The sequence below is a fragment of the Pimephales promelas genome, chromosome 3, assembly GCF_988280905.1.
Source record: "Pimephales promelas chromosome 3, fPimPro1.hap1.1, whole genome shotgun sequence".
NCBI lineage: Eukaryota > Metazoa > Chordata > Actinopteri > Cypriniformes > Leuciscidae > Pimephales > Pimephales promelas.
In genome coordinates, this window is record NC_142771.1 from 251227 (window position 1) to 392028 (window position 140802).

Here is a 140802-nt window from a genome sequence, read left to right on the forward strand (position 1 = left end):
GAGGAAGAAGAAGAACAAAAAACGAAAGAAAAACGCGAATACTCCGGCCGCCTCCGTGATGCTGCTCTTTTAGAGGGAGTGTGTGTCCCTCCTCCTGAAAACACCTGCTCACACACACACACACACACACACGCTCACATGCTGCTGTCAGGACACACACGCTGCATCTGTGTGACTGCGCCAAACACACACACACACGCACGCGCGCACGCGCGCACCCGATCAGAGAACAGAGAACAGAGAACAGATCTGCGCCCACTCTCTCTCTCTCTCTCTCTCTCTCTCTCTCTCTCTCTCTCTCTCTCTCTCTCTCTCTCTCTCTGTCACACACACACACACACACGATCAGAGAACAGAGAACAGATCTGTCGCGCGCGCCCACTCTCTCTCTCTCTCTCACAGACACAAGACATAGGCCTACTCTCTCTCTCTCTCTCTCTCTCTCTCTCTCTCTCACACACACACACACACACACACACACACACACTCAATCACACACACAAACTCTCTCTCGCATACATCAGTATTCACTGAGAGACAGCAGTGGTGAGCTACTAGTGTGTGACTCCCTCTGCTGGCAGACCTGTGTAACACACACACACACACACACACACACACGCTGCATGCTAATGGATACTGCTGTCCATTTTTCATGATTATGAGAGTAATTTAAATTAATTTGATTTGATAATAAACTCTAGTTTGAAATATCAAGCCGAATCAGGATGTTTTGGTCACTGAAGCGATGAAATCCAAATCCTCACAGATTTAAGTTCCCGCGCCGTTCTTACGTTAAAAAGAAAAGAAAAACATGGTGTGTGACAGCTCGTTATTTCAGTGTCACCATGACTGACGCTGGTTTTAAAAGTGAAGTTAATAAAGATAATGAGTGTTAACCAACTCCAGGGACTCGTTTCATCATCGTCTCCGCATCCCGGATAGCTCAGAAGAACTCCATATCCAGACTTTAACTCTCTCTTTTCCAGCACAGGTGCTCCTTTGTGCTTAAAGAACATTAAAGAAAAATAGTCCGACACCGTGGTACAACGAGCACACACACACACACACACACACACACACACACACACACACACACACACACACACACACCCACACACACACACACACACACACACACACACACACTCAGACCCTGAAGAGAACAGCCAGATAAATGAGGACCTAAACTAGAGGTATTTCGTATTTCATGGAAGGAGAGCTCGACCGCTTACAGAGAGGCCTTAAAACGGCTAGATCTGCTTATTTATCAACCCTGTTAGAAGAAAATAAACAAAACCTGAGGTATTTATTTGAAGCAGTTGACAACTTAACTTGACATCTAACACATTTAAAGAGAATATCGTGAAATAGTCATGTGTCATCTATATCAACAACCTCTTATAATCGTATTAACCTTCAGAAAGCACTGTAATCTGAACAGGCAAGCATATGTGTGATCTGGCATGGCGGCCAGTTCGGATAAAAGCCATCGCGCGTGTAACAAACCTCACTCCTCTGATCTCAGTCTTCAGCCTCAAAAACTTTCAAAACATCCGCTACTAGCTCTAGCATCCCTAGCATGGTCTCGCGCATTGCGTTTACACTATTTTCACTCCAGAAATGACGGTTACCTGCTGTAATGGCGAATGCATCGGTGGGGTGTCTATCTTTGAGTGCAGTGAGCAGAACGAGATACGAGATCAGCGTTTGAAGACCAGATCCAAGGAATAGACCAGGAATCTCCACGACTGGGCACTGATGTAAATAATACTTATGATGATTAAACTCCTTTGGGGTCAAACAAGCACTTTGTAACAATGCAATAATTTAATATATTATTATATTTAATATAATATTATTTGTTATGTATTTAATAAAACAGATTTAGATTAAAATGGTTTTCTTATTGAGAGTTGACATTCAATGACTATGGACTGCCAGCGCCCCCTTGTGGAATAACCGAGTAATAGAAATATGCTGGAAATAAGTGTGTTCGTTTTTGTTATGAATCTGTTGTGTGTGGTTTCATAAAGTGGTGTTATTTAATCATGTGCAGGCATCTAAAAGTAACTTTCTATGTTAATCAAATTGATATCGAGCATTATTTTAATAGGCTTTCATTGGGTTTATGTTTTATAATTAGTTGATATTGGCACGTATGCTAAGAAAAGTGCTTTGCCATTCTATTTATTTCTATTCTCGCTGGCGATGTGAGGGTCTGATCCCGAGTCTGACTAAAGTTAGATTACAAAAGTGAATAATAGGACTTCTGGATATGTTCTAATGCCTTTCTTACTATTGAAATATCTTGATAAATAATTATTTTATGAATGTAAAGTATTGTCACGGACGGAAGAGGAGTCAGACATGTGGTAAGTGAAATAGTGTTTATTTACAGATTGCAGATCCAGACAGAGACGATACTCAGCTTAGCTGAAGCATAACCAGAGTCTGATGGATGGATGGATGGATGATGGATGGATGATGGATGATGGATGGATGGATGGGTGGATGATGGATGGATGGATGGATGATGGATGGATGGATGATGGATGGATGATGGATGGATGGATGATGGATGGATGATGGATGGATGGATGGGTGGATGATGGATGGATGGATGGATGATGGATGGATGGATGATGGATGGATGATGGATGGATGGATGGATGGATGGATGGATGATGGATGGATGGATGGATGGGTGGATGATGGATGGATGGATGGATGATGGATGGATGATGGATGGATGGATGATGGATGGAGAGATGGATGATGATGGATGGATGGATGATGATGGATGGATGGATGGATGATGGAGAGATGGATGGATGGATGGAGAGATGGATGATGATGGATGGATGGATGATGATGGATGGATGGATGGATGATGGAGAGATGGATGGATGGATGGATGGGTGGATGATGGATGGATGGGTGGGTGGGTGGATGGATGGATGCTGACTGACCTTGAAGGGGTGATTGAGTTAGACTCTAGCTGGATAGTGAAGTGATGCTGTGGAGACGGGTCGTCAGAGAGGATGAGGAGCTCCGTCAGGTGATGTTTCTTCATCCATGCCGAGAGAGATGTCCGCCAAACAGCTTGAGATTCGTGAGCTACTGTGGGATCATCTGTGAATACATGGATTTATTAGTCTCATAAGTGTCAGGCTTCTGTCACATCGGTCTGGATTATATTTCTGTTGGTGGCAGAACTCTGATTCCTGGTTAGTCCTGTGTTTGTGTTAGTCTGGTTTATAGTGAGCTGTGCATGTGCTCTCTGGTCAATAGTCTTTACCTGAGAATTGATTATTCCTCTCCACCTGTTGTTCGTAACGCCCTTGTTTCGTCTCCCTGTGTTTGCAGTGCTGGTTCGTTATCTCTGTGGTTTTGGTTTGTGGTTTGTTTCATAAATGTTGCTCTCCGTTTTACCCATTGGCCTCAAGGTTTGTAGATGAACGCATGATAAAGATCTATTAGTCAAAAACGGTGGTTTTGCCAAAAATAAACAAACAATGACTGTCTTCAACACACATCACAGTGTGGATGCATGAAAAGTCCCTGTTTGAATATCTGACCTCTATTTATTGTTCCTTGTTCATGGATTGAAAAGAATTACAGGTCTGGAAGAGGAACATGAAGCAGTTGCTGTTCACCAACCTTCTCTACTTTCACCTACAAACATCAGCATTTACTCAGGGTTCAAGAGGGTGTAACAGCCGACCAATGACTAGATATATTACATTCTTATAGAATGAAAAGTTTGTTTTCTTCTTAAACAAAGAAAGACGGACCCTTTCTAGGCTGTTGTCCAAGAAACACACTCACACACACATGGAGTGTACATTAAAACAGATGTGTGTGGAGAATCAGGACTTCTCTCCACCCCAACCCCTGTACCCTCATAGACCGAAGAGGAAGAAGAAGACAGAAGTCAGGCTGATTAGATCTGTCTGTTCACTCGGCGGCTATACTTGCAGCTGTTTCAGGCTTCATTTCATAAATTAAAATATCATTATGATTATGCATAATAGGGAAATCCTGACATCTGCTTATCTTCCATCGGCACAGATCTCCAATGCAGCTCTACCAGTCGTTCCAGCCGTGACCGAACCATTGATGGACCCCACTGACTAACTGACCACTGACTGTCCTTATTCGTGTTCATCAGAGGACAGAAATTCATAGAGATTTGGAACAACTCGGGGGCGAGTAAATGATGGCCGAAGCTTGATCTTTGTCTGAACTGTCCGTGGCGAGCGGGACGAGGCCGAGGCCCACGAGAGGAGGACGGCGTGAGTGATGATGAGCGACGCACCGGTCTCGGATCTCTCACGGAGAAGCTAAATTATTTATTTTTCCATCGGCATCATCTCGTGAGCTTCAGTGAGGTGGATTTTGAAGTTTCTCATCCACACTGAGAGCATTATTAAACGAAAACACCATTTTCAAATGCATCCGATTAATGTGGACGTAGCCTAAAGCACAGCACACAACATCGTGCTTAAATCTCTCAATCGTGGATTAAGGCTGATGACAGCTGAAGGAAAAGCGCAAACAAAGACTCATTCATTGGAATCTGATGTAAAGGAGATATGCAAATGATTGGATTGTCAAGCATGAATGCAAACGCTGTAAACCTGAACTCATTTCTGCTGAATCCTGCGGTCTGATTCTTCCTCTTCACTAGACCTGAACTCTGGATATTTACACCATACAGAGCAAATGACAAAGAGACAGCCATCAATCATAGAGTTTCTATCAGCACTGGTCCAACACACCTCCACCAACCTGAGCTTTAGAGTCATCATTACACCAACATCTGTACACCACTCAATCATGGATGACTTAAATATCTTATTATCATATATTGGACACATTATTACACCATAGTTCAGCCCCAAAGTCTCCTTCTGCTTCAGCAAGACAAGCTTCAATAAAGGTTCTCTTTTCTTACCTGGATCTTTGCTGGTTTTCAGTGTTGATCTTTAGCAAATTGCATGGAAACCAATGGAGTTTAATTTGATCCCCAACACCATCATATTCACCCATATCTGTGCAGCCACCGCACAACACAAATCTCTGAGAAACAGGCCCAACACTTCACAAGCGATTCAACTCTGAACACTTATGAACAAACGCTCTTAATGTCCAAATCTGGTCTTTAATAGAGTTCTCAAAACAGTAGCACAAAAAACAGCATTTATAAATCATTGGGAATTAATCAAACTAACAATATTAATAATGTTTAGTTCATTAGAAAAAGATTTCCCATAATGCTTAGAGGTAGGCTAATCCCGCTTGAGATGTGTGCTGGCTACGGTTTACAGGCCACCATACACACTTAGCAAACACAGAACGTTCCCCTAACGTTCCCGAATGGTCCCATGAGGTTATTTTTTTGGGAACCAAACAAGAACGTTCCATGTTGGTTATTTTTAGGTTCCATTTTTATAACGTAACCAAAAACTAACGTTCCCAGAACCTAAATTTGTTTGCTGGGTCTGTTGGCTGTAGATAATGTACTAATTGTTGGTGATTTTAATATACATGTAGATAACGAAGAAGATGCATTAGCATTTAAAGACATTACAAACTCAATTGGAGTTAGACAACACGTGACAGGTTTACACGTTTAACTCATAAGAGACCCATAAGAGAGCCGCCGGAGCCACGGAGCGCAGCTGGAACTAAACTCCATGTATTTCGCGTGTAGGCCCTCAGTCCTCGTAGTTGGAGCAGATGAAGTTGAGCGCGCGAGCTGGAGGAAGGCTAACCCAGCGCTGGTCTCCTGCCGTCCGCATGGCTCCGACTCTCCGCTCGCGGCTGCAGTCTCGCGGCCCGGTGCCGTCGCCCGCCGCCCAGTTCTGGTAGCACACCGCCTCGCCCCGCAGCCACAGCCACATGTTCATGGCGCAGAAGTGATGCAGACCCAACCACACGGCCGGCGTGGAGGCGTTCCTGGCCACGGTCCGCACGCGCCGCTCCATCCGCTCGCTGGTGACCGACACCAGATCCACGTGCCTCCGTCGGCAGTACGTCATGGCTTCAGCCCAGCTCAGGTTCTGCTTGATGAGGGTGAACTGATCTAGAAGAGCATTGACACACAAGTTCAACTCTAGATCATTCCTACATTCCTTCTGATGTTCATTCATGTTTATCTGGTGCTGTAACTAAAGAGGCAGTAAAGTGACCAAACTGACAGAATGTGAACGCTTCGTTTCATATCAAAACTCTCAGAGCTGATTGTGATTACTGGATGTTTAGTAATATTCGAAAATTATTGAGCTTTGAGAATCAACGGCACGATTTCTAACCAAGCCCAAATGATGGCGTTCTCTTATCTGACTTATCGGACTCGCCTTCATAATGACAGACGAACGGGAACAGCGAGTCGCAAGGCCAGTCCTCCCACTGTCCCCTTCTCTGTCCACTGACCACCATCACTGTGGCGTCTTCAGGCGCTCCGTTGGGTTCATCAGATGCCCAGTTTCTGAACGACGAGGGACTCTCATCGGACCATTCCCAAGCGTCTCTGAACAGGCCGATCCAGACTGAACTGGCCCCGCTGGCGTTCACGAGCTGCTGGATCTGCTGATTCTCCTTCTGGTTCCTCACGCTGGCCAGGTCCGAGTGGTTCGCTCTACAGAAGCTCTGAGCGGATCTCCAGCTCCTCGTCTGCAGCACAGGCACGAAGCCCTCACTAGTGTCTGCAGGCCAAGAGAAAACCCTCATTAGTGCTCCGGGTCAAACGTGACCCGCCTTTTAAATCTCTTGTTATGGTACGTTCACACCGGACGCGAATAGCACGTCAGGCGCGAATGATTTCAATGTTAAGTCAACGCAAAGACGCGTTACGCGCGTAAAAATTCCTGCGTGGAGCCCGCCGTGGAAGACGCGAATACGCCTCGTTGGCGCGAATTGAGCGTCTGGCACGTTAAGCGCGAATGATTAACGCTAGAGATCCACTTGTCCGACACGACAGTCACGAGTTGTCGCGACGCCTCCCCACATTTGTACTTTGATGGGCGTTCCTCAAGTTTACCGCTATGGGCGTGGTTTTGAGCCAGCGGCCAGTCTAGAACAGAGGACCTGCGAGAGACTTCCCCCCGTCTCCATATGCTCTACTTCTATTGGATAGTCGCGGCGCGTTCAACGGAATTCATTTGCATAAAGATGGGCATCGGCCAGCTTTTTGACGCGCAGCATTTTTCCAAATGAAGCGCCGCCTTCCTGGGATGCTTTTGCGGGCGCGTTAAACTCGCGTGACGTCACCCATGGGAATAAAGCGGAGCACGGCGCGACAGAAGTGCCGCACGGACAAGTGGATCCGCACCGTTAGTTAGTGCCATTTGTGGATTCACGCGTTTGACGTGAATTCGCATCTGCCGCACCGAGTTGAAAAATCTGAACTTTGGCGTGAATTCGCGCCGCGTTAACCAATCAGGAGCCTAACTGCTATATCTGGATGCTTCAATAAATTATTTTGTAATATGACTAAATGCCTGTGTGGGTCTAATGCACAACAAAGCAAATATTTTATCACTTAAAACATTATTTCTATATACGGGACATGTTCATTTTGTATTGAATGTTATTCATTTCAAATCTAGATTATATGAAATAGTATTATGATGTAAAGACAATCAACATATGTGCATAAATTCGTGTCTGGACGTGAGAGAGAGAAAAAAAAAATCACAGGACAGGTTAATAACTTTTGAAGGCTGGCTCTATTTATCATCAAAAGAAAAATAAATGACAGCTAGATTAGATGGATGAGGGCGAGGGTGATCCTCGCTCCGATGCGGGACAACAGGTCATCAAACTGGGCGCGTGACAGGCGGAAGTACCGCTGACAGCGGCCGTCATCCAGCGCAGCTCCTGGAGCGAGCAAACGGTGAAACTCGCCAAACGGTTCGGCTCTGAAGGGTCCGGTGGACACAAATATACGGCGACGATGATCCCCACGCCGCTGTTCTGCTCTCCAGAGTAAATACAGAGCGGTAACTCTCTTGATGAATGCTCGCTCGACATAAAAACAATGGCCGCCAACGGATTTCGATTCTGACGCGCGTAAATTTCGCTTCAAACTTTTGTTTTTATGAGCGTCAGTTTCACTCTCGACACGCGAATTAACACAAAGTGGTCAAGCGTCAAACTAGACGCGTCAGGCGCGAATTTGACGCGCGGTGTGAACGTAGCATTAGGCTTTATCATCATCCAACATTGGGTTTGATCTTTTTCTTTCAATTAGCACAGATGTTGGATCTGACTGATCCTCGGCCTCATCATTAGGAGAATAAGCAGATTGAACTCTTTTCATTTAAAAAAGCTTAGCTCAATGAGTCCTTAGTCAGATCAGCAAAGAAACACCAAACCTGTGCTAATCGCAAGAGAACAAGAAAACAGAGTATCGAATCCAATATTGGGTGAAAGTTTGGTGAGAATGGTTTGAGAGACTCTCACCGCTGTAGCAGATGAAGGACCGCTGCGCTGTGCAGTCGTCGATACGCCACCGCCCGTCCCGGTCCATGTAGGCGCAGTCCAGGCTTGCGTTGGTCTGGTTTGCCGCCCAGTTGCGGTACAGTGAGGGGTGTAGTGTGTAGTAGCTGGGGTCGCCCAGAGCCCATCTCCACTCCCCGCCGCCGGTCTTCAGCAGCCCGATCCAGAAGCGTCGATCTGTGATCTTCAGTAGATTGCTCAGGTCTGCGCTGTCGCTAACGCTGGCCAGATCGCGGTAGTTCTGCCGGCAGTATCGCTGCGCTTCGCTGCAGTTCACGGACCTCTGCACAAACTCATACTGACGCGGAGACGCCGAGCGGAAGACGGTTGCGAACGGCAAGAGCTCACTCAGACCACCACACGTTCAATACATCAGAGTGACTGATGTATTGAAAGTATTTTATATATTACACCCAACAACCCAGATAGCAGACTGACATTGAATCAACGTGGAAATATGACATCGAAACAACGTTGATCTGACATTGTTTTGCTCATCGAATTAACGTTGAACCAACGTCAGACGCATCATTCTTTCAAAACTAACGGAAAATCAACTTGAAATCAACGCGTTGTTTCAACGTTATGAAAGCAAACCAATTTTCGATTTTCATTTAGCTTTGAAGAATGCCGCGTCTGACGTTGGTTCAACGTTAATTCGATGAGCAAAATCAGCGTTGTTACAATGTCATGAGAGACGTCGTTTCCACGTTGATTCAATGTCAGTTTGCTGTCTGGGAATCATGAAGAATAAAACGAGTCAGTTTACACAAAAATCTGAAGCTCCACTATTGCTTTCAATTTAATCAGAATCAGCATTCTAGAGTTATTTCTGTACTGGTTTTAATGATATCTCACTGTATTTTTGATCAAATAAATGTAAGTTTGGTGAGCAGAAGACTCTCAGAAACCGCAGTGTGTGAATAAAGAAGCACACAAGCACACAAACACACACACACACACACACACACACACACACGTGTACCTGAGAGCAGAAGCGTGATCAATGCAGAGTCCATTCCTGAAGAGTGTGTGTCTGATCACTCTCTCTCTCTTTAATGCTCTCTCTCACTCCACCCATCACACACCGTCCAATCACACACGAGACAGGCTTCATTCATCTGTGTTGGCCTCAGAGGCCGTGATGACCAACTTCATGACTGGAAGCAATGAATAAATGTGTTTGTGATTGCCGGCCACGTCTCTGATTCATCTCCACTGATCACAGCCATCATCTTTACTAATGCAGATCAATAGGGTTAGGGCTACAGGGTTTTAAGCACAAAAATGGTTGAAAGCGTATACAGATACAGATCCAGCCTCAGATGCAGTTATCACATTTAGGCCTATTAATGCGGTTTAGGAAAAGGTTTTGTCTTTTGACACGTGGTGAATTTGCCAAATTTGGTGAAAATCAGTCTAGGTTAAAAAAGTTAAAAAATCTTTTGAAAGAAAATCAAAATGGCTGACAGGAAGTTGAGATGATTTGGCGCTCATCAGACACGGTTTACCTGTAATCATGTACAGCGCTTCCCACAGAACCGCCATGAAGACGAACAGAGCCTGACATCTTCTTCTTTTGGTTTTATGGAAGGTTGCAAACCAACTTTAAAGGTGCACACCGCCACCTACTGTGATGGAGTGGGAAAACAATTAACTAAATTCTCCCTAACCCTAACCCACTGATCTTGCATTTATTAGGTTGGTTATAAGTTGGTTATAGTGAATTCCTGGCATCCTACAGCTTTATTATAAGACATTACATTTCTTCAAACATGTTCTACTGACTCCTATTGAACATACTTCACATACACCTGTGTTATGCTTCCCTGTAATGTGTAAAGTATGATTTAGAGTGTCTTGTTCTTAAATGTGTGAAAATAACTTGTTCTCCTCTGCTCAAGTTGTGAATTATATTGCCTCTGTTTATGTTTTTAGGACCTACTTTTCTAAAATAAGATGTTTTCCCTTTGCTACTAAATGACATGTTTATATTTGGTTCTTTGTAACGATTCTTTGGTTATTCTGTCTGCTTCTTCATCACCTTAAATTCCCACATAAATCTAATTATTATTATTCCCACCTGTCTGTCGTAAACTGTATAACCTGATCAGCCTACTGCAGTTCTAGTTAAAACACACTAGAGTGACTAGAGTCACACTAGGCACTTTTTGAGTGAAATCCTTTTTGTCCATCAAAAGTGGCTTTCACTTTTAATTAAGCAAGAGCATCTGCCCATCCTCTGTTCACCGATGCCGACAGTGACGCATTTCAGCCGGCTTTTTATTTCTCATCTCCATAAATATATCTAGAAGTAAAGCCAATGCAAGGGCTAGAAATCAACGAATTCTTTGCTAATACTTCCTCTTCCTCATCATCATCATCATCATCATCATCATGGAGAGCCTCGTCGTCTTTCTCCTTTCACAAGCGCGTGCTCGCCCGTGGCGGCTGTCGTTGCTATGCTACAATGAACATGCGCGCCTGTACAAACGAGCGCGCCTCGTCGTTATTATATACGCCATAGTTTTCCACATTATTCCCTCGTCTGCACATAAGCCCGTGTGAGGGAAGAAGCCCAGTAACTCTACAAGTACACCCCCATAGAATACACGACTCAGTGCTGTTTGCTCTGTCGTTTCTATCGTTGAGGTTGCTCAATATGACCTCTAGATGTCAGTAAAGCTACACTGAAGTCCCGCTGCTCACGGACACTGAGGACTGGTTTTACATTATCAAATGAATCTATTTATTTCTAGACTTAGAATAAGTGATTCATACAGTTTTCTAACTTCTTCCACTCTGAAATGAAAGAAAGGACACATCAGTTCACAGTAAGCAGGCTCTTAAACAGCAATACTGCGACTCTAACCACCAAACCCAACATAATAAGCCAGTTCAGAGACTCTCCAACTGAGTAAATCCAACAGTAAGAGAGTAGACAAACATACAGCAACAGGGAAACTTCAACTTGTGTTTAAAATGCTGCGTTTACAGTGACTGATTTCTGAAGCTTAGGTCTTTATTCTGAAGAGCATAGATCTCCATAATAAAAGGCTAGATGTCTCGTCCGCGCTGCTGGCCAATGAAGGTCGACGTCCGCACGGGCGGCCATCTTGCCACAGTCAGCTCGCTCACTCGTAACCTCGTGTTTTAATGGTGCATGTACTTTTTAAATAACCATAACATGCTCAATTTTCTACCGATTTTCAAACGGTTTGGTTTGTTATAAACGCCAGAGATGTAGTTATGACCCTGCATACTTATGAATAATCATTCAGAATAACAACCACGTTAATAATGTTTGTAAGAAACTAAACCGTTTGTAAATCCGTCCAGACTTCAGCGCGGTAGGCTAATTGTATTTGTGTTGGTGCTGATCACTCATCTTACCTCAGGAACACAGAGAACGCTTGCCTGTGCCAAGATGGTGATGACGATAGAGAACACATCTAGCCTTTATGGGTATCAAGTATTTCTATACTAAGCATTTATATTACATCAACACTTTTGTGGATTATTTCAACAAACAAATTATACATACAAACAAAAATACATGCAATTGCTTTTGATTAGCATTATTTTATTTTATTATATTTATTTCTCACTGTAACTTTCTTCTTGGCATGGTACATATATAGTTTTTATCTGTATATGATTTTACTTGTGTTTTGATGTTGTCTTGGTACAAATGATATGGTTTACTCTTTTTAGGGAGGAGTGTGTCACCTTTTGGGAGTCTTGCATGAATGAATGTCTTGTTTTGGCTTATATATTTAGCTGTATAGTACTACTGCATAGCATTTTTTTGTTTGTTTTTCTTGTGTATTTGTTTTTTTGTTTTTGGCTTTTGCTATTTGTTATGTTAAATTCCAGCTGCTGTAAGGTCAGTTTTTTATTTGAATCTAGAATCGAGGACCCCCTCGAAAACGAGATGGCTCATCTCAAGGGGCTATTCCTCTTTAATAAAAATGTCAAATAATTAATAAATAAGGTTATGACTCTAAAGTAGATTTTCAGGTACTGTAGGCCACAGAAATTATATTCACTATCACTGCAGAGTCTTCACTGTATAAATGTAGATTCCCACTCAGAAAATGAAGAGAGCACAAAGTACAGAGTAATAAAACCAAGGAAACATCATTTTAAAGAAAACATGACAATTTTTTAATGTGTTTTTATCCATGCTTGTTTTTTTTTTTATTCACGCGTATTATATTTTGATCCGTGACCACGTTGTTTGTTATTCTGATAATTTTGCATATTTTTTGTGCAATATATTTCTACATGTTTATATTGAATTTTTGATTAAATTTATCCATGGCCACAATACATTTGGCGGGATATTGATCCTATAAATATCTACGCACATTTCGTCAGAAAAAGCAGTGGTATCGTCAAAGGATCAACATGAATATCCTTCAACAAGAAATGATTAATTGTCTTTCGCAGTCAAGTGAACTGGAGATGTAACAGCAGCATGTCCTGCCATGACGAGGCAGTAGGGGGCAGCACACCACCCTTATCACCTCAAATGATGCATGATAATGGCCCACTCTTCCAAGGAGTTCACTAAATATCTAAGGATAAAACACGTGAGAAAATATTATAGTAGGGGTGCAGCGGATCACACGACTCCTGGTTTGGTGCATCTGTTTGGTCTTTTCAACAGAATTATGACTTATTGAATATCAGCTGCAGTAAAACAGACTCCGCTTCACACACTATTTGTAAGCAGGTCTTCGCCCTCTCAGCTGTGTGGGAAAACTGCAATGGCTTCTGGGAGAAGATGAGAGAAGCCTTGGAGCCGGATCTCCCCTCAGGAACAGGAGCAACTGCATCTGATCCGGTCATCTTCATCCCAGTTTTATATATAGTATTTGTATAGTAGGATTATGCGAATGCTATTATATAAAAGGCCTTGCTGTTTGATAATCATTTGAAACTGATCAAACTGGCAGCTCCAGTAGTAATCTAACCCTAACCCTAACTCTGTCATGGAAACTACAAATATTAATTAACAATTCAAAATGAATTTATGGCATTTTAGTGCCACATAAAAAAAAAAAAAAAATCGTAAATACATAAAAACCATAACCTTAGTTTTACTCCTATTCACTCTCATACTGTATTACAGAATATTTCCAAATAAAGAAAACTAATAAGGATCATTTAGAGTGGAAAGGAGGATACGAGTAAGAAAAATATAGAAGAATATAAAGTAATAATGAAATTCGCAAAACCTGGAAAGACGGTAAAACCAATTAAATTGACCAAAGCTCTAAAAAAAAGCTTTAGGAGACATTAAAAAGGGATGGAAATGTAGCTAATCATCACGTGTAAAGACGAAAACAACAAAAAGGCTCTGAGTATTAATTCAAGAAACTTTAGCTGATAATTTACTCGCCCCCATGTCATCCAAGATGTCCATGTCTTTCCTTCTTCAGTCGAAAAGAAATTAAGGTTTTTGATGAAAACATTCCAGGATTTTCTCCATATAATGGACTTCAATGGGGTCCAAACGGTTTATTATTATTATTATTATTATTATTATGTAACAATCTGCCTTTTAACTCTCTTTGTTTTTCACAGATACATTACTATAAACGCACAAGGGGATCTCATGTCAGCAATAATCAGAAAAATCATACACTTCAATCGTAACACAGTCCCAATATTTTCTTTATCAAATAACAATGCTCAAGCTCAAATGCATGGAAGTTTTTTTAACACACACCGAACCAAAACAAATCTCAGACGGCGCTGAAGATCATAAAAAATAACAATAACACACACACACACACACACACACACACACACACACACACACACACACACACACACACATCAATCCATTCATTTGTTCTCTGTCCCAGTCCATACACTTTATCCAAAACAAAAGCCCAGTTTGGCTCAAGATCTCGCTACAGTCTTACCAACCAAATATACAGTCAGTTCGCGAGAAATAATCCTCTGTTGGCTCCGTGACGAAAAACATAATCCACAAACAAAGTGAAAACTAGAGCCGTGACTCTCTGGTGTTTCACTCGAACAAAATGAAAAGTAAAGTCAGATCTCAGCAGCTCTGTAGATCGTCGGACAATAACTCACACAGTTATGAAACTTGTCCTCTTGCTGGAAACGCGCACCAGTAACAGTCCAGGACCAGGTGGTTTTTGTCCCATTAAATCCATCACTTGACGAATCGGTTGGAATCTCTCAGCCCATAAGGAAACTTTACTCTTTAACGCTGCAGCAAACAACACTGGCACGCCATTTCCCAAACACACCATCACCACCATTAAAACACTTTAGGTGCGACTGGTCCCGTATTAATCAAGGGCGTCCGAAATCTTAAAGGGATATCCCCCAATATTAGCAAACACAGTATATTATTAGTACAGGAATACGATTATACGAACCATATACATGACATTCATCATACATGAACATTATCCATAACCCATGTAATACGTTCTATGACCGCATCAGTTAATATCTCAAAGGACCCTTTACATTAATGTGATAATGTTACAATTATTAGCCTATAATCCTTGTAGTAAACTAAGTACAGAATTAGAAAAGGTAATTGGATCAGGAAATCATAAATTATTTTGGTGTGGAGATTTTAATGTGGATAAATTAGCTAAGCAAGCTGTAAAACTCACATACATATTAAAATTACTTTGAGTAAAAAAGAGGTTAAAGGTAAAATTAAAGAATTTATTAACAACAAATGGCAAGAAGTATGGAACAGTGTAACAAGGGAAGACATATATGATCAAGTACATAAAGATAAAGTATGATCAAATACATAAAGATCAAGATAAAATATTTAGTGCTAATATAACATTTGTAAAAGCAATAGAAATAGGCTGGAGAATTTGAGATAATTGAGTTGAAGTTATTATTATTATATTAAATTAATTAATGTATTTACATGTCAATTTCCACATGCTTGTTAGTGCTCCACACTCCAGTCCAGTTGGTGGCGGTAATGCACCGAAAGTTGGATTCCCGCCTGTGTGTTTGATTGATCGAGTCTGCCCGCTGGTTCTGTGTGTGTGCTCGACTCGTCGTGTCTGTCGTGAAGATGGCGGCGCTCGGTGTGTGTCGGGGGATTCTGAAGGAGATCCGGATCGCGAAGGGTTCCGGTTATAAACACACTCTCATTTATAAATATGTGCTGGAGCAGTTCAGGAGGAACCAGGTAACAGAACCGACACCGGCTGCTCGATATAACAGTGTGTGTGTGTGCGTCACTGCATGAACCTGAAGGGATCCATCTACAGACTCACTGAATTCGATGTGAATGTTGATCAGATCCAGAAGAGCTGTTCTTTTACGCATTATTGGTCTAAGTCCGTCTACAAATATATGTACAATTTTATACAATATATATATATATATACATACATATAATATTTTACAATTAAAATGAAAATTATATTTCTATATATTATTTTTTATTATGAAAAACAAAATTATAATTTCATTACATCATTGTAATTGTAATATATTAACATAAAATTTGAAGTATTGTAAATATGTATTTTATAAAAATATAATTAATAATATATTTTAAAATTATTATATATACTTAATTTAATGTTTATTTATATTTATAATATCAATATATATTAAGTAAATGTTTTTGAAAAATTGCAAAATTGATAGTACATAAATTAGTTATATTTAAATCTAAGTATAATATTAATTTTATTTAAGTAACGTAGACTCACTGTATTCCTGACATCACAGTATTCCGGACACAATAAACACTTCACGGCCATTGCATTTATATATATATATATATAATCCGTGTCATCTTTGACACACTTTAGGCCCCTTAGTGCCAATTGGGCATGGTTTAAATGCCACGGCCTACCTGAGCATTGTTTCTGACCATGTCCATCCCTTTATGTCCACCATGTCCCCATCCTCTGATGGCTACTTCCAGCAGGATAATGCACCACGTCACAAAGATTGAATCATTTCAAATTGGTTTCTTGAACATGTCAATGAGTTGACTGTACAAAAATGGCCGCCACAGTCACCAGATCTCAACCCAATAGAGCATCTTTGGGATGTGGTGGAACGGGAGATTCATCCCACAAATCTCCATCAACTGCAAGATGCTATCCTATCAATATGGGCCAACATTTCTAAAGAATGCTTTCAGCACCTTGTTGAATCAACGCCACGTAGAATTAAGAAAGGGGGTGAAACACAGTATTAGTGTGTGTTCCTAATAATCCTTTAGGTGTGTGTGTGTGTGCTCAGTGCAGTGTAGTGGTGTTGGGTCAGTGTTAGCGGTGTGTATTAATGAGGGAAACATGACCTTCAGCTCATGAAGCTGCTTTTTCCACATTAAGATCCTGCAGAATGTGATCTGTGTGTGTGTGTGTGTTTCAGGTGACCGGAGCGCAGCTGTGTCGAGCGCAGATGGAGGCTCTGCATGCGGCGCAGTCGTACCTGTGTCTGCTGAGCTCCACGCGTCTGCATCTGCGTCTGCACCTGCGCTACCACTCGCCCCGCGCAGACGTGCGCATCGACCAGGCCGCCGGTCTCGTAGGGCTCCGCCTCCCCAAGCAGCCCGGGGGGAAGGGCTGGGAGACCTGAGGACACGTGTGTGTGTGTGTGTGTGTGAGCGCCTTCATCTCGTTCCTCTTCTAATAAACAGACTCTCTTTACAATCATTAACGCTCGTGTCTCTGTCTCAGTGGATACACACACACACACACTCTTCACAATAAAGATGAGAGTTTCTCAGAGAAGATAGGGTTGAGTATCAATTCCAATAAGGTAAAAAACAACAACCTTGGATATCAATACCATTTAGTCTTATTACAAAACATTTAATTGTAGCTGAATCTCATGAACAGAAATCTACAAGTTAAAGGATTAGTTCACTTTTGAAAAAACTTTTGCTGATAATTTCCTCACCCCCGTGTCATCCAAGATGTCCATGTCTTTCTTTCTTCAGTCGAAAAGAAATGAAGGTTTTAGATGAAAACATTCCAGGATTTTCTCCATATAATGGACTTCAATGGGGTCCAAACGGTTCAAGGTCCAAAAGACAGTTTCAGTGCAAACTGTTCAAAGGGCTTTAAACGACACCAGACAATGAATAAGGGTCTTATCAAGCGAAACGATCACTCATTTTAGTCATTTAATAAATAAATAAATACATAACAAAGTTTAAGTTTTATAAGCTCAAACGCTCGCCTTGCTCTGTTCTGTAACGCACTCCTGTTCGAACTCGTTCGTCAAAATGAACAAATCTTTTTCCGAGTCATTTGGTTCATTCAGAAACGAACGAATTGATTCGGAATCTTTAGAAATCATTCTAATATCCTGATTTTATGCTAAAAAAAACATCAATTATTTTCAATGTTGAAAACAATCGTGTACCATTTTCACCCCAAAATTCTCTGATGAATAGAAAGTTCAAAAGAACAGCAATTATTTAAAATATAATCTTTTTTAACATTATAAATGTCTTTACTGTAACTTTTGATCAATTTAACTCATCCTTGATGAATAAAAGTATTTTCTAATTTCTTTCCCCCAGAAATAAAAAATAAATTCCTACTGACCCCAAACTTTTGAATGGTAGTGATTAATGTTACAAAAGCTTTCCATTTCAGATCAATTCTGTTCTTTTGAACTTTCTATTCATCAAAGAATCCTGAAATCAAGATGTAAAAAACTGTTTTCAACATGGATAATAATCATAAATGTTCATAAATGTGTGTAGGATCATGTGACACTGAAGACTGGAGTAATGATGCTGTAAATTCAGCTTTGATCACAGGAATAAATTACACTTCACTATATATATATATTCACATAGAAAACCGCTGTTTTAAATTGTAATTTCACAATATTACTGTTTGTTTTTTTGTTTTTGTATTTTTTATCAAATAAAGCAGCCTTGGTGAGCAGAAGAGACTTCTTTTAAAAACATAAAAAATCTTACTGATCTAAAACTTTTGACCGGTTGTGTATATACTTGGATGTCATCAGCATAACGATGATAAGATACTTTAAATCTCCTAATGATCTTGGCGAGAGGAAGCATTTACAGAGCGAACAACAGCGGGCCGAGCACAGAGCCTTGAGGCACACCACGGGACAAACACACGGAGCCTTACACCACGGGACAGGGTTAGTGAGGACTAGGGTTAGTAAGGGTTAGTGAGGACTAGGGTTAGTAAGGGTTAGTGAGGGTTAGTAAGGGTTAGTGAGGGTTAGTAAGGGTTAGTGAGGACTAGGGTTAGTAAGGGTTAGTAAGAATCGCACAGAACATCACCAACATACGCAGACATCAAAACATCCTTCGAAACCATGAGGAGGGCAGTTTCAGTTGAATGGTTTTACGAAGATCAGACTGAAATTTATCACGGATATTATGAGCCTCAAACACATTATTAAACTGCACTGCCACAACCTTTTCTAGGATTTTAGAGATAAAGGCAGTTTTGAAATCGGCCTATAGTGTTGAAGGGCACCTATTATGCCCCTTTTTACAAGATGTAATATTGGTCTCTGGTGTCCCTAGAATGTATTTGTGAAGTTTCAGCTCAAAACACCCCACAGTTATTTTATTATAACCATTTGAAAATGTCATTTTGGGGCCTGCTTAAAAATGAGCTGTTTCGGGGGTATACGGCTTTAAATGCAAATGAGCTGCATATCCCCTCCCTGCCTTTGGATGAGGGCGTAACTTGATACCTATGGCAGTCGGTACTGAGACAGTGAGCGACTCATTCAGCCGTATGTTTGAATCGGAATATATAAATAGTACGAAGAGACTCCGGCAGAATAAACATAAATGAGAATGGACCAGTACTTATGGACCACATTTATGTTTCCAAGAGACATTCCCGGCTGTCGTCATTGAAACAATGGAGGATGATGTGTACAGATCACCGATCACAGTACAGCCACACTGTCAATCAACCCCCTTTCTCACTTTCTACGTCACAAAGAGCTGAATCTCAGAACAGCTCGTTCTGAGGCAGTGCTTATGATTTATTGAGATTGTAAAAAAACCACTGGGTGGATTATTATCATTCTAGGGTGGTTTTGCTCACACACTGCCAACACACATTTATGTTCAAACACCATGTAAAAGTGAATTTTCCATAATAGGTGCCCTTTAAACGAGGCTGAACGACAGTACTTGTGGATCTGGCCCAGCCTAAGAGATGGATAAGAGTTTAACTAAACTATATAGAGTGAACAAGCTTTATTGGAAACCTCTGGGTGAACTGACAGAATAACCCTCTGCAGTACATGGACGCTCTCTCTCTCTCTCTCTCTCTCTGTCTCTCTCTCTGTGTCTCTCTGTCTCTCTCTCTCTCTCTCTCTCTCTGTGTCTTGATTGATTGAATGTGGCGTGTGTTTTGTCCCCGGGCGTTAAACTCCGTCCTCCATCTCGTCTCGTGTGTCTGAGTCACTGCGCTCCCCGCCGTACAACTATAATAATCATCTGTTTTCAGCTGAAAGCAGAGATGCAGCAGGAGGAGGAAGAGGAGGAGGAGGAGGAGACGCACACAGAGAGAGAGAGAGAGAGAGAGAGAGACACTAACACACACCTGTCGGAGCCCCTGCGTTCAGCATGTTCAGCATGATCAGAAACTGGCTGTTCGGAGCCACTGAAGAGAGCGAGTATAAACTCCTCAGCACTGAGAGCAAGGTAACACACACACACACACACACACACACACACACTATACTGTAATTACACTCATGTCTGAATAATAGTTAATATCCTCACATCACTTTCTGCAGCTTTACAAACTGAACATGTGTGTGTGTGTGTGTGTGTGTGTGTGAGAGAGAGTGTGTTTAATAAGTTTCCTTGTGTTCCCCAGATGCTGGTCAATATAATATCCTTGTGATATTCTAATATTATATCCATGAACTAATGATAATAATCATGTATTGAAATCATTGTGTTGTTTGGTAATAATACATTTTAAACTATTTTAATTGTAAACATGATTGTGTGTGGACGGGAAGGAGACGTTTACATGTTTAATGTGATCGTTTACACGCGTGTGCTCGTGTCACATCATGACGAATCTCAGAGCTGAAATGTCACACAGTCATGAGATCCGAGTCCTTAAAATGCTTTTAATTACAGCTGACGCACACACACACACACACACACACACACACAGGGCTGAGTGCGAGACCTGCGACACACGGTCAAATATGAATAATTAAACACACATCAGCTAATATTAGCTAAGCAGCATTAATTACAGTCCAACTGACACCCAGACAGACCATAATTACAGCGTCACTGTTGCTATGGATTCCATATTATGGGCTGTTTCCGTGTGCGTGATTGTAGTGTGTGTGTGTGTGTGTGTGTGGCTGAAGGCATTTCTTGTGCTGGAACTGAACACATGAAAACTGACTCACCGCTCACAGTCTGTCTGTGTCTCTCGCTCTCGCTCTCTCTCTCTCTCTCTCTCTGTCTGTGTGCGTGTCTATCTGTCTCTCTCTCTCTGTCTGTCTGTCTCTCTATCTGTCCGTCATCAGGATGGTGTGAGTTACGAGGTGCGCCGCTACGACGCGTGCAAGTACGTGTGCTTGAGTCTGGAGGGGCGGAGCCTGGATCAGGTGTCAGGTGAGCTGCAGCGGAGGCTCCTCGCCTACATGAGCGGCGGCAACGCACAAGGTGAGCCAATCAGAGCCCTGCAAACAGACCCTCAGCCAATGGAGCGTCAGCATTCTGTGGAAGCTTGTTTCAGTCACAGATTTTTTTAATTAAAAAGCTAATTGCGACTTTCTATCTCAAAATTCCCGGCCGGCCCGAGGGATGGCGAGGAGATGCAGGTCGTACCGTGTTGCGTTCTGAAACTCTGATTAATGATTGGAGAGGGCGTTAAATAAGAGCATTGTGTTCAACACTTATCTACCAACCCCGAGAGAAAATGAAAATGAAATGTGATGTGTATATGCTAATGGGCCCGGAGGAGTGTGTGTCGTGCTGTTGGAGTTTCTACAGGTGTGTTTCTACCTCTGTGGCGCAGGTGAGGTCATGAACACGCCGGTCCCCGTCATCTTCACCGTCTTCCCTCGTGAGGACGGCTCGTTGAACCGCCGCCTGGTGGCCGCTCTGCGTATCCCATCCAGCTTCCAGACCAGCCCGCCAACCCCGACGGACACGACCCTGCGGATGGAGGACCGGCCCGGGATGACCGTATACGTCCTGTGCGCATACACACACACACCAGGGTCGCGAGACCGTTTTCACGCAGCGACGCTACAGCTAAAGGCCGTTCACACCAATAACGATAACGATATAGTTCTAAAATCGTTCTACATATTAAAGAATAGCAGAGTTCACACCACAGCTATACCGATGAGGAACGATATCGTTGGGATCACTTTCAGAACGATGTTTTTCCAGCTATTGAACGATAAAACACTGACAGCCAATCAGAATCCACTCGAATTTAAAGGGCTCGGACATTTAAATTGCTTCCTTTGAAGTTGCAAAGGCGTCGTATATATAAAAAATATATATAAAGGTGTTGACGAGGCTTTGTTTTTATTCCACTTTAAATGCACCGTTAGATTAGATCGATTACACTAGCTAGATTCGCGGTTTAGATGCGCTCGAAACGTTGCATGCTAAGAACATCTGCTGGTAGAAGACGTGTAAATGCAACAGACTGATATTGATTCATTCGAAAGTAAGTCTTCAAAATCAGTTATGATATACAGTAGTTTTAGATAATATACTTGTTATATTATAGTGTGATCGCGAATATAGTTATCTCTATAGTTATCGTTCTTGGTGTGAACGTCAATATAGTTACTATCATTATAGTTATCGTTATAGTTATCGTTATTGTTATCGTTCTTGGTGTGAACGTGAATATAGTTACTACCATTATAGTTATCGTTATAGTTATCGTTCCTGGTGTGAACGTGAATATAGTTACTATCATTATAGTTATCGTTATAGTTATCGTTATAGTTATCGTTCTTGGTGTGAACGTGAATATAGTTATCGTTATAGTTATCGTCCGCTGGTGTGAACACTAATATAGTTATCGTTATAGTTATCGTCCGCTGGTGTGGACGCTAATATAGTTATCGTTATAGTTATCGTTCGCTGGTGTGGACACTAATATAGTTATCGTTATAGTTATCGTCCGCTGGTGTGGACACTAATATAGTTATCGTTATAGTTATCGTCCGCTGTGTGGACACTAATATAGTTATCGTTATAGTTATCGTCCGCTGGTGTGGACGCTAATATAGTTATCGTTATAGTTATCGTCCGCTGGTGTGAACACTAATATAGTTATCGTTATATCTATCGTCCGCTGGTGTGAACACTAATATAGTTATCGTTATAGTTATCGTCCGCTGGTGTGAACACTAATATAGTTATCGTTATAGTTATCGTCCGCTGGTGTGAACACTAATATAGTTATCGTTATAGATATCGTCCGCTGGTGTGAACACTAATATAGTTATCGTTATAGTTATCGTCCGCTGGTGTGAACACTAATATAGTTATCGTTATAGATATCGTCCGCTGGTGTGAACACTAATATAGTTATCGTTATAGTTATCGTCCGCTGGTGTGGACGCTAATATAGTTATCGTTATAGTTATCGTCCGCTGGTGTGGACACTAATATAGTTATCGTTATAGTTATCGTCCGCTGGTGTGGACACTAATATAGTTATCGTTATAGTTATCGTCCGCTGTGTGGACACTAATATAGTTATCGTTATAGTTATCGTCCGCTGGTGTGGACGCTAATATAGTTATCGTTATAGTTATCGTCCGCTGGTGTGAACACTAATATAGTTATCGTTATATCTATCGTCCGCTGGTGTGAACACTAATATAGTTATCGTTATAGTTATCGTCCGCTGGTGTGAACACTAATATAGTTATCGTTATAGTTATCGTCCGCTGGTGTGAACACTAATATAGTTATCGTTATAGATATCGTCCGCTGGTGTGAACACTAATATAGTTATCGTTATAGTTATCGTCCGCTGGTGTGAACACTAATATAGTTATCGTTATAGATATCGCCCGCTGGTGTGAACACTAATATAGTTATCGTTATAGATATCGTCCGCTGGTGTGAACACTAATATAGTTATCGTTATAGTTATCGTCCGCTGGTGTGAACACTAATATAGTTATCGTTATAGTTATCGTCCGCTGGTGTGAACGCTACTATAGTTATCGTTATAGTTATCGTTATAGTTATCGTCCGCTGGTGTGAACACTAATATAGTTATCGTTATAGTTATCGTCCGCTGGTGTGGACACTAATATAGTTATCGTTATAGTTATCGTCCGCTAGTGTGAACACTAATATAGTTATCGTTATAGTTATCGTCCGCTGGTGTGAACACTAATATAGTTATCGTTATAGTTATCGTCCGCTGGTGTGAACACTAATATAGTTATCGTTATAGTTATCGTCCGCTGGTGTGAACACTAATATAGTTATCGTTATAGTTATCGTCCGCTGGTGTGAACACTAATATAGTTATCATTATAGCTATCGTTCTTGGTGTGAACGTGAATATAGTTATCGTTATAGATATCGTTCTTGGTGTGAACGTGAATATAGTTATCGTTATAGTTATTGTTCCTGGTGTGAACATGACAATAGTTATCGTTATAGTTATCGTTCTTGGTGTGAACGTGAATATAGTTATCGTTATAGTTATTGTTCTTGGTGTGAACGTGAATATAGTTATCATTATAGTTATCGTTCTTGGTGTGAACGTGAATATAGTTATTGTTATAGTTATCGTTCTTGGTGTGAACGTGAATATAGTTATTGTTATAGTTATCGTTCTTGGTGTGAACGTGAATATAGTTATTGTTATAGTTATCGTTCTTGGTGTGAACGTGAATATAGTTATTGTTATAGTTATTGTTCCTGGTGTGAATGTCAATATAGTTATAATTATAGTTATTGTTATAGTTATCGTTCTTGGTGTGAACGTGAATATAGTTATTGTTATAGTTATCGTTCTTGGTGTGAACGTGAATATAGTTATTGTTATAGTTATCGTTCTTGGTGTGAACGTGAATATAGTTATTGTTATAGTTATCGTTCTTGGTGTGAACGTGAATATAGTTATCATTATAGTTATCGTTCTTGGTGTGAACGTGAATATAGTTATTGTTATAGTTATCGTTCTTGGTGTGAACGTGAATATAGTTATTGTTATAGTTATCGTTCTTGGTGTGAACGTGAATATAGTTATTGTTATAGTTATCGTTCTTGGTGTGAACGTGAATATAGTTATTGTTATAGTTATTGTTCCTGGTGTGAATGTCAATATAGTTATAATTATAGTTATTGTTATAGTTATCGTTCTTGGTGTGAATGTGAATATAGTTATCATTATAGTTATCGTTCCTGGTGTGAACGTGAATATAGTTATTGTTATAGTTAGGCCATCCTTAAAAATATTTTGGTTTGAAGTAACAGCAATTTTTTTTAAAAAAAGGGTCGGTAGGTAGGTCTATATTTTTTTTTTCCAGGATTCAGTGTAAAAAAAAAAGTAAATTTTTTTTTTACTTTTTTAAAAAAAAAAAATTTTTTTTTTTTAATTGCATACTGTGACGTCACTGACTGGGTCTTCAAACTGTGCATCCACCACTAGGTGTTATTGCAACCTACAACCGGTTACGTTTTTAGGCCAGTCACAAAATGAATAAATATCTACTGTATTTGTTATGCAGCAGTGTGCAGGCTTTTTTTTCCCCAAATACATGAGATATAAGCAAAAACAAGTACAAACACATGGTGAAACAAAGAATACAATTAAACAAAGATACAAATTAGCCTATATACACAGTGCTTTAATTTCAGAAAGGTCTAAAATTAGCTACTTTTCAGTTAAGTGTGTTGCGCTGTCTGAAAAGAAATTTAATTTAGTAAATCAAATGTAAAATGACACTGCATGGTTTATCATAGTTAGATTAATGCTTATTAAAGTTTAAGTTAATAATTCAAGAGCTGCGAGTGATTTTTCTCTGCCTTTTGTTGTGTTTGATTCCCATTACTGGCTCAATCGTCACATGTTTATTAGACTACTGCCCCTTTAAGACCGAGTGCGGATCTAACAGGTGACTGATGCACCACCATATCCTCCCAACTATTCACATCCATTTAAGACATAAACTGTGTTTAAATGAATCTCAGAGCAGGTCATTTTAGATTTTATGTAACGTTATATTTGATAGTTTAGCTGCGCACATGAAGCCCAAAATGAGGCTATAGCCTACTTTTCTTGTCCCGTTGCAGTGCATTTCGGAGCACGCATCACCTTGTAAACAGCGTCTCTTGCGCAGACTTTTGTGCTTTTAATAGCTCTTTTAATGATTGAACCCGTACGCAGTTTAGCAACAGTACAGACTGCATTTTACAACAATTACCGATCGTGCTGATTCTGACGGTACGTTTGGGTTTTAGGAAGAAATGACAGCGCAACGCTGTGAAGGGAAGGAAGCAGTCACTCATTAAGCAGGGCTGTCGTGTTGTGCGCGCTGTGGCTCCGGGTGAGAGATCGCTCTCTCTCTTCTGGACTGGGAATAGCAAAATTGCATCAGACAAATTGTTTAATATTATTATTATATATAGAAATGGTTGATATTCAGCCCATTTAATACCGGGTTTAACAAGCGGGAACACTGAATGAAACGAAGCGAACGTATAAGCCTTATAGACAGTGTGACACGGGTAAACCAATCGTGTAAACATAATCAGATGACTATGACGCCACGGGTTTTTATTTAAAAGAAAGAACATAGCCTACGTTTGTAGACATAAGCAACTTTCACAATACTAACTAAAATATCATTTTATGGAATTTGAATTAGTCGTTTGAAGAGTAAAAAAAAAAAAAAAATCGGTCGGTCTGAACGCAAGTTACAACCGGCAAGTCGGTCGGACTAAAAGGGAAAAAAAAATAAAAAATTGGGTCGGCCCTAAATTGACAGGGTCGGTCGGGTTACGGCAAACAAGAATATTTTTAAGGGTGGCCTTATCGTTCTTGGTGTGAACGTGAATATAGTTATCGTTATAGTTCTTGTTCCTGGTGTGAATGTCAATATAGTTATAATTATAGTTATCGTTATAGTTATCGTTCCTGCTGTACACGGGCCTTAACCGCGCCTCTGTCTCCCCCTATAGGCAGTTCGGGGGGTTCGCAGGAGAGAGCGAGTTCCGCGCGGAGGCGTCGCGTCTGACGGTCACGCTGGGAGACTCCGCCCCCTTCCAGCGCAAGCAGTACCTGTGCTGCATCTACGACCCGCCAATCAAACCCTACGGGCGGAGGAACGAGGTCTGGTTCCTGCAGGACGAGCCTTGAGGAACTCTTCATCTCCACAGCGCTCTATACAGTGCAGATCGTCTCAGTAATAAACAGAATCAATGATGCAATCAAATATGAGATAATTCTGTTGTTAAGCAGCTCTACAGAAGACAATATTGTTGTTATTCAGTTCCATGTTGATTCAGTTCAGTTCTATAAAACTATGTCGTGATGCAAAGTTCATCAATTCAGTTTCAGCACTTTGACTCAGTTGATTCAGTTCAGTGACTACTTGGTCTTTGTTATATTATTTAAATGTATTATTTTAATATGTGTCCATCCATCTATCTGTCTATCTGTCCTACTCTCTGTCTATAAACCATCAAACTTCAAGGCTTTTTAACTTTTTCCAAAACACACCCACCCACACACACACACACACAGATTGGACTCCCACTGAATGTCTAAGTTTACATCAGCTGAATCTCAACACACACACACACACATACAGGTGTCACTGCTACTCTGACTTGAGGCACTTAAAGGGTTAGTTCACCCAAAAATGAAAATTAAGTCATTAATTACTCACCCCCATGCTGTACCAACCCCGTAAGACCTTCGTTCATCTTCGGAACACAAATAAAGATATTTTTGATTGAATCTGAGAGCTGGATCACTCTTCCATAGACAGCCTGAGGGACTGCCTCTTGACGGCCCAGAAAGTCATTAAAAGAAAATGTTTAAATATTCCATGTGCCTATAGTGGCTCAACTATAACTTTATCAAGCGACGAGAATACTTTTTGTGCGAAAAAAAAAACGTAAATAACGACTTTATTCGACTTTCCATTACTTCCTTATGGGCGCATGCGCGAGAACTGAGACGAGACCGTTCTTCTTCGACTACTTTTTGTTACCGGCTGCTCACCGCTTAGGAGTTTTACCGCCCCCTACCGTATAAGATGACGTACTGATATAGCCGGAGGCGCAAAACGTTCTGTTTACAAGCAGTACGTCATCTTATACGGTAGGGGGCGGTAAAACTCCTAAGCGGTGAGCAGCCAGTAACAAAAAGTAGTCGAAGAAGAACGGTCTCGTCTCAGTTCTCGCGCATGCGCCCATAAGGAAGTATCGGAAAGTCGAATAAAGTCGTTATTTACGTTTTTTTTCGCACAAAAAGTAGTCTCGTCGCTTGATAAAGTTATAGTTGAGCCACTGTAGGCACATGGAATATTTAAACCTTTTCTTTTAATGACTTTCTGGGCCGTCAAGAGGCAGTCCCTCAGGCTGTCTATGGAAAAGTGATCCAGCTCTCAGATTCAATCAAAAATATCTTTATTTGTGTTCCGAAGATGAACGAAGGTCTTACGGGGTTGGTACAGCATGGGGGTGAGTAATTAATGACTTAATTTTCATTTTTGGGTGAACTAACCCTTTAAATAACAACTTAAATTGAAAGAAACTATACAGACATTAAACACATGTACTACATTTATAGCCGATATTAAACACCACTGGTTCAGTATGATGACGTCACTTACATGATCAGCGGCACTATGGACAGACTTTATCTTACAACCACTGACGAGTTCAGTGGCGGATCTAGAAAATTTTACATGGGGGGGCAAAGGGGGGGCAAGAGGTCTTGGCAGGGTGGCAGGGGTAGACGGTACATGGCAATCCCTATAGACCATTTCACAAGATGTAAACAACACGGGTCCAGAAGCACTTCCTGTTTCAGTTTTTTAACACTATAAGAGCTGGGATAAAATACAACCAACAGAACATGTAAAACTGAATCAAAAAGTTAAACAAACATCTTTAATATGTTTTCTTTACATGTGAAATAAAGAAAACAGCAGGAAGTGTTTCTGGACCAGTGTTGTTTACATCTAGCAAAATGGTCTATATGTGAAATCTCTGGTTATCCTTTTACATTACACTTTAGGGCCATGAAGCTAATAACAAATATAAAATCAGAATTAGGCCCTCAAAAATACGATTCATCTTGGAAAATAATAATAATAATAATAAACAGAGCAATTCCAAGAGGGTCCTCTCACCATCGGTGCTCGGGCCCTAAAGATTTTTCATATGCACACACCAGTTATGTTTAGACTACTTAATCCTATATTTCCCCAGTTATAACCTGGTTTCATTGAGTGATATCTGAGAGGAATTGGATAGCTCAGGGGTCAGGTACCTTTTTTGATCAAAGAGCCATTATTTACATTTTTATTTATGGTTAATGCATTTTTCCAAAAGAGCCTCAGTAAAATAAATATATAATAACATTATTTAAGACATGTTTTTTTAAAATGAAATTTCAACAGTATTAGGCTAATTATTAGGTCCATAGACAACTAAAAACAAATATTTAGCAAACAAAGTTTCAGGTGAGTTATCAACTTATCAACAGTACTTACAGTTTCAGAGTAGCTACTTACATCTACTGTGTTTACATGAATACTCGACTTTTTGATATGTATTCATTTGGCCATTTAGGCGCGCAACCGAAAAGCGAATCAAATGATCGATCTCCTAACTGGCGATGTGTGTTGTAACGTAACGGCGGCGTAATGCCGACCATCAGTAAACGTTATGGATACAAACAATATTTAATATATTTTATTAAGCTGTTCTTGTCTTTACTCAAATCGAAATTAGATAATCAAAGGGAAGAGTTCTCTTAACTATCACGAGGGAGCGATTTGACCAATGATTTTGGCTAACGTAAGACTCGCTGTTTTTGCTGATGCTGAATCGTCTTTAGCATACAATACATTCATTACAAATCTAAGTTAAACGCGTACGTGTTTTAACTACACCTGGGCAAACTCACTTCACCTTCAGAGACTCTGGGGCAGCTGTAGTCTCTCCAGTCGGGTTGCAGGGCCACTCCACCGCCCCACAGCAGTGTGTTAGTGTGTGTCTGTGTGTGTGTGAGTGTGTGTGTGTGTGTGTGTGTGTGCGAACGCCGCTCTGCTGCACGTTGAATCAGGGGGAGGGGCTAATAATAATATATTAAAAATTAAATTGTTCACTTTTGGTAAATGTATTTATTTCACTATTTTGAGAAGCGTATGGAATGGCAGGTAATTTTTTTAAAGCTTTTGCTGATAATTTACTCACCCCCATGTCATCCAAGATATCCATGTCTTTCTTTCTTCAGTCAAAAAGCTCAAATGCTCAAATACTCCTTTAACTGTTATGATGCATCACTTGGAAAAAAAAGTTGAGTCTCTGATCCAAAACCCACGATAGATGGCGCTAATTCCAGCCGCCAATAAAGAAGAAGAAGAAGAAGTGTCGAGTCTTCTGAGGCGAGGAGAGCAGTTCACGGTATTATTCATCTTTACACAACATCACACACACTTTATACAGTTTGATTAAGCGACAGACTCATTTCTGTGTTGTTTTCATCGATCACAGCGATACTTGTGCGTCTTTTCTGGCGTCTTCCTCCTGAAATACACATTTAGTGCAGCAGCAGCGAGTCTGAGGAGAATATGTGGAGTTCATTCAGACCTGAGCGCGCGCGCGCGCGTGTGTGTGTGTGTGTGTGTTCATTTGTGTGATTATTTCGATGTTTGGAGTGAGTGTTACTGAACGTCAAGAGTTAAAGTTTGAGATCTGTGAGAGGAATTGATGTTGCTGCCGTTTTATGTTAACAAATCAAATGTTTATATAGCCTACTGCAACAGATACACTAAAATGACACGCTAAAAACTTCACATTGAGTTTATAATGAGTTTTTAGGATAATTGTCCATCTTAAAATAACATTAGTGCAATGAATCTAGTTACTCCAAAATCAAAATATATTTTAGATATTGACATTTTGCTGCTGTAGTTAGATGAGGTAGTTAATTAAGATGAATATCTTTAGTGTTTTTATTTTATTTCCTTGTCATGTTAGAAGCAACGGTATTTTTTAGTAACGCTTTATTTTATCTTTAACAAATCCAATGTGTTTTTACTTCACATTGTTAAAATATTTTGGAACAGATACAGCTTCACATTCACATTGCGCTGCTTCTCACAGCATGACAAGGATAAAACACACACACACACACACACACATATAATATCATTCATCTTAATTAACCACCTCATCTAAATAACTACAGCAGCATAATGTCAATCTCTAAAATATATTTAGATTTTGTAGTAACTACATTTATTGCACTAACATTATTAGATTTAAAAATCATTATATAAGCCTACAGTATTTTCTTTCAGTAGAGCAGTTTTACAGGCTTTTATATCCTGACTCAAATAATGTGTTTCTAACAGCAAACACTCAGAATAAAGTGAGATGATCTGCTGATGATCCTGAATGTCTTGTTGAATGAGTGTTGATAGTCTGAGGATCATCAATATTAACAGATCTGCTGAAAACACTCTTTATTTCATGACAATAGTTCCTGTTTTCACCTCATTTATTATGCTGATGTAAAATTTGAGATTTTTGTGTCATTTATTTTTGTGTCCATGCTTTCAACTGTTTCTTTTTTCTTTTCCTGACCATTGTATTCATTTTGGAAGACAATATTCTTTTTTATTTCTAGATATCTGCCTAAATTGTTATGGAAAAAGCAGGATAGTGTTCTGGTTGGCCTTAAAATAAGTTATACATTTGCATCAGTAACTTTATTTCAGACAGACTTTATTTTATACTAAATATCACATCTAAGCATAAATGCTTAGATGTGATATTTAGTATAAAAACAAAATTCAGGAACTGATAATATTTTTTGTTTTGTCAGATCAGCTCCTCCCACAGCAATTCATCATCACTGAAGCTCCTCCCACAATAATTCATCATCAGTAAAGCTCCTCCCACAGCAATTTATCATCAGGGAAGCTCCTCCCACTGTAATTCTCTAATAAATGCTGTAAATTCTCATCAGCTACAAGTGAAGACGAACATGAAAGCATCAGGAAGAGCTGAAATCTGCAAAGACTGAGTTTATTAAAAAGGACAGTGAGAACATGAGTGATCCAGAACCCTGCAGAATGAAACACACTGAAGATCCTGAAGAACAAAGAGGTTGGTGTTTATTCTTCATTCATTCATGATGCTGGACAACATTCATGTTAGAAACATTAAAGCACTTTTAGATAAACAGTTAGCCTAAACTAGGACTGGGCGATATGGCCAAAAATAGTATCACGATAATTGTTTTATTTCAGTCGATATCGATAATTATCACGATAAGCGTCTACTCTTTATTGTCAGAACATATCATGACAAACACTTCCCCACTCACTACCGTCGCCAGCATCGCTGACTCATGCCATTTTTTAATTAGGTTGAGGTGGTATATCTGATGTATTCCGTCCCTATCTGATCGAAGAATCTCATAGTTGAGATCCCCGATTCGCCATGTGACCACAAACGGTCCTTGCCACTTGGCGAGTAATTTAGAGCTGGATGTGGGAAGCAATTCAAGCACTTTGTCTCCCGGTGCAAATTTGCGTAGTCTAGCCCCCCTGTTGTACAGCCGACTTTGTCGGTCCTGCGCCTGTAACAAATTCTCCGTAGAGAGCCGCCCCAAAGTGTGGAGTTTTGCTCTCAGGTCCAGGACGTATTGAATTTCATTTTTACTGTTCGAAGGTCCATCCTCCCAAGCTTCCCTAAGCAGGTCCAGCACCCCGCGGATCCTTCCATCCCGGGTTTTGGCACCAGTGTGATGGAGAACAAGTTCGTTTTGTAAAGGTGATGGAAGGAGACACAGGGTCGGCGAATACTGGGACTCGTGCACTTTCACTTACGAAGCTCTTTTACGGCGCGATCAGAGACAAAAATAAACAGTAGTCAGCAATACTCTTCCCACTGGATACAGCTTTCGGACGTCACTCTTAGAAATCTCCACTTCTCAGTGCACGAGCTCCAAGTCTCTCTCTCAAACTGTTGTCAGCACGGCCTGCTTATATGCGTTCTCCTCACGCCAATTACTGAAATCTCAGACAGGTGTTCGTCATTTGAACTTGACCGTCCCCGCTCTCCCGCTACAGACTCCGCTGAGCCACGCCCCCCTCGCCACAGTCCTTAAACCAGGTACTGGTAGCTTTGGCATTGTGTGCAGGTGCCAAGTCCTGTTGGAAAGTGAAATTCGCATCTCCATAAAGTTGGTCAGCAGCAGGAAGCATGAAGTGCTCTAAAACTTTCTGGTAGACGGCTGCGTTGACCTTCGACCTCAGAAAACACAGTGGACGACACCAGCAGATGACATGGCCAGACCATCACTGACTGTGGAGACTACACTGGAGCGTGGATTCTGTGCCGCTCCTCTTCCTCCAGACTCGGACCTTGATTTGCAAAGGTAATGCAGAATTTACTTTCATCAGAGAACATGACTCTGGCCCACTCGGCAGCGGTCCAGTCCTTCTGTCTTCAGCCCAGGCGAGGCGCTTCTGCCGCTGTGTCTTGTTCAAGAGTGTCTGGACACGAGGAGTGCGAGAGCTGAAGCCCATGTCTTGCACACGTCTATAGCCGCTTTCCGAGCGGAGGGACTTTTGCAGTTCCTAGAACCTAACGTTCCTATAACCCTTTTTTTCTCGTGTTTCGACCGGACTAAATTGGGGATTTTTTAGTTCCTCAGACCGAAGTTCCTATAACTCTTTCAGTACCTGGTCTAGAGCGAGGACTTTTTTTAGTTCCCTTTCCCTAGGTCTACGTCGATTGGTTCAACTTATATAAGTCATGCCCACTGTCAACACGGAACTTGTAGCGCGCTGTGTGTTTTTTCAAAACATTACAACGAGGATTAAGACAAACATAACTCATTCAACCAGCTGATTGCTAATGCTAGCTAAACTTACCCGTCGTTTTGTTTGCCTCCTGCGCTCTGCTCTTTTCTCTTCTTCCATCACATTACTTAATATCATATTACGCTGGAGCCTTCGTCTTCTGTGTTTCTCTGTACAGAACAAGCATAATCTATTATAATCTGATAAATTGAGGTCCCGGCAAGGCAGAACAGGAACCAGGAACACGTCTAGGAACGCTACGTCTAGTGATGACGCTATAAAGACCGTCGCCGTGCTTGCGTCCTACCAGTTCCTATGGCCACTTGGCCAGTGCGAACGCAAGCAGCAAAACTGAGTTTAGGGGAGAGTAGTTCTTAGAACTGTTTAGAAGTGGACAGTTCCTATAACTAAGTTCCTGTAACTACTTGGTCGGAAAGCAGATAATGTGTGGTGGTTCTTGAAGCACTGACTCCAGCTCAGTCCACTCTTTGTGAATCTCCCCCACATTTTTGAATGGGATTTGTTTCAGTCCTCTCCAGGGTGCGGTTATCCCTATTGCTTGTACACCTTTTTCTACCACATCTTTTCCTTCCCATCGCCTTTCGCTAATGTTAATGTTACCATTAGGTAATTGTGTCGTTGATCAAATAAAATTGTAGTTCTCACTACAGAAACAAGAGGGATATCTGCCTATAATGTTCAATAACTTTTTCCCTTTCATTTCAGAGCTGATGCAAGTAAAAGAGGAGACTGAAGAAGTGATGCAAGTAAAGAAGGAAAGAGAAGAACTGATGCAAGTAAAGGAGGAAAGAGAAGAACTGATTCAAGTAAAGGAGGAGAGAGAAGAACTGAGTGAAATAAAGGAGGAGAGAGAAGAACTGATTCAAGTAAAGGAGGAGAGAGAAGAACTGAGAGAAGTGGAAAATGTTAAACCTGGGAAAAAAACGTGGAGTCGCTCAAAGACTAAAAAGACATCTTTAAAGAAAAGAGACAATAATTCTGCATCCTGCACTCAGTGTGGAAAGAGTTTTGTATATAAACAAAGTCTTGTGATTCACATGAGAATCCACACCGGAGAGAAGCCGTTCTCATGTGATCACTGCGGGAAGAGCTTTGCATACAAACAAAGTCTTCAGCTTCACACGAGTGTCCATACCGGAGAGAAGCCGTACGCGTGCCATCAGTGTGAGAAGAGTTTCTTGCGACCATCTCACCTTAAAAAACACATGAGAGTTCACACTGGAGAGAAGCCGTTCGCTTGTGATCAGTGCGGGAAAAGGTTTCCATACAGAGAAAGTCTTATTGTTCACATGAAGAGACACAATGGAGAGAAGCTGTTCCTGTGTAATTGCTGTAAAAAGAGATTCTCAAGCAAACAACAACTAGAGGTTCACTTTAGAGTTCACACTGGAGAGAAACCGTTCAAATGCCCTCAGTGTGGGAAGAGTTTCACACACAGAGAAAATCTTAAAGCTCACATGAGGATCCACACTGGAGAAAGACCGTTCATGTGTGATCAATGTGGGAAGAGTTTCACACAATTGGGACAACTTAAAGGGCACAAGAATGTCCACACCAGAGAGAGGCCTTACACATGTGATCAGTGTGGGAAAACGTTTCAGTGGGCGTTAGCGAAGGAGAAGCCGCATTCATGTTCTGAGTGTGAAAAGAGTATTTCACAGCTGGAATATTTACATGGACATGAGAAAACTCACACTGGTGTGAGAGATCATGTGTGCTATGAGTGTGGGAAGGCTTTTATTTCATTGGCCTTTTTAAAACTGCACCAGAGGATCCACACTGGAGAAAAACCTTACAAGTGTTCACACTGTGATGAGAGATTCAGTCAGTCATCACATCTGAAAACACATGAGAGGATCCACACTGGAGAGAAACCCTACAAGTGTTCACACTGCGACAAGAGATTCAATCAGTCACAACATCTGAAAACACACGAGCGGGTCCACACTGGAGAGAAGCCGTACACATGTGACGAGTGTGGGTCGAGTTTCGCTATTAAACGCAACCTGGATCAACACAATAAGATCCACACTGGAGAAAAAACATATGAGTGTTCACACTGCGACAAGAGATTTAATCTGTCATCAACTCTGAAAACACATGAGATGATCCACACTGGAGAGAAGCCTTATGAGTGTTCACACTGCGACAAGAGATTCAGTCGATCAACAAATCTGAAAACACATGAGAGGATCCACACTGGAGAGAAGCCGCACACTTAAACACAGTCTGAGATCACGGCAAGTAGTTTATCTTCATGTGCTGAGCAACAAAGTAGTTTCCTTACAAGCCACTGTGAGCGTCAGGACATTTTCTTGTTTTGATTGGTGTCTGCTTGGAAAGATTTTCATTAGTATAAAGGCCTGTTCACACCGGGACGAATTTCACGCGTGTTATTCGCCGATGTTTAACGCCTTGTGACTAAACAAAGGGCGCCAATGTGAGTCTGCACACCGACGCGTAAAAGCGTCATTTTTTTAACCCCTTAGCTGTCACCCCCCTTTTTTTTTGAGAATGGGGGTTAAAATGCACTATTCAAGCTTAAATGGTTGTAATTTAAGAATGCTTTGGAATATACCCAAGTTTGGTCTTGTTTTAAAGGAAACACTCAGCAGAATATTGCTGAAGCGAAAAAACTTCAAAAAATTAAAGTATGAAAAAGTTATGGAAGTTTAAATTTGAAGTAAATCAAATATACTGTGCTATATATTTTTATTTTATATAAAATACATATTTTACTCTAAAATTTCTGTAAAATCAAAGCCATAAATCTTATCAAGTTATGTTCCAAATTTGAAGTTGATATCACAAAAATTGAAGTTCACATGGGATTTTGTTTAGGCGTAGTACCAAAAATAGCCACCGGGTGCCATTGAATTCCAATGAATTTAGTTGTATACATTCTGCCTTAACAAATTAATACATTTCTGTCCAAATATCAATTCTGTCACAAAATTTGAAACCTTGAGACTCTGACCTTTCTGACAATATCAGTTTTGTCAAGATTAGAAAAGGTTTTGATCATAAATTATGAAATATAATGACACCCATAAGGGGAGGAGCCTGATAAAATAAGTACTGTTTCTATCGTAACGCAACATTCAATTATAAAACAGTTTTCACACAATGAATAAAAGAAAGCTGTTATGGAGTGGTATTGCATGGCAAATGGACGCCATCTAATATCAGGGAATGAATTTGCATGTTCACTCGACTCATCGTCAGCGAAAATTGCTTGGATGTGAACACAAAAAGCGTGTTGAAAAACGCTGGCGAATAACGCACGCTGATATTCGTCCTGGTGTGTATGGGCCTTAAGAATGTATCTCATAGTGAGGTGCAAACAGGGCCTAAAACTAACTTTTTGTCACACTTGCCAATGGCTGGTGACTTAATGTACCGGCAAATTTTTTTTTTTTGAAAACCAGACTCCATTACTGCTCATATAAGGGCGCCTCCATTTCCATATGTGGTTTGTATGAAAATTGTGGAAATAATGGTTCAGATCACTCAATTTATGAAGTAGACACCCTATTGAGAAGTAGCATGGGAAGTTAGGCAGATTTTGATATGAATTGGATTTTGATTCAAGAAGGGGATGAAGGAGAGATCCTTGCAATCACCAACCTGATACGCCAGCAGTTATCAGGCGCAAGAAGCGTCAAGCCTAGCTAGTATCCATCTGTTAGTTAATATTGATTTATGATCTGTAACAAGTAATCATTTTCATTTGATTATTGTAATAAATTTTGTAACATTTATTATATTCATCTGACTGGACCTTGGATCATTGAGTGTTAGTCGCTCTCTTCTAACTGGGCCGGGAGGACCCTACCTGAAGAGAGCGACCAATCAGAGGGTGAGATTTCTTTTGAGATAAGAATAACCCAAAATAGCCTAGCCAAAGAGGCAGCATATAACAAGTGTATATGTATGACTAATTTTTATGATGTGAACAAGGTTGAAGAGTACCACCAAAGGTAGACTTATAATATAAAGGGGAAATTTATTATTTCAATAATAGAATACGAATTTAAATAGACTGATCACCTAACTGTTGAGGACACGACTAAAGGATAGGCTCTTTAGTTACCGCGAGATTATATTAATATCAAGGACGGGATATTGTATAATTAGGAACGGTATTAATCGGGAGATTCCATCACATGGGGGCTCGTCCGGGATTTTCTTTGGATAACTCAAAAAGTGTACTCTAGTACAGTACCTGTGGGATAATAATGTAGTAAATCTACATACCAACGTTTACATGGTTTGAACCCTCAGTACTGTTTCTGCCCATGAGGGGGCGCTGTTGGGCTGGGGAATAAAGACGACACTAGATAAAGAGTCCACAGGTGTTACTCTCACAATACACAAGAGGATACGACTTACTCAAGTAAATGGTCTTTGTTACTGTCCACCTCTGATGATGATAATGATGACGAAGAACACACGCTGATCTACATAATGAGATGAGACAGTATATTAAAGATTTTAATGAGGAGGTAAGCTGCTTCTTCTTTCAAAGAGCAAATCACAAAATAAAACACTTCTTCATTAGCTACTATCACTTACTGTTAGCCGACAGACACTCTTCCCATTATCAAAGCCAATTTTATACAAAATAACCGTTTAAATGCTTAGGATGTTTGTGTTGTAAGAATACAGGGAGATTTTTAAAACATTAAGGCAATATTTTCTCAGTCAAATCATATTATTTCCTATTGATTCAATAGGACACGTGAGCTCACTAGGGAATACCAATATGGCGGCGCGGTGGCGTCACTGATGACATCATCGCTCACCTGTTGCCGGAGGGCATTCTTACACCATGGCTTGTGTGACGTGTGTGAAGAGCTGTAACATGAACAGGATCTGCAGTGTGTTTGTCTGAACAGAAACACTAAACCACTGAGAGAATATACAGGTTTAATTCCACCGCCAACATCTCACACACACACACACACACACACACACTTCAGCTCTACTGTTACCATCTGTGAGTATTTGAATTACATTATCAAAAGGAATTTACAGAATTACCCAGACACACACACACACAGTCATCAGGATTAGAAAATGAGCAGGATGAAATACAGGTGTTAATTTCACTCTCGCTGGTTAAATATTAAAGTCAGAGTGTATATCTATGAAAACTGCTGCTTTCATCACACAGAATCAGATGAAAACTGTCGGAAACGAGTCGCTGTGATCCAGTCCGTGATCCGGTCCGTGATCCAGTCCGTGATCCGGTTCACATGTTCTTCTTGTCGGGATTCTCAGGAGGATAATATGGAGGAGGCTGATCCTGATGAACAACACGAGGAATCATTCGAAACGACTCACGATCACTGAATCACCAGTAGAAGTGTGTGTGTGTGTGTGTGTGTCTCACCATGGGCATGTAGACGCTGTGAGGGTTGCTGGGATTGTAAAATGCACTACTGGCTGCTTCTGCTGCTTTGGCATTTCCTGGAGCAACTATAAACGACACACAGAGATCAGATCATGTGACTAAAGACCCAGTATACTGTGTGTGTGTGTGTGTGTGTGTGTGTGTACCTGGTGGCGGACACCAGTCCTGTGGGGGTCCGGGATACGGAGGAGGCGGAGCCATGTACATGGGAGCGCTGGGATACACACCTGTTCAAAAGCACAGTTCATCAGTACAGAAGCGTTCATCAGCTGAGTGTGTGTGTGTGTGTGTGTGTGTGTGTGTGAGGTACCTGCAGCAGTGGGGGGATATGGGTAGGGGTTGTACGCGGCCTGAGGCATGCTGGGATACGAGTACGGCTGAGGCATGGCTGGACTGGCGTATCCGTTCATCCCTGCGGCCGATCCGTTCTGAGCCGGAGGACCTCGAGACGCTGACCAACACACACACACACACACACACACTCATTAATATATTGACATACGTGTGTATTTGTAAAACACAAGGGCTACGCACTCTCTTTTGACAAGCATTCACATGAATAAGAGCGGGATCATAAAAAATAAAAGATGACAGAATTTATTTATTTAAAAGTCGCAGCATTTTGCATCATAATCGTATAGGCCTGACATCGCGATTGTGATTTGATTAATCGCGCAGCATCAATAAATCGTCAAACAAATCAAACGTACCGTTGGTGGCGAGTTTGAAGAGCTGCTGTCCGAGCTCGATGGCGCCTCCGCTGGGGAAACACATCTTAAAGTTGGACTGGCCTTCCCAGCCGCCTGAGACACACACACACACACGTGAACACAGCGCTATAAGAACACACACACTCAGTGCAGGTGCATGCTGGGTAAAGCACTCTACCTCCCGCCTCGGCTTTGATCAGGCCCTGGATGTAGTTGGCGGCGAACACTGGCTGCTCGATGCTGCAGTTCTTCATCAGGTAATACGGGAACATGAAGGAGCAGAACTTGTCTTTCATCACACTGCTCACAAACACCATCTGAAACACACACACACACACACCAGTGTTGTCACCATACCAAAAGTTGAGTTGTACACGTAATACAAAAGTAAATAAAACATCTCCAGTCAACTAGCAGAGCATTCATTCAGTTCGCTATTAAATAAGAGATCTAGCGCTAACATCTGTCGGGGTTTTAAATCAAGCGGAGCGCTCTTTTTTGCTGCTATCAGTGTCATGGGTACAGCGTTATCTGGTTAACCTGTGTTTGGGTCAGTTATGGGTTAGTTAGCATGTGTTTGGGTCAGTTATGGGTTAGTTAGCATGTGTTTGGGTGGGTTATAGATTACTTTAAACTCTATCGGGTCAGTTATGGGTTAGTTAGCATGTGTTTGGGTGGGTTATAGATTACTTTAAACTCTATCGGGTCAGTTATGGGTTAGTTAGCATGTGTTTGGGTGGGTTATAGATTACTTTAAACTCTATTGGGTCAGTTATGGGTTAGTTAGCATGTGTTTGGGTGGGTTATAGATTACTTTAAACTCTATCGGGTCAGTTATGGGTTAGTTAGCATGTGTTTGGGTGGGTTATAGATTACTTTAAACTCTATCAGGTCAGTTATGGGTTAGTTAGCATGTGTATGGGTGGGTTATAGATTACTTTAAACTCTATTGGGTCAGTTATGGGTTAGTTAGCATGTGTTTGGGTGGGTTATAGATTACTTTAAACTCTATTGGGTCAGTTATGGGTTAGTTAGCATGTGTATGGATGGGTTATAGATTACTTTCAACTCTATTGGCTCAGTTATGGGTTAGTTAGCATGTGTTTGGGTGGGTTATAGATTATTTTAAACTCTATTGGGTCAGTTATGGGTTAGTTAGCATGTGTTTGGGTGGATTATAGATTACTTTAAACTCTATCAGGTCAGTTATGGGTTAGTTAGCATGTGTATGGATGGGTTATAGATTATTTTAAACTCTATTGGCTCAGTTATGGGTTAGTTAGCATGTGTTTGGGTGGGTTATAGATTACTTTAAACTCTATTGGGTCAGTTATGGGTTAGTTAGCATGTGTTTGGGTGAGTTATAGATTACTTTAAACTCTATTGGGTCAGTTATGGGTTAGTTAGCATGTGTTTGGGTGGGTTATAGGTTACTTTAAACTCTATTGGGTCAGTTATGGGTTAGTTAGCATGTGTTTGGGTGGGTTATGGGTTACTTTAAACTCTATTGGGTCAGTTATGGGTTAGTTAGCATGTGTTTGGGTGGGTTATAGATTACTTTAAACTCTATTGGGTCAGTTATGGGTTAGTTAGCATGTGTTTGGGTGGGTTATAGATTACTTTAAACTCTATTGGGTCAGTTATGGGTTAGTTAGCATGTGTTTGGGTGGGTTATAGGTTACTTTAAACTCTATTGGGTCAGTTATGGGTTAGTTAGCATGTGTTTGGGTGGGTTATGGGTTACTTTAAACTCTATTGGGTCAGTTATGGGTTAGTTAGCATGTGTTTGGGTGGGTTATAGATTACTTTAAACTCTATTGGGTCAGTTATGGGTTAGTTAGCATGTGTTTGGGTGGGTTATAGATTACTTTAAACTCTATTGGGTCAGTTATGGGTTAGTTAGCATGTGTTTGGGTGGGTTATAGATTACTTTAAACTCTATCAGCTCAGTTATGGGTTAGTTAGGGTGTGTTTGGGTGGGTTATAGATTACTTTAAACTCTATTGTGTCAGTTATGGGTTAGTTAGCATGTGTTTGGGTGGGTTATAGATTACTTTAAACTCTATTGGGTCAGTTATGGGTTAGTTAGCATGTGTTTGGGCGGGTTATGGGTTACTTTAAACTCTATCGGGTCAGTTATGGGTTAGTTAGCATGTGTTTGGGCGGGTTATGGGTTACTTTAAACTCTATCGGGTCAGTTATGGGTTAGTTAGTATGTGTTTGGGTGAGTAATGGGTTACTTTAAACTCTATTGGGTCAGTTATGGGTTAGTTAACATGTGTTTGGGTGGGTTATAGATTACTTTAAACTCTATCAGGTCAGTTATGGGTTGGTTAACGTGTGTTTGGGTGGGTTATAGATTACTTTAAACTATCAGGTCAGTTATGGGTTAGTTAGCATGTGTTTGGGTGGGTTATAGATTACTTTAAACTCTATCAGGTCAGTTATGGGTTAGTTAATGTGTGTTTGGGTGAGTTATAGATTACTTTAAACTCTATCAGGTCAGTTATGGGTTAGTTAGCATGTGTTTGGGTGGGTTATAGATTACTTTAACCTCTATTAGTTATGGGTTAGTTAGCATGTGTTTGGGTGGGTTATGGGTTACTTTAAACTCTATTGGGTCAGTTATGGGTTAGTTAGCATGTGTTTGGGTGGGTTATGGGTTACTTTAAACTCTATCGGGTCAGTTATGGGTTAGTTAGCATGTGTTTGGGTGAGTAATGGGTTACTTTAAACTCTATTGGGTCAGTTATGGGTTAGTTAGCGTGTGTTTGGGTGGGTTATAGATTATTTTAAACTCTATCAGGTCAGTTATGGGTTAGTTAGCATGTGTTTGGGTGGGTTATAGATTATTTTAAACTCTATTGGGTCAGTTATGGGTTAGTTAGCATGTGTTTGGGTGGGTTATAGATTATTTTAAACTCTATTGGGTCAGTTATGGGTTAGTTAGCATGTGTTTGGGTGGGTTATAGTTACCCTGTACTGTGTGAGGAAGACGGAGCCCTTCTTGGTCCCCTTGAACAGGTCGTTCTTGGGTGTGATGTCACTGAAGGACAGTTCGACGTTCTTACATTCTCGTAAGATGCTGAAAGACCAGGATGAAAACAGGAAGTGAGGTCACAATGGGAACTCAAGCGCACAGAACAGCCGCAGTTTCTCAACAGATGTGAACAAACACTGTTACTACAGTTCCTGTGGAAATCACCGCACTGGCTCTAATGATGATGATGATGATGATGTTAAATCCTACTTCTTCTGACACCCTTAACTGGGACGTTTGATGGCTCATTTTCAGTGTAGTCGACGTAAACCACAGGCTAACTATATGATTAAAGATACAATATGCAGGACCTTTGCAGTAAAATATCCAAAAACCACTAGGCCAACGTTATATATTTTAGTTGATAATTTACAATATCCCAAATATTTCCCACTATTTGTAAATCATGAGAAAATTGCGATTTAAACCAAGGAAACGAGGCGTGTGAGCAGGGATGAGGAGTCACCAATCAATAACATCACATCCGCGTTACCCCCCGTTTCCGCGTTTCCAGTAACCATGGCGACAGACGTTGATAAATGGGTTAAGTCTAGCAGGACACTCACCCTGTTGGTGTTTTGTTCGCATTATGGATCATGGTAAGTAGACTTTGAGACAAGAGGGCTAGAACGAAGATCAACATCTTTCCAGATCCCGAGAGCTCCACGTCCGCGACTAACCTCGACTCGACAGAGACGCGAGTGTTGCATGCACTTTATTAGACGGGTGAGCACATATACATAAAACTATTCAATGTTATTTAGTTCAATATGATGAAATGTTAGAATATGATCTGTATGTTATTCTAATGTTGATCTAGCTTACTGCGAGTCTCACACAGCCAACACACAACAAATGCTGTTTAGTGTGATAGTGAAACTGTTAGAGCAAGTGAAGCAGCGCTGTGTTTCCTCAAGTTTAATTCCTCTAATAAACTGACCTGTGCGAGTAATTCAGCACTTGTGTGTTTAGTTTGGTAGAATGAAATGTTCTTGTTCCGCTATATCCGCGGGACTCCCGTTGTGTGGCGCTATTCGTCTAGCAATCGCATGATAAAATCATCGCTGTCACTCATCCATAAAAGATCCATCAGCCTAACGACAAGATCCATAATTCTGCTTAATGCAGAATATACGTCACTATAACGTTAAGTGATTGTAAGAAGTTAGCGACGCCTGGTGGCGAAAAATCCTGCATAGTGTGCCTTAAATAGCAGACTATTATGATTCATCACATTATAGATCTAATTCAACACATGGTTATTTGTCAAACTAATATAGATTATGATTTGATACGTGTTTCATAAGGATTAGCAGATCTGTAAGTTACACGATGACACCGTGCCAATCAGATTCGGTTAAAATAAAAACAACACAATACATAAACAACATACAAGATGGATCCTCCGCGCGAGTGTTATATCAGAGGGTATGTGTGTGTGTGTGTGTGTGTGTGTGTGTTATATCAGCGGGTATGATGTGTGTGTGTTACTGGGATTATGTGTTGTTGTTGTGTGTGTTTGGTACCTCTCTCCGGCCTGGATCAGCACTCCTCCGTTCGGGTGATGGTTCTGGTTCAGCGTCATGTTCTCCCGCCGATCAGGACTCGACTAAAGCGGATGTTAACTTCAGCGCGATGGTGTTTAATAAAAGAGTGTGTTATTATGTGCGATCACTCACTGACGGTCCTCTCGGTAAACAGTTGCGCACTTTATTTCCGGCAACACGTGACTGCTCTCCGCTGATCACGTGGTCTGTGCTGTGACGTGTCAGGTCTGGCTCATTTCGCAACTTCACAACACGATTTTATCGTTTTTGATGGTAAACTTTTTGTTGTTGTTAAAGAACTCCATATTTTGACGATATGTGATATTTTTGAAAATGTAAATAATATGAATAAAATTTAATTTAAAATAAGAACATACACGGACAAATATATATATATATATATATATATATATATATACAAACACTAATAACTCAGCTCAAAAGATAACCACTTTTAAGTGTTCAATTAAAAACACTGGAAACAAGATGTTCTTGAGGGGTAACCGACATTTGACACACACACACCATTGTGAATTATTTTTATATCATAAACACAAATAATTAAAAGACACAGTTCCATGAAAGTGTAAATAAGACACATTCACTCACTACTGTAATCAGACAACTTTATTTCAAATGAAGATGTATGTAAACAAACAGTACAGCTGAAGGGGATTGTGGGTAGTGGAGTCATCAGAAGGGGATTGTGGGTAATCAGAAAGGCCTGAACTTCCTCTGCGCTCTCAGGACTGCGATCCTCTGCTTGTCCTCCTCAAACTTCTTCCTCAGCTCAGCGATATCTGAAACAGAGAGACACGCTCAGCATCATGGGAAGGCACTCTGAGACGTGAACACCACACACACACACACACTCACGCTCTCTCTGTGTGTTCCTGTGCTGCCACGAGTAGAAGTTGAGCAGCTCCTTGCGCTTCCTCTTCCTGTCCTCTTTCTGGAGCGTCCTCTGATTGGCCGTCTCGCTGTGGGGGCGTGTCTTCGCTCCTCGACTGCCCTTGGCCACCTTCACCCACCCCTCCTCATCCTCCTGCTGTTGCTCCGCCTCCTGCTTCTGAAGCTCCGCCTCCTGACAGCACATCATCAATAGTTAATGAGCTACAGTACAGATGTTTTGTAGTGATGTAGTGTGTGTGTGTGTGTGTGTGTGTGTGTGTGTGTGTGTGTGTGTGTGTGACCTCTTCCTTCCGTTTGTCGAACTCGTTCATGAACTGGTCGATGTCCTGCTGCAGAGACGAAGCTTTGACCAGAGACTTTGAGTACTGCTGGATCCACTCTACACACACACACATCATCAGAACACACACACAGGCCGTGATCATCATGAGAGTGTGTGTGTGTGTGAGACTCACTGTGGACGCCGGTGCGCACGGGTCTCTCTGCGCTGGAGACGATGAGCGGGAGTGTGTGTGGGTGCCGTTTGGCTGATCTGACACCCGACGCACTAATGAACACGATATAGGCCACTCTGAAACACTACACACACACACACACACACACACACACACACGAGAGAGAGAGAGAGAGAGAGAGAGAGAGAGAGAGAGAGAGAGAGAGAGAGAGAGAGAGAGAGAGAGACAGACTCAGTGAATGTGAGTCTTTAGTGTGTGTGTGAGTCTGTAGTGTGTGTGTGTGTGTGTGTGTGTGTGTGTGTGTGTGTCACCTGTGTCTGCGCAGGTCTGAAGTATCCGCTCGTGTCGCCGGATTCTGACACTCCTGGTTTCTCACACACTTCCACCGACTCGATCGCACCAAAGCGGCTGAAGACGTGTCTGAGAACATCCTGCACACACACACACACGCACGCACGCACACACACACACACACACACACACACACACACACACACACACACACACACACACACACACATCTGTGTGTAAAAACAACAACAACAATACACAACTGTGTACCTGTGTGTGTGTACCTGTGTGCAGTAGGGCTGTGTGTGTGTGTGTGTACCTGTGTACAGTAGGGCTGGCTGTGTGTGTGTGTGTGTGTGTGTGTGTGTGTGTGTGTGTGTGTGTGTGTGTGTGTGTGTGTACCTGTGTGCAGTAGGGCGGCACGTTGAGCACGAACAGTGTTCGCTCCAGCGGTCGGTGTGTGTTGGACTCGGATCGGACGCGATGCTCTTTCACACACAGCTGATGAAGAGCAGCATGAGCGTCATCCTCACTGAACCTCAGCGACAGCACTGACACACACACACACACACACACACACACACACACACACACACACACACACACAATCAATTACTAAACTCCAATCGCTGAGACATTAGAATGAATCACTCAAGCGCGAGTCGAGTCTAGTGAGTCGACTCGCGAGTTCATCGTGCAACCTGGATGGTTATCATCATCACGAGTGAATATACGCATGTTGTTTAATTTATAAACGTTAATGAATTCATTTTTACCAGTAAAACCTCCAGGAATGACCCACGCTTGTTGATCTCCGGACGGCGCCATCTTCGTTTACACGAGTCACCGAAGACAGAGGCGCAATGGCTGCTGGGAACTGTAGTTGCGCTGAATGTGAAAATATCGTCATCCGAAGAATATGATTGCATTAGGAAAATATTGTGCTCTAAAATTACAAAAATACCGTAAAGGTTGATAATTAGACTCAAGTCTTCTAAAGATTTGTTTGTTTTTGTTTCTGAGGTAAATGTAACGTCACGTGACATTCTCTAGCTGTACATTGACCCTTTTCCACTGTTGAAAAACACTGATTATCGATATTATGTATGAGGGATATACATTTCGGTAATGTGTGCTGTATCTCTCAACACACATATTGTTCATTCGTGTTTATTTACCATAACTAGTAAAGAGTAAGAGATGATCAGTTCACTGAGGCGTATACAGCGATCTGTCAGTCACATTTACAAGCGCTAAACCCGCATTTATTGTTTGAATTTCGTGATTCTCAGCCTCGACAGCCCTGCATTGAGTAACATTAATGTCCATAACACACCACTGAGGACTTTGTTCTGGATGATATTTGCGTTGACCAGCAGGTGTCGCTGTGTGCTTTCGAAACCATGAGAAATCAACCACTAATAAACACATCAGGCTGGGAAGAAGCTTCATCTCACCATCACTACCTTCAGCTTCACTAAGCTCAACAGTTATACGGTATATTAGCAAAAATTACTATTTTCATCCTTCATTCCGACCCTGTCTGAATACATTACTGGTTTTAGTGGTGTGTCTGTTAAAGGGATAGTTCACCCCAAAAATGAAAAAGCTGTCAGTAATTACTCTCCCTCGTGTTGTTCAACCCCGTAAGACTTTCGTTCATCTTCGGGACACAAATTAAGATATTTCTGATTAAATCTGAGAGCTGGATCACTCCTCCATCGGCTTCTATGGGATTGAAACTTGCAAGCCCAGAAAAGTTATTAAAGACATCATTAAAACAGCCCAAGTGACTACAGTGGCTCAATATGTTTATCAAGAGATGAAAAATACTTTTTGTGCACAAAACCCCCCAAAAATAACAAATTTATTTTAACTATTCCTTCTCTGTGGGGCTCGAGTTTGTTCACGTAGGCTAGTGTAACGCGCAGCGCTTCTGTGTTGTACGTCTACAGAGGACAGAGATACACTGCTATAATGTCACTATAGTAACGGATGTAAACACTCAGTTCATCACATCAGAGGAAGTTAATAACCACAGGAGGAGCTGATGATGATTAAAGGAGGAGCTGTAACTATATATAATGAAGAGGAAGAGCTGTAACTACATCTAATGAAGAGGAAGACGGACAGAAGCAGAAATGTCTGATCAGTGTGATCTGTGTCTGCTGGGACTGATCATTCTCTCTTCACTTCTCACAGGTAAAGAAATCTGTATTTTCTCTAAACACATTTAGTGGAATTAGTCTGGAAAGAGTTGATTTGAACATGCTCAGTTTATTCTTGCACACATTCACGTTGTGATCTCAGAGTTGTGTATTGATACACACAGATCATACTGTATTATTCCTGATACTGGACATATAGTGTCACTCAAACATCTGATGATGAAGAATGATCTTCATATTAAGAGTGTGTCAGTGATTTGAACAGCTCTGATAAACACTCATAGTTTATTCTGGAGAGTGTGTTGTAGAAAAATACTGTGATTGAGTCTTCTGCTTGTTATGCTGGTATATTTTATTATTTTATTTATATATATATATATATATATATATATCATAATGATCACTGAGATATGATCATTATGATATATATATATATAAATAAAATAATATTTCTCAAAGGTTGCAGAGAAATTGATGGCTGCGCAAATCACTAATTATTTGAATAATAGTTCTTTTGTTTTACATCCAATGCAATTTGGCTTCAGAGCAAACTATTCAACTGAGATGGCAAATTGCTATTTCACTGAGAAAGTTAAGTTTCTATTAGATAAAGGAGGGGTTGTCGGGGCTGTGTTTCTTGATTTAAAAAAAGCCTTTGACACCGTAAACCACAGAATTCTGTTGTCTAAATTATCAAGTTTTAATTTCTCTCCACATACGTTGAGATGGATCGAATCATACATATCAGGTCGCACACAGTTTGTTAGTATACAGAATTATAAGTCAGCTCCTCAAAGTATATCCACTGGTGTTCCACAAGGATCTATTTTGGGTCCTTTACTTTTTATGTTGTACATCAATGATCTTCCATCTGTCTGCCCTAATTCTAACATTCAAATGTATGCAGATGACACTGTTATTTATATACCCGGAAATAGTGCCTCACAAGTTGCAAACGAACTTACAGAATCCCTGGTTCATGTTGCGGCGTGGCTTGAACAATGCTGCTTACAGTTAAACATCTCTAAAACAGTGTGTATGTTTTTCACCAAAACTAAGAATTTAAGTATAGTGCCAGATGTATTTGTATCAGGGGAAAGATTACAAGTTGTATCTGAATTTAAGTACCTTGGTATTTTGATTGATTCCAAATTTTCATTTAAGGCACAGGTTAAAAAGGTCTGTAAGAAGGTCAGATTTAGTTTATCAAATTTTAGATTTATTCGTGATTATATGTCGTCTGAAGCCGCTTTGATGTATATGCATTCCATGATTATTTCTCATATTAGGCTACCTACTGTTTAACTACTTGGTCACATGCTAATATTACTACTCTGAAACCACTAGAGTCTTTGTATAAACAGTCACTAAAAACTCTTGACAAGAAATCCGTTCGGTTTCATCACTGCTCAATATTAAAAAAATACAACTTGCTAAGCTGGGATAACTTAATTAAATATGTACATATCTGTTTACTGTTTAAGACTATACATAGCCTGTCTTCGTCATTAAAACAGTTTGTGAACATTAGAACAACTGCTCACAGATCTACAAGGGGAGGGGAAAGAGGGGACTGTATTATCCCTCTCAAAAGAAGTACCTTTAGCCAGTCTGTGTTTTCGGTCAGAGCTGCAAGGGAATGGAACTCCGTCCCATCAACAATTAGACAATTGCATGCTTTTGGTTCTTTTCAGTCTCATCTTAAAAAATGGTTACTGACAAATCAGCACTGTCAACATTAGTATTGTATTCTTGATAATAGATTGTTCCAATTGTTCTTGGCTTTGTCCCTCTCTTGTGTAGCAATCTTTCTCTTTCTCTCTCTCATATATTTTTTTAATTTTTATTTATTTATTTAGATAATATGTTTATTTTATCTTTTTTTTTTTTTTTTTTTTGTATATGTGTCTCTGTTTTTAGGGTGACTGTGTAACATTCTGTCAAGGGTCTACGGATGAAAAATAGCCTCTTGGGCTAATTCTGGCACGTTTACACTTGTTTATTAATGTGCATTGATCCTGTAAATAAATAAATAAAATAAATAAATAAATAAATAAAAATATATACTGCGTTTCAGGAACCAGTGGAGTGGAGGATGTGTTCATCAGTTCTGGTGTAGATGTCCGTCTGTCCTGTAATAAACATCTTTCTGACTGCAAATCAACATCATGGATCTACTACAACAGATTCACAGAGATAGTTGAACTGATTACTGGAGGGATAAAGAATAAAGACACAGAGAGACATGAGAGACTGAGTCTGGAGTCTGACTGCTCTCTGAACATCAAGAACGTCACAGAAGAAGATTATGGAGATTACACCTGCAGACAATATGTGAATTACAGACAACACGGCCCTGATGCACGTGTTTCTCTGCATGTTCTTCATGGTGAGTTTATGATTATGTGTTCAATATAAAAAGAGCAGATTCTCCCTTTAAACTCAGATGATGATTGAAGAGTCTGTGATTTGTGTCTTGTGTTCAGTTTCAGTGTCTCCATCTTCATCCATCAGTCCAGGCCGCTCTGTGTCTCTCTCCTGTCAGTTTTATTGTAGAGACTCCTGTGATTTGGTCAGTTCTGGAGGATTTAAGCTGTTGTGGGTGAATCAGGCTGGTGTTGATCTGAAGACAGACTCCAGATATCAGATATCATCATCATCATCATCATCATCATCAGATCACTGTATCATCACTCTGACTACAACACTCCTGGATGAAGATGACAACAGAGAGTGGAGATGTCAGCTTACTCTGGGAAATCAAGTCCAGACGTCAGTCAGATACACTGTCAAGTATTCAGGTGAGGAAACAGTGTTAGAAGAGCCTCATGATGTCAGGAACACTGAGGTCTATCAGTATCACTGAACCAGAACAAACTAAGGGAACAAAAGCTGCTTTGACTCTCACAGAAGAGGAACTCAAAGCGTTGCTTCAAACTAATGAACTGCAGTGAAGTCACAGTCCAACTGTTCACTCTTTATGTAATGTGATGATCACAGTTAAAATATGATGCTCATATTCTACAGGACCATTGGCACATTGAGTTGTGTTAGCTTCATTTCATGGACTCGTGTGGTGTGTGTAAACATGTAGAAGTGTGTGTTGACCTGAACTAACACACGTGATCTCCACAGGTGATCCGGCATCAGGAACTGCTGGATTATTATACAGAGGTACGACACGTTGATTTAGACGGACAGCTTTCTAACATTACACTATCAGTCCGTCTGTAAATGCTTCATCAATAACTGTTGATAGATGAAGACCCTTGACTTCAGTCATGTCCAGTTTCTCTTCTTCTTCCTCTCATGTTTCCTGCAGTGATTGTGAGTATTGTTGAGATGGCAGTGTTTGCTGCTCCTACTGTGATTCTTCTTCAGATCATCTGTGCAAGAAGAGCTGGTGAGTTTGAGCCGCACACACTCTGAAGATTCACACTCGTCTGATCTGAACATCTGCAATCATGATAAACACACACCAGAGGTCAGGCAATGCTTTTATTTTGCAGGGAGGAAGGACTCGAAGCCCCCGGAGGAAATAGAGATGCCCACAATATTACAGTAAAACACTGATGAGTTCACAATCTGCAGCAATATTTACAATAGCAAACACTTTTTTATCTCAATAATACTTTTATTAGGATTTCTTTTCATTTCTATGGATATTTGCCTACAGTCATGTTCTTGAGCTTCATCTGTAAACTGCTGTAAATATAATATTAAATACAGTAATGGACAGACTCAGACTGTATAATCGTCTCTCTGTTCTGTGTGATGGAGATGATCTGAGGATTATTGTATTATTGATTCCTCATCTGTTTTTCATGTTGAATGATTGCTACTAATATTCTTAATAAACCTCTGCAGTTGTGTTTAATATGTCTCCTTTCCTGAGATGTTCCCCTTCATGAGCTCGTAATGTATGGTAATATAGAAGAGTAAGTGTGAGTATTAAAGGCTCAAGTGTTGATGAAATATGTGTGTGTGCAGCACTGTGAAACCAGTGCAAGTTCATGAGGAGAGGAGTGACGTGCGTCTCTATAGCTAAAGACCATGTTTCTGAATGACAGACACTAGTGATGACATGTAGATGGAGAAGAGAAGCGGTCCCAGCACTGAGCCCTGAGGCACTCCAGTATCTAGATGAGAACAGTGATGGAGAAACCATGTTTCTGATGATGACATGTAGATGGAGAACATCATTGAGACAGTAGTCAGGAGTTCAGGGAGCCGGAAGTTAAATCAGTGGTGCTTGAGAAATACATCCCAGATCTATCTTCCAGATCATTTGTAGTGTTGATAAAGGAGGCTGGATCAGATCTGTTTTCCTCAGAGTAAACAACACATTATAATCTATGAGTAGAAATTGGAACTGATGCTAATAATGACTTTTAAATACTATAAAAATTGTTTTAATTCAGGAGTCATGAATAGTGGGAAATAATGTCATGATTTTATTTCTAGAATTGAACGCATGCAGGAAACTGCTCAAATAAGGAAGTGAAACTATCAGTAATGCTCTCGTGTGTTCAGAGCAGATGTGTGTTGCAGTGCACTTCTCAGACATGTTTAACACACATGTAAAGACACTTCACTGTGTCAATAAATATACATGATTTACACACTCATATTGTCAGGAGTGTGACAGCGCCAAAATGTGTGTTACATGGTTCATGATACTTTAACATATACACGTGTAGCGCCTCTCCCTTAGACTGAAGCGGGTTAGTTTATTGTTCGATCTCTCTAAGCAGCCTCTGAATATTATTAATGATTAGGGATGGGAACTGTAATAAAATATGTTGGGTTCCATTAACGATTATTTTAGTTTAGTTTAACTTTAATAAAGGAATATTTGGCCAAACTCCATTGCCTCATGATGAGAATTATAATAATAAATAGATTTCTCTTTAGAGGGCGAGGTGTCTGTGGACTGTGCTCTTTACGTGATTTCCGTAGTGTTTTTATAGCTGTGATCTCACTGTTGAGGTCTGGGAAACATGACTCACAGTTTGACCAGAATAGAGCCGTGATCATCTCTGAACACAGTTGATGAGTTTATAGACTGGTTCTGCTGGTTCTGGTATCGGTCTAGAGAGTTGGGGATCTGTCTCATCTGCTCTTTAGTGGACACATGGTTCCTCGAGTTTGGGCCTAATCAGACTGTTTGGATAGTCTGTGAGATCACGTAGGGATGAGACCAGACAAAGAGGTGAAGGTTCTGATAGGCCGAAGCAAGTCGATCACATGCATGCAGGGAGTATGGCGGGCGACGCAGCGTCTCGTTCCCTCTTAGGGAACCAGGGTTACAGTCATAACCTGAGACGCTCCCTTTCAAGGGAACTCGAGCTGGGTCGAGACCAGCAAATGCCTGCTCTGTGTGAAGTCATTGCGCACACTAAGAAGCAAACACCCTAGACCACGGAGTGGAGCCTAGATCCAACTCATAGCCTTTGAGGCAGCCGTACTCCTAGTGTCTTGGTCAGACGCCTCACAGTACCGCAAAGGAAACGTACTACAGGGTGTCTCCCCAAGGATACGTGGCCAGCAGCTAAGGCCGCCATGTACACCTTTAGTGTGGAGGGGGATAGACCTGCGGGAACTCCAGCACTGCAACCACAGGGCAGATAACTGGGTCCAGCTGGTGCTCTCCGAACCAGTGAACAATCTCCAGTTCAAGGTGTCGAGTTTCCTCGTGGAGGAGCTCTGGAGTTGAGGATGGCCTCAATAATCAAAGAGTCGAGAGACCTGAACTTAAGAGCTCAGGGGACCCTCAGAGGACAAGCCCAAAGTTTCCTCAATTCTGGGCGGGAGGAAGGATCAACTGGAGTCAGTTCTTCAGGAACCAGCACACACAGACGTACGCCAGACATGGGCTTCAGCTCTCGCACTCCTCGTGTCCAGCCACTCTTGAACAAGACACAGCGGCAGAAGCGCCTCGCCTGGGCTGAAGACAGAAGGACTGGACCGCTGCCGAGTCGGCCAGAGTCATGTTCTCTGATGAAAGTAAATTCTGCATTACCTTTGCAAATCAAGGTCCGAGTCTGGAGGAAGAGGAGCGGCACAGAATCCACGCTCCAGTGTAGTCTCCACAGTCAGTGATGGTCTGGCCATGTCATCTGCTGGTGTCGGTCCACTGTGTTTTCTGAGGTCCAAGGTCAACGCAGCCGTCTACCAGAAAATAAAAGTGTGTAAGCGGTGTCTCTGGTCGTAATCAGTCCTTCACTGACCAGCAGAATGCTAGCGTATTATGGGCAACAACAACTCAAGCTGTAAGAAATGAAAAGGACATAAGAACTCGTTCATTCAACTTTCGACCTATAACCCATGTTGAACTCGCAAAACCTACGATCAAATCTGAGATTTCTCAACGGCAATCGGGTGAAAGAGACGCATTTAGCCGTCTAGCCCCATAGAGTCCCATTCACTCATTCACTCACAGCACAGTAAAGCTGTAAATCTCGATTCCCTCCTGAACATTTGATCGTCTTTTACTTTAATCTGATGTTTTATCTCTTTCTCTTATAGTACTACAACTGTAGAATACTTTTAAGGCCCTGTTTACACGAGAACGCTCGCGGGTGAAAACTGTAAAAAAGTGAAACCACCGTCCAAAGTGGAAATCTTAAAAACGCTCCACCGCCACGTTCCCGTTTAAACGGTAAAAACGCAAAGGTATGCTTGACAGTGACCGTACGTTCACACCGCCGCCGACTTGAGCGTCTTAGAAGCTGTGGCCGCCCTGTCAAGGACTCTTGTCAAAAAGTACGGGGAAGCTTGTTGACGCTTTGGACGCTTTGAACGCTCTGACGTTGCAGGGAGAATAGAAGTGTCACAACATGAAATGTAATAAACAGAAAAAAACAAGCAATCCATTGAAGAAACCTTTTTTAATGCCAGCATTTTTATAACCGTTTTGGTCACATTTGGTCGGGAAAAAATAGTTAGATATTATTATTATTATTTGCGGTCAAATCGGTATCACCATGAGCAAATTAATTGCATTCCCGCTTTAAAATGAGCGTTGGTAAATATTTCAAAAAGTTCCCTGTAGCAAACAACGTCATGTCATAAATGATACTAAACCAGCAGGAATCACAGCAACAGCGATGATTAGCTTCTCTTGTCTCTAATGTTTTGGTAGGAACGATTTTGTATTTCTCCGGAATCAGCCGGCGGGAAGGACGTCTATATTCCGATTGGTTGCTGGCGTTTGCCGCTGAACCGCGTCACAGCTCATTAACATAAAGTTGAGCTTCTTTCATGACGCTCAAAACGCGACGCCGAGGATTTTGACGCTCCTTGCAGCTGAGAAAAGCCAGCTTCCATTGAAAATTAATGACTTCCGGCCGCTTTGGAAGCTCAAGTCGGCGGCGGTGTGAACGTACAGTGAGGTTTGTATACGCAGGCGCGCGGGCTTGGTGTTGTTGTAGTATGCACTCCTAGCCGCCTGAAGTGCATACTACATTGAATTTCACACACTTCTGCGTCACCATTTGCACGCGGATTTCCCACACAAAACGCTCGTCTAAACGCAGAATATAAAGTGATGACGCAACGCCACTTTTGTGTTTTCTCTTCAGAATTGTTTCCGTGTAAACATAGCCTAAATGTGTCCTGTAGATAAACTAGGATACTGAAGTTTTGTTTCCGAGTCTCTTCTGCTCACGAACAGTGTAATATTACTCCAGTGTAAATCAGCTGTAAATACTATAAGTGAATATACAGTAAAGTGTAATTTATCCCTGTGATGTTCAGCATCATTACTCCAGTCCTTCAGAAATCACTCTAACATGATGATCAAGACACATTAATGATTATCGATGTTGAAAACGGTTATTTACATTTTATTTCTCAGATACTTTGATGAACAATAACAGCATTATTTGACAGAACACGAACATGTGGAAATGAACACAGCAGCGAGACAGCGGTTATAAACCAAGATCTTTACTGGAGAAAAGAAAGAGTTGACAGGTTAAAAGTAGCGAACAGAACGGGTCATCTCTGAGAGGACGGGCTATATCTTGATGCGGAAGGCGGTGGCCTGCGCTCCAGCCCCAGTCTCTGCTCCTGCACTGGGGCCACTGGTGCTGCTGGGGCCACTGGAGGACTTGAACAGGGCCTTCAGGATGGTCTGCGGATCCACCTCGGCCCCCGCGGGTCTGGAGCCCGAGCGAGATGACGACGACGACGAGTTCTTCTGGGCCGAGCCGACCGCACCGGGGGAGTCACTCAGCCTCCTAAAACACCATCATCATCATCATCATCATCATTATTATCATCATCATCACTCAGCCTCCTAAAACACCATCATCATCATCATCAACATCATCAACACAGAGCACAGATCCATCACAGCACAACTAAACACATCATGCTTCACATATCCTAATTATGATGTATATGTTGAAATTATGACGTAGACCTTGAAAAAGTATAGTCAAAATTATGATATAGTTAGTCTCAATTACGCTAAAAAGTCAAATTATGAGGTTTAAATGTTGAAATTGATATACCAAGTCAAACTGATGACAAATTCAAATTATGATAAATTGAAATGACGACGTCGAAATGACAAATCGAAAATGACAAATTGACAAAAATTTGACAAATTCACAAAATTGACAAATTTTAAATTGTTGAAATTATGACAATTGGAAAAACAAATTACAGAAAATGAAATTGACAAATTGAAATTTAACAAAATTGAAATTATGACAAATTTAAATAATGACCCGTTGAAATGACGTTGAAATTATGACTAAGAAATTGAATTGAAATTATGCAAAATTTAAAATGATAACTTAAAGTTAGGATGTTGAAATAATGACGTAGAAATTTAAAAAGAATAGGTTTAAATGTAGAAATTGACATACCAAGTCAAAATGATGACACATTGAAATAATGATATAGTTAGTCTCAATTATGATAAAAAGTCAAAATGAAGATGTTGAAAATTAATTTGTCATTTCAACATCCACATCGACAAAATGACAAATTGAAATTATAACAGAAAAAAATGAACACATTGAAATTATGACAGCAACGGACAAATTGAAATTACAATGTAGAAACTAAAAATTTAAATTATAACAAATTTAAATTATGATGTAGAAACTGACAAATTTAAATTATGCCAACTTGAAGTTATGATTTTGAAATAAATGACATGTTGAAATTATGACGTAGAAATCGAACATTTTTATTATAAGAAGTTTCAATTATGACGTAGATATTGACTAATTGAAAATATGCCTAATAGAAATTATGATAAATTAAAATGAAAATCAAAGTGAACAAAAAAATTTAATTAGGACATAGTGAAAATTGATCAAATTAAATTACGACAAATTGAAAAACAAAATTATGACGTTGAAGTTATGATATATTGAAATAATGATAAATTATCACTTATGTGCGTTCCGGTGGCCGTGAGCTGCATTGCATGCTGGACCTTTTAGGAGTCGCACAATTTCTCTGAGAACGGCCAATTCGTACAGCCTGAACCGGCTAGAAGTTCACACTGACCGGCAAAAATTACATCGAAATTATAACATAAAAAAGCTGAAATTATGATGTCGAAATTATGAAATAAAAAAAAAAATTACAAATTTAAATGCTAAAATAAATTAAAATATGTCGTAATAATTATAACAAAATGTTAAAATGCTGAAACTGAAGTGAAGATGATGTAGTGTGTGTGTGACGGGAACTCACAGGAGGATGGGCTGCTCTGACGTGATCACACTGCCCTGCATGTGGAGGTTACACTTCATCGGCTGACCTGAACACACACACACACACACACACAGCATCATCAGCGCATGTTCTTCTCTTACACAAATTATGACTGAAAATATACCGTATTGTTCAGAATATAAGGCCCTTCTCAAGATGTACGGTTTGGGAAAAGAAAAATCTTTTATTTGTGATTAATGTTCACGGCAGTTTCCATATTTCACTGTTCTGTGTGATTAATACTGATAACCATGACTTATAGAAATATAAGCAGTGTTTGTGATAGAAATAAGCAGCGGCCTGAGAGCAACATGATCACCAGCAGAACACGTGTGTGTAGCGCCACCTAGCGGTGCGTGTGTGTTATTGACAGGACCGGAATATAAGATGAGCACGTGTACACAGAAGAAAATACAGTATATTATACACAATAATATACACATCATCATAAAACTATACTCAGTGGAACTGAAAAATGTGTAAAGTTTGAAGAATTAATTCTCTATTATTATTATTATTAACTCTTTCCTGAACGTTCGGCCTCATGTTTATGATCATCGTTCTGAATCTGATCTGAACCAAATCTGTGACAAAAACACGATTTCCTCAGATTTTTAAACTTCCCACATTCGAGAGTTGATGAAATAATAATAATAAAAGCAGAGGCTGCTCTTCTCTTCTGAGATATTGATGTACTGAAGCGCTGGCGGGGGAAGAGTTAACCCTGATCTAAACTCCAGCTGATGAGGACAGGAAGTGATGATGATGATGATGATGATGATGGGTCTCACCGTCCAGGCAGCGGTTGTTGTACTTCCTGTAGGCGCTGACCGCATCATCCTTACGCACGAACACCACCTCGGCCACGCCCACTTTCAGCAGCCGCGCACGCTTCAGCGCGCCACACACACAGAACAGCTCCTGCACACACACACACACACACACATCACTGTGACATCTGTCCATGAAACACACACACACACACACACACACACACACACACACAGAACAGCTCCTGCACACACACACACACACACACATCACTGTGACATCTGTCCCCACACACATACACACACACTGCTGATTTACTGGTGTGTTCTAACATGGACATGTAGGCACGCACACACACACACACACACACACACACACACAAGTGCAGGACCTCATACTAATAACAGTGTGTGTGTGTAACAGTGTGTGTGTGTAACAGTGTGTGTAACAGTGTGTGTAACAGTGTGTGTAACAGTACACACTCACCACTATGTCCTCCTCCGTCACTCGAGGATGAAGATTGTGGACCATGATCTTCGTTCCCTCCAGTGGACTGATCACCGGCTGACACACACACACACACACACACACACACACAGGTTAACCACACAATACTGGGGTAATCCATTCATCTGAACATTATTCTTTACATTTAAACAATATTGAAAAAAACATTTCTAATTAAAACTTTAGATTTAAACCTTAATTTAAAGGAATTGACCCTTCGTTAAGCCCCGCCCACCCTAGTTACTGTTGCTACGCCTGTCAAGCTTTCGCGGCTGGCCCATCTATTATAGTGTGGATGCACCCGGTGTCAGACATTCCCAATGAGATAATTAGTAATTTTCGGCGAACAAGTGAAATATCTGAGAGAGCAAGACAAAAGGGACTACAGTATGCATTCGAGGGATATATTCACCACATTATATGCAACCGATTAGAGAATTATTTCTTAAAAATTGAAGTTAAAGCCGCGAGCAGCAGCGCCTCCATTCAAATGGAAAACACAAACTGAGGAACAGCTATGTTCATACACAGCAGGGTATGGGAAAATAATCTTAATAATTATAAATCAAACAGCTCATCAATAAATCTTGTGGAATAACACTAATACCGGGAGAGCCGCGATCGGATTGGATTAAGTTAAGGGGTAACGTTAGTAGGACGTCGATTAACGAAATGCTGAAATATATTTTAAAGTATGTCAGTGAGCCTTTGTCTTGTCTCTTTAATCGTCTTATTTTATGTTATCATTATGACCAAAGAACCGTCAATATTTCCAAGCAATAGGTGTTTTTGTTAAGCATGTCGACATTTACCAGTCCCACCAGGATTTCACGATTTTTTTTTTGTGATTTTTGCGATCAAAATGACTGATTTTGTGGTGGTAATTTCCAAAAATTTGTGAAAAAATTTGCGATTTATATATAACATTTACCATAATGGTATTCAGTCCTTCCAGAAAAACGCAGAGTTTTTTTTTGTGATTGTTGCTGGCAAAAAATTGATTGATTACGTGGCCCGTTTTCTTTAAAAATGCGATGGAATATGTGGGATATTTATGCAATTTTATGCGATGAAATTGCAGGAATTTGCAAAAATTGAGGGAACTTGCAAAAATTGCGGTTTGATGAAAAAGAGAAAAAAGTGATTCCCCCAACATCCTGTTCTCACTAGGCTAATGTAAGAGTCATTTCTTATTACTTCCTTTGATAAACAAGCATACTACATCATAGAAAGTGCTGGGAATATTTAATTTCTCATCTTGTTTTATTTCAGACTGTAACTAGTGTAAATAAGGTGTGGCCCCTTTAAGAGCTGCTCCCTGTTGAACTCTCTGCAGTGTTATATTATATGTGCGCCTCAAACGCCCCATGTGTGCGGGTAATTTCTGTTTGATGCTACTTCTTTTATCTTATGTTGTTTATTAAGTAACGATGTGACGGTAGAACGTGTGACAGACAGTTATACGAGTTCGATTTGTGAGATGTCGATCGCCTCCGTGAGTCTGTCTGGCGTCGCGTAATTGCGTCACTTCATAACGTCCCCATGGAAACAGGGGGAAATGGCTGCTCTTGTGTGAAGCAAACGCACATTTTTCAACTTTCTGCTAAGATACATGTGACTTTTTTTGCAACGAAAATGCGAGGATTATGAAATTATGCAAACCCCGCATATTTTGCACGGAAATCGGCATTTTATGCGGCGAAAGTGCGGCGTATTTGAAAAAATGCGGCCCCCGCATAAATATGCGGACTTTGGCTGATTTTGCATTGAATTCAGCGATCGCATAATCGCGTTTTTCTGGAGGGACTGATTAACCAGAATGGGTCTCGCACATAGACGCTAGATCACACCAATCATTCCTCCCCTTGGCTTTTAGATTTTCTGGAAGGAAAACAATTCCTCTCCCGCGTCCAAACTTTTAGTATACCGGTATCAGATTTGCACAATCCATACGCACAATGCTTCAGCATGTTCCCTCGTTCGAAAGCTTGCCAGACCTCCCGCGCATAGTTACGGTTGCTAAGACATGATTAGCCAGTGGCGGTTTTCGGGCGTGGCTTAGCGAAGGGTCAATTCACACACACACACACACACCACTCTCAGCAGCTCCTCAATCTGTTCAAGAGAGAGTGTGGGTGTGTGTGTGTGTGTGAGAGAGAGAGAGCGTGTGTGTGTGTGTGCATGTGTGTACCTGTGGGGGTGTGTGTGTTTGTCCGCTGGCATCTCCACCCGCCTTTTGCGCGGCAGCGGTTGCCCTGGAGACAGGCTGCAGGGTCTGTGTGGGGGGGCGAGCCGTCGCCGTGGAGACGGAAGGGGGTGTGTACGAGTCGTTCTTCACCACCTTAGTGATGGGAGTCGAGAGAGAGACAGGCACTGGCTGCAGAGAGAGAGAGAGAGAGACAATCAGACTGTGTGTGTGTGAGTGAGTTAGAGAGTGTGTGTGAGTGTGTGTGTGTCTCACTCGTGTCTGCAGGTTGTTGGCTGTGGTGAACTTCATCTGTTTGTTGGGCATGACTCCAGCGTCCTCATCTTCATCAGCAGCACACACACTCTACAGAGAGAGAGAGAGAGCACGGGTCGAACGATATTACCCATGTTTAGGTTTGACCGCACATGCCCATAACCGATAATTCAACCGATGTCTTTTCTAATGGTAAATCATTAATGGTAAAATTGAGGTTCATGCATGTTTGTGACAGCTGTCAGTAAGTGTCATTCACTCAGTTATGACATTTTTAATGCAAATAGGACAGATTAAGATGTCTTTGACATAAACATATACATCATAACCTGTCAGTGTCGTTGTCATGACAACTTGACATTACTAAGACAACACAACCTGTCCTAAACATGACATAGCAGATTAATGATCAAACACTTCGCTTTATGGGTTAAACTGTCGGCTGTCACACACATGCGGACGACTGCGCCATCACTGCGAATCCCACAACTAACGGCAAAGAGCAGATCCCTCTGACATCATCAGTCACTGATATCAATAACAGTGTTAATCACATGAGCATACTTTATTACACCACACCTGAACAGGAATGTCAGTACACCGGTTCCTGTGCCTGTATAATGGGTTTGCTTCATCTATATTGTGTTTATCTTTGTTCAACACACACACACACATTCATCATAACAGTGATGCGCGAGTCATGTGACACTGACCGGAGCCGCTCGGCTGGGAACGTTGATGCGGATCCCGCTGGTCATTCCCACAGGCCTCTGCTGCACACACACACACACAACATCAGTTAGCTGTCAATCACGGGTCAGAGCGCTCTGATTGGACGGCTACAGTAACAGCTGACAGGAAGTGACAGATCGGAGCTCCTGAACTAAAACTACTGGAAATCATTTTCATACATCAAGTATATTTACATCAACTGATCAGGCAACAGTACAGCTTTGGTTCTGGTTTTATGAGCACTGCTCGGGTCTTTTTGGACTCCAAATGACTTTTGCTGAAGAAAATTAAAAAAAATAATCTAATAAAAGTTTGGGGTCCAAGCCAACTAAATGGAATTTTGTAAAAAAAATTAGTTATTTATTATATATTAATTAAAAAATATATAATAAATCCTCCAAAACAGCACAGATGTGGAGTAAAAACATTAATAAACTGGGTAACATGACAAAAAAAATAGGGATGCACCAATAAAAAAAGTTTCGGCCAATCCCGAACCCGATAATTCGTCATATTTGAAAGCCGATAACCGATATATTGGCCGATAAATGTAAATCCAAATTCCACTTTTAAGAGCCGATTACAAAAACAAAAGTCTCACCATTAAAATCCATATATCCCAAACACACATTATAATCTAGTCATATTTCAAGATAGTGTTGTCACGGTAACATATCTTTATACGGCGCCAATACCAGTGAAAACGCACAGCTCAATTTACGTATATTAAAGTACATATCACGATTACAAAGATGGAAACTGTAGCATCATAAACACTTTACAATGAGATCCATAGTTATATACTGTAGACACTATCATTATTATTATATGGGGCCGCTCACATATCAGGGTTTTTATGTGTGTTTTAACATTTAAAATTAACCGATAGCGATATGGTGACCGATATATCGTGCATCTCTAATATATATATATATATTGCTACACAATTCCCTTTTGTTGGCTGGGGTCTCAGGAGCCTGAACAGTGTAATCCGCAAACGAGCAGCGCACACGGGCTAACAATTAGCCTGATCTGAACCCGCTGTCAGGTCACATGATGTTAATCAGGCCTGTCATTGGCTCACCTGGATGGTTTTGGTGATCTTCAGAGCTGCTGCCAGCTGATTGGACGTCGGCGGGCCGCTCCTCTTCAAGCTCAGCCTATCGCGTGCGTCGACGACTTTGGTGATCCCGCCCCCGGGCTGCAAGGCCACGCCCCCTCTGGGTCCAGTGTTGTGGATGTGTATGTGTGGGACGACGGGTTTGGCGGGTGACGGCGGGACCGAGGCGATCGCGGGCGTCAGCTGGTGTTTGCGCGAGTTGATGGTCTGTCGCGCGTCCTGAACCACTGTGCCTGCGCTGCCCCCTCTGGCCCGGATGCGGAACCGCGCGTCCTTCTGCGCTAGCTTCTCCCGCGCGTCCTTCTGCGCTAGCTTCTCCCGCGCGTCCTTCTGCGCTAGCTTCTCCCGCGCGTCCTTCACCTGAAACGCTGGACGACAGACAGAAACTACAGTAACCCCAATAAGAGGGCAAAACTAACATAAGACAGTCAAAGTGTAATACTTAAAACATTTCAAGTTAAGAACATACTATAAAATACTAATCCAGACATTTAAAGGTGCAGTGTGTAAGTTTAGCCGCATCTAGTGGTGAGGTTGTGAATTGCAGCCAACAGAAGTTACAGTGGCCGACAGGAAGTGATGTCGTGGTCTGACAGCAGAGTAGCCACATAAACAAGGTTTCTTTACAAAGATAAATTAAGAAATTAGGTTTACTTGATTATTCAGTAAAACGATGTTATTGCGAATATTATTGTGACTTGTTCATCATTGTGTCAATGTTTTAATCGTTGACTTTAGCAGCTTCTTTACACGAAGAACAATATAGTGACGAAACACGCGTGTCCGCTCAGGGCCACTGTAGAAACGTGGATGTAAGTGGACCCGCGGTGTGTGTAGAGAGAAACGCCTCATTCTAAGCTAATAAACACATAACGGTTCATTATTTAAGGGTTTTATACACCACTGAACACATGTTGCATTTCTGTCAACAGATCCTCCTTTAGCTTAAAATTCTCATGTAATCTCAAAGAGAACATTTTTATTAGTTCAAACTTAGCTAGCTAACACGCTAGTTCAGTAAACATTAACTTGCTAATTTGCTAACATTTTAACAGTAGCATAGCATGGCACTTGCTGTATGAGTGCAGCAATATAAAGCTTTAAACATGTACTTACTCTCAAACCAAGCTCACCACTTCCTAAAACCAACATCAACGGTTCGGTTTACTTAAAATAAATCAGTTCTTTGAACTTGAAAAAAAAAGAAAGTGCTAAATACTCATTAAAATGAATTTGACTGGACTAATACGTTTAAGTTTGTCCTACTCAAACCAATCGATTATTTTGAGCGTTAGGGTATACAGTGAGGGAATAACAGCTGTCAATCTCAGGGCGTTTACCTCCTGTGGCTCCGCCCACTCCCAGCCGCTGTCTGACATCACCACTGCCGATCTTCTGACGTGCGTCGAAGGCCCTGCCCACCGACCCCGCCCCTCTGCCATATACGGGCCTGTGGGCGGAACTCATGTCAGTCAGAAAGTTGGCTCTATTTCCCAGTGTTAGTTCATATTATATCAGTCAGAATCAAAGTTAGCTTTATTATACAGTGTGTTAGTTCATATTATTTAAGCCAGAATCAAAGTTAGCTCTATTTTCCAGTGTATGAGTTCATATTGTATCAGTCAGAATCAAAATTGGTTTATTTTATAGCGCGTTTATTTTAATTTTGACTGGTAAAGGAGTAAGAAATGTTGTTTGTTTATGAACACACACATCATGAGTGCTTTATTCTACACACGATCCGGATTATAGTTCGTTATTTTGAGTCAAGAGTGTTTGATTGAACACACTTCTCAGTCGATCGACGGATATCGGCCGATAGATCCATCAACAGCTGGATTAGGCGTGTTTCTGTGACACAACTGTGTAAACACCCGCGATCAGCGATATACATTAACGCTTGCAGAGATAATGTGAACGAAAAATGGAAGTTAAATTAATGGAATGTACGGGGTTTGTTTGTAAAAACAGCCACACAAACCCGATGGACGCCATGAGCCACGCGCGTCAGCCAATCACAACACGAGAGCGGCCATCTTAGCCAATCAGCTGCAGGGGAAGGCGGGACATCTCGCGGGCTAAGAGCCTTACACGACTGCGTTTATAAAAACATAATAACGCTAAAACACCGCAGCGGTTCATAATATCGCTGTTAAAATGGATGGGGAAGGTTTACCTCTTACTGACTCCTCGAGCGTTAAAACTGCGGCGACGAATCACTTCATCCAGAGAGAGATCCGCCATATCTACCGTTGTGGAGTCTGTGTAGAAACGAGTGCGCATGCGCATGACGCACATATGGGCGGGACTAAACAGTGCATGACGGGCAGCAGATAGGGTCAAAATACACACGCATGAAATGCGAAAACGCAAGATAAGAACAAGCCTTTCATGAATCGAAAGAATATCAACTCTTATTTGTACAGTTTTCAAATGACTTGCTATGTAATAAAACTATCTTTAAACATTACCAGTCAAAAGTTTCGGATCGGTTAGATTTTATATGCTTTAAAAAGAAGTCTCTTCTGCTTACAAAGGCTGCATGTATTTCATCTAAAAATATTATTTTTTAAAAGCATAAAAAATCTTACTGATCCAAAACTTTTTACTTTCATATACAAATCAATAAAAATAACGAAATAATACCTTGCTATTTTACAAAATGTATTAAATAAAAGCACAGTTTTAACGGCTTGTTTGTGTTTCCAACAATAACAGCGTGATTTTAGCACCACAAAAAAAGTGGATTGCTGAATATACAGCGATTAAATAGCCCGTTGAAAGCGAATTAATAATAAATCTGGTTTCCAAATATTACATGTTAATGTAGTAAAAGATTAATACGAGAATGTTTTTTTTACAAACAAGAAGTCTGAATATGTGAAACCAACCAATCAGAGCAGCGAAGCGCCGTGACGTCACCGACGATCCCACAATGCACCGTCTGAAGACCTTGTTCACAATATAAAGTGAGCTTTTTTTGCCATCTAACGCTTATACGTGAATTGTATGCGATAAAATTGTAAAGTGAAGTGTAATAATGAACATCTCCAGGCTGAGTGAAACACTGAATCCGCGCGCGCTCTCCTCACCGTCACTGTGCACAGCGGTGCGCGTGAATAGGCCTGAGAGCGCGCCCTCTAACGGGTTATGCCTTAAACTGATGAGTAAGGAAAATAACGACGCGGGGTGACGCCCGTGTCCTCGCTAATACTCGCGAGAGGAATTTTTGAACGGGTACAGGTCCGTCCGCTGAGGTGACTCACTTACTTCGTGAGATGCCTCGTGGAACCAGGATCTGCCCCGAAACACCCCTATAAACTGTCATTAAAGAAAGACTCAATAATGCTTCTCCCAAACCTGAACATAACACATCAGTACATACTCATTTATTGGAACTACAATAACTCAGAGCGCCACAAGGTGGAGCACTAGAGGACTGTGGAAAACCGGAGAGAGGAATAATAACGTGATTAGATAAGTCAATATATAGATTAAATTAAAATACAGTTTTGTTTATTATCTAATTTAAAAAAAAAACAATGTTTAAAGTAAATAAATAATTAAATAACATTTGATTACATTTTTTTGTGCACAGAATATTCTCGTCGCTTGATGAACTTAAGGTTGAGGCGCTGTCGTCACTCTATTTTAACGATGTCTTTACTAAGTTTTCTGGGTCGACAGATATTGATTACCTAGAAGCCTATGGAGGAGTGATCCAGCAGCTCTCTCAGATTTAATCAGAAATATCTTAATTTGTGTCTCGAAGTTGAAGGAAAGTCTGCAGGGGTTGAAGGGAGAGTACTGACTGACTGAGTTTACATTTTGGGGAGAAACTATAACGATAACCGTAATAATAATACCTATATAATGATAACTGACTATAACTAATGTTAACTAACAATAACTATAATGACAAATTACAATACAACTAACAATAACTATAATGACAAATGTGACGTATAATCGTAACGTAATACTAATAATTGAATGGTATATAATAACAATTTCCCGTGAAGATTAATAATGGCTGAGTGAAACCATAGAGTGAAACACTAAACTCGCGCGCGCTCTCCTCACCGTCACTGTGCACAGCGGCGCGCGTGACCCGTCTTGAGAGCGCGCACACTATCGAGTTATGCCTTAAACTGATGAGTAAGGAAAATAACGACGCGGGGTAACGCCCGTGTCCTCGCTAATTCTCGCGAGAGGAATTTTTGAACGGGTACAGGTCCGTCCGCTGAGGTGATTCACCTACTTCGTGAGATGCCTCGCGGAACCAGGATCTGCCCCGAAACACCCCTATAAACTGTGAAGGAGAGAGTTAATATGCAATTATTCTGGGACTCGCAATTTGGAATTTTAAAGCTGCGGTTCCATAGAGTGCCACAAGGGAGCGCTAGAGGACCGAGAGAAAAAAGTTAATAAAATAAATAACGTGATTGACATACAATAATAAATAAATACATTCATTTAAAATAAAGTTGGGTTTATTAAACAGAAATATTAAATAAAAAAAGTTTAAAATAAATTAATGGTTCGAATGAAATTCGATTGATGATTCGAAGAAATGTAAATTACTCTAACTTTTTATTTTTTATGATTGATACTAAAAAAATATTATCTCGTTAGAATTGTGAAGCTTTTGTTGTCTATCTTCAAGTAAAAAAAAAAAGAAAAATAAAATAATATAATATTCAGAGTCCAAATTAAAAAAATGTCATTATTCAAAATTTGTAAATATGGACTGGTTCTTCGTCTCAAGCCCTCAAATATTTAAATACCATTTAAACTAAAAAAAATAAATACATACATTAATTAGTAAATAAATAAATAATAATGTAAATACGATTTTACTAGATTTAAATCAATACATAAAACTTGATGTAGATCAATACAAATAAGAAAAGCAGTGTAAATATATAAAAAATAATCCGTGGTTGCTATTCTGTATGTTTCCGGTCTCGGAGAAGACTCCATTTCCCGTGATGCATCTCTTCAGCGCGGCATCTGCAGCGGCACACGCGTCGCGTCGCTGATAACATCTCGCGCAATGGCTGCAGCTCTGTCTCGAGCGCTGAAATTACCGGGTAAGTCGAATATTAATCTCCAATAAACGGTCGAATGAATCACAGTTATAAGCAGCCGTTCAGATGCGGGGCGCGCGCTCGCGCTGCGTGTGCGGTTTGTTCGGTGACGTCAGTGATGTGATTATCAGACGCATCTTCACTCCGTTATACTGTATTCAAATGCGACATGCAGCTATGGACGTTATCGGGCTTCACACAGATTTACCTGCACTGAGAATGACATCAGAACCAGCGCGATTATATAATATTACATTAGTTAATTCGCTGCAGATCGACACACACAAAAAAAAGACCAACACGAACCACCATATATGTGAATACCGTTACACGAATGTACGGTACCATGGTGAATGTCTACGTCACGCGACCTGAGGCAATTGTAATGAAACATCGTTTGCTATTTTCTCAAAGAGAATTTTCTTACATTTTTTAGTTTTAAAGTTTACTCTAAAACAACAACAACAACTCTAGATTATAAACAACCCAATTTGAGTTGTTATCAACCCAAGGTCTGGGTAAATATTGGACAGAATACATGTTGGATTAATTTTACCCAGCAAATTCGTTTTTTTTAAAACTTTCAATACGAATGTCTACAGTCTACAGATTAACTTAAATCTTCTGAACCTTCTTAAAATACTTGATTCAACCACTGGTTTGCATGATACTTCCTTTATTTCTGACCATATTTTATAAAATCAACAGCATCCGTATTTATATTATCTTTTTAAATAAAATCATAAAATGTTATGCAAAGCATCAGGAAAAGACAGACAAGACTCTCGTGACTCTCGTTGCTTTGCATAAAATAAACAATAGGCAGAACATGAGCGTATTTATAGACAAAATAAAGTGTACACAAAGAGCTGAAGAGCCCGCAAAAGCCTGTGATAAATAACTCAACCCCTGGGTTATTATGTCTGACCCAGGACCTGGGTAACACAAAAACTACCCAAACACTGGAAAATAACCCCAAAAAATGACTCTGGGCTGAAAAAAAGACCCCAGGATTTTTTAGAGTGTATGTAATAATGATTTAAATGCTGACAGGTTTGTTCTGGTGACATCATTAGAGTTTTAAACTGGTTAAATCCCTGATCCTGCAGGGAAGAAGGGCTCGGACCTGGGCGAGTACGACCCCCTGACGCAGGCGGACAGCGAAGATGAGACGGAGGACGACGATCTGGTGCTGAACTACCCTCGTAACGGCCTGAGCCCGGCGGTGGCCGACCTGCGGGATGAGGAGGAGGAGTTGGAGGAGGAGGGGGAGTGGCCGCAGAGAGAGGGGGCGGGGCCTGTGGTGGAGGTGGGCGGGGCCAGCGAAGGGAAAGCGGGTCGTGTGCGCGGGGCGGTTCGGACCACAGCGTTCCTGCTGCCTCTGGGCTGCGCGGCGCTGCTAGTGCTGATGTGTGCGTTTCTCCTGCCCTGCCCACAGGGGGCGCCGCACCTCACACACTGGCAGCGAGCGCTTGGAGACGCCAGTGGTGAGTGATCGCGCTACACCTCGTCAAAACCTCGCCTCGTTAACCTGCAGACTCAACATGTGCTCTTCCTCTCAGGCGTGACCTCGCCTCCGCTGGCGCTGTGGGACGTGGACGGAGACGGGCTGGAGGACCTTCTGATCGGCGTCACCAGCATCTCTAACGACACTCAGCCAATCAACGCGCAGAGCAAAGGTGAGCGCAACAGTCCCCGTTACGGTAGAACAGAGCGCAACAGTCGGTTACGGAAGATCAATCTTTAAAAACTAGAGTGATAACTGTCACGATAAGTAATGATAACTGTTGCGATAACTGTCATGATAAGCATTGAGAACTGTTACGATAACTGTAACGATAAGCAATGATAACTGTTACGATAACTGTAACGATAAGCAATGATTATTGTTACGATAACTGTCACGATAAGTAATGATAACTGTTGCGATAACTGTCATGATAAGCAATGATTATTGTTACGATAACTGTCACGATAAGCAATGATAACTGTTACGATAACTGTAACGATAAGCAATGATTATTGTTACGATAACTGTCACGATAAGTAATGATAACTGTTGCGATAACTGTCATGATAAGCATTGAGAACTGTTATTATAACTGTAATGATAAGTAATGATAACTGTTACGATAACTGTAACGATAAGCAATGATAACTGTTATGATAACTGTAATGATAAGCAATGATTACTGTTACGATAACTGGAACGATAAGCAATGATAACTGTTACGATAACTGGAACGATAAGCAATGAGAACTGTTACGATAACTGGAACGATAAGCAATGATAACTGTTACGATAACTGGAACGATAAGCAATGATAACTGTTACGATAACTGGAACGATAAGCAATGAGAACTGTTGCGATAACTGTCATGATAAGCATTGAGAACTGTTACGATAACTGGAACGATAAGCAATGATAACTGTTATGATAACTGTAACGCTAAGCAATGATTACTTTTACGATAACTGGAACGATAAGCAATGATTACTGTTACGATAACTGGAACGCTAAGCAATGATAACTGTTACGATAACTGGAACGATAAGCAATGAGAACTGTTACGATAACTGGAACGATAAGCAATGATAACTGTTACGATAACTGGAACGATAAGCAATGATTACTTTTACGATAACTGGAACGATAAGCAATGATTACTGTTACGATAACTGGAACAATAAGCAATGAGAACTGTTATGATAACTGGAACGATAAGCAATGAGAACTGTTACGATAACTGGAACGATAAGCAATGATAACTGTTACGATAACTGGAACGATAAGCAATGATAACTGTTATGATAACTGGAACGATAAGCAATGATAACTGTTACGATAACTGGAACGATAAGCAATGATAACTGTTACGATAACTGGAACGATAAGCAATGATAACTGTTACGATAACTGTAACGATAAGCAATGATTACTTTTACGATCACTGGAACGATAAGCAATGAGAACTGTTACGATAACTGTAACGATAAGTAATGTTGACTGTTACGATGTCTATAACGATAACTTAAACAATAAATAGAATGAAAATTGTAACAATAACTTAAACAATATCTGATAAATATACGATAAGCTAATTGTAGTGAAATCTGTAACAATAATCACGATGGGAACTATAACGAAAACATAAATTACGGTAACCGCTACTGTAACGGTGATGAGCAGGAGAACGCTAGCGTAACTAGCGCAGCGGTCGGGAACTAATGCGCTCTCTTCCAGGGGAGTGGTTAATGTGGCAGTGGCTGGTCCAATCAGAGTGCTCCGTGTGTGTGTGTGTGTGTAGAGTTCAGCGTGTGCGCGGTCAGCGGGGTCAGTGGGCAGCTGCTGTGGACGAGACCCCTCAGGGAGCCGCTGTTCTCCGTTCAGTGTGGACTGCAGACAGGAAGTGCCGATCCGCAGACAGGAAGTGCTTGTGTCCTGATCAGCTCGGGTCACATCATCGCTGTTAACGCCTCCACAGGTCTCTCTCACACACACTCGCTCATGACAGCTGAACACGTGTGTGTGTGTGTGTTGATGATCAGTGTGTGTTTCAGGCCGGACGTGGTGGACGGCAGCCGTCAGTGACGTCGAGTCTCACGCGGTTCTGCTGCCGGATCTGGACGAAGACGCGTTTCCAGACCTACTGATCGCAACACTGCCGGCAGACCAGGTGACCTCTCACACACACTCTTCATCATGTGACCTGTCCTCAGGTGTGTGATCTGTCTCACACACACACTCTTCATCATGTGACCTGTCCTCAGGTGTCTGACCTGGCTCTGGTCTTGCTCTCCGGCCGGTCTGGAGCTCTGATTGGCCGGCCGGTGAACTTTAACCTCACGGCTCAGGGGAAGCTGATTGGTCCGCTGCTGCACGAGACGCAGGCGAGAGCCTATTACGTGCTGTTTGGACTGGGTGAGTCTCATTCGCCGGCGGATCTCGTGAACTCTGGCCTTCTGGGAAGAGGGAAACATGAAAGTCACAATTATCAGACTGAAAAACTACAAAAAATTGTCATGAAGCTCAGAGACCATCCACAACGTGACTTAGAATGTCATAATTATTATTATTAGCTCTTATTAATGTAAAAAGTGCATGATGTGTTTTTCTTGTGTTCATACGCGTGTGTGTGTGTGTGTGTGTTCAGGCACGGTGGAGGGCGTCTCTCTCAGTCTGGTTTACCATCAGGCCACAGGCAGGACGGCCGCGTCTCGGGTCCTTCAGAAGGAGTCCAGCTGGGAGCGTCTGAGGAAGAGCAACTCGTCACAGCTCATTCACATCAGCAGGTGGAGTTCACACACACACACACACTCACTCACTCACTCACTGACCCCTGACCTCATGTGTGTGTGTGTGTGTGTGTCAGTGAGCAGGTGGAGTTCCTGCTCCCTCTAGTGGCGGGTCAGAGCGCTCAGCACAGTAATCTGGACAGCGTGTCGGTGTTGAACTCGAGCCGCAGCGAGAGGATGCTGGTGTGTGGAGCCGACGGACGTCTGTCAGTGCTGAGAGACAGCGACACACACACCGTCTGGAGCCTCGGCCCCGCCGCCATACACACGTCTGTACACGCACGCGCTGGCATTAATGCTTCAGTTTATTTCCTGTTTTAAGATTAAATTTGAAGTTAATCTAAACAAGGCTGCCTGAAATAAACGTAAGTTTAAGCCTTTAATTTCAGTCAAGGTGTATTGTATTGTGTTAATGTGTGTGTGTGTGTGTGTGTGTGTGCAGTCGTCCGGCGTTGGGTCAGTTCAGTGACGACGATGTTCCGGATCTACTCATTCATCAGTCGGCCAATGGCGTCAGGAAGGTGCGCATCTCATTAGCATCTCATTAGTACACACACACACACCGTGAGCTGACTCTGTGCTCCGCAGGTGACGATCCTCGACGGCGCTCGGGGGCGGAGCTTGTGGGAGGCGGGGTTTGTGTGTCCTCGTCTGGCGGTGGAGGACTCGTCGGTTCGCACCTCCTCCGGCCAATCCGTGTTCCTCTTCTGGGCGGGAGACCCGCTGACCCCGGCGCTGAACGTCACCAAGGCAACCAGCCAGGCGGCCGAGCCGGTCCTCCGCAAGCTGTTCCTGCTCCACCCGTCCTATCCCACAATCCTCCTGCAGCTGAGCAGCACCACGGACACCGTCCTCACCGCCACAGGTGCGGCAGGCACACCAATCAGACATGGCTTTAATAGAATCTCATGTCCTTCAGTATTTTCATCAGCTGATTCATTTCTCTGTTTGTAATCAGGACTTTTATTTTGACACAGGTGCACTGGAGCCGTAGACTGTAAAAAACATGCGTGTAGTAGTGTGTCAAAATAAAAGTCCCTGTTCAGGGAGTGTTTTCAGTGTGACGTCACGTGACCGTGTGTCTCCGCAGTGAGCTACCAGCCGCAGCAGAAGGACGCGTCCTACATCAGCGTCTCGTCTCGGCCCACGTCCGGCCGGCGTCCGGCTGCGCAGCGGCTGAAGAGCCTCAGTCTGAGAGCCGCCATCGCAGACGCTCAGATCCTGCAGCTGCCCGACGCCAGCAGAGACGCCGACACGGCCTTCCACGTCAGCACGTTCTTCAGACGCCTGTCCTTCAAACAGGTCAGGGGTCACTGCACGGGTCAGGGGTCACTCGACATGTCAGGGATCACTCGACAGGTCAGGGGTCACTGCACGGGTCAGCGGTCACTCGACAGGTCAGGGGTTACTCGACAGGTCAGGGGTCACTGCACGGATCAGGGGTCACTACATGGGTCAGGGGTCATTGCATGGGTCAGGGGTTACCCAACAGGTCAGGGGTCACTGCACGGGTCAGGGGTTACTCGACAGGTCAGGGGTCACTGCACGGGTCAGGGGTCACTCGACAGATCAGAGGTCACTGCACAGGTCAGGGGTCACTCGACAGGTCAGGGGTCACAGCACAGGTCAGGGGTCACTCGACAGGTCATGGGTCACATGGTGGGTCAGGTTACTCGACGGGTCATGGGTCACTACACAGGTCAGGGGTCACTGCACGGGTCAGGGGTTACTTGACAGGTCGGAAGTCACTCGACAGGTCAGGGGTCATTCGACGAGTGAGGGGTTACTCGACAGGTCAGGGGTCACTGCACGGGTCAGGGTTCACTTGACAGGTCAGGGGTCACTCCACAGGTCAGGTGTCACTGCATGGGTCAGGGGTCACTGCACAGGTCAGAGATCTTAGAACAGGTCAGGGGTCACTCGATAGGTCAGGGGTCACTCAACAGGTCAGGTGTCACTGCATGGGTCAGGGATCACTGCACAGGTCAGGGGTCACTCAACAAGTCAGAGGTCTAAGAACAGGTCAGGGGTCACTCAACAGGTCAGAGGTCTAAGAACAGGTCAGGGGTCACTGCATGGGTCAGGGGTCACTGGACACTGAAGACTGCAGTAATGATGCTTTGATCACAGGAATGAAGATCCACAGATTCACACTGGAGTGATTTCACTCTGTTCTGCTGATGGGTGGTCAGATAAACGAGCTTTAGTGAGCAGAAGAGACTCTTTCAGGAACATGAGTGAATCGTAATGACCACTTCTACTCTACTAGTGTTGAGTTGATGTCAGTGCAGTATAAGGGCTGATTATATGACGATCTGCTGTTTCCTCAGGATATGAACATGTGAAGTGATTGGTGATGATGAAGATGAAGAAGACGTGTGTGAACACTGGAACTGGTCACGTGACACAGCTGCTGTTCTTTCCTCCTCTATAATAATAATAATCATGATGATGATGATGATGATGAAGCTCTGGTGTTGTGTTTGTCCGGTTCCTCCTCGCTCTGGAGGGGAGTGGGTGTTCATGGCTTTGCACGTTGAGTTGTAGATATTTCTGACTGTACAGTATTTATAGCAGCGAGACGGACTGATGTAAATAATGCTGGAATAATAAAGACGTTCATTCTGCTGGAGCTCAGACCTCTTTAATATCTCATCTACTGAAATATTAAGGTCAAATCTCCAGCACATATTTGAGCTGAAGCGCTGATGAAGAGTGCGAACCGCTGGACAGTGGAAGGCAATGGGGTTCAACGTTCAACATACACTTTCTGTTCCAGTGAAGGAGGAACATCACGCCGGTTGGAGTGAGTGAACTAACCCGTACACTTACCCATAAACTAGAGTTAACTAACCCGTACACTAGAGTGAACTTACCAGTACACTAGAGTTAACTAACCCGTACACTAGAGTGAACTTACCCATTAACTAGAGTTAATTAACCCGTGCACTAGAGTGAACTTACCCATAAACTAGAGTTAACTAACCCGTACACTAGAGTGAACTTACCCATAAACTAGAGTTAACTAACCCGTGCACTAGAGTGAACTTACCCATAAACTAGAGTTAACTAACCCGTACACTAGAGTGAACTTACCAGTACACTAGAGTTAACTAACCCGTACACTAGAGTGAACTTACCCATTAACTAGAGTTAATTAACCAGTGCACTAGAGTGAACTTACCCATAAACTAGAGTTAACTAACCCGTACACTAGAGTGAACTTACTCATAAACTAGAGTTAACTAACCCGTGCACTAGTGAACTTACCCATAAACTAGAGTTAACTAACCCGTACACTAGAGTGAACTTACCCATAAACTAGAGTTAACTAAGCCGTACACTAGAGTGAACTTACCCTTACTAGAGTTAACTAACCCGTACACTAGAGTGAACTTACCCATAAACTAGAGTTAACTAACCCGTACCCTAGAGTGAACTTACCCGTACTAGAGTTAACTAACCCTAGAGTGTGTGTGTGGGTCAATGAACACAGTATGCTGCAGCCTGCAGGGGTCGGGAACCTTTTTTGACCAAAGCGACATTTTTCATTTTTGGTTAATGCATTTTTCCAAAAGAGCCAGAGCTATCAACTGATGAGCACAAATCCTCTCTGTCTGCGTGTGTGTGTGAGTGAGAGAAAGAAAGAGAGAGAGAGAGAGAGAGAGTACTTAGCCTACATCTACTTACGCGAATACTCGGCTTGGCATTTTGATATATTTCTGTATTTATTTGGCGGTTTCGGTGCGCGACTGAAGACGAAGGCTCTTTTCCCGTGTTGCGCTCGGGAGCGCGCACGCACAGCATCCTGCCAGTAATTCCGTTCTCTTTCGCGACTTTTATTTTCAATGTAAAGCACATCCTGCTCTTTATTCATTCCTTCAATTTTTGTTATAAATAGGCTAACTTTAAACAGAATCGTCAACTGAAATCTGCGTGGATTATCAAAAATGTTACACATTTATCATGTGTCATAAGGATCTCAGCGGCAAAAGTGAAAGTATTGAAGTTTATAGCCTTTTTTTACATTTTTGCTGCTTTTCGCCATTATAGGCCGACCTAAACAGCTGCAGCTGAACCCCATACAGGAGCTAGGGGTTATCGCAGTTGATTGCTCTGATCAGCACTTAGGCTAAGTCTCACTTTTGAAGGTACAACATTAATATAATTATTATCATAATCTTTTCATTAACTTCTGTAGACTGACTGTAGTAGGGAATTGAGCCGATATTTGTTTTCTCGCTCGTAAAGGGTTCCCGACCGCTGTGCTGAACTGATAACAGCCGAGTGCGTGGACAACTTTTATACTTTGTTTCATCGGTTAATTTAATTAATACCCAGATAATAATTTTTGGGAAATGTTCCCAAAACATGTATTTGTGGTTTGCTTTCGGTTGGCCATGGAAGACGGTCGGATGAATGCACTTTTAGCCTCGCAAAGTTCAAAACACTTGTTCAAAAGTCACACAGTCTCATAGGTTTAAATAATGTGTGTTTGAGGTCTGCAAGAGGACTAACTTAAATTTCCAGAGACTGTTAATATTTTACATGTTGCCTGACCTGCAATGAAATCATGTCCACCACATCTCATTTACAGCCGTTATTTAAAAATAGAAAAACTTATGACACTCAAGAATGGTCTAAGATCATTTTTGTTATCAGTTTAACAGTTTTTACTAGTTTAGGGCCAATCCTGACCTGTACACACACACACACACACGCCGCACTCTGAAACGGAAGATTGGAGTAGGCTATGCTTAGAAAATACATAACTTGAATTTATATTAAGTAAAGAATGATCTCAACCAAATACAGTTTTTTTTTGTTTTATTATATGAAATTTATTCACAGCTAATTATTACAACGTGATCTAAGTTAACAATACATTAATTTCTCACGGGGACGCGCTTGGTCAGTAAACAAAAACTGCTCTGTAGCTACTTCGCGATTTAGACGACTGTCGATTCTCTCTGAAATCACACTGACTTTCGCATTTCACGAGAGTAAATATATATAGATAAAGTAGAAATTATATGTAATAATTCAATAAAGAAGTCGACAATGTTAGTCAGAACAAAATAAAAGTGCGCGCTTTCTGTGGAAGATAGTAGGCGCGTGCCCCTATGGGCGCGTGCAGATCGGCGGCGCGCAGTAAATAAAGTATTTATGATCCGTATGCTTCTCATGCTACGCTTAACCGTGGCTCAATTTTAGCTATAAATTTGGATTTACCTGAAAAATAATTTATGAAAAATTACATTTCAGCATATTTAAACAAATAAAACAGCTTTGACTCATCAGTCATCACACAGTAGTGGTTCAGCACAAGAACAGAGGCTGGATTTGACTGGAATATAATGTAAAAATATCACCAGGATAGTTTACCGTACACACACATGTTGAGTGTTGAAGCCGTCGGTGTATAATGAAGTGTGTGTGTGGATGGCGTCAGGACACTGATCAGCAAGAGCTTCGGCGCTCTGCTGGAGGAAAACTATATTTTCGTACCCGAGGACGATGATTGAGCACAGGCCTGACGTCACGGGTGTGTGTGTGTGTCCTCACCTGATGAATGCTGGAGATGATTACGCACACTCATCCTGGAGGAACAATCACTCGTCTGTCTGGAACATTCATGAGCGGTTAACACTCCAAACGTGGCGATGCTGAATTATTGAACAACATGGATCTATAATATATATATATATATACACACACACACACGGATCAGTCGAGTGAACGACTTCATGTTTCGAATCTGAACGAGGATCCGCTGATGTTGCAGAGATTCTGCTTCAAAATAAATGCTGTTGTTTTGAACTTTCTATTCATCAAAAATTTCTGAAAAATTAAATGTATCAGTTTCCACACACACACGTGTTTACACTCAGGTCCTGTAGGGTAGATACCAATATAATCCACTGACGGATGTCATCCGATATAACACACACACACACAGACAGCTGGAGTGTATTAGCATGAGTGTATTTACAGTACAGAAGCAGAAAATGACAGCACACGTTAGGGGTCAAATGTCAAGGGTCGTGTCCGTGGTAGAACTTGGAGAGGAAGTCTGTGGGACGCGGCGCGTCGGTCTCGTGGAAGTAGCGCATGATGTGAGTCTTCTGCTTCCACACGTTGATGGTTTCCTCCAGCTCCATCTTGCCCTGAAACACACACACAGGTCATCACAAACACACACACACACACACGCAGTGAACAGCAGGCGTGCTCCTCACCTTGATGACCAGCATGTCGATGACCCGAGGGTCCGTCACGTGACTGTTCCTGTCGAACATCTCTCGCACCTTATCTCGGCCCTGACGCGCAGTGATGTCCAGCTGGAACGTGTGAACTGACACACACACACACACACACAGGTTAGCGAGCAAATCCTTCTGACTCAATCGATGCATTTCAGTGACTGACTGAAAGAGGATCCATAAAATTACTAATTTCAAACAACTTTTACTGAAACTCGCTTTTATTCAAGGTGAAGATGTTTGTAAGAGCTTATTAATAATTCGCATGAACTTAATAATATTAAGAAAAACTGTAATGGGACAAACACTATTTTTAATTATTTATTAAAATGGGACAACTAACTTATCTTATAAATAACCGACTCGGTTCCGTGACAGAAATGAATCACTGAACGGATGTTTTTGATCAGATTAAAAGCTCTGTCCTCTCAGAAGTATAATAGTGGTGATCAGCTCATTTAAACACGCAGAGGATGAACATCACGGAGAAAGCGAATGTTTAACAGCCGAACCGAGTGTTTCTGCAGCTGTTTGCAGTGTAGCGAGTATTATTCCTCTGTATATTCGTGTGTTTGTGACCTTGACGCGAGTCCGCGTGTGTGTCTCGCGGTGTGAGCGCGACCAGTACCTGCGATGGGCACCTCTCGGTACCAGGCCCGGTACAGCTCCCGAACCCTGCGCTTGGCCTCGTCCAGGTCCCGGCTGAAGATCGGCCTGACGACTTTAGCGGCCGCTGAGCCGGTGCGGGTCGCGGTGCTCGCCGCCATCTTGCGCCTTTGTTGCTTTGCTCTGCGCATGCGCCGCAGCCGCCAATCAAATACCCGACGCGCCGCGGTCCTGCGCACACACCGCATCTCGAACACACACACATCTCTAGTCTATGCGCACGTCTGTCTTACTTCTGTCATCATTTTTATAACTTCGCTTTCCTAGTTTCACTTTACCAATTCTTATCATGAATTCGAAATTATGCTTTAAATCGACTTTTTACGTCATAATGTCGACTTTTCACGTCATAATGTCGACTTTTCTTCTCATAAATATGACCATCATAATTTAGATTTTGTCATAAGGGCCTCACGATGACTTAAAATGAATTAAAGACACATTTTTAAATAAGCAAAAACCTGCACAGCCTACCTGAGGAACTTTATTTGAAATATATGTATTAGAAACTGAGTAAAAACATTTGATCACTTTTAAAGGAAAACTCATATTAACTGTGCTGATCTAGACTCCCTCACGGTATTATTACTGTATAAACATGCATGAACACACACTCATGTAACACTTGGTTGTGATTTTCACATTATTTCAGCATTGTAAAGGCAATGAATAAACAACAATCACTATAATAAGACTGAAATAACAAGCACTCAGAGTCCAGAAACCAAATAACCCATATTTATTAGCTATAGTTTGATATGTTAACATATGCGTTAAACTCTAAACTTAAATATGACAACAAGAAACACAAACATCTTTAAAAAAAAAACATTGGCTCATTGAAGCAAAGCTCTTTTGTTTTTGTGGCACGAAGACAGTTGAACACTATGGAAGCTTGCGTCCGCCACAGAACAACACTAGCGCATCTCACGTTCGCACTTTCGTCTTGCTAATGCGAGTGTATAAACTACAATCCAAACTGCCAGAGAAAAAGCCAGAGTTTGTGAGATGTAAACTTTAATTTCGGACTTTCTTCTCAGAGTTGCGAGATATTTTTTAATTCTGTGGTGGAAACGAGCTTCCATAGATCACACACGCATGATATTCGATTGGCAAATATGATATGAGTTTGTTGATTGTTCATGTGTGTGTTCAGTTCTTCCACACCAGCGACAGGGAGACGTTCCAGTTTGGTCCCGTAAACACACATGAGAAAGTGCAGAAGCGTTGTTCCAGTGTCCCTCAGCTGATTGGCTGCTGGCCTGAGGGTCATGTGACGGCGGTCAGTGCTGCAGGCTGTTGTCGTTCTCGTGCAGAGCGCTCAGTGCCAGTCTCAGGTGTTCTCGGAGAGCCTCGGCCTCTCGCTCGCTGCGGCTCTTCATCACACTCAGCTCCTCACACACCTCCCGGTAGCGCTCGCACACGCTGCTCTTCTCCTGACACACACACACAGAGAGAGAGGACACACGTTAACACACACACTGTGTCACACACACACACACACACACAGGCGCAGGAGTGTTACCGTTGTGAGGAAGTGTATCTGGTTGCGGAGGCTGTTGAGCTCTTGGTGTAGATACTGCAGTTCGTTCTCTCGCACCCGCAGCAGCACCTGCGACACACACACACACACACACATTAATTATGCAGACTTTCAAATGTCCATAAAAACGACTGATTATTTTGTTTGAATACGAGCGAACGCTCACCTGCATCTCACACCACGACCTCTCGCTGCCATCTGCGTCTGACCCTTGACCTGTGACGAGCGAGCGAACGGCCTTCACTTCCTGTGACAGGCGGGCCTGCAAGTCCTGCACACACACACACACACACACGTCATGTTCTGCACACTGAAACTTAACTGAAGGTTGTGCCAGCGTACGGAGTGTGTGTGTGTCACCTGGTTGTCTCTCTTCAGCTGCTCCAGCTGTCGGTCTCTCAGACTCATCTGTGTGTGTGTGTGTTCGTGCTGCTGCTGCGCTCGCTTCAGATCCAGACACTTCTGAGAGAACCGCTCCGACAGAGCCTGCAGCTCACGCCGCAGAGACGCCACTTCTGCCCTAAACACACACACACACACACACACTCGTTCAGACCAGATAACTGAATGTGTGTGTATCTGTTTCATGTGGAAGCACCTTTCTGCTACATAATTGCTACTGTTGAGTGTGTGCGAGTACTCACTGTTGAGTGTGTGCGAGTACTCACTGTTGAGTGTGTGCGAGTACTCACTGTTGAGTGTGTGCGAGTACTCACTGTTGAGTGTGTGCGAGTACTCACTGTTGAGTGTGTGCGAGTACTCACTGTTGAGTGTGTGCGAGTACTCACTGTTGAGAGTGTGCGAGTACTCACTGTTGAGTGTGTGCGAGTACTCACTGTTGAGTGTGTGTGAGTACTCACTGTTGAGTGTGTGAGTACTCACTGTTGAGAGTGTGCGAGTACTCACTGTTGAGTGTGTGTGAGTACTCACTGTTGAGTGTGTGCGAGTGTACTCACTGTTGAGTGTGTGAGTACTCACTGTTGAGTGTGTGAGTACTCACTGTTGAGAGTGTGCGAGTACTCACTGTTGAGTGTGTGCGAGTACTCACTGTTGAGTGTGCGAGTACTCACTGTTGAGTGTGCGAGTACTCACTGTTGAGTGTGTGCGAGTACTCACTGTTGAGTGTGTGCGAGTACTCACTGTTGAGTGTGTGCGAGTACTCACTGTTGAGTGTTTGTGAGTACTCACTGTTGAGTGTTTGTGAGTACTCACTGTTGAGTGTGTGAGTACTCACTGTTGAGAGTGTGCGAGTACTCACTGTTGAGTGTGTGCGAGTACTCACTGTTGAGTGTGCGAGTACTCACTGTTGAGTGTGCGAGTACTCACTGTTGAGTGTGTGCGAGTACTCACTGTTGAGTGTGTGCGAGTACTCACTGTTGAGTGTGTGCGAGTACTCACTGTTGAGTGTTTGTGAGTACTCACTGTTGAGTGTTTGTGAGTACTCACTGTTGAGTGTGTGAGTACTCACTGTTGAGAGTGTGCGAGTACTCACTGTTGAGTGTGTGTGAGTACTCACTGTTGAGTGTGTGAGTACTCACTGTTGAGAGTGTGCGAGTACTCACTGTTGAGTGTGTGCGAGTACTCACTGTTGAGTGTGTGCGAGTACTCACTGTTGAGTGTTTGTGAGTACTCACTGTTGAGTGTGTGAGTACTCACTGTTGAGAGTGTGCGAGTACTCACTGTTGAGTGTGTGTGAGTACTCACTGTTGAGTGTGTGAGTACTCACTGTTGAGAGTGTGCGAGTACTCACTGTTGAGAGTGTGCGAGTACTCACTGTTGAGTGTGTGTGAGTACTCACTGTTGTTCGTTAAGCGTGTAGGTGTGTGTACTCACTGTTGTTGTTTGTTAAGCGTGTTGAGTGTGTGCGTGTACTCACTGTTGAGTGTGTGTGCGAGTACTCACTGTTGTTCGTTAAGCGTGTAGGTGTGTGTACTCACTGTTGTTGTTTGTTAAGCGTGTGTGTGTCCACCCCACGTGTCTCTGAGAGTTGTGTGGTTTTCTCCATCTCTTCTCTGTGTGCTTTCTGTAACGCCTCCATCACTGTCAACACACACACACACACACACACACACACACACACACACACACACGTGTGAACATCCTTCACAGCACTGCCAATGATGTCAAACAGAAAACAATGGAGAAATATAGAACGATTATTCATTTAAAATATGTTATCTATAAAAACAATATAGTTTACGTTTATTGCAAAATATCCATATATTTACAAACATTTAAGCATTTTGGGAGGTAAGGAGACTGAAGTTATTCACAATGCATCATGGGAGTGGGCGGAGCTTTATAAAAGCTATGTTTGAGTTGCAGAGCCGCAGTTGGTCTCTACAGGCTCACGTTAGTTGGAGTGACCAGTACCCAGGGTTTCTGCAGGTATCTTCAAATGAAATTTAATGCCTTTTTAATGCCTTTTTAATGCCATTTTAAAAAAAATAATGCCATACACGACCCATGACTAACCACGGATATATATATATATATATATATATATTAGGGGTGTAACGGTACACAAAAATCTCGGTTCGGTACGTACCTCGGTTGTAAAGTCACGGTTCGGTACATTTTCGATACAGCAAAAAGAAAGAAATGCCAGAGAAATTTCCTATTTGTTTAAAGAAAAAATATTTTTAAATAAGTGTGAGTTTTCCTAGATCTTGAAACTTTCAGGTTTATAAATGGGGGTCATCTTTGAAGGATGAACAAATAATGTTTTGGTCATCACGTTAAAAATAACATTTAAATATATATTTATTTATATAATATTTGAATTTTGAAGTGCTGGAAAAAGATGTGTGAAGTACTTGAAAGCATTTCACCATTCTAGCCAAACTGGTTCCAGTTAGTGTTACTATATTAAATCCATGGTGAATGTTGCTGGTCTGTGGACGTAAAGTACTAGTTCATTCACGGCACAATGTTTCTCCTGGTTTCCATGATAGCGCTGTTTGATCTAATAGAGATCTACGGTTAATAACGGAGAAATGTGAACGCTTCTCACTAGATCTCGCAGCGATGTTATTACCTCAGTGGCGAATTCAAATGTTTTCTTTACCGGATCTCTTAGCGCTGTGAAGTAACAGTGTTGCTTGATCGAGATCGGCTCGCGCTGCATAGATGTTGCTGGTCCGAACTGATAAACGATCCGTGAAGCACATAACGAGTAGCGCAGTTTCGTTCTGCTTTCATTACGCTTGCCATTTGATGTTGCGCAACGTTGTGTTGGCCGCGTCAGCACGAATTTTGCTGGCAGGAAAAATGGTCCAAGCAATCGTTCGGTTTGTATGCGTACCGAACCGGAAGCCTAAAATACAAATTATTAATTATGAAGGCTATATTCAAATAAATTTGTATAAAATTCTCTTCAAAACTATAAAAAAAATTTAATGCCTGTAAGAATCAAATTTAATGCTTTTTAATGCCTTTTAAGGCCTTAATTTTCGCAAAATCCATTTAATGACTTTTAATGCTTTTTAATGCCCCGCGGAAACCCTGAGTACCTCTCACAGCGGTTGGTCTCTATAGGGTCACATGTTAGTGGGAGTGGCCAGTACCTTTCGCAGTGGCGTCCGTCTCCTCCTTCAGCAGTGAGTCTCTCTCTTTCTCCAGAGCGCTGATCTGCTGTGTGTGCTGTCGCTCCATCTGCTCCAGAGCCTCCCTGTGCACACGCTCCATCTGCTGCAGACTTTCCCCACAGCACGCTGGCCCCACCCGCCCCACCCCAAGCCCCGCCCCCAGCCCCGCCAGCTGCAGCCTCAGAGACGCCACCTGCAGGACAGAGAGAGACACGCGGAGGTAAAGCCTTCAGCAGGGGCGCAGCTGTACTGAACAGGTAACACGTCATGCACACACACACACACACACACACACACAGAGAGAAGAACAAATGACTGCCAATAAAGCTCCATAAAGTCTTTATGGACCTCTTTTGTTCATTTGATCGCTAAATTAACCCTCATAACGCATAAAAAACCATGCAGATGTTTTACGGGCCAATTTTGACCCGGTGGAACCGTTTTTACTTACTTGCCAATTCTTTGACATTTCGAATAATACTTGAACTATAGCAAAAACTAAGTAAATAAATAATAATAACAAGAAATTTCTACTAAATTCATTGTAAGATGAGAATTAACTGAAATTGACTGAAATCAATGGAATTTTAATGTATTGAACCTATATATAAAAATATATCAAAACAACAATAAATGATTTTCCCTAGAATGTTAGTCATAATATTATATATAAATATGGAATATATATAGAAAATGAATATACTTATTATACTTGAATAATTACTCATTTTATAATGAAAAAGGCAATATCACAAACAATAGGTGTGAATAATAATGGTTTAGTCAATTAAAATTTAGTACCAAAAGTGTGATATATGGGAAAGAAACTGTATTTTTGAGAAAATCTAACTCACTAAAATAAATAAATAAATAAATCACCCAGTATATTGGCGTAATATCATGTGTATATCTGGGTCAAAATTTAATTGAAAATAGAAAACCTATTAGATATTTTTTATACAGTTAAATCTCTTAAAAAACTCCCGATAAATGATGTTCTTTTTTTTTGTTTTTTGGCCCCAATACTAAAAAACAATGTACTTTTGATTTTATTTTCCAGAAATCAAAAGCCGAATGCGTTATAAGGGCTCAGAGTCTCTCTGTGTTCTATTCAGTTCTCATAAAGTCATTCATGAGAGCAGATAGACAGTATCCACGCACTACCTCCCTCTCCAGAGCCTGATTGGCTGACGAGCCCATCGGTGGGAGTGACCTCATCTCCTTGAGTGGCAGCCGCTCAAACTCCGCCCACTTCTTCTCGATCTCCTCCTCTATTCGCCTCTGTTCCGACAGGCCCGCCCCCTTCCTCGACAGCACCGCCTCCCACTGGTTGTGGCTGTCGTCACGCCGACGCTCCTCCTGCCATTGGCTGTGCTCCTTCACCTGCCCCTCCCCAGACTCTCTCTGATTGGCGGAGGCAGGAGTTGGAGGCGTGGCTACAGGTGATAGCTCCACATAGTCAAACTTGCTGTGGGCGGGGTTTGCGGTGGTGGAGGAGGCCTCTGATTGGCTGCGCAGTCGGTGACGGGCGTTCTCTTTATCACTGCTGAGGATCGGCAGCCTGAGGGAGTGTGTGTGAGAGAGAATCAGTGAGTGAGTGAGTGAGTGAGTGTGTGTGTGAGTGTGAGAGAGAATCAGTGAGTGAGTGAGTAAGTGAGTGAGTGAGTGAGAGTGAGTGAGTGAGTGAGTGAGTGATTGAGTGAGTAAGTGAGTGTGAGTGAGTGAGTGAGTGAGTGAGTGAGTGAGTGAGTGAGAGAGTGTGAGTGAGTGAGTGAGTGAGTGTGTGTGAGAGAGAATCAGTGAGTGAGTGTGTGAGTGAGTGAGTGAGAGTGAGTGAGTGAGTGAGTGATTGAGTGAGTGAGTAAGTGAGTGAGTGAGAGTGAGTGAGTGAGTGAGTGAGTGAGTGAGTGAGTGAGAGAGTGTGAGTGAGTGAGTGAGTGAGTGAGTGAGTGTGTGTGAGAGAGAATCAGTGAGTGAGTGTGTGAGTGAGTGAGTGAGTGAGTGAGAGTGAGTGAGTGAGTGAGTGATTGAGTGAGTGAGTAAGTGAGTGAGTGAGTGAGAGTGAGTGAGTGAGTGAGTGATTGAGTGAGTGAGTAAGTGAGTGAGTGAGTGAGTGATTGAGTGAGTGAGTAAGTGAGTGAGTGAGAGTGAGTGAGTGAGTGAGTGAGTGAGTGAGTGAGAGAGTGTGAGTGAGTGAGTGAGTGAGTGAGTGTGTGTGAGAGAGAATCAGTGAGTGAGTGTGTGAGTGAGTGAGTGAGTGAGAGTGAGTGAGTGATTGAGTGAGTAAGTGAGTGAGTGAGTGAGAGTGAGTGAGTGAGTGAGTGATTGAGTGAGTGAGAGAGTGTGAGTGAGTGAGTGAGTGAGTGAGTGTGTGTGAGAGAGAATCAGTGAGTGAGTGTGTGAGTGAGTGAGTGAGTGAGTGAGAGTGAGTGAGTGAGTGATTGAGTGAGTAAGTGAGTGAGTGAGTGAGAGTGAGTGAGTGAGTGAGTGATTGAGTGAGTGAGAGAGTGTGAGTGAGAGAGTGAGTGAGTGAGTGTGTGTGAGAGAGAATCAGTGAGTGAGTCAGTGAGTGAGTGTGTGAGAGTGATTTTGTGTGTGTGTGTGTGAGTAAGTGAGTGAGTGTGTGTGTTTTTATGGCTGATTATGTATGTATGTGTGTGTTTGTGTAGCACTGACTGTGTGTGTGTGTGTGTGTAGCTCTGATTGTGTGAGTGTGTGTGTAGCACTGACTGTGTGTGTGTGTGTGTGTGTGTGTGTGTCACTGACTGTGTGAGGTCTGGAGAGCTGCTGGGTTGAACGTTCTTCCTCAGAACCTCGATCCAGTTCCTCCGTATCCCAGCAGTCATAGCTGAGAGTGTGAAGGCGGCGTCTCTGGTCTGAGCAACAGCAGAGAGTCACAGATCATGAGGATCAGACGAACAGGAATGCAGCAGGTCCTGACAGGATCTCACACACACACACACACACACACACACACACACACACTGACCTGGATCTGGAAGCCGTAGTTCTTCTCCACGTCGAACTCCGACACCTTCACGCAGGACTTCAGGTCGATCTCTCCATCCACCTCGTCTCTCTGAGCAGACACCACACATGCTTCAGGAAACCGGCTACACTATCATTACAAATCTGACATTCACTGCGTTACAGCTGAAGATTCTGTTTCAAATCAGTGCTGTTCTCTTTCTGCTCGCCAAAGAATCCTGAAAAATTACATGTATGATAGTTCAAACACGCAAGTGTGTGTCATGTTCATGTGCGTGTTGGGTTCATGCGTGTGTCGTGTTCATGCGTGTTCACGTGTTTTGTGTCCGCCGAGTCGTGTTCATGCGTGTTTGCGTGTGTCGTGTTAATACGTGCTCGCGTTCATATGTGTTGATGTGTGTCGTGTTCATACGTGTTTGCGTTGTGTTGTGTTCATGTTCATTTGTGTGTCATGTTCGTGTTCATACGTGATCGCGTTCATACGTGTTCGCGTGTGTCGTGTTCATTCGTGTGTATCGTGTCCGCATGTGTCATGTTCATATGTGTCTGCGTGTGTCATGTTCACAGTGTCGTGTTCACATGTGTCTGCGTGTGTCATGTTCATACGTGTCCGCGTGTTAATTTCGTTTTCGCGTGTGTCATTTTCACACGTATTTACGTGTCGTGTTCACACGTGTCCGCGTGTGTCGTGTTCGCGTGTGTCGTGTTCATACGTGTCCGCGTTTGTCGTGTTCGCGTGTGTCGTGTTCATACGTGTTCGCATTGTGTTGTGTTCATGTGTGTCATGTTCATTTGTGTGTCGTGTCCACGTGTGTCGTGTTCATACGTGTTTGCGTGTGTCGTGTTTGCGTGTCATGTTCATACGTGTTCACGTGTCATGTTCATGTGTGTCGTGTTCATACGGGATTGCGTTCACACATATTCGCGTGTCGTGTTCACACGTATCCGCGTGTTAATTTCGTTTTCGCGTGTGTAGTGTTCATAAGTGTTTGCACTTGTCGTGTTCATTTGTGTGTGTTCGCGTGTGTCGTGTTCATGCATGTGTTGTGTTCGCGTGTGTCGTGTTCATGCATGTGTTGTGTTCGCGTGTGTCGTGTTCATGCATGTGTTGTGTTCGCGTGTGTCATGTTCATGCATGTGTTGTGTTCGCGTGTGTCGTGTTCATGCATGTGTTGTGTTCGCGTGTGTCGTGTTCATGCATGTGTTGTGTTCGCGTGTGTCGTGTTCATGCATGTGTTGTGTTCGCGTGTGTCGTGTTCATGCATGTGTTGTGTTCGCGTGTGTCGTGTTCATACGTGTCCGCGTTTGTCGTGTTCGCGTGTGTCGTGTTCATACGTGTTCGCATTGTGTTGTGTTCATGTGTGTCATGTTCATTTGTGTGTCGTGTCCACGTGTGTCGTGTTCATACGTGTTTGCGTGTCATGTTCATACGTGTTCGCGTGTCATGTTCATGTGTGTCGTGTTCATACGGGATTGCGTTCACACATATTCGCGTGTCGTGTTCACACGTATCCGCGTGTTAATTTCGTTTTCGCGTGTGTAGTGTTCATAAGTGTTTGCACTTGTCGTGTTCATTTGTGTGTGTTCGCGTGTGTCGTGTTCATGCATGTGTTGTGTTCGCGTGTGTCATGTTCATGCATGTGTTGTGTTCGCGTGTGTCGTGTTCATGCATGTGTTGTGTTCGCGTGTGTCGTGTTCATGCATGTGTTGTGTTCGCGTGTGTCATGTTCATGCATGTGTTGAGTTCGCGTGTGTCGTGTTCATGCATGTGTTGAGTTCGCGTGTGTCATGTTCATACGTGTTCATGCATGTGTTGAGTTCGCGTGCGTCATGTTCATACGTGTTCATGCATGTGTTGAGTTCGCATGTGTCGTGGTCACACGTGTTCCCCGTGTGATTCTCACCTCCTCCGCCGCAGAGTCTCTGTAATACTTCAGTCCAGCGTCCGTCAGCACAAACCAGTGTTTCCTCCACTGAACACATACACACGCACAGTCAGTCATGATGAACACACTTCAAACACATCATGATAACAGACAGACAGACATGTCTTACCTCTCCACTCTCATCCAGTTTAGACATCCATCCCTTCTTAAAGTTCAGCAGGTCAGGCTACAGAAAGAGAGGTTTATCAGAAGTGTCAATGCATCATCCTTACCCCACACACACACACACACATGCACAAACACACTCACACTCATCTCATCTGCATGCAAATGTGTGAGAAACAAACACAACAGCCCAGGAAACAACAGACACTGATGGTGAAACTGATGTTCAAGTATCACTAAATAAAAACGTTTCCAAAGAATTAAATAAAAAAAGCCTAAAGCAACAATCTAAATCAGTCACTTATTTCCACCAAAATATGATTAGGCCAGGCTATATGTCACTAACTCTTATCAGTTATTCTGTAGTTCAGTAATAATGACGAACAAACTTTAATAAACGCTCTTTCACTCAATGAGTGTCTATGATTCAGACAATTAATCAATATCAAGTGATTCATCATGATGATTCAGTAACTTCTAGAACAATTCATGAAAACTCGGAAAGAATCCAGTCATTATGATGGGATTTACTGTGCGACTGAAATATAATACAATTGGAAAGTACACTGTACCTTTCAAAGTAATAATATAATAATAACAAACGTATTAAAACTTAATTGTTATTGTTCTACATTTAGTTATATTATTTTGTTAGCCAAAAACAAAAAGGAATTGTTTTATTTTCATTTGATTACATTTTAAAATGTTTTATTTTACACACAAGAAACACAAACACAAAATGAACATTAGAAAAACTAATCTGATCAAATATTCTAGAGGTTACACAATGATCACATGCCTTATAAAGCACACACACACTGGTGATGGTGACAGCTGAACTAAACTCTGATCAGGATTATCAAAGCACTTGTAATATCAAATTCGTGTTTATTTACATGAACTAGAAACCAGCAGAAACCAGCTTCAGTAATGCGCATGCGCTGTGTGCGCGGGTGTGTCGCGCGCGCACAAACACACGCATATATTTAAAAAAACAAGTTGTGTTTACTCACGAACCGTGCAAACAAACCACACACTGCACGCCAACACACACTAACTGGAGTTTGGATGGACTTGTACGACACAGAATTAAACTTCCGTCGTGTTTACACTGAGAGCGACGGATATTAAAGTGAATTAAAGTGAAACTCACCGTCATGATGTTCAAATCCAGCCGCAGCACAAACACAAACGCAGATTAAACACGCCGCATCTGAGAAGCTTTCCCGCTGTCAAGTTTTACTAAAGCTGAAGATGATCATGTTTAAAAATACTTTCACTGATTTAATCGATAGATCGCAGCGTAAGTTTGACGGAACTCGCGCTGCTGTCGGTGTTGCCGGGGCGGATCCCGATTACAGTTCAGCGGAAGCGAGCGGCCAATCAGAACCTCCCAGCGAAGTACAACATCCAATCAGAACCGACCGGCGCAAGTGAGTGGCCAATCAGAACCGCCCAGCGCATTACAACAACCAATCAGCAGCGCGCAAACAATACTCTCACAGTAAACCTGCTATGATGGTTTAACACATTATGGGGAAAACTCAACAATATAGCCTACACTCCAACATAACTAAAAATATACATAAAATTAAAAAAAATACGACAAATAAACAAAAACAAAAAAAAGATCACATAAATATTAAAGTGAAGTACATCCAAAAATGACTCACTAATCTCTTACTCGCCCTCACGTTGTTCCAAACCCGCATGTCACACAGTAGATGTTGATTTAATCAGTTCTGTTCAAAGATGCAATGAAAGTGAATGGTGACTGAGAGACTGTCATTCAGCCTAACATCTCCTTATGTGTTCCAGAGAAGAAGTAACGGGTTTGGAACAACAATGGTGAGTAAATGCTGACAGGATTTTTATTTCTGTGTGTTATTAGTGTAGTGTATTCCCTGTTATTAGTGTAGTGTGGTGGTAGTGAGTGACGTGCCTGTTGTTGCATTGGTTCTTCATCAGTCTGATCCACGCTGCAGGAGAAATACACTGAGGGTCTGTGTGCTTTCTGCAGAAGAAACACACACTGCTGTAAGCGTTGAAGGACCACAAGTGTTTCTACAGAGATGTGACGGTACCTGCTTCTGTCCGGATGATCTGGACGGCTGCTCCTCGACCGGACTGCTCGCTCTCTGTCAAACACACACACACATAATACATGAGACACATGGGTTCATGATCATGGACCTGGGCGGACAAGTGTGCAAACAGTGTATGTTTGGTTTTTGATGTCTTTCAGGATAAGATAGTCATGCTGGCTGGGTTTAACCATTGGAAAGTACAAGGGTGAGTGGTGTGTGGTTTTTCCATACACTGCAGACAGTGTATGATGACATAATGATGACATTTACAATAACTATAATGATAACTATGACAATAACTGCAATGAGAACAAAAATACTAACTATAACAATAACAATAATGATAACAATATCTGTGACAGTAATTATAATCAAAACCATTACAATAATAAAGCGATTCCAATGAAATTGTTGTAGTTGTGGTTTAGAGTTCACTGTTTTCGTAAAGATAACAATTATTAAAACTTTATTATAGTTATTATGATAGTTATCATCCATGGTGTGAATGGGGATAATTAGTAGTATTGAGCTGTGTATGTAAGAGGGTGTGTTTCACCTGTGTGTGCAGGGAACTGGAGGAGTGAGCCCTTGATAGTGTACCACTGTCTCTTTCATCCTCTAGCTCGTCCCAATCCCAGTGAGGAGATTTGCTCTGGGAGTGACTGGAAACACACAAACACAGATTCAAATTATTTTAAAATTATTTATTTTTAATTTATTAAATATTAATTAATTATATACTGTATATATAATATTAGTTCAAGTAAATATAAAGTATATATATATATATATATATATATATATATATATATATATACTTTATATTTACTTGAATTAATATTTTAATAAATTCTTTAATTTATTAAATATTAATTAATTATATACTGTGTATATAATATTAATTCAAAATATTAGTTCAAGTAAATATAAAGTATATATACTTTATATTTACTTGAATTAATATTTTAATAAATTATTTAATTTATTAAATATTAATGATTTATATACTGTCTATATAAACATACATACTTTATATTTATGTGAATTAATATTTTAATAAATTATAAATAAATCATTTAAAAATAAAAAAGGCCATATATAAACAATATGTATTGTGAGAAGCGCTATACAAATAAATTTGAATTGAAATGAATTGAATATATATATATATATATATATATATATATATATATATATACATCAGCTTTATATCTGCGATTTGATAACATCCCTGAAGCTCTCACTGCTGCGTTATGAATTACTTGCAGTTTAATCCTGAATTTCTGATAACATTTCTAAACACGCCCTGGCTTTGCTACTCTTTTTTTACATTGTGTTACTTTGAGAAGAACATTTTCTGTGCACCTGGCCGGTTTGTAGCGGGAAAGTTCTCGTTTCTGACGGCTCTCGGCACCCCCCAGCTGGCTCGGACCCTCCCTCTGGAAGACCGTTTTGACCGTGGGAATGTCAGCCATCATGGTATATTCTTCCCGGTTGAGACCCGATGACCCGGCGGATAGATGGCTTGACTCCGAGTCCATGGAGCTCTGGGAAGAGGTGTGTGTTTGGACCGGAGGGGAGGGGCTTCTGTGCCGGCTCGGCGCTCGTCGGTTGTTAGGCGTGGAGCTTTGCACCTCTTGGCTTTTCCTCATGCTGCTCTTCCTGCTTGTTTCTTGTGATGGTTCCCAGGCGACAGGGACAGATTTTGGAAAGGAGCTGATATGTTTCCTCTCAGTGCTGTGTCGTGATGGGGAGGAGTTACGCGAGACTGATTGGCTGTTGAGGGAGTGGGTGGAGCCTCTCCAGCGGCCTGATGAAGGGGTTGAATCATGCAGTGATTGGTTACTTGAAGAGTTTCTTACATGAGAGGTGGAGCCAGTTCTGTCACTCACAGTGTTCCTGAGAGGGATGTGGTCTGCGATGTCACGCCTTAGTGTAGATATCGCTGACTTACGGGGAAGAGATTGGCTAGGGGTGTCATTGGCCCGCCTTAAGGGGGAGGGACTGCGGCTCTTGGGGACACGGTTTGATGAGGACTGGCTCGTTTCAGACTTAGGAAGCGGTGATGAGCCAAGGTTTCGGTGCGGACCTCTACTTGGGGAAGAGTGTCGGCTGTCTTGATCTGGTTTCTTCATTGTGGTTTGTCTTTGGATTTCATAACTTTTCCTGGATGGGGAGGGGCTGTTTCTGTCATGACTCCGCCCATTAGACACAGCTCTTCTGTCTGATTGGCTGGGCGTTCCGTAGCCATTCCTGACCGGAGACGCACTGCGTCGACCCTCTCGAATCTGACTTGATGTGCCATTTGTCTCCGGCCTCCCCATCGGGGACTGGCTTCTTGAATCATAGCGGCCCTTTGAGGAAGGGGAGGAACTCCGTCTGTCATGACCACGCTCGTATGAGGTGTTTTTCGTCTCAGTTTTCTTAAGAGCAGGACCTTCATAACTCCGTCTGGAGGGGGACTGGCTTCTTGAATCATATCGACCTATTGAGATAGAGGAACTCTGTCTGTCATGACCACGCTCATACAAAGGGCTTTTCGTTTCAGTTTTCTTGACAGCAGGACTTTCATAACTCCGTCTGGAGGGGGACTGGCTTCTTGAATCATAGCGGCCAACTGAGGGGGAGGAACTCTGTCTGTCATGACCACGTTCATATGTAAGGCTTTTTGTCTCAGTTTTCCTAAGAGCAGGACCTTCATAACTCCGTCTGGAAGGGGACTGGCTTCTTGAATCAAATCGGTTCACTGAGGGGGAGGAACTCTGTCTGTCATGACCGCGTTCATATGTAGGGCTTTTTGTTTCAGTTTTCCTAAGAGCAGGACCTTCATAACTCCGTCTGGAAGGGGACAAGCTTCCAAGGTTTTCTCTAGACCCAACGTAGGAGCTGTTGGTATTGGGTTTCTGTAAAGAGCCTTTGAGATCCACATAAGACTTACTGACAGTGCCTACGGTGCTCGCAAATGATCGGAGGTTTTTCTGCGCACCTCCAGAATAACTATTCCGTGCCGGACTGACCGTTGCCCGATTTTGTCCGAGTGAAATACCGCAAGGCCGAAAGCCGACCGTGTTGAGAGAGGAGCTGGACTCGGCCCGTCTGAATGGGGAGGTACTACGGGAGGGAGAGGAGGAACGTGAGAGGCCGGAACCTCCATGGGAAGAGTTGAGCGTTCCCGGCTGCCGCAAGGGAGAGGTGTGGGGATTTCGTCCACCTCTTCGGCCGGAGGAACCGATCGATTCAGCCTGTTTGAACGGGGTGGGACTCAGCGCTCGGGGACCGGCGAGGGCCTCGACCTCCACGCTGAGATCCAGTGGGTCTGGAGGATACTGCACAGGATAGTCTTCTGCGAGCTGCTCGGGATTCTGAAACTCTGAGGTTCTCCTTTCGGAGGGGACGCCTAGATCCGGGTTACGAAAAGGAATGGCAGCTTTGGGTTCTGGACTTTTGTTGCTAGGCAAGGGATGCCCTCTCTCAGAATGCCGATAAGGAGCAGGGGGACTCTGATCACGGAGAGCTCTGCTCCCCGCAGCCCTTCCCAGAGAGAAATATCCACTCTCCCGATCCCTTCCTTCCTTCACGCTGCCTGCAGACAGAGAGACAAGATCGTGACCTGTGTAAATATGTGAACTGATACCCTGCAATCATCCCCCATGACGCAGCACTCAGGAAAAGCCTGTGTAACCTGAGTCCATCTGACACCTCAAACTGCCACTCTGACTATCCTAACAACACCACAAGCTGCTCGGATGGTAACTGGATATTGGTGTTTTCCTCACCGTGAGAAAAACCGATTTGGCCAAAGCCATCCCGGCGACTCGGAGAAACCTCTGTCCAGGAACGGGGGCTCGTCCGGTGCGGCGGATCCAAGCGGGTCATTCTACGGTAGGATGAAGGATGATGAAGGAGGCTGGAGTATTCCTCTGGACCGGCAGAGAGGCTGTACACGGAATCGTCACCCTGACTGGGATTAAAGTTGCATACGGAAAGAATGATGCCAGAACTCAACACACCCCAAAACACACTCTTGGAGCAAAGTATACAATTCAAAGTTTTAAAAAACGTCTTATATTACAAGATAAATATAATAACAACAGCATAGACTCAATTTCCTGACGGAGTAAGGCTCTTTAGCAGGCTTACCTGTCCGAGCTTTGGTCGTCGTCTCCGTCACACAGATACAGGTCACAGTCGGGACTCAAGATGCAGAGGGAGCTCTCCTCAAAGCCCCGCCCCCCTCTGCTGACATCACAGTAGCTGCTGACCACTGACAGCACATCTGAGTCCTCCTGATTGGTGGATGTAACACACAACCAATCAGAGAGCATTACGGATTGAACCATCTGTGCAACCCATGACGATCTGAAGGAACTTTAAGGCATCAGAAGAGATGCTGTGAATCCAGCTCATTCTAAACCAAGGTTTCAGCATTAGGAATGTTAGTGGTAATAGACATGTTTTACTTCTAATAAAGTAATACTAGATCTAGGTCTTGTTAAATGGAGATTTCTGAGGAAATTAAGCAACTAAAATAGCCCTTCACATGCAGTATCACGCAAGCACACACACACACACTGTACGGGTTTAGGGTTTCACAGCTGTAACTCTGTCTGGTTTGTGGCTTTTCTTCTCATCATTATTTCAGATGAGTGAATAATCAGCAGCGGAAATATCAGTATTCGTGTAATACAGATGAACACTTCTGAGATGATAAACATGATTACAGCTCTTTTCTGTCAGGTACTATAACAGCCCTAGTGGAACTCTTGAATAACTCCGGACATGGATGGTTCCTCAGATCAGGTGTGTTGTTGAGGACAGTGATGTTACTGAGGGATCATCAGACAGACCATTTTACCTGCTGGACGGCAAAACAGGTGAAAATATTGAAGGAAGAAGACAAATCTACAGACCAGAAGAGGACATTCTCATGCCATGCAGGAAGAAAACACCTATAACCACACTGAGCACTGGTAAAAATTGTGTGTTGGATTTACTATACCAAATATATATGCACCATTTTTGCAACACACTTTTTAAGTAAACCCAAATTCGAATAATTTTACTTAAAATTAACAAGAAAACCTATGTGTACCTAAATATTTGAGTTTGTTTAACATTCTTTACTTAAAAATACATGTGACGTGATAGAACCTACTACATAATTGCAAGTTGTGTTACCTTAACATTTCTTAGTCGATTATATTGCATTACATATATTTAAAGTAATTCACATATTTAAGTACACATAAAGTGAATCCCTCTCAGTTTAAAGTGCAATTATTCCAATTTTAATTACTTTAATGTTGTGGGTCAATTTGACCCGTTGTTGGAAATACTGGTTAACATTGGTTTTTTTTCTTGATATTTTGTGACTTTTTCTCATTTATCATGATGAACATGCACTCTAAACAATGCTGGGTAGTTTGAACCCAAATTTGGGTAAAATATGGACAAACACAAATGTTGGGTTAAAAATGCAATTAAAAAAATTACAGTTGAAAGTGACAGTTGAAGTTGGGTTAAAATTTTAAATTACATTTTTAACCCAACATTTGGGTTTGTCTTTATTTTACCCAAATTTGACTTCAAACAACCCAGCATTGTTTAGAGTGTGCATGCAAAGTTTCAATATGCTGATGTGTATTGACATATACAAACAAAATTACTGTTACGTTCGTGATGTTCGCGGGTCAATTTGACCCACATATTTTAAAGCTCTGAAGAAACTGTACCGACCCAAAATAATAACATTTCTTGGTTATATTTTGTTTGGTTTTTTTACAACCTTATGAAGCTAAAAAATGGCTTTTCCACACTTATTTCAATACAGAAAAATATTTTGTCAGCTACAGATGGTAAAAATGATAAAACCTTATTTTCCAATGCTACCTAAAATAAAATTAAACCTTTGGGTTTTTTTTTTCTTTTTCTTGATGTTTTGTGACTTTTTTCATCTATCATCATGAAGATGCATGCAAAGTTTGAACATGCTGCTGTGTTTTGACATTTACAAACAAAATTAATATTACGTCCATGGTGTTCGCGGGTCAATTTGACCCTCATAGGAATTCAAAAGCAACCGTACAGACACAAAATAAAAACATTTATTTTATGTATGTCAGGGCACTTCAACTCCAGTTTCCACGTGCAAGTGTAATCTAAAAGTGCTCAAACCAAACACACTTGAAAAAGCTAAAATCACAGTGTTTAATTATTTATCAAATTATTTGCAAATTACAGATGAAAATCTTTGTCAGACACAGAGTAAAGGGTAAATATATCTGAAATACCTAGCTTTTAACCAAAACCTTTATGTAGGATTCTCAAATGCAGAATTACAGAGCCAAACAATTAATAAAAAACATTTATTATTTTTCTCAATCCCCTGTGAGTGAATAATGAGCTTTCCCACAATTTTGCTCAGTGTGGCATGAGACTTCAACATAGAAAGCAGAAAAAATAGCTCCCAAAGTTTGACAGTAAAATAAGTAATTTCACAGGTTTGTGACTGCGATACTGACACAGATGAAGATGTTTCAGAGAGGATGATTCAGAGATTGAGGAAAATGAATGAACTATTAGGGAAACTATAGGGAAATGTCTTAGGAAACTAGGGAAAGTCAACTTAGGAAAATTAAACATTTTCATTATACATCTAAATGTAATTGCTCAGTTGTGATTTTCAAAGCATAAAGATATTGGTTTGTAATGTTTGACAAATGTTGATATTAAAAGTTTACGGGGTTAAAAGTATGATGCTAAAATGGTGCATAACCAGCCAGTAATGTACGTATTTATGTGTGTGTTGCGCAGTGTTCAGCTGTCGAAGTCTCTCTGTGTGTGTGAGTGTATTGTGTTACTCTGATGTCGCGAAAGCGATCCGCCTTCATTCATTATTAATGAGGATGTGCGCGCGCACGTCATCCACTCTCGTGTATTACTTTACACACTGAATCTGGCATTATTATAGAATCCGAAACACACACTGCAGAGTTACGCTTTTGTGCAGTAAACTTATTACAAATTCGCTACTACAACTTACTGATGCAGTCTCTCTGTGTGTGTGTCGCTATCAGTGTGTGTGTGTCGCTATCTGCGCGTCTCACCTTGGCGCTGGTGTCTTTCTCGTCAGAAGCGCGTGGCCCGGGCGCGTGCTCGCCGCCGCTGGTGTTGTGCAGGTGCTCCTGTCGGAGACACTCGTGGCAGCGGGTGGAGTCGAAGATGTTGGGCTGGAACTTCGGGCACACGGGCTCATCAGCGGCAGCCAGGGGCATCATGGGTAATCTTCAATCGCCTTCACACACATGCAGGTTCAAACCAGCAGAAAACACGCGCACGAAGAGACAGTGTGTGAGAGGGAAGTGTGTTACCTGAGCAGCAGATGAGGGTCGATTGAGTTTGAGATGAACACTTAACTCACTCACACACACACACACACTCGTCCCATTGGCTCGCTCAACAATAGCAGACAGTGATGCTGCACGTGTGTGTCCATCTGTTGTGTGTATTAAATATCAGAGACGTGCTGCACCTGCTGCTCAACATCACACACACACACACAACCCTACCCCTAAACTTTTTTTATTATTACTGTGAACTTAATTAATGTGTGAAGAGAGCAACTAATACCAACGCTATTATTCTCAATAAAACATCTAAACCTCTGTTAACTCTCGACTGACAGAACGGTCCGAGGAGAACCCTGACAGAGAGAGGGATCAGACACAGATCACACTTCTCGGACATTTCTGTCTGTCCGTCTTTCTTTAAACATCATCAGCTCCTCCTGTGGTTATCAACTTCCTCTCATCTGATAACTGAGTGTTGAAATTCTGCTATATAGAGACACTATACCACAGTGAAGTGTTGCTTTACATGCGTATTTTGAACCGCACTGGCTCAACACACATCTTTCGCCTCCCTGAGCTTCGGGACCACTTTACTAAAACAGTTGAATGAGTCGTTTTCGACCAACCATCTACCTTTCTTACACAGAACAAACTCCTGGTTCCTGAAGCGTCACTAAACTGAGACTGGCAACAGCAGCTTCCAAATGCTCAGTTCTTATAGTGTTATCCCTTTCCCGCTCTCAACGTTTTCCACACAGACAGTCCTATTAAAATTATAAAATCTAATTAAAAAAACTTGTTTGTTGATTAGCCAGGGATGCCACCAAAGAATAATTGTCTGCACATCGTCCAGCATTACTGAATCTTTGACAGTTTTCTTCAAAATTCTTATTAGATTTGTATTTTGTTTAATTCTTGTGTTATTATGTTTATCCAGATTTATAATCACCATTAATTTACTTCATAATTATCTGTCATTCAGAAACATGGTTTCTCCATCACTGTTCTCATCTAGATACTGGAGTGCCTCAGGGCTCAGTGCTGGGACCGCTTCTCTTCTCCATCTACATGTCATCACTAGTGTCTGTCATTCAGAAACATGGTCTTTAGCTATAGAGACGCACACGTCACTCCTCTCCTCATGAACTTGCACTGGTTTCACAGTGCTGCACACACACATATTTCATCAACACTTGAGCCTTTAATACTCACACTTACTCTTCTATATTACCATACATTACGAGCTCATGAAGGGGAACATCTCAGGAAAGGAGACATATTAAACACAACTGCAGAGGTTTATTAAGAATATTAGTAGCAATCATTCAACATGAAAAACAGATGAGGAATCAATAATACAATAATCCTCAGATCATCTCCATCACACAGAACAGAGAGACGATTATACAGTCTGAGTCTGTCCATTACTGTATTTAATATTATATTTACAGCAGTTTACAGATGAAGCTCAAGAACATGACTGTAGGCAAATATCCATAGAAATGAAAATAAATCCTAATAAAAGTATTATTGAGATAAAAAAGTGTTTGCTATTGTAAATATTGCTGCAGATTGTGAACTCATCAGTGTTTTACTGTAATATTGTGGGCATCTCTATTTCCTCCGGGGGCTTCGAGTCCTTCCTCCCTGCAAAATAAAAGCATTGCCTGACCTCTGGTGTGTGTTTATCATGATTGCAGATGTTCAGATCAGACGAGTGTGAATCTTCAGAGTGTGTGCGGCTCAAACTCACCAGCTCTTCTTGCACAGATGATCTGAAGAAGAATCACAGTAGGAGCAGCAAACACTGCCATCTCAACAATACTCACAATCACTGCAGGAAACATGAGAGGAAGAAGAAGAGAAACTGGACATGACTGAAGTCAAGGGTCTTCATCTATCAACAGTTATTGATGAAGCATTTACAGACGGACTGATAGTGTAATGTTAGAAAGCTGTCCGTCTAAATCAACGTGTCGTACCTCTGTATAATAATCCAGCAGTTCCTGATGCCGGATCACCTGTGGAGATCACGTGTGTTAGTTCAGGTCAACACACACTTCTACATGTTTACACACACCACACGAGTCCATGAAATGAAGCTAACACAACTCAATGTGCCAATGGTCCTGTAGAATATGACAGTCATATTTAGATGAGTGAACACTGAAGATAACTCCAGCATTACGCACTGAAAAGCACTGATGTGAGAAAGACAGTGATGATGTACCTTTAGAAACGTGTGTGTTTATAGTTGAGGGATCCTGAGAGTGTGTGATGTGGACTGGATTCACTGCTGTCGTTGAATCAGCTTGAGCTGTGAAGATCAATGTTAGTTCAGATGATTCATACTGTACAATATGAGCATCATATTTTAACTGTGATCATCACATTACATAAAGAGTGAACAGTTGGACTGTGACTTCACTGCAGTTCATTAGTTTGAAGCAACGCTTTGAGTTCCTCTTCTGTGAGAGTCAAAGAAGCTTTTGTTCCCTCAGTTTGTTCTGGTTCAGTGATACTGATAGACCTCAGTGTTCCTGACATCATGAGGCTCTTCTAACACTGTTTCCTCACCTGAATACTTGACAGTGTATCTGACTGACGTCTGGACTTGATTTCCCAGAGTAAGCCGACATCTCCACTCTCTGTTGTCATCTTCATCCAGGAGTGTTGTAGTCAGAGTGATGATACAGCGATGTGGAGATGATGATGATGATGATGATGATGATGATGATGATGATGATATCTGATATCTGGAGTCTGTCTTCAGATCAACACCAGCCTGATTCACCCACAACAGCTCAACTCCCTCATAACTGACCCGATAATCACAGGAGTCTGTAGAATATGAATACAACTGACAGGAGAGAGTCACAGAGCGGCCTGGACTGATCTCAGTCTGTGATGATGATGATGATGATGATGATGATGGAGACACTGAAACTGAACACAAGACACAAATCACAGACTCTTCAATCATCATCTGAGTTTAAAGGGAGAACCTGCTCTTTTTATATTGAACACATAATCATAAACTCACCATGAAGAACATGCAGATAAACATAAGCATCAGGTCCTTGTTGTTCTCCGTTCACATATTGTCCGCAGCTGTATAATCCATAATCTTCTTCTGTGACGTTCTTGATGTTCAGAGAGCAGTCAGACTCCAGACTCAGTCTCTCATGTCTCTCTGTGTCTTTATTCTTTATCCCTCCAGTAATCAGTTTAACCCATGAATCTGTGAAGCTGTTATAGTAGAACCATGATGTTGATTTGCAGTCAGAAAGAGTTTTATTACAGGACAGAGAGACATCTACACCAGAACTGATGAACAGATCCTCCACTCCACTGGTTCCTGAAACACAGTATATCTCAGTGATCATGATGATATAAACAGAAGTATTAAATGATGATATTTGTCCTCTCGACTGCATCTGAGAGTGTTAAAGCTCTGTTGTAAAGCTGCCCAGTTTCGGCTGAGTTTGGATCGCTCTTTGAGTTGTAGATACACCCGTGCGCTTACTTTTCTCATCGACTCTCTCCCGCAGAACGTAATTACGATGTCGGTAATCGCGAACTGCTTGCCATCCGCCTGGCTTTGGGGGAATGGTGACAGTGGTCAGAGGGCTCCACCGTCCCTTTTATTGTCTGGACTGACCATCGTAATTTGGAATATATCCGTTCTGCTAGAGTTTGAATGCGCGTTATTGTGAACTTTTACTTCTAAAGTGTTTGAAAACTCAGAAGCGAAAACCAGGAGACTCGGAAGTATCTTTTTAAGCCGTGTTCTTCATTGCTGTTGCATTGCTGTAGTCTGCTTCGTCCAAAAATCTGACTAAAGGCAAAATACTTTGTGTTCATATACCTTACAAGGGGGAGGGGTTACATAGAGGTGTAGACACTCTGAAACAAAGCATGTAAATGAGGCACAGGATTCAGCTCGTTACTGGAAATTCCCCATCCCTGATCTCATCAGCATAACAGTGTCATGTAGAGATGGTAATCCAATCAGCCTCATTGTATCACCCACACCTTCACATTATCATAGAGTTTAATAGGGAGGGGTTACATCGAGGGGGAGACACTCTGAGCATAACTATTCAGATTGAGTCTGGGGCTTCCAGAGCCATTAAAACAGTCTGTCTTTGAGTTGTACTCGAGAGCTTCTTAAAATATACTAGGCCGTATTTCTGTTCAAGGAAGTTGTTGTTCAGTCCTGTTAGTATGCTGAATTGAAAGATTATCGTTATTACATTTGTTTTTTGTTTTTTGAAGAGTGGGAGTTTAAGTTTTAGACAATAAAAAAATGTGTTCATGCGCATTATACCTCTGTGCTGAATAAATATTGTTTAAGATTTCACACGGCAGTTATTGTTGTTAGAGCACAAACGAGGTGGTGTAACGTTTGGTGTTGACGAATAAACGGATGATCGATTCTCAAGTGTATCTTTTTGTATAACGTGTGTGTATCAATACACAACTCTGAGATCACAACGTGAATGTGTGCAAGAATAAACTGAGCATGTTCAAATCAACTCTTTCCAGACTAATTCCACTAAATGTGTTTAGAGAAAATACAGATTTCTTTACCTGTGAGAAGTGAAGAGAGAATGATCAGTCCCAGCAGACACAGATCACACTGATCAGACATTTCTGCTTCTGTCCGTCTTCCTCTTCATTAGATATAGTTACAGCTCCTCCTTTAATCATCATCAGCTCCTCCTGTGGTTATTGACTTCCTCTCATCTGATGACCTGTTCACATCTGTTGCTATAGTGACACTATTTCAGTCCATGACAGTGAAGTGTTGCTCTCTCTCTCTCTCTCTCTCTCTCTGTGTGTGTGTGTGTGTTGCGAGAAGTGCATTTGCTGTTAATGTCATTGGCTCAACACACATCTGATCTGAACAGTTTATTGGCTACTTTTGCACACAAGAGAATTACTGTTACTCTCATATAATTAAAAAATAATTACATTATTAGTGATACAATTGGTTTGTTTCTAAAAAGGTTTCCAATTTCCACGACTAACTTTTTTAAGTTTTTAAGGTATTTTGAGGATTAACATCAGCTCAGTTTGGTGAAACAGAAAGTATCTGCACACACTTCACGAGTGTCGGACCGAACTTGCTGTCCACAGTAATGGTGTTTCAGAAGTATGTCTTCGCTGGCGTTGAGAACTCAGTTAGTTTGACCGCACTGTTAAACACACACACACAACATCATCTCTGAACCCAGTTTAGGCGGACGGCTGTGAACTCTCACATTCAGAAAACACTTCCTCTTCTTTCTACAACTGAATTGCTCATCTTTTCCTGTCCAAGAAATGTTTGCTATAGTTGCTGCAACCCATTTACAAGCTCACTGTTGATTTGATTGTTTCAGTGTTGCTAATATTTTTATTTCAATGAAACCGGGTTCCTACACACACCTGACTGTGATATTCAAGTAAACTCAAAGACCTCGATTAGTTGATTCAGGCGTCATCAATCATTTATATAACGCTTTAACCAATATAGACTGTTTCAAAGCAGCTCTACAGTTGTGGAGATGCGATCAGCCATTATAGTGATTAGGGCAGATATGGTACTTTCAGCGGATATAAAAGGAGACTAGACGGACATCTAACTAAGCGTGTTATTCTGGGTCCTGGAAGTGACATCATTTCTGGTGTGCAGTGTTTATGTCCAGGAGGCAAAAGCTACTGGTGGCGATCTCATTATCAGCGTTTTAAGTTAGGAAGGATTAGATTTAAAGTTTATATTAAAGTGGTAACAGTGGAATCACTGTTTTACTCCAAAAAAAGCCAAGAATAAAAACATTCTTGCTTTGGCAATTGTGGCTTTATTTGAGAAATTGCTAAAATGCAATAAACAACGTAGTATGCAACAATAAGATGCATATTATTTGTAAACACAAACATGTATACAACCCAGTCTATCTTTAACTTGTGCAAACTGCAAAGTGGCAAAGTTGCAAACATTCTGAAACAAAATAATAAAATAAATATCTAATACTGAGGTGCATTGAACAAAGAATGCATACTTCAATATAAAGTATGAAACAAACATGACACTTGGAGTGTGTTGAACATAAAAATGAATAAGACAATCCCTGAATAAACCCTTTGGTCTTGGTTAGTTTGGTATTTTAAACTTAAAGCCCTGTTTTAAGATCGTTTCTGATGAAATAGAACGGAATGGTTAAGATTGAAATTTGGACAAATGCTGTTGTCCCGAGAATTTTCGGTTTGTGTGTTAGCACCCACACAATCATTCATAAAACGCATTAAACATTCGTTTACAAAGACGTGAAACTCACCGAGTGGTCAGGGATGTTCACTGATATGCTCACACAAACATCGCTGCAAAATATGCTTTCCAACAGGTTTTATCCTAGTTTTTGTCCGACTCTATTGACTTGACTTTGTACAAAAACTACCATTAAACCCTGTGTTGTTGTTGTGTGGAATCTGGTGCACGCAACGGCCGGTGCTGGGCGCACGCGATAGGAAACGGCAGCATTGCTGATACTTATTTTTAGCTCCATACAGACCGATTTCACGCAAAACAGGCATAAATTACATGCGTTGTGAACGTCAAACTTATAATCATTCTCGTTCCGTCTCGTCAACGAAAACTCAAAAACGTCTCGTCATGTTTTAGTCACCTCAGAGCTATTTTTAGCTAGTCATCGTCGGGTTATCGTCATAAAAAAGGGTGCGTTAACGAAATCATTTCAATCAAGTTGTGCTATCTGCGCGTTTTCGTCAATGGGCGTGTCCGTGGCGTCGATGATTCGCCATTAAACAGGAAGTTGTAGTAACTTGGCTGTAAATGCCCAGATCTGCATGAAATTTTACACATTTTACAAGAGTCCCGCTCTGAAAAAATCTACATGCCGACATTCACCCACGGTCATAGCGCCACCTGCTGGCAACAGGAAGTGACCTTTAATGAAGCAGCGTAGCAAATGCACAACCGCACTGGCTGAGCTGCAGAATATGCAATGCGGCCGCCTCACACCCCGACGCGCTACAGGTGCGAGGGCCCGCCCATCGCTGCTTGCAGCTTTAATTATTATTATTATTAGAGAGTATAATTCTACTTACCATTAATGGGACACCTGATGTTGTCGGGAGCAGACCAATTTGGTGAAATTTGGCTCAAAAGGAGTAACAGCACAATGAAGTTGCGACTGTAAGTTGCAGTCTGTAAGACGCGCACGGAAACGTGACTTGATGCGCGTCATTGCAGAAAATGTGGGTTCGCAAATGTACGTCGACCCAAATATGGAAAGCACTTTTGAACTTAATAATCTGAGGTTTAGTCCAGAGATGTTTCGCCACATTTCTGTAACTGAGGATGACTGTTGCGCGGTATGGCTGTGTCCTCTTGCCTGAACATCCATCAGTTCATCTTCCAGTGCGCGGCGGGACAAGCCGATGTTGCAGTCAAGTCCTTGATTTTTTCCACAGGGAAAGTCAATGTCTCTCTGATGAAATGTCCTGCAGATTTTATCACTCAAAATCACAAAACGAGGTGAATTTTTCCTGCATTTGACTGACAGTTTTAACGAACCGTTCTTTCTGTTGTATGTCCGGTACACCCTCACACGCGTCATTCAGAAGTGGAAAGTGAGTTAAATCATCATCTTTGAGTTGTGCCGTGTCCAGCCCTAGCTTCATTTTGAAACTCTCAACACAGCCCAACAGGTCATCAACATGCTTTTCGTCACCTTGAAGTTGTAAGTTCAGCTTGTTTAGGTGAGCTGTGACGTCTGAAAGAAAAGCAACGTTTGTTTTCCACTCGTTGTCTCTCAAGACTGGAAATCTTTCATTAAGAAAGTTGACTATCTCGGGGAGTACAGCCAGAAAGCGATGCAAGACTTTTCCACGACTAAGCCATCTCACTTCACTGTGCAGGATGAGGTCTCCGTAAGCTTATGTCCAGTTCGCCCAACAACGTCATAAAACGGCAGAGCATTAGAGGCCGCGCTCGAATGAAGTTGACCAGCTTGACCACAGTGTTCATAACCTCCACGAAGTCTCCATCCACTAACTTGCTCCATAGTGCTTGTTGATGCACAATACAGTGAAATGCCAACAAGTCAGGGGAGATTTTCCACATTTCAGCAACGAGACCAGTAGCGGAGTGGCAATCGGGAGAGTCGGGAGTTTTCCCGGTGGGCCGGTAGTGTTTCGAGGCCGCGAGGGCCGGTCTGATAAAATGTATTTATTGGAAGTTCGCCATGTGCACTTGGGGCCCAAGCTAAGGGAAGAAAACATTATTATTATTTTTTTTTTTACATTTTCTATAACAGAGCATATATATTTGCACTAAGTGCCTGTCTTTCCAGCAAAATGACGGCTGTCTTGAAACAGCTTCAGTGGCGTAGGTCGTAGGGCGTGAAGTGCTTGAATTCAGCTTTTGATGCGTTGAACGAGAGTTCGAATCCGTCTTTTGCCGCTCTCTCTTCTCCCTTTTCCCAACACATACAGTATGTAAAGATGCATGTAAAACCTAACATTAATATCTCTAGCGTTATATTTTGCCAACGAACTAAAATTGAAACCATGATATGGCGTTGCGTCATTATAATAACTGACATTAGAATAGCATCCAGTTTGTGTTGCGTGATTACTTTGCTCACGCGATCATCATGGGCTGCTGGTGTTTTCTCCTAAATAAAAGCTCAAGCAGTTCATGGGTTGAAGCTCTTAATTGTGATCTCTCAGAGAGCACGAGATTGACGCATTTAACCTTAAAATGTACAAAATTTTCTTGCGGGGGAGCATGTCCCCAAACCCCCCTAGAGGCACAGAGTTCTCCCAACATAGTTTTAGAAATTACTATGGGAAAGAACGACCATTTATGAACTTTACTCCAGCATAGTACAACAAAGTTACTTTTAAATCAGTAAAACTGTAAATGATATCGGCTATTAAAATCGTGCCGGCGACGAAGGCCGGTGGTCTACGAAATTTCCCGGTAGATTTTTTGGTCCCACTCCACCCCTGAACGAGACCCTTGTGTTTTCCCGTCATTGAGGACGCACCGTCGGTAGTGATGGAGACAACTGAGGGTTCGGGTACGTTCATGTCTTTGCATGCTTCACTAAGTGCTTCATTAATGTCCTCGTCTTGTTCGTTCTTGTAGCGACTTCAATGCCAATAAATCTTCTGTAACCTCAAAAGTCTCAGAATACACACATCTCCCCCAAATGCAAAACTGAGCAACATCTCCGATGTCCGTCGATTCATCCGCAGCCAAACTGAGTGCTGAAGCTGTGGCTAGCTTAGTTTTTAGTTGTTCTGTCAAATTCTCAGACATTTCAGAGATTCGACGAGTAACTGTGTCATTGTTGTGCTGTAAACGTTTTATCCTGTGAATGATCTCGCTCTTGTTGCTCAGGTCATCAAACAGACATTGTGAGTTCTTGACCAGCTCTCCGTCACTGAATGGTTTGCCGTGTTTAGCGAGGAGCCAGGACATTTTTAACATTGCTAATGTCGCGGCCTGAGACACTTTTAAGCTAGCTCGCATGTATTCTGTTCAACAATGGCATTTATTCAAGACTAGTTATCTTTAAAGCTCTTTCCTGAGATCCAGATGGGTATTTCGTGTCAAGTTTCATGTGTGGTATCGAAATGCTTGTTGACATTATTTGACAGTATTTTATTCCAGAGCAAGCAGAAAGGCTGTCCATCTCGCTCGTTGACCGCAAACTGAGTCTTCCATTCTTCAAGCACTTTCCTCCTTTCACTGCTCATGATACAGACCAGGAGCGTCGTTAGACATGGGCATTCAGGGCTTCAGCCCCAGATGTGTTTTTTATAGCCCCGGATCCAAAAAAAAAAAAAGAAAAAAAGATTAATAATTATTATTAAATTTTAAAGGAGCTAAATGCAAGTATCTGAGTTTTTGCAGAACTACGCCCCTCTGGCAACAAGTGAAACTGCGGGCGCGCTCACACACACATACACGTACTTATTGTACGTTTGCACGAGCTGTTCATAACCAAAGGAGCATCAGCCGGCACACATATTTTGTTACGGTCATAATGAGGTAATACAGATATAAATCTGCAGGTCATTTAAAATATATGAAAGGAAAGGCATTCGAGTACACACTTATGTGTGTGTGTGTGAGGGGAAAACAGGGGTAGTAGAAAACAAGTTTCCATCTATCTCTATATTGAACTGTTTTAATTGCTTACTGTATCCTATAATTATGGAAACACGTTCATGAACAATATAAGTTATTACTTTGTATAGGACCCGTTTGAGCCCTAGAGCCGACCGGAGATCTCTCAGTTTGTTGAAAGCCTTCCCGATGTTGACTCTCGTCTTATTCCGACGACTGGCACTGGACAGACTGAAGTTATATTTTCTTTGTCTCATGTGGAGTTTGCGTTGGGGTTTGGAATGAACTACAAGCCGGTCTCTTTGGGGCTGTTTACGCCTGGCCACAATGCGTTTTCTCAGATCGGATAGCTATCTGATTTATCAAAACGACTCCATTACACCTGCAAACATAAATGTGTTTTTGCAAAACGGATATAATCTGATCTTCAATTCCCGCGCTATATAGGCTACATAATTCATGAAGTGCACTTCACCGAAAGCAACAGATGTGAGCTGTATTTTATTAATCATCGGCTAATTTCAAAATCAGCAAAGACAGCAATAAGAGAGAACGGCAACAGCCCTGGTAAGATCATTTCATTTCTTTACTTTTAATGAAGATGGTAGTGTTAAGAGTCTGCGACTTACTTTCACTTTGATTTGCGATAGATTGAGGCGCGCTGGCTTTATGAATAGACGCTCAGCTGCTCATCTGAGGTGATGTGCGTCGTCATATATGACTAAAATAACATAACCTATAGCCTGCTTTCAACAACCAGATGCATTTACACTTGTCCAGTTTTGTCTGGAATACGGCCCAGACCACGTCCTCAAGTGATTTGAGCGATCGGATTCAAATCCGTCTCGAATGCATTTCGGACGGCAACCTGGTCTTTTCACGATCGAATAGCTATCCGATCACAGAAAACGCATGAAGTGACCAGATGTAGGCTAAACAGCCACTTTGAATCCATCTTCAACTTTTGTGGAAAGTTGACTAAAGTTGTGTCGCTCGAGTTGTCTTCTCTGATACGGAGAATGGTGGCGAATACACTCCCCCTGCAAGACATAGGCACATAGCCAGGAGAGCGCGAACGCGCATGACGTCACTGCCAGTCTCAGATTCGAGCCCGAATCCCTCTAATTTATTTTACTGTACAGGATTATAGAGGCGATCTCAGTGATCAGAGAAGGGCTCATTCAGCCCATCAGGCAAGTGTTTAAGCATGTATGGGTTAGAAAACGGCTATTTTTAACATGAAATGTTGCGCAATGCACCTTTAATAATTTATTATTTATTTAAAAAAAAAAATACCGGGTATTTTAATTCATCCTTTAGAATCATGTATTAAAGACGATAAAAATATTCAAACAGATCAAAGTTACTATGGTGATGTCACAGGTCGAGGGGAGGAACGCTCGGGTGACCAACCACCCCCCTCTAACTGAGTCACCCCCGTGAGGAGCCGACACCACAGGCACACAACAGAGGACCCGGAGACAGAGATAAGTTTCAAAGGAGTAACAATCTTTATTACACCAAGGGTTTCTCACAGTTCAAGATACTCTCGTCGATGTACGATGATGGACCAGGGGGGTTGAAGCTTACTTCTCCCCAGCGGTGCTGCAGACTTCCAGACCCAAGAGTAAGTATGACAGGTAAGGATTCTTCACAGTACAGGGTTCTCTCGTTGGTGCACAGTAATGAAGCAGTGGATTAAAAGCTTACTCTTCCCCCAGCGGTGCTGCAGACTTCCAGACTCAGACAGTAAGTATGGCAGGTGAGGATATTCACAGTACACAGTACTCTCTCTTCAGTTCACAATAGGGAGACAGTGAGTCATAAGGTTACTTTACCAGCGATGCTGTGTGCTTCTGGGCTCAAACAGCATGTAGAACAGGTGGGGATATTCACAGTACACAGTACTCTCTCTTCAGTTCACTGCATCACTCTGGGCTTCTGACGGGGGGCAGATATAATAACCTTCCACGAACATGTAAGCATGGATAAGGGCCACTTCTCAACAAAGACACAGCACACTTGTGTTCACTTCAATTCCACAGCAATAAATCAATGTGTATCAATAAGGCAAAAGCACTGCAATTCACTCACACGATAGGGTTGGACAGAGGCCCCACTCCGTCCGTTGCGCTCGTTTACAGGGGTTTCACTTTTAATTCCTCCTCATCACACTCTGAAACACATAGCTACTCCAACAGTCAGATCCACATTCACTGTATCCTCTTCAAACGGTTCAAATGTTCCTAAGATGAAAACAATTCACTTATCTTTCCTCTCTCCTTCCACAGCACAGATCCAGTCCTAGCTCGGTCCAGCGGTCTTCCCACAAACGATCACTCTGACCCAGCAGCCTCAAATGGGTGATCTCCACACCCCAACGATTTTTCCAAGGAAGCCTGTATCCAGCACTGCCCAGAGTCAACCCACTTTAATGCCTGATCTTGTCAACCCTTTGGACTCTTCACACTCTGTACACCCACCGAACGCGCCCCAAACACTCTCTGAATGCCCCTTTTATATCGTGGCTTATGAAACAGGGAGCCTGTGTGAGCGCCGCTCCTCTCTCTCTCACACCTGCAATGCATTAGCGCTAATCAGTACGGGCATGTTTCCATCACACCCGGAACCGTAGTGGAGTGTTGCACCCAATACGTTCCCCTAGGAAACTCAGGACTCTCAAGAAGGTTCCGTTTACTGAGCGATTTTGTCACCCGTGACCGTTACAAAACACACATGAGTTTAGATTGCGCACCAGAGGAGAGAGAGAGGTTTACAAAACTTTATTTAAAACACTTAATATTCAACAAATAACATTATTTGTATATATGGAAAAAAAACACATTAAAATTCCAAAACGAAATTTCCATCGTAACCAACACAAAGCATCATTAACACACCACATATCACTGAAACCCTTCTCATTATTTACAAGACTATAGTATGCAAATTCTATCTTTAGTCTACCAGCCACTAATGTCAACAACATCACGTCAACATTAATACTATTATGCTGCAATCCTTGATTTTTCCTGGTTTTCCATATTGTCAATTTCGCAGTTCCTGTTAAATAATTTAACAGACACATCTTCCTTCTTTTTGAAAAATTATATCACACCCCCTATAAAAACTTCCTCTGAGAAATCTTCACCAAAACTTGAAACAATCTATTAAGAACTTCAGAAAGACCTTCCAGTCTTTAAACAATTTAAAAACAAATGTTCTAGATTTTCTTCCTCTCCACAAAACCTGCATCCCTCCCCTACTGCTGGGTTCAGGTGTGCCACATGTTTGTCCGAAATTTGATTCCGAAATAAGTATATACTAAAGTGCAACAAATTAAATGTCCAGCAGAGGGCACCAGCGTCATTGAAGCTTAGCCTTTTGCACAGCCGCCCCCGAATTTCCTTAACAAATTTGTAATTAGAGAAAAGGCTTATTAGTCTTTGCTGGTGTCATCAGGTAGGGCAGGCAGTTTAATCAGACGAGCCACAGGCCTTGTGTAACTTTTGTCTTTGACATTCACTACCGCTGTGCGGACTCGTCCATCTTGTCCGGGAATGACTTTGGCTACAGTACCTGTTTGCCATAAGGCTCTGGGTGCTTGCTAGTCCACAATCACCACAACTTCACCAATTTGAAGGTTGTCTGATTCTCTTTGCCATTTTTGTCGTCGTTGCAAGTCGGGGAGGTAATGCCGAATGAAACATTTCCAGAAATTTTCAATTAGAATCGGGCTATGGCGCCATCTCCTACGACTGAGCATTTCCAATTCCGGATAAACAACTTGTGGTAATCCAGAAGATGGACGTCCTATGAGGAGGGAATTAGGTGTCACTGGGTCTATATCTGCTATGTCTGAGGAAACATATCCCAATGGTCTGGAGTTTAAAAAGCTGGACGAAACAACCGAAGGTTGGACTGAGGGAGATCCGCCATCATAGGAATTTCGGGATTCCCTCGCCATTTCTTACATTCAAAGCAGCTGCGCTGGTGTCTTTTTACTGCCTCTCACGATCCAATATTTTCGTCTCAGTTCTGCGAACACGCACTCAGGTCCTGGATGTAACAGGAGGTTGTCGTGATGTTGAATCAGAAGCTTTACAAGAGGGTGAGCAGGATCTAAGACAATAGGGTGTCGAGTGTCTGAGTCCAAGTGCTTACATCTGCGGAGGCGTCCACCTACTCTGACTAATTTGGCTTCGTGATCATACTCTGGGGCTAGAGTTAGAAGACGACTACAGTCAGATACAGGTTTACCTGTTCAGCTTGTGTATAGTCGACAGCAGAGAGTTCACTTTCGTCTGCCGCCCCATGAAGGGAAATAGCAGTAGCTTTACTCAGATCTTGAAGTGAATTGTATCAAGGGATATCTGGGATATCAGTTTGACTGGAGGATAGCGCTCCAGAGAAAGTATAACTGCGGTGTTCTTGGATGTCATCGCTTACAACATCATGAGGCTGTTTGGGCCAACTACTAACTGACTGAGTTAACAACTATGGACCTTGATTCCATCGGCTTTTATCCGTCTCCTCTGGTGTTAGCTACGAGATATAGCCTGCCTTTTCAAGTTTCTGCACTTATTTTACATACACTGAAGCAAGATCTGTGTTCTGCAAAAGGCGTTTTTCTGTGCTTCTTAAATGGGCTGTTACTGCTTCTTTAGCTGATTGCAAAGGTGGAAGATTTCTTTTCCAGAGGAGAGGTGTTGCATACCTTTCAATATCTCCGACTGCCACCCTGACTGTTTTCTCCTCAAGGATTTGCACCGCTTCTGTGTCTTGCCTTAATCTTGTGATCAGTTTCTCACTCCCATACCGAAGTGTTTCCATTTGCCACAATTTCTGCACATTGTTGAAGAGTTCGGCTTCTGCTGACAAAGTGGAGGTTAATAGACACTGTTGTGGTGAGAGCTGACGGGCAAGGAATTTTGAGGGGCCCTGCAGAGTCCACCCGAGTCTGGCTTTCACAGCGGCAGGACCGCCAGGAGGTCAGAGACGAACTGGCTCTTTAGCTGTGATTAAATGTGGATAATCTGAGCCAATGAGTAAGAGTGGTTGAGCCTGCTGCATTGAGGGAATGGGCAGACCTTGTAGATATCTGTATTTCTTCTGCAGCAACTTAACAGGGTAAGTGTGTTTTGCGAGGCTCAGTTCTTTGGCTGTAAAAGCTCTTTCAATGGTGACGGATTTGTTTGGCTGAAATGCAGAAGCTACTGAGAATGAAACAGCCACCCCATGAACAACCCGTATGTCTTGTCTCACAGTCCGGAGGGCTATATCTTCAGGAAGTCCTTTAAGATCAAGTTGCTGTGCTGCTTCATACAGTAACATTGTCCTCTCTGATCCGTCATCCAATATAGCGTATGTGTCAAGTTCCTTCTCTCCATTTCTCAAGATCACTCGGCTGACCTTCAAAAGAGCTTTGCTGCCTGCAGTTGGTCTGTCCATATACAAAGTCTCTACTTCTGAGTTCACAAGACAACCGTTTTCTGCTGAAGCTTGTGTTTCATGTTTACCTTTGGCATTGAAGTCATGCAGTATTTCTAAATGTCTCTTTTCACATTTGGCTTTAAGATTGCATTGTGAGATCTGGTGGTCACGGCCACACCTAAAGCACTTCTGATTTGACTTCAGCCAAGACTCCACTTGATCTCGATTCAGCAGTTTGAAATTAGCGCACTGATTGAAGTAATGCTGCACAGTGTTGCAGAAGGGGCAGTACTTTGTCAGTTTCTCCTTCTTGACTGCTGTAACACTTGCTGGTTTACTCTGTTCGCCACCATCCAAGACAGTAGCAAATCGTTGAACCGGCTTGCAATTCCTTTGCTGTTCTCTCGGTGGCTGAGAGTAGGCTCTGCTTACATTACTAATGTACTGTGACTCATCCTCTTGTATTCTGAGCTCATATTCAAGCCAATCGCTGAGTTCTATCAGTGTCGGAACTGGGTTCTGAATGGGGTTAACAAACCTTCTGAAGTTTGCTTTAAGATCATGAGGCAATTTGGCAAGGAGACGTGAAACATGTGACCCACATTTGAGCTCTGTCCATCCTTTAGCTCCAAGTTGGTCCAGCATTCCAACTCATGCACACACATTGAGGGCAAACATTCTCAAAGATTTAGTGTCACCACTCCTGATTTTTGGGCCATCCATCAATTCTGCAATTCTTTGTAGTGCGAGTTGATGTGGTTGACCATAAAGTGCAGTTAGAGACCTCATGGTGTTGGTGTATGGGTACCTGCTGTTGACGTACGAGTCTGCAATGAGCAAGGCATTCTCCTGTTTCAGATCAACGAGTATTTGGTACTTGAAATGTTCTGTAGCCTCGGCAGGTAGCAAATTCTCCAGTGCAATTTTGAGTCATGCAAACTCTCTGGGATCTTCACTGCAAAAATGAGGAATGGTGGGAATAGGACCTCTGTAGGTGGGCTCTACATGAGGATATGGAAGAGAAGGAGGGCGCACTGGGTGGTATGGCTGATATGTCTCAGGCTGAGCGTAATCTGTGTACTGTCGTGGGGTCAAGAAGCTTGATTTGTCTGTAGGATTAGGAGCTGATTGACCATAGTTGTCTTAGTGTCTCATGTGCATGGTGAGCTAATGTATCCCTTGGAGAAAGTCTCTCATCTTGATAGACTGGACTTGTAGCTGGAATCCCATGATAAGGTTGCTGATAACCATATGGTTCAGTGGAAGGGAAATAGCGCAGGGGTTTGCAGTTCAGACTATGATCTTCATAAGTCCAATACGTAGCTGCTGTCTCTTGACTATAGTCCTGAGCCATAAACTGAACAGCTGCGGGATAGTGGTTGCGATCTCTTTGGTCAGTGGACATACAGTTATGGCCTCAGTGGTCTGTGTTGTAGTAACCACGTGGTCTATCTATGTGCCTAATACCAGGTTGAGGATATGTAGCATCTTCTTGATGGGCTAGCTTGTGTTGGGATTGTGTTGGTTCATAAGAAGAGAAAGGATGACTTGAAGTTAGCCGAGTTGCCGTGCCTGGTAGTCTCAGGTCTCCTAGATTGTCAGTGAGATAATCTCTTTGTGACTGACAGATTGAGAATGCAGTAGGTCACCTCGTGAATTAACAGACGGTGCCCTCATGGGCTGAGGAGAAACGTCTTGATCTCTAGGCAGAACTGTCCTGCCCTCAGTGGCTGCTGTATATGGACTTGAGGAGAGAACTCTCTGATCTGCATAAATTATTTGCCTTGGAGAAGTCCGAGTACGGGGCACTGGCCTCGGCGGTTTGTTGGGCCAGTTGCTCCCCTCCATGAGATATACAGCTTTGTTTGTAAAGGACACCATTGCAGATTTTGACACCGTTACATCTGCGAGAGAAAGTCCAAACAAACAGTGAAGAATATCAACTTTGTGGCTTAAAGTGCATGTCTTGTAAAGATGATAAAGAGTATAGTTCAGATCAGCCAATAGCTCACCTGTTCCCTCCTCAGTAACATTCCCATTTACAAGAAATGTGTCTTGCATTTGGTCTTCAAATTTGGTGTTGAAAAACACTGACGCATCAACAGTAAGAGAGGCACAGCCCGTGACATTCATCTGGTAGGAGAACAAAGACACAATTACGTCAAGCACAGGCAAAAGGAAAACCCTCAGTAGTAAGGCAGGAGTCACACACCTTTGCGATTTGAGTCAGGCACTGTCCGGTCAAATTATGAAGCAGACTGTTTGGAAATGGATCACGGCACACTTCCACTAAGGCTTGACCAGGTACAGGTTGGCCATATGTACATCTGGGAAACATCATAACAAGATAAAGAACTGACCAACCACAGGACGACAAAATAAAGCATCACTCACTTGGCACAAGACTCAACTTTCAGTCCCATAACTGCAACGCTGTAGGTCTGCGGTGCGTATACGGTCACATCAAACTTGGGCAAAACTAAACCAGAAACAAAGTGCTTCAGATTAAGGCCTCAGATCTGTCATTGAACTTCCCTTACACAACAACTTACCTTATTTTTTCACCTCAAAGACTTGGGAGACTAGTGTTGGGACTCTTCACTCCATGGCTACTCCATTCTGCGACACCTAGGTCTTCGTGTCTGATGGACGGACGGACGCACGCACGGATGGACGCACGCACGCACGGACGGACGGACGGAAGGACGCACACAAGCACGGACGGACGGACGCACGGATGGACGCACGCACGCACAGACGGACGGACGGAAGGACGCACACAAGCACGGACGGACGGACGCACGGAAGGATGCACGCACGCACGGACGAAAGGACGGAAGGACGCACGCACGCACGGACGGAAGGACGCACGCACGGACGGACGGAAGGACGCACGCACGCACGGACGGACGGACGGACGGACGGAAGGAAGGACTCATGCACGCACGGACGGAAAGACTCACGCACGGACGGACGGACATCCTTCCAACCATCATATTAAAAGACCACATTCAGTAACAAAAGCTAGTATAGACCATTACAACACAAGACTACATTTTTTCATTTTATCTTTAAGTCATGTACCAATTTCTAGAGTAAGAATCAAAGTAACAGACATACCGACACTGAAGTTGCGATAAAAACTCAGGCCCTTGTACTTCAGACACTGGGGTAAACTAAAGTGGCATTCTAATCAGAAGTGCCACACACTGAAATATCCAGATTAAAAGCCCAAACAAAAAACCTGATTGAGGCACAGACACCCTTTCAGCACTCAGACGTCTTCCTGGCTCCATGATCCGGATGCTCTGATCTACCACACAGAGATCCTGCTTGAGCAGCAACCATCAGAACGTTTCCCTCCGCAGGAACAGCTGTAGAAAACTGCAGAGACACCTGGAACAAGGACCAACACGCTGTAGGACACACACCAACACTCCCAAATTGAAAAATAGCCACATCATACAGTACCTGGTTCTGGAAATGCATATCGGTGTCAAACGGCACACTAGCAGCAACTGCATTCTCACTGGGAAGAACGCTGTGGACCAGAATCTGCACTGCTGGAGCCATATCAACGCTGACGGACAACTGGAACGTCACAGAGCCACTTGTGACTGAATCACCAGCCTTTGCTTTAACCGTCTGAAATCCATGGAGGATGATCACTCCTTTGGATAAGACCTGACAAAAGACAGAAGTGTGCAAGTTGTGGAACAAACAGACCAGCAAACTTAACTACAAAACTAATGTCCACTCACCATATAGATTATGTCAGCGCTGTAGCTACCAGCCTCTCCAACAAATGAATACTCCACGGTCACTGGAAACGAAGCACCACATTTGAGCGGCTGATTGAGCTTCACTATAGTCAGTTCACTAAACGATGGGTTGTCGGGAGAAACAGGTAGGAAAAGCTGAACAAACCTTGTATCTGTAGTGAAGTATGGCGATTTATAACCATAAAAAACCTCTGGATTAGCACTCGCCTGGGGAAGATAAAACTTAAATCAGTATCATACGAGAGAATGTCTTAATTTTTACAAAATACAAGTCGTACCACCAGATTCAGATCAGCCTTAAGATTAGCAGCGTTTAGGGAGAACGCAGCCCGTCCATTCTTGTTTGTGGTTAGATTCAACAGCAGTTTGTTGGGCCAGTTGCTCCCCTCCAAGAGATATACAGCTTTGTTTGTAAAGGACACCATTGCAGATTTTGACACCATTACATCTGCGTGAGAAAGTCCAAACAAATAGTGAAGAATATCAACTTTGTGGCTTAAAGTGGATATCTTCTAAATATGATAGAGTATATGGTTCAAATCAGCCAATAGCTAACCTGTTCCCTCCTCAGTAACATTCACATTTACAAGAAATGTGTCTTGCATTTGGTCTTCAAATTTGGTGCCCGTGGCATTCATCTGGTAGGAGAACAAAGACACAATTAAGTCAAGCACAGGCAAAAGAAAAACCCTCAGCAGTAAGGCAGGAGTCACACACCTTTGCAGTTTGAGTCAGGCACTGTCCGGTCACATTATGAAGCAGACTGTATGGAAATGGATCACGGCACACTTCCACTAAGGCTTGACCAGGTACAGGTTGGCCATATGTACATCTGGGAATCATCATAACAAGATAAAGAACTGACCAACCACAAGACAAGAAAATAAAAGCGTCACTCACTTGGCACAAGACTCAACTTTCAGTCCCATAACTGCAACGCTGTAGGTCTGCAGTGCGTTTACGGTCACGTCAAACTTGGGCAAAACTAAACCAGAAACAAAGTGCTTTAGATTAAGGCCTCAGATCTGTCATTGAACTTCCATTACACAACAACTTACCGTATTTTTTCACCTCAAAGACTTGGGAGACTAGTGTTGGCACTCTTCACTCCATGGCTACTCCATTCTGCGACACCGCGGCATAGTCGCAGTCGCCTAGGTCTTTGTGTCTCACTGCCTCATCGCTTCTCTGGCTACGTGGTGTGCTCCACCTCCATCACCTCTGGTAATCCCCTTGGTAGTGTTGGGACTCTTCACTCCATGGCTACTCCATTCTGCAACGCCGCCGTGGGATGCAGTCCTGACTGTGGGCTGGGTCTCCATCTGCCCTTCCCTGCTCAAGGTCATCCCCCTGGCTGTCACCACCACCTGCACCAACCTTTCCTCCAGCTACGGACGGATGGCCGCCGTGGGATGCAGTCCTGACTGTGGACAGGGTGTCCGTCTGCTCTTCCCTGCTGAAAGCCTTGGAGGGATGGGACGGACAACTTGGGCGGACGGGACGGACGGACGACTTGGGCGGACGGGACGGACGGGACGGACGACTTGGGCGGACGGGACGGACGGGACGGACGACTTGGGCGGACGGGACGGACGACTTGGGCGGACGGGACGGACGACTTGGGCGGACGGGACGGACGACTTGGGCGGACGGGACGGACGACTTGGGCGGACGGGACGGACGGACGACTTGGGCGGACGGGACGGACGGACGACTTGGGCGGACGGGACGGACGGACGGACGACTTGGGCGGACGGGACGGACGGACGGACGACTTGGGCGGACGGGACGGACGGACGGACGACTTGGGCGGACGGGACGGACGGACGACTTGGGCGGACGGGACGGACGGACGGACGACTTGGGCGGACGGGACGGACGGACGGACGACTTGGGCGGACGGGACGGACGGACGGACGGGACGGACGGGACGGACGACTTGGGCGGACGGGACGGACGGACGGACGACTTGGGCGGACGGGACGGGCGGACGGACGACTTGGGCGGACGGGGCGGACGGACGACTTGGGCGGACGGGGCGGACGGACGACTTGGGCGGACGGGGCGGACGGACGACTTGGGCGGACGGGGCGGACGGACGACTTGGGCGGACGGGGCGGACGGACGACTTGGGCGGACGGGGCGGACGGACGACTTGGGCGGACGGGGCGGACGGACGACTTGGGCGGACGGGGCGGACGGACGACTTGGGCGGACGGGGCGGACGGACGACTTGGGCGGGCGGACGGACGACTTGGGCGGGCGGACGGACGACTTGGGCGGGCGGACGGACGACTTGGGCGGGCGGACGGACGACTTGGGCGGGCGGGACGGACGGACGACTTGGGCGGACGGGACGGACGGACGACTTGGGCGGACGGGACGGACGGACGACTTGGGCGGACGGGACGGACGGACGACTTGGGCGGACGGGACGGACGGACGACTTGGGCGGACGGGACGGACGGACGACTTGGGCGGACGGGACGGACGGACGGACGACTTGGGCGGACGGGACGGACGGACGGACGACTTGGGCGGACGGGACGGACGGACGACTTGGGCGGACGGGACGGACGGACGGACGACTTGGGCGGACGGGACGGACGGACGACTTGGGCGGACGGGACGGACGGACGGACGGGACGGACGGGACGGACGACTTGGGCGGACGGGACGGGCGGACGGACGGACGACTTGGGCGGACGGGACGGGCGGACGGACGGACGACTTGGGCGGACGGGACGGGCGGACGGACGACTTGGGCGGACGGGGCGGACGGACGACTTGGGCGGACGGGGCGGACGGACGACTTGGGCGGACGGGGCGGACGGACGACTTGGGCGGACGGGGCGGACGGACGACTTGGGCGGGCGGGCGGACGGACGACTTGGGCGGGCGGGCGGACGGACGACTTGGGCGGGCGGGCGGACGGACGACTTGGGCGGGCGGACGGACGGACGACTTGGGCGGGCGGGCGGACGGACGACTTGGGCGGGCGGACGGACGACTTGGGCGGGCGGACGGACGACTTGGGCGGGCGGACGGACGACTTGGGCGGGCGGACGGACGACTTGGGCGGGCGGACGGACGACTTGGGCGGGCGGACGGACGACTTGGGCGGGCGGACGGACGACTTGGGCGGGCGGACGGACGACTTGGGCGGGCGGACGGACGACTTGGGCGGGCGGACGGACGACTTGGGCGGGCGGACGGACGACTTGGGCGGGCGGACGGACGACTTGGGCGGGCGGACGGACGACTTGGGCGGGCGGACGGACGACTTGGGCGGGCGGACGGACGACTTGGGCGGGCGGACGGACGACTTGGGCGGACGGACGGACGACTTGGGCGGACGGACGGACGACTTGGGCGGACGGACGGACGACTTGGGCGGACGGACGGACGACTTGGGCGGACGGACGGACGACTTGGGCGGACGGACGGACGACTTGGGCGGACGGACGGACGACTTGGGCGGACGGACGGACGACTTGGGCGGACGGACGGACGACTTGGGCGGACGGACGGACGACTTGGGCGGACGGACGGACGACTTGGGCAGGTGTAAAGGTTTGTGCAGGTGGTGGTGACAGCCAGGGAGACGGCCTTGAGCAGGGAAGGGCAGACGGAGACCCAGCCCACAGTCAGGACTGCATCCCACGGCGGCGTCGCAGAATGGAGTAGCCATGGAGTGAAGAGTCCCAACACTACCAAGGGGATTACCAGAGGTGATGGAGGTGGAGCACACCACGTAGCCAGAGAAGCGATGTGGCAGTGAGACACAAAGACCTAGGCGACCGCGACTAGGCCACAGCGCCGACCCCTGAAGTGGAAGCAGCGATCCTGAGGTTAGAGGATGAGCTGCAGCAACCATAGATGGAGGTGGAACCTGAGGGAGGGCGGAGCTATTCAAAGGCGAAAGAGGTGGAGAGCTGTAGGGCAGCGAATGGGCCGCAAGTCCATGGCAAAGAAGATGTAATGTCCAACAGAGGGAGGCCGAATGGCCGATGGTCCACGCTGGAGTCAAGGGTGGTAAGAGAGCACAGCTGCATTCTCACTGGGAAGAACACTGTAGACCAGAATCTGCACTGCTGGAGCCATATCGACACAGTCACTTTGTTTGCAACTGGAGTCTTATCAAAATGAGTCACGGATATCTGTTAGGAATAATCAAGGTTAGGAAAGGGAAACAATTTGAAGGCTTCTGGGATAAGGGATGACATTTTGCTTACCTTTCCATTAAGCACTGATCCAGGTTCAAAATAAGGAACCAGGAGGTCCACAAATCTGACTCTGCCGACTACAAACATAAAAGGACACCATTGCAGATTTAGACACCATTACATCTGCAAGAGAAATTCCAAACAAACAGTGAAGAATATCAACTTTGTGGCTTAAAGTGGATGTCCTGTAAAGATGATAAAGAGTATATGGTTCAGATCAGCCAATAGCTCACCTAATCTAAACCAGAAACAAAGCAAAGCAGAAAAAAACAAAACACAGGACCATCATCCATTTGATCACTGGATGGCAAACAAACCAAGAGTAGTAATGGTGTTGAAGGAAAGCTTCAATGGTTCACAAAGCTTATTTTCACCATCTGTAAAGTTTAGGAAACAACTCCAACATAAAAACAGAATGCTTCTGTTCACTTCAAAGCCTAATGGTACTGACCTGGTTCTTTAAGTCCATCAACAGCAAAGAGAAAAAGAGTGAAAATGAGCTTCTTCCAAACACAAATCTCCCTCACAGCCATGAGGACAGATCAGCCAAGACTAACCCTTATCAAGCCACTCTTCAGACTCTAATAGATCAGGAACGCATTCATCTCGTTAATTCAATTAATTAACCACCACCTGACAGTAATTAATGTTATCATTTGATTAGGAGTTCCAACTGGCATTGATTTGAAACACGACACATTATGGAGGTTAGCGGACGAATTTTCTAGTTGCCATATCAACACTATAGAATTTTAAAAATATATAGCCTATGTATTGAAGATATTACTGAACATTTATTTAACCATAGCAAAAGGAAGTTTCTTGTGTTAATTTTAAACAAGTCTGATATTATTTTATCTTATATCTTGAGATAGTTCTTGAATGCTGGTGTGACAGCAGAAGACAGACTAGCCGGGTTTAAATCCTATATTTAAGAGAACTTTGTCCCAGTTGTGCAGGCGGGGCATGTTGTCACTCTGCGTTGCAATGAGCAAATGATTAGAATTACTGCTTTTCTACTCTATACTTGTATGAACTCTATTGAGAAACCATGAGAAAAGGGGGAATAAATTCTGAGATTCAATGTTCAGAAATTATAAATAGAGGGACGTGACGTCACCGTTGGCCGGAGTGCCTGCAGTTCCTCACAGTGAGTCTCATTCATAAATATGTAAATATGAGAGTGTAAATATGAGAGTGATTTTTGCGTAAAGAGACCTTCCCGAAAACTCTTCTCATGATTTACAAATACATCGTAAACGTCAGATGTCATAGTGAAATGTGTGTGTTAATGAATTCCAACCTGTCGTAAATGGGATGCGCGTGCACGTTCATTCTCAATTACCATAAATCAAGTCCATATCCGACTGACATCTATATATAGGCATATAATAACATGAATGCGAATTTGATTTGATTAACTTCATTGTCTGTTCAGATGTACTGGACAGAAATTCATCTTTGACACTGGCACAACCACCACGTTACAAACCACATAAGAAATAAATAATTAATACACACTGTTATGTGGATAGCAGATGAACCCAATTGCAGAAAGTATGCAAACACATGTAATAGTGAGTCCTATAGGCCTTTCTTTGCTTGTTAATTTTCTAATACTGTTAAGTATGGTTATAATGTTTATCTGTGCTTTATGCTTAAAAAGGAGTGTGTTTTATGGGCATTTATTCATATAAATAATTCCGCTTGGCATACCAGCGTGATGACGTCATCGCGTGCGTCGCATAGTAACCCGCGCACGCACCAGTGATGCTCCATTAGTAGTAAATGCAGAGACGAGAAGCAATCACAAATGCGTCCTTCTCTTCATTGTCTTGTCTTTAACAGGTAACTGCAAATAACACCTCCGATTTAAGCATGAACACACTGTTAATAATATTGGACGAGTTGTGTGTGTGTTTAACGCAGCTGTTTTGCTATAGGAATAATGAGTTATATGAGTTTGTCACGTCGAGCACATGGTTAGCATAAATGCTCCGCGATTAGCGCCAAAAGTCCGCCAAATAACTGATTTAAGTATAAAAACTGTTCTAATCCATAAGGGGTAATATTGTCTAGTGTTATAAATCATTCTTAGTTTATAAACGTGGTCGTTAATCGGCGGTTATGTCTGTAAACTGTGTAATGTGTTACATTTTAGTGACTGTAGTTGAGTGAATTTCACGTGTCTTGTCATTCAATGTAACATGCAGACAACAGACTTGTATGTGTTCTAAATTGAGAAAAGGGAGTGGATTCGTAATGTATGTTACATCATCACTCATATTATTGTTTAGATAAAGGGGATATGTGCTAAAGTTAAAGTGTTTGTATATAAAAGTTATCTATTAGGGTGTCACTTTGGCAATTGTAAACCCTGATTATGCAAAATGTTTACAGCTGTAATATGCATGTACTTTTATCGATTAGTAGTAAATGCAGAGACGAGAAGCAATCACAAATGCGTCCTTCTCTTCATTGTCTTGTCTTTAACAGGAGTACTACAAATTTGGAGGCCCCGCTGGGATGAATGTTCGGTGGAGTGACTCCCTGACTGGCAGAGCCCACTAAGCAACATCATTCCCATTATAGTGATCCAGGCGAGCGACTGTGTGAGACGTTCAGGACGGGTGGAAAAAAAAAAAAAGTTATCTGATTGAGCAGTGCGTGCGCTGGAGTGATCTGATGCCAGCGGCGGTCAAGTCAAGTCAGTAAGTGAAACACCACTCTCATTGGCCGGCCCACATAGCAGCAGAAATGGAGGAGTTTAAACATCTTCAAGAGGAAATTTGTGATAAATTATGCACACTATCACTGGAAAAACTGACAAAACTCAGTGTCTTTCTTCACCTAACACGAGAAGATGAGGCAAACGTGACTCGTTTATTCCTGTTGCGTCTCCTTAGTAACCATTTACTGAGAGCTGAGCTAGAGGATTTAGAAGATGGCGGTATGGCTGAATTGTTAGCAATAAATGACAAACTGATCCAGCTCACGGGAATAACAAGTAAGGTTCCTGAAACAGAGAGGGAGGAAATTGAACTGGGAGATGTTAACACAGCCCATCGGAAAATACCAGAAAGTGGAGAGAGTACAGCTGACTTGTTTTCTACCATGCATATTAGCCCCACAGCATTACAAAATACAGCAGATAGACAGAAATATGCAGTGCAGAACCCAGCTTACTCTTCACCCACATATCAGCGACAAGTGAACGCGACATGGCAGAAAGACTTCAAAATCTCTGGTCTAATAGGAGATCTAGGGCAGAAGGACCGCCTCTCATTCTCCAGTCTGGCACGGCAGATAGAAGGTGGACTTAAGAAGGGCTATGCAGAACAGGAAATAGTAGATTCTGTCATCAGGGCTATCACACCAGGGCTGCAGCTGCGGAGCTATCTTGAGGGGAAGGCGGGGCTGACACTCCCGACGCTAAGGCGGATACTTCGTTCTCATTATCAGGAGAAAAATGCGACTGAATTATATAAACAGCTCACCAAAGAAGTGCAGCACGCTAGAGAAACCCCACAAAGCTTCCTAATTCGAGCTCTTGACCTGAGACAGAAAATTCTGTTCGCTTCTCAGGAGGATGACTCCGGGTTGAAATATGATCCCGCCCTAGTTCAGAATATGTTCTTGCACACCGTCCTGACTGGGCTACAAAATGACCGCATCCAAAGCCACCTTCAACCATACCTTTCAGATCCCGCTGTTCCAGACGAATTGTTGTTGGAGAAACTCAATGTAGCTTGTTCCAACGAATCTGAAAGACAAAATAAGCGAAAATTTGAAAAAAGTGGTACTGTTCATGCTGTACAGTTGAATGAGCCTGCCCCTGAACAAAAGCTTCAGTCCAAACAGTCAAAGTTCGATTTAATGTCACAACTAAAAAGCCTGAGTGATGATATCATACAGATTAAAGAGTCTATCCAGCAACCCTTACCTGTCCCTCAGCAGTGTTTTGCAGTTTACGACAAAGACCCAGCATCAGCAGTGTCCCAACAGACATCGGGATGGACACAAGTCCGAGAGCATCAGACCTGGAAACCCGAGACGACCACATACCAACGGCAGGGAAGCCCATACATGTCTCCACACCAGTTTTCACAAAGCCCACAACAGGTGAGGGAACAGAAAATACCTCCCCCACCTGCCAACCCAGTTCAGTTGTCCACTGTTCCACCAGAACATCCTCTCCAGTCACGTCAACACTATTCAATGATAGAGACGCACCATGGACAGCCGTATATGTATCCTTCTCAGCAGCACCCCATGTCCGTCAACTATGTAACTCAGCCGTCAAACTTTGCAGCACCACAGTATTATCCACAGCAGTATGTGGAGCCACCCCGACCGCATCCTTATCCGTTCCGCCAGTCCCGTCCTTCACGAGCCAGACAATGTTTCCATTGCCAGCAGCGCAACGCAGAGGAACCCTGCACCCATTGTTACCATTGTGGAAGCAGCGAACACTTCTCAGCTGGCTGTAAGACTAAAGGTGCCAGACCTCAGCGTGGAGCTCCGTTAAACAGGAGCGGGTTACCCCCAAGGGACAGGGTGTGACCCGAGCGGCAGAGAAGTCCCCAAAACATGAGCAATGTAGCACTGGCCATCAGAGACAGTTTGAGTCCCAGTCACTTGATAGTACGCTTAATAGTATTTTAACTGCCCCTTGTCAAGTAAACCAGCATTCTGCCATCACGTCCTTAGTGGGAAAACAGTGCCTTGTTACTTGTTATCTACAGGAAAAAAAAACTGAAGCATTATGGGATACAGGCTCCCAAGTATGCATTATAGACGAGAAATGGAAAACCAAACATGCACCTGAAGTGACATTGAGAAATATTTCCGAGGCGACCGAAGCACCAGACAGTCTACGCCTGGTGGCAGCAAATGGAACAAACATGCCATACAGTGGATGGGTGGAGTTGACTTTCAAACTGGCATCCCCTGTAACCAATGAGAAAGAGTTAAACATCCCTGTGCTTGTTTTGAAGGGCCAAGAATTGCCCAGACCTATCGTCGGGTATAACGTGATAGAACAAATAATGAGACAAAGCGGAAGTGGATCCCTAGATGTGACTAATGCTTGTCTGTACAAAACTGTCAGAAGTGCTTTCCCTAGCATAAAGAAGAAAAGTGTACATACCTTCATCAATTTGGTAACTGCTGAGAGGCTCAGCGAGTACGTAGTAAGAACCAGGAAGGAACCTGTGAACATAGAGAAGCACACCATTATGCAAATTCAGTGTCTGGTAAAAATGCCTCACGTGAAACAAGATACAGTGCTACTGTTTGAGCCACACGTTAACCCGATGTATCCAGATGGCCTTGAACTCTTCGACACTCTCTTCCTTCTGGAAAAAGGGGCCCGCCCAATAATCACTATGAATGTGCAGAATGGAACAGATCACGACATCACGCTCGGTGGTAGAACAGAGCTAGGAATTCTGCAGCCAGTTAAATCTGTTTTACCAATGTCAAATGCACAGTGTGAAGCCACAGCATCTGTTACACAGGCCCTACCAGAGATCACTGAGGCATCTCCCGAAACAGATCGATGGGACCCTCCAGTGGATGTGAGCCATTTAACTCTGCCCCAACAACAAGAAGTCAAGAGGATGTTACGTGAAGAGTGTCACGTTTTTTCAAGGTCAGATGACGATATTGGCTGTGTCCCAGGTTTGCATTTGAGTGTCTTACTAAATGATAACACCCCTGTTGCCCGCACATACACATCAGTCCCCAAACCGTTATATCAAGAGATGAAGGACTACTTACATGACCTGATTGCTCAAGGGTGGGTGGCCAAGTCTCATTCCCCTTACTCGTCCCCGATTGTCTGCGTCCGTAAGAAGGATGGCAGCCTCAGGCTATGTATCGATTACAGGGATCTGAACAGCAAAACAATCCCTGATCGCCAGCCAATACCCAGGGTGCAGGATATCCTGGACGGGCTGGGAGGTAATGCGTGGTTTTCACTGCTAGATCAAGGGAAGGCCTACCACCAAGGTTTCATGTCCCCAGAGAGCCAGTACCTGACTGCATTCGCAACCCCGTGGGGACTATACGAATGGATTCGTATTCCTTTCGGCCTTATGAATGCGCCTGCAGCGTTCCAAAGGTTTATGGAAGAGAGCCTGGAGGGGTTAAGAGACAAAATTTGCATACCGTACTTAGACGACATCCTAGTCTTCACTGAGTCCTTCGATGAACAAGTGGAAGCGGTGAGGAAAGTACTGCAGAGGTTGCAGTCCCGTGGAGTCAAGTTAAAACCAAGAAAGTGCGAGCTCTTTAAGAAAGAGGTGCGATATCTGGGGAGAATTGTGTCAGCTGAAGGCAGTCGTATTGATCCCGCAGACACCGTCGCTGTAACGGCACTGAAGGAACAGACACCAAGCACGGTGGGGGAACTACGCAAGATTTTGGGCCTGCTCAGCTATTATCGGCAATACATTAAAGACTTTTCCAGAATTGCCAGTCCCCTCTATGACCTGCTAAAAAGTAACACGGAAGGTGCTGGACCTCAGAGAAAGGAGAGACACAAAGCAAGAAATAACAAACGAAATCATGTGGTTCCATCGAGTAAACTAATTGAGTGGACAGAAAAACATCAGGAGATACTGGAAAGGTTGATCAACTGCTTGACTCAACCTCCGATCCTTGGATTCCCCGACTTCTCTCAACCGTTCATCCTTCATACGGATGCGTCCAACCAAGGGTTGGGAGCTGTCTTATACCAGCAGCAGGATGGCAAGCTGAGAGTAATTGCCTATGGTTCTCGAACTTTGACGGCAGCTGAGAAAAATTACCATCTGCACAGTGGGAAGTTGGAATTCTTAGCTCTGAAATGGGCTATCACTGAAAAGTTCAGAGACTACCTGTACTATGCACCAACCTTCACAGTTTTCAGTGATAATAATCCATTGACCTATGTCCTGACCACTGCAAAGTTGAACGCCACCGGGTGTAGGTGGGTGTCAGAGCTCGCAGATTTTCACTTCACCATCCGCTACCGCCCAGGAAAAGAAAACATAGATGCTGACTCACTCTCCAGGATGCCAGCGGATCTGGAAACGACGATGAGAGAATGTACTGAGCAGTTCTCACCTGACTGTGTGGGAGCCGTGATCCAAGCTGTGGAGTCCCAAGGGAATCCAGATGTGAATTTCGTAGTAGTCTGTCAGAGTGTACTGGCAAGTGCGGAGAAAAATGACGGACACCTCAAACCCCTGTCAAAAGAGGAAATCAGACAAGCACAAAAGGATGACAAGGACATCAGAGTAATAAGTGAACACTTACAAGCAGGATCTAGACCTCCTCAGCAGTGGCGTTCAGTCAACTCGCCAGCCAAAGTTCTTCTGAGAGAGTGGGAAAAGCTAAAGTTAGACGAACATGGCATTCTGTTCCGCCAGACATCACAAAGAAAACAGCTGGTGTTACCGACACAATTCAAAAGAACTGTTCTGAGAGAGATGCATGATGAGATGGGTCATCAAGGACTTGATCGCACCACAAGCCTCATTAGGGATCGTTTTTTTTGGCCCTACATGCAGAAAGACATTGAAAATTATGTTCTGAGAACCTGCTGCTGTATCAAACAGAAAAAACCCTGTCGTGAGACAAGAGCGCCTCTTAAAAATATCAAAACGACCCACCCATTTGAATTGGTGTCCATTGATTTTCTCCATCTGGACAAATGCAAAGGGGGCTATGAGTACATTTTGGTAATCGTCGACCACTTCACTCGATTTGCCCAGGCATATGCCACCACCTCAAAATCAGCAAAGACAGTGGCTGACCGATTATTCAATGATTTCGCCCTGAAGTTTGGGTTTCCATCTAGAATTCACCACGATCAAGGGGGAGAATTTGAAAATCAGCTACTCACCCAACTCAAAAAGTACAGCGGCGTTGCCGGCTCAAGGACCACCCCCTACCACCCCCAGGGGAATGGGCAGGTGGAACGGTTTAACCGGACATTATTGCAGATGCTGAAAACCCTGACTGAAAGACAAAAAGCTAATTGGAAAGATGCATTGAACAAATTGATCTTTGCCTATAACTGTACTAGATGTGACGTGACTGGTTTCTCACCTTTCCAATTGCTGTTCGGACGTTCACCAAAGTTGCCCATCGATGCTCTCTTCGGGCTTGAATCCGACAAGAACTGCCAAAGTTACAGTGAGTACATGGAGAGATGGACAAAAGGAATGCAGGAAGCTTGTGAGATTGCGAGAGAACAGGCAAACAAGTGTGCAGAAAGAAACAAAAGGAATTATGACCAACGAGTGAGGTGTACTGACCTGTTCCCAGGAAGCAGGGTCCTCGTAAAAAACCTGACTCCAAGAGGTGGGACCGGGAAACTGAGAAATTTCTGGGAGGATGAGGTTCATGTTGTCACACGCCAGGTGGCAGATGGCGCTCCAGTCTACGAAGTAAAACCTGAACAGAGTAAAGGTAGATCACGAGTTTTACATCGCAATCTTCTCCTTCCATGTGACCATCTACCTCTAGAGATCACACCAGCCCCAAGTACTAAACCAAAACAAGGACAGCAACCAAGAAACAGAGGGACTCAGCTGAAGCCCGCCCGGGGAAGAGAATGTGAGTCAGAGGACGATAATGAAAGCGAAGAGGATGAATACTACTTTCAAGTGGAGCCCTTCCAGATGAGACCACAGGAAAGCAGTGATTACCTAGAAAAAAGAAATGCGATATCACCACAGTTAGTACCTTCTGAGCCTCGATCTAACTCTCCAGTGGTGGGACCAAGGCCACAGTCACTCCCAGCTGAGTCAGAGATGGACCTCCCAGAGTCTGTACCTGAAGTAAGAAAAGGACCGAATGAAAATGAACCAACTGCTGACCTAACGCAACAAGACTCACCTGATGAAACAGCTGCAGTGCCTTGGCCCAGAGACAGGACCTCCGAGGGGGAAAACGGGTACCAGCTTACCAGGAGGAAACGACGACCGCCTAAAAAGTTTACCTATGACAATCTTGGGTCCCCATCATGCTACACTGTGCAGATAGTGGGCAACAACCACTACCCACACTTTGCATCTAGTGGATTGACCGCTGCGACACCCTGGTCAACACCCCTTTGTCGCCCCCAGCAGTCATATGTGTGCTATTAACTTTAAATTGCACTCACGCGAATTTCACCCCCATAACTAGTCCCTGTGTCTAAGGCGTGAAATGCCACTTTACAGGACATAACCCAGAGACTGTTATTGCCCATAGTGAGAAACTATTGCTAAAATGGACTGTTGTGCAGGTTTAAAAAATGTGGACACTTGGGATCACTTTGAGACTTTCTTTTTGACATTTTTTGAATCTCTTTCTTCCTTGAAGATCTCTTTACCATTTTTTGTGTGAGAACAAATAACATGGACTGTTTTAGGGCTCTGAACACAGCCACGTTAAGCCGGCCTACGCTTCAAATGGACTGTTACACCATTTTCTATCCCATTGATATGGACTGAGAAAAAGAGAGAATGTAAAAAAAAAAAAAAAAAAAAATGACAATGTATACAGAAATCAGATATTTGTTTAGTAACGCTACTAATTAGTATTGCATAATAAGTATCTATGGAAATATAAAGGGATTTTTGAATGTGTTTATTGTCTCATAAGTGTTTACATGTCGGGACGACATTTTATCCTGTAGGGGGGAGTGTAATAGTGAGTCCTATAGGCCTTTCTTTGCTTGTTAATTTTCTAATACTGTTAAGTATGGTTATAATGTTTATCTGTGCTTTATGCTTAAAAAGGAGTGTGTTTTATGGGCATTTATTCATATAAATAATTCCGCTTGGCATACCAGCGTGATGACGTCATCGCGTGCGTCGCATAGTAACCCGCGCACGCACCAGTGATGCTCCATTAGTAGTAAATGCAGAGACGAGAAGCAATCACAAATGCGTCCTTCTCTTCATTGTCTTGTCTTTAACAGGTAACTGCAAATAACACCTCCGATTTAAGCATGAACACACTGTTAATAATATTGGACGAGTTGTGTGTGTGTTTAACGCAGCTGTTTTGCTATAGGAATAATGAGTTATATGAGTTTGTCACGTCGAGCACATGGTTAGCATAAATGCTCCGCGATTAGCGCCAAAAGTCCGCCAAATAACTGATTTAAGTATAAAAACTGTTCTAATCCATAAGGGGTAATATTGTCTAGTGTTATAAATCATTCTTAGTTTATAAACGTGGTCGTTAATCGGCGGTTATGTCTGTAAACTGTGTAATGTGTTACATTTTAGTGACTGTAGTTGAGTGAATTTCACGTGTCTTGTCATTCAATGTAACATGCAGACAACAGACTTGTATGTGTTCTAAATTGAGAAAAGGGAGTGGATTCGTAATGTATGTTACATCATCACTCATATTATTGTTTAGATAAAGGGGATATGTGCTAAAGTTAAAGTGTTTGTATATAAAAGTTATCTATTAGGGTGTCACTTTGGCAATTGTAAACCCTGATTATGCAAAATGTTTACAGCTGTAATATGCATGTACTTTTATCGATTAGTAGTAAATGCAGAGACGAGAAGCAATCACAAATGCGTCCTTCTCTTCATTGTCTTGTCTTTAACAGGAGTACTACACACACAACGTTTATTGATAACAGAAAACTGGGAAAACAAAACCCACGAGGGGCCAAACAACACTGGTCGGGAAAATAAAGACTAATAACACTAGACTAAGACTTTGACATTAAACTATACAGGAACAAGACAGGATTTTACAAGATCACAACTTCGTTAAGACAAGCTCACAAGGTATAGACATGGCGCAGGACAGCAAACACAAGGGGATCAAATAGGGAGAAACAGACAATGACTACGTTTACATGCAGCCAGTTTTCGGGTTATGGTCGGGTTAAGGTCACTTTTGGGGTTTCTGAAACATTAGGGATAAGCCTGCGCCCCGAAGGAAGGATCTCGAAGCAGGAATGGAGGGGATGAGTCTGGGCTGAATATATTGATAATGCCCTTTTCTTCAAAAAAAATGTGAATAGCTCTTGTAATGTGCTGTTTTTGGCCAATGATCTTATTTGCTTCATTGATTACTCGTGTTAGTTCATTCTTCTGTTTCACTGTAATACCATGAAACAATATTATAAGTTAAAACACTTTCAATCATTGATCTATAAACAATGGTTAAGATTTCTTAACTTCCTAAGTAGACTTAAACACTGTCTAGTTTTCTTATGTAGCCCATAAAATCCACATTGTCTTGGAAGGAAAGTTTATCATCAATGATTGAACCAAGATATTTCGCTCTATCTTTACACCTTTTAACATTATTATAATATATTCCTATTTAACACAGATGTCATTTGCTAATTACATAAACTATAAGCTCAACTCATAGCCCTTGGATCCAAAAGAGAGAGTCTCGACTGATGCATAAGGTGTCCTTTAGTAAGTTCCCCAAACCATGAAGCTCAACTCATCTTCATCATCACCATAGCACCGTGAAAACTGTATTGAAAACATATACACATATACACTTGGTTTCACGGTTACACACATCATTACAAAACAAACATTAATTATACATCTAATAAAACCATACATATGGAGAGTATTATGAATGATCAATCATACCTCGCTGCGCTCACAAAGGAATGCAAACAAATTTTGATAATCCCCTTCCGTCATAAACGGGCGTCAAGTTTCAAGTTCATGAATAAAACACGAGATCTCAGATAAAATACACACATGTAGGCTCAAACACACGGCCGCTCCCCATTCACACCGCCAGCTACCCTTAAATGTTCATCATCCCTTGTGCAAAACTACGGTGTCACCAAAAGGACAAATCTCAGTATTACAGGTGCACCAAATTTCCAGTCAATCACATACAAATAACAAAAGCACATGCAAAATATTTGAATAAGTTACAAGATTTACACAAATATTTGACCAATAACCCAACTCAAAGCACACATTAAACTCTCAAAGAGGTCCTTTACAATATATATTTGTGTGGTCCTCGAATGTGTTTGAATATTATCAGCCTTTTCACCGTTTGTATCACTCCGCCGGTCTGTGTTTGCCCAACTTGCATTATTGACTGTCTTTATGAGTGCACAATTGAACTTTAACTTAACAGATTAGTGCCAAAAATATTGATTAGCTAACCTTAGAAAGAAACAAGTTGCTGAAACCAATCTTTAATGCTAATATATAAATTGCTCATTTTCCTCTGGACACAAAAAGATTGCACTGGTGTTTGATTGAAATAACATCTATGTAAAATAATCCTTGAAAGATTTCTCATTAAGGCCATTCCTGTTCGGAATATGGATTGTGTGTCAACAATAAGCAGAAACATTCATTCATCATTCATTTCAACATTTATCCTCATTCTCATATTTAAGAATCTGTAATCTTTTATGCAACATGCTTTTAAATACCATTTTTATGACCTTCAAACACCTTAAAATGCAGAAATGTAGGTCTGAGAAATCCACATTTTCTCGGGGGAGTAAGTGTAGAATGGACAGATGGAGAAGTTCACTCATCACTACCGACTCTCACTGAATGAGACTTAATTCCTATAAAAGGGATGAAACCCCGACTCCAGAAGCTCATCTGAAAGCTGTAGATGACCAGACTCCATCGTTTCCTCATCATCGGTGTGCATACGGTACGAGGTCAGTGCAATGCTCATCATAATAAACCCTTCGCTGCACGTTTGTCTTAGTTGGGAACGTCTGACTAGTTTATGGTCTGTGTGAATCGAAACATTCAGACTTTCACATCAGAACTATGAGGGTAAATTTCAGTTCACAAACATCAATATTTTCTTCTCAAATTCAAATCTACAAGCTCTCGAATTTATTATTTTAAAACAACTTCCCAGCTAACAAGAGCAAGTTTAGTTGTGTGTGTTTCTACAGGAATGGAGGACACAAACACTTTTCTTTAACCCATGATTTGTCTTGCTCTTTATTGTCACATGTGAGAAAAGCAATGACTGACATTTAATTTCGTAACATATTCACACTGCAAATTACTTTAACTATTTTATGGCAGTATAATGAAAGCACTGATGTACTTCTCAGACGGACGTCTCTCTGTAGAAGAAAGCGCTGATATACAAGCTGAAGCAAGAGGATGATGAAGATGAAGGTTTTCAGAGCGGATAATCTCCATCTTTACTGTAGCGGTGATGATATAGAGGAGATCCTGCGCTCTGACCGACGACAGACCAGATGATGATTCACATTCAACAAATATCTGCTCGTTCACACACTCATTCCTCCAAACACCGGATGAAATCTTCCCGTCGGCTCCTGATGTGATGAGCTCATGATCTGTGTCATTAATGTGTATTTGTGAAGGTCTTGTTCTTGTAAAGTTGATCCTGCGGTTTATCTTCTCTTCCTCTGATGGCAGCGTAAGTCACGGTATCATGATCCTGAAAGAACAGATTCTGTCCATCAATGTTTGAACCACAGCGATTATTATTACCATTATTAGAGCATCATTTATCTGAGAGTCAAACTCGTGTGCTGGCGTCGACTCACATCCAGTGATTTTACTGGCTTTGTGTTGAAAGAAGAGACCTCAGAATAAGTCACATCATCTGTCTGCTCCTAAACATCAATGCAAACGTACAGAGAGTCGAGTTTAACACACATCTCTCTCACTATAACATGGAGAATCACACAAAAGCTTTTAAAGCGTAATGTTTGATGATTTAGAGACTCACATCGGCTCTTAGATCAGGAGGAATGGACATGTTGATCGTCTCATACGTCCCTTTATGTTCATCCTCATCTTTGACCTTCAGAATAAACAGTTCAACTGCATGAATGACACTTTATTGAGCTTTAAAGACAATAATCAAATCTAAATCACTGCATTCCTGAACTCACCGCAGAGTCGCCAGTCCCGACTTTATTATCTGAAAACAAGTGCCTCGTGAAATATGAGTATTTATGAACAATCAGAGTTTGTTGAAGCATTAAATGATTGTTGACTTGATATCTCGTTGAGATTGACATTACAGGAGCAGGAGATTTCATATAATCCACATGTTTCTGAATGTGATGTGTTTGTTTGCTCATCTGAACTGTTTTTAATTGTTGTAAAGGAGTAAATGTGAATCTCACCAGCTGTTTTTCTGCAGATCAGCCAGAGAAGAGCAAGAAGGAGAACAGCGACTGCAGCGACAGAAATCCCTATGACTGAAGAAGAGATCGAGCTCAGAGTCAGAGACGGACAGGCCAGACTGAGGACAATTATAGACAGAAGATGTGATTATGAACCTGTGATTGCAGGAGAGTTTGTGCCTGGTGTTGTTGAATCAGCTTGATCTGAAAAGGATGAATGTTAGTTGAGATGCTTCATGGACACGAGGTGAGGCGTAGCAAACCTAGCAGCTTAAACTTTATTTGATCAAACTAAAGCGAGTAATCCAACATGAGAGTCCACACCGCTTGATCCCCAGATGTCATTTCCCTCTGCTCAGAGTACACACGGCCCCTCTCGAAAGAGTGTTAAAGTTAGTAATTCTGGCCGTCTGAGACTAATTTTGCCAATCCCTAAAGATTCCTCTGATTCTGACTATAATCTGAAGTCTTTGATCGTTAGTTTGACATGTTCACCCACAGCCGATTCATGACCGTTGCCATCAGATTTGACCTCAGACGAGGATTTGACTCTCAGTCCTGCAGTGACTTCTTGAATTTTCTTCATTTTTCAAGACGAGTCGTGACCAAAATTACCGTTGGAGATTTATTTGAAGCGGCCATGTCAATCCCGCGTGTAATGCAGCTCACGGACACCAAACAGTCATTCGTTGATGATGTAAAACTCCAGACATATAAACACCAGGGTACTATTACTGTTACTATTATAAACCCGGCTTAATGACAGTTATGAGAAGTTAATGAGATAATTATTGGATTATTAAGTGATGTTTGAGCATTAGTGATGAACACCTGCTGTTAACAAGCAGAATCACTGAAGAACTACAACTGACTTCAGCCACAGCTTTAGATGAAATCAACTGAAGATAAAGAAGACATGAAGGCCCTGTTCACACCAACACGTGTATTTTCAAAACTGCAGATTTGTCGATGCCGTCCGTCCAAACGCAAACGCAGCATCTGGTCAATGAAACCGAACCTTTTTCAAAACTCCTGCCAGGGTGAAGATTTTGAGAAATGTCCCATTTGGTCCTCTATAGACCTATGTGTAACTTTTTTTAATTGATATACAAGGGTTAGGAAATCATTATAATGCAGTTTCAGATGAAATCTGAAGATCTCAGCAGAGGAGAAATAAACAACTCCACAAACAGAATTACCAGCTTCACTTATTACTGATCAGACTGACTTTATTACTGTCATACATTTAAAACTAACAGATGTTGGTGATTTATTGAAAATGTTTGGTCACCATTGTGGTGATCGGTGTTTCCTTTAGTCGGGCAGTTTGACTCTTGGATTTTTATGTGAGTTTGTGGTCTTTGTAACATTGTTTACTGAAACACATCATTTATTGCAAAGAAAGGAACAAAGAGGATCAGGTGATGTAGGTTTTTAACTTCAGAAAGTATAATAATACACTAATCTTATCCCTCACCTGATTAATATTTACCAACAATACTTTCTAGCTCTTCTAACACTGTTTCCTCACCTGAATACTTGACAGTGTATCTGACTGACGTCTGGACTTGATTTCTACGAGTAAGCTGACATCTCCACTCTCTGTTGTCATCTTCATCCAGGAGTGTTGTAGTCAGAGTGATGATACAGTGATCTGGAGATGATGATGATGGTGGTGGTGGTGGTGATGATGATGATGATGATGATGATGATGATATCTGGTATCTGGAGTCTGTCTTCAGATCAACACCAGCCTGATTCACCCACAACAGCTCAAATCCCCCAGAACTGACCAAATTAGCACAGGAGTGTCTAGAATATAAATACAACTGACAGGAGAGAGTCACAGAGCGGCCTGGACTGATCTCAGTCTGTGAGGATGAAGATGATGATGATGATGATGATGAAGACACTGAAACTGAACACAAGACACAAATCACAGACTCTTCAATCATCATCTGAGTTTAAAGGGAGAATCTGCTCTTTTTATATTGAACACATAATCATAAACTCACCATGAAGAACATGCAGATAAACATCAGAATCAGTTCCTTGTTGTTCTCCGTTCACATATTGTCTGCATCTGTATAATCCATAATCATCTTCTGTGACGTTCTTGATGTTCAGAGAGCAGTCAGACTCCAGACTCAGTCTCTCATGTCTCTCTGTGTCTTTATTCTTTATCCCTCCAGTAATCAGTTCAACCCATGAATCTCTGAATCTGTTATAGTAGATCCATGATGTTGATTTGCAGTCAGAAAGAGTTTTATTACAGGACAGAGAGACATCTACACCAGAACTGATGAACACATGATCCGCTCCACTGGTTCCTGAAACACAGTATATCTCAGTGATCATGATGATATAAACAGAAGTATTAAATGATGATATTTGTCCTCTCGACTGCATCTGAGAGTGTTAAAGCTCTGTTGTAAAGCTGCCCAGTTTCGGCTGAGTTTGGATCGCTCTTTGAGTTGTAAGTTGATGCGAGCGCGGATACATGGAGTTACTGGAGCAGTTTTGCTTCTAGACGGCGAGGATGTGGACCATCAGTGTGCTTTTTCTCCCGTAAGTTTGATAAACATCAAGGGAATTACTCGACAGTTGAAAAGGAAACTTTGGCGTTGTTGTTTTTCTTGCAGTTCTGTGAAGTTTACTTCGGCTCTTCCATCCGGCACACTGTTGTCTATAGGGGTCACAACTCCCTCCTTTTACTTTCCCGTATGTATAATGCTAATCAACGGCTGATGCGCTGGCCTTTATTTCTACATATATAAAAGGGAAGTGATGTCACGTGACGTACGTCGGACACACTTAGTTCTGATTTATTTAGTTTACACACACTAGGTTTAGGGGCATGTGCCGTTCGCTGTCATTGTTCTTTTGATAGATAGAGTAGGGAAGTATAGGGAAGACTTTTCTTTCTACATTTTTCTTCTGTATTCGGAAGGTTTAGTTGAAACGGGTGAGAAAGATCCTTTCTGTTTTATTCTTTTCTTTGTGTTGGCTCTGTCCAGTTTTCCCTTTTTCCTCCCCAGATCGCTTCATTTTTCTTCTTTCTCATCATTGCACATAATACATTTGTTCCCCTGTTCTCCTGCTGTTTCTCAGCGGTCTTATTCACTCTCTCAGTGTTTAATGGTAACAATGATCCTGTCTCCTTCTCTGTCTCCCTCTGCTGGACACACACACACACACACACACACACACACACACACACACACACACACACACACACACACACACACACACACACACACATCAGCTGTTTTCTGTTTTCATTCTGCTCATTCCTCTCCACCTGTTCCTCATCTCCTCTCATTATCTTGTCTTCTTCTAAGCCTCTCTTTCTCTGTCTTGTTGTCAGATTGTTGGATGTCACAGTTACTCGTTGGCCAGTGTTTTTACAGTCCTGTCTGTCCTACAGAATAACTTCTACAACTGGAATAAAGCTTGTGAATAAAGGAAGAAATAAACAAGGCAATGAATAAACTACAACCGCAGTTCGAGGAGTCGGGCTTGTCCGGAAAGCACGACAGAATGGATGAAGCGGAGTGTGTGTGTGTGTGTAAAGCTCTCCAGAAAGACAAAGAACTGAAAAGTTGAGTCACAGCCGAAGCTTTAACCTCCGAGTATTTGGTCTGGACAAGGATATGGAAAAAGGATTCAT

The 140802-nt window shown here is 42.6% G+C and overlaps 14 protein-coding genes, 2 long non-coding RNA genes and 2 other non-coding genes across 28 annotated transcripts in view; 7 read left to right on the forward strand and 11 right to left on the reverse strand.

Moving 5' to 3' along the window:
* grin2ba (glutamate receptor, ionotropic, N-methyl D-aspartate 2B, genome duplicate a) overlaps positions 1 to 217 on the reverse strand; it is a 45410-nt gene extending 45193 nt beyond the window's left edge. For all 5 annotated transcript variants that reach the window (XM_039657025.2, XM_039657023.2, XM_039657022.2 and 2 more), the window contains exon 1: positions 1 to 217. This exon is cut by the window's left edge. The gene's annotated coding sequence lies outside the window, so the exon portion shown is untranslated.
* A 4933-nt stretch (positions 218 to 5150) lies between these two features.
* LOC120468286 (C-type mannose receptor 2) lies at positions 5151 to 8604 on the reverse strand. The gene is made up of 3 exons (XM_089128094.1): positions 8470 to 8604; positions 6363 to 6710; positions 5151 to 6088 (listed from the first exon to the last, which is right to left on the reverse strand). The coding sequence occupies exons 1-3, from the start codon at positions 8534 to 8536 to the stop codon at positions 5721 to 5723; spliced, it is 783 nt and encodes a 260-aa protein (XP_088984220.1). The 5' UTR covers positions 8537 to 8604; the 3' UTR covers positions 5151 to 5720.
* A 6951-nt stretch (positions 8605 to 15555) lies between these two features.
* On the forward strand, positions 15556 to 17208 carry fmc1 (formation of mitochondrial complex V assembly factor 1). The gene is made up of 2 exons (XM_089127513.1): positions 15556 to 15715; positions 16921 to 17208. Exons 1-2 carry the CDS (start codon positions 15599 to 15601, stop codon positions 17125 to 17127), a joined length of 324 nt encoding a protein of 107 aa, XP_088983639.1. The 5' UTR covers positions 15556 to 15598; the 3' UTR covers positions 17128 to 17208.
* Positions 17209 to 19924: 2716 nt separating this feature from the next.
* On the forward strand, positions 19925 to 27233 carry LOC120468264 (heme-binding protein 1-like). Its single transcript, XM_039656985.2, has 4 exons — positions 19925 to 20209; positions 21064 to 21202; positions 21558 to 21738; positions 26720 to 27233. Exons 1-4 carry the CDS (start codon positions 20132 to 20134, stop codon positions 26895 to 26897), a joined length of 576 nt encoding a protein of 191 aa, XP_039512919.1. The 5' UTR covers positions 19925 to 20131; the 3' UTR covers positions 26898 to 27233.
* A 2886-nt stretch (positions 27234 to 30119) lies between these two features.
* LOC148981796 (uncharacterized) lies at positions 30120 to 37381 on the forward strand. 2 transcript variants are annotated; one of them, XM_089128095.1, is made up of 3 exons: positions 30120 to 30181; positions 31608 to 31891; positions 34321 to 37381. In XM_089128095.1, exons 2-3 carry the CDS (start codon positions 31834 to 31836, stop codon positions 35835 to 35837), a joined length of 1575 nt encoding a protein of 524 aa, XP_088984221.1. In that variant the 5' UTR covers positions 30120 to 30181; positions 31608 to 31833; the 3' UTR covers positions 35838 to 37381. The 2 variants fall into 2 exon arrangements, with proteins under 2 accessions (XP_088984221.1, XP_088984222.1); XM_089128096.1 differs by having other exon boundaries at positions 30125 to 30181; positions 31613 to 31891.
* Positions 37382 to 38527: 1146 nt separating this feature from the next.
* wbp2nl (WBP2 N-terminal like) lies at positions 38528 to 44521 on the reverse strand. The gene is made up of 8 exons (XM_039656982.2): positions 44308 to 44521; positions 42718 to 42826; positions 39920 to 40058; positions 39742 to 39834; positions 39342 to 39482; positions 39178 to 39258; positions 39011 to 39096; positions 38528 to 38923 (listed from the first exon to the last, which is right to left on the reverse strand). Exons 1-8 carry the CDS (start codon positions 44364 to 44366, stop codon positions 38870 to 38872), a joined length of 762 nt encoding a protein of 253 aa, XP_039512916.2. The 5' UTR covers positions 44367 to 44521; the 3' UTR covers positions 38528 to 38869.
* A 419-nt stretch (positions 44522 to 44940) lies between these two features.
* rrp7a (ribosomal RNA processing 7 homolog A) lies at positions 44941 to 46878 on the reverse strand. Its single transcript, XM_089128989.1, has 7 exons — positions 46763 to 46878; positions 46389 to 46537; positions 46007 to 46126; positions 45696 to 45819; positions 45522 to 45619; positions 45205 to 45412; positions 44941 to 45128 (listed from the first exon to the last, which is right to left on the reverse strand). The coding sequence occupies exons 1-7, from the start codon at positions 46812 to 46814 to the stop codon at positions 45043 to 45045; spliced, it is 837 nt and encodes a 278-aa protein (XP_088985115.1). The 5' UTR covers positions 46815 to 46878; the 3' UTR covers positions 44941 to 45042.
* Positions 46879 to 48041: 1163 nt separating this feature from the next.
* Positions 48042 to 52031, forward strand: LOC148981797 (uncharacterized). Its single transcript, XM_089128994.1, has 6 exons — positions 48042 to 48188; positions 50232 to 50543; positions 50641 to 50955; positions 51290 to 51328; positions 51477 to 51557; positions 51664 to 52031. The coding sequence occupies exons 1-6, from the start codon at positions 48128 to 48130 to the stop codon at positions 51717 to 51719; spliced, it is 864 nt and encodes a 287-aa protein (XP_088985120.1). The 5' UTR covers positions 48042 to 48127; the 3' UTR covers positions 51720 to 52031.
* A 3949-nt stretch (positions 52032 to 55980) lies between these two features.
* Positions 55981 to 65819, reverse strand: poldip3 (polymerase (DNA-directed), delta interacting protein 3). Of its 4 annotated transcripts, XM_089128990.1 has the most exons (11): positions 65663 to 65819; positions 64827 to 64936; positions 63805 to 63854; positions 63451 to 63750; positions 62348 to 62407; positions 61635 to 61724; positions 61365 to 61550; positions 59153 to 59230; positions 58687 to 58816; positions 57875 to 57941; positions 55981 to 56397 (listed from the first exon to the last, which is right to left on the reverse strand). In XM_089128990.1, the coding sequence occupies exons 1-11, from the start codon at positions 65782 to 65784 to the stop codon at positions 56175 to 56177; spliced, it is 1416 nt and encodes a 471-aa protein (XP_088985116.1). In that variant the 5' UTR covers positions 65785 to 65819; the 3' UTR covers positions 55981 to 56174. The 4 variants fall into 4 exon arrangements, with proteins under 4 accessions (XP_088985116.1, XP_039512891.2, XP_039512890.2 ...); XM_039656957.2 differs by having other exon boundaries at positions 62348 to 62404; positions 63451 to 63854; XM_039656956.2 differs by having other exon boundaries at positions 63451 to 63854.
* Positions 65820 to 66636: 817 nt separating this feature from the next.
* Positions 66637 to 66791, forward strand: LOC120468336 (U12 minor spliceosomal RNA). Its single transcript, XR_005620244.2, has one exon. It is a non-coding gene; the product is annotated as a U12 minor spliceosomal RNA (small nuclear RNA).
* An 836-nt stretch (positions 66792 to 67627) lies between these two features.
* On the forward strand, positions 67628 to 67782 carry LOC120468335 (U12 minor spliceosomal RNA). Its single transcript, XR_005620243.2, has one exon. It is a non-coding gene; the product is annotated as a U12 minor spliceosomal RNA (small nuclear RNA).
* A 745-nt stretch (positions 67783 to 68527) lies between these two features.
* On the forward strand, positions 68528 to 75505 carry fam234b (family with sequence similarity 234 member B). Its single transcript, XM_039656924.2, has 12 exons — positions 68528 to 68579; positions 69686 to 70063; positions 70139 to 70255; positions 71886 to 72062; positions 72139 to 72254; positions 72349 to 72499; positions 72732 to 72870; positions 72951 to 73142; positions 73316 to 73394; positions 73462 to 73738; positions 73964 to 74175; positions 75204 to 75505. Exons 1-12 carry the CDS (start codon positions 68543 to 68545, stop codon positions 75216 to 75218), a joined length of 1890 nt encoding a protein of 629 aa, XP_039512858.2. The 5' UTR covers positions 68528 to 68542; the 3' UTR covers positions 75219 to 75505.
* A 3337-nt stretch (positions 75506 to 78842) lies between these two features.
* Positions 78843 to 79948, reverse strand: ndufa6 (NADH:ubiquinone oxidoreductase subunit A6). The gene is made up of 3 exons (XM_039656989.2): positions 79765 to 79948; positions 79113 to 79228; positions 78843 to 79040 (listed from the first exon to the last, which is right to left on the reverse strand). Exons 1-3 carry the CDS (start codon positions 79931 to 79933, stop codon positions 78909 to 78911), a joined length of 417 nt encoding a protein of 138 aa, XP_039512923.1. The 5' UTR covers positions 79934 to 79948; the 3' UTR covers positions 78843 to 78908.
* A 570-nt stretch (positions 79949 to 80518) lies between these two features.
* triobpb (TRIO and F-actin binding protein b) lies at positions 80519 to 99350 on the reverse strand. Of its 3 annotated transcripts, none has more exons than XM_089128098.1 (18): positions 99165 to 99350; positions 96199 to 96344; positions 95835 to 96019; positions 93424 to 95641; positions 92615 to 92720; positions 92056 to 92109; positions 91914 to 91985; positions 89976 to 90032; positions 89825 to 89893; positions 87922 to 88011; positions 87699 to 87808; positions 86097 to 86493; positions 84912 to 85125; positions 83283 to 83385; positions 81706 to 81865; positions 81512 to 81616; positions 81328 to 81414; positions 80519 to 81238 (listed from the first exon to the last, which is right to left on the reverse strand). In XM_089128098.1, the coding sequence occupies exons 1-18, from the start codon at positions 99333 to 99335 to the stop codon at positions 81086 to 81088; spliced, it is 4497 nt and encodes a 1498-aa protein (XP_088984224.1). In that variant the 5' UTR covers positions 99336 to 99350; the 3' UTR covers positions 80519 to 81085. The 3 variants fall into 3 exon arrangements, with proteins under 3 accessions (XP_088984224.1, XP_088984223.1, XP_088984225.1); XM_089128097.1 differs by having other exon boundaries at positions 86094 to 86493; XM_089128099.1 differs by lacking the exons at positions 91914 to 91985; positions 92056 to 92109; positions 92615 to 92720; ... (2 more) ...; positions 96199 to 96344; positions 99165 to 99350 and adding an exon at positions 91125 to 91815 and having other exon boundaries at positions 86094 to 86493.
* Positions 99351 to 100686: 1336 nt separating this feature from the next.
* LOC120468259 (uncharacterized) lies at positions 100687 to 102860 on the reverse strand. Its single transcript, XM_089128995.1, has 6 exons — positions 102451 to 102860; positions 101985 to 102347; positions 101638 to 101724; positions 101390 to 101428; positions 101161 to 101241; positions 100687 to 101054 (listed from the first exon to the last, which is right to left on the reverse strand). Exons 1-6 carry the CDS (start codon positions 102842 to 102844, stop codon positions 100999 to 101001), a joined length of 1020 nt encoding a protein of 339 aa, XP_088985121.1. The 5' UTR covers positions 102845 to 102860; the 3' UTR covers positions 100687 to 100998.
* Positions 102861 to 135887: 33027 nt separating this feature from the next.
* On the reverse strand, positions 135888 to 136824 carry LOC148981798 (uncharacterized). The gene is made up of 3 exons (XR_016155273.1): positions 136730 to 136824; positions 136545 to 136613; positions 135888 to 136435 (listed from the first exon to the last, which is right to left on the reverse strand). It is a non-coding gene; the product is annotated as an uncharacterized LOC148981798 (long non-coding RNA).
* Positions 136825 to 137130: 306 nt separating this feature from the next.
* LOC148981799 (uncharacterized) lies at positions 137131 to 137761 on the reverse strand. The gene is made up of 2 exons (XR_016155274.1): positions 137289 to 137761; positions 137131 to 137207 (listed from the first exon to the last, which is right to left on the reverse strand). It is a non-coding gene; the product is annotated as an uncharacterized LOC148981799 (long non-coding RNA).
* Positions 137762 to 138613: 852 nt separating this feature from the next.
* On the reverse strand, positions 138614 to 140541 carry LOC148981800 (uncharacterized). Its single transcript, XM_089129328.1, has 2 exons — positions 139148 to 140541; positions 138614 to 139044 (listed from the first exon to the last, which is right to left on the reverse strand). The coding sequence occupies exons 1-2, from the start codon at positions 139539 to 139541 to the stop codon at positions 138614 to 138616; spliced, it is 825 nt and encodes a 274-aa protein (XP_088985454.1). The 5' UTR covers positions 139542 to 140541.
* Positions 140542 to 140802: the final 261 nt, after the last annotated feature.

Excerpts from the sequence above, each read along its gene's own strand:
- wbp2nl (XM_039656982.2), bottom strand. The coding sequence starts at position 44,366 with ATGACGCTGAACCAGAACCATCACCCGAACGGAGGAGTGCTGATCCAG. Across the intron at positions 40,059-42,717 it reads TCTTCCTCACACAGTACAGG|ATGGTGTTTGTGAGCAGTGT; the intron begins GTAACTATAACC and ends TGTGTGTTTCAG. Across the intron at positions 39,259-39,341 it reads ATATCCCCCCACTGCTGCAG|GTGTGTATCCCAGCGCTCCC; the intron begins GTACCTCACACA and ends GCTTTTGAACAG.
- LOC148981796 (XM_089128095.1), top strand. The coding sequence starts at position 31,834 with ATGAGTGATCCAGAACCCTGCAGAATGAAACACACTGAAGATCCTGAA. Across the intron at positions 31,892-34,320 it reads AGATCCTGAAGAACAAAGAG|AGCTGATGCAAGTAAAAGAG; the intron begins GTTGGTGTTTAT and ends CTTTCATTTCAG.
- poldip3 (XM_039656956.2), bottom strand. The coding sequence starts at position 65,784 with ATGTGCGTCATGCGCATGCGCACTCGTTTCTACACAGACTCCACAACG. Across the intron at positions 63,855-64,826 it reads AGTGGGCGGAGCCACAGGAG|CGTTTCAGGTGAAGGACGCG; the intron begins GTAAACGCCCTG and ends TCTGTCGTCCAG. Across the intron at positions 61,725-62,347 it reads TTCCCAGCCGAGCGGCTCCG|AGTGTGTGTGCTGCTGATGA; the intron begins GTCAGTGTCACA and ends CTCTCTCTGTAG.
- triobpb (XM_089128097.1), bottom strand. The coding sequence starts at position 99,335 with ATGATGCCCCTGGCTGCCGCTGATGAGCCCGTGTGCCCGAAGTTCCAG. Across the intron at positions 96,020-96,198 it reads GACGACCAAAGCTCGGACAG|TCAGGGTGACGATTCCGTGT; the intron begins GTAAGCCTGCTA and ends CTTTAATCCCAG. Across the intron at positions 83,386-84,911 it reads GACGGACGCCACTGCGAAAG|TGATGGAGGCGTTACAGAAA; the intron begins GTACTGGCCACT and ends GTGTGTTGACAG.
- LOC120468286 (XM_089128094.1), bottom strand. The coding sequence starts at position 8,536 with ATGGACCGGGACGGGCGGTGGCGTATCGACGACTGCACAGCGCAGCGG. Across the intron at positions 6,711-8,469 it reads GTCCTTCATCTGCTACAGCG|ACACTAGTGAGGGCTTCGTG; the intron begins GTGAGAGTCTCT and ends CTTGGCCTGCAG. Across the intron at positions 6,089-6,362 it reads GTTCGTCTGTCATTATGAAG|ATCAGTTCACCCTCATCAAG; the intron begins GCGAGTCCGATA and ends ATGCTCTTCTAG.
- rrp7a (XM_089128989.1), bottom strand. The coding sequence starts at position 46,814 with ATGGCGCCGTCCGGAGATCAACAAGCGTGGGTCATTCCTGGAGGTTTT. Across the intron at positions 45,620-45,695 it reads CGTGCGCACCGGCGTCCACA|AGTGGATCCAGCAGTACTCA; the intron begins GTGAGTCTCACA and ends GTGTGTGTGTAG. Across the intron at positions 45,129-45,204 it reads CAGGAACACACAGAGAGAGC|ATATCGCTGAGCTGAGGAAG; the intron begins GTGAGTGTGTGT and ends TCTCTGTTTCAG.
- LOC148981800 (XM_089129328.1), bottom strand. The coding sequence starts at position 139,541 with ATGCAGTCGAGAGGACAAATATCATCATTTAATACTTCTGTTTATATC. Across the intron at positions 139,045-139,147 it reads TTATCTGCATGTTCTTCATG|TGTCTTCATCATCATCATCA; the intron begins GTGAGTTTATGA and ends GTTCAGTTTCAG.
- LOC120468259 (XM_089128995.1), bottom strand. The coding sequence starts at position 102,844 with ATGCAGTCGAGAGGACAAATATCATCATTTAATACTTCTGTTTATATC. Across the intron at positions 101,429-101,637 it reads AAACACACACGTTTCTAAAG|GTGATCCGGCATCAGGAACT; the intron begins GTACATCATCAC and ends TGATCTCCACAG. Across the intron at positions 101,055-101,160 it reads CATCTGTGCAAGAAGAGCTG|GGAGGAAGGACTCGAAGCCC; the intron begins GTGAGTTTGAGC and ends TTTATTTTGCAG.
- LOC148981797 (XM_089128994.1), top strand. The coding sequence starts at position 48,128 with ATGTCTGATCAGTGTGATCTGTGTCTGCTGGGACTGATCATTCTCTCT. Across the intron at positions 51,329-51,476 it reads TGCTGGATTATTATACAGAG|TGATTGTGAGTATTGTTGAG; the intron begins GTACGACACGTT and ends TGTTTCCTGCAG. Across the intron at positions 51,558-51,663 it reads CATCTGTGCAAGAAGAGCTG|GGAGGAAGGACTCGAAGCCC; the intron begins GTGAGTTTGAGC and ends TTTATTTTGCAG.
- fam234b (XM_039656924.2), top strand. The coding sequence starts at position 68,543 with ATGGCTGCAGCTCTGTCTCGAGCGCTGAAATTACCGG. Across the intron at positions 70,064-70,138 it reads AGCGCTTGGAGACGCCAGTG|GCGTGACCTCGCCTCCGCTG; the intron begins GTGAGTGATCGC and ends TCTTCCTCTCAG. Across the intron at positions 70,256-71,885 it reads AATCAACGCGCAGAGCAAAG|AGTTCAGCGTGTGCGCGGTC; the intron begins GTGAGCGCAACA and ends GTGTGTGTGTAG.
- LOC120468264 (XM_039656985.2), top strand. The coding sequence starts at position 20,132 with ATGTTCAGCATGATCAGAAACTGGCTGTTCGGAGCCACTGAAGAGAGC. Across the intron at positions 20,210-21,063 it reads TCCTCAGCACTGAGAGCAAG|GATGGTGTGAGTTACGAGGT; the intron begins GTAACACACACA and ends GTCCGTCATCAG. Across the intron at positions 21,739-26,719 it reads GGGATGACCGTATACGTCCT|GCAGTTCGGGGGGTTCGCAG; the intron begins GTGCGCATACAC and ends CTCCCCCTATAG.
- fmc1 (XM_089127513.1), top strand. The coding sequence starts at position 15,599 with ATGGCGGCGCTCGGTGTGTGTCGGGGGATTCTGAAGGAGATCCGGATC. Across the intron at positions 15,716-16,920 it reads AGCAGTTCAGGAGGAACCAG|GTGACCGGAGCGCAGCTGTG; the intron begins GTAACAGAACCG and ends TGTGTGTTTCAG.
- ndufa6 (XM_039656989.2), bottom strand. The coding sequence starts at position 79,933 with ATGCGCAGAGCAAAGCAACAAAGGCGCAAGATGGCGGCGAGCACCGCG. Across the intron at positions 79,229-79,764 it reads CCGAGAGGTGCCCATCGCAG|TTCACACGTTCCAGCTGGAC; the intron begins GTACTGGTCGCG and ends TGTGTGTGTCAG. Across the intron at positions 79,041-79,112 it reads TCGACATGCTGGTCATCAAG|GGCAAGATGGAGCTGGAGGA; the intron begins GTGAGGAGCACG and ends TGTGTGTTTCAG.